Below are 144,179 nucleotides of genomic sequence, written 5' to 3'. Positions count from 1 at the left end.
TAGTTCGAGAAGTTTTGGTAGCTGGGACTACCATGGGATTGCAATGTTTGCTGCTACTGCTGTTGCTGTTGTCACTGCTGTGTCACTGACCGCCTTATTACAACCAAACGAAAATTGGAAACTGAACTAACTACTTATATGCATGTCAACTGCTAGTTACAAGATTCCTATCTATGATTCTTTTACGACTTGATCTTGGGTCTTAGCTGATTCTGCTTGTAGACTTCGATCTGAATCTTGATGCTTGCGAGTTGCGGCGACTCGTTTAACCTCTAGGATACTGAGTGAGACGCGATTGGCAGGGTTCAGGACCTTAACCAAATGTTGGAGTCAATTTGCTTTCCATTTACTCCGATAGCTCGGGACATCTTCTTTCTTTTTCTTCTTTTTCTTCGTTGATTCCGAACTGGGACTCATCTCGTGGGTCATTTCGATCCATGTGGCTCGAGGTTAGACCTGCGGGAGAAAACAAACGAACGAAATTTTCTGCCCCAGTTTCACTAGGAAAATTTCGTTAATTATTCGCCAGGAAGTTCATAAAATTGATGAAAGAGGATATGCATGCTCAGTTCAGGGTTGGAGCCCTAATACCGACTAGCTGGGGAAAGGTTCAGTTTAGGGTTTAAAAACCCCAACGCCGAACAAAGGAAGAATTCAGTTTAGGGTGTAAAACCCTAATGCTGACTAAAGAAAGATTCAGTTTAGGGTTTAAAACCCTAATGCTGATTAAAAGGAAAATTCATTTTAGGGTTTAAAACCCTAATGCTGATCACATGGGAAAGCTCAGTTTAGGGTTTAAAACCCTAATGCTGGCTGAAAGGAAAAAGTTCAGTTTAGGGTTTAAAACCCTAATGCTGACTAAAAGGAAAAAGTTCAGTTTAGGGTTTAAAACCCTAATGTTGACTAAAAGGAAAATTCAGTTTAGGGTTTAAAACCCTATGCTGATTGTATGGAAAAGCTCAGTTTAGGGTTTAAAACCCTAATGTTGGCCTGAAAGGAAAAAGTTCAGTTTAGGGTTTAAAACCCTAATGCTGACTAAAAGGAAAATTCAGTTTAGGGTTTAAAACCCTAATGCTGATTGCATGGAAAAGCTCAGTTTAGGGTTTAAAACCCTAATGCTGGCTGAATGGAAAAAGTTCAGTTTAGGGTTTAAAACCCTAATGCTGACTAAAAGGAAAATTCAGTTTAGGGTTTAAAACCCTAATACTGATTGCATGGAAAAGCTCAGTTTAGGGTTTAAAACCCTAATGCTGGCTGAAAGGAAAAAGTTCAGTTTAGGGTTTAAAACCCTAATGCTGACTAAAAGGAAAATTTAGTTTAGGGTTTAAAACCCTAATGCTGATTGCATGAAAAAGCTCAGTTTAGGGTTTAAAACCCTAATGCTGGCTGAAAGGAAAAAGATCAGTTTAGGGTTTAAAACCCTAATGCTGGCTAAAAGGAAAAAGTTCAGTTTAGGGTTTAAAACCCTAATGCTGACTAAAAGGAAAAAGTTCAGTTTAGGGTTTTAAAACCCTAATGCTGACTAAAAGGAAAAAGTTCAGTTTAGGGTTTAAAACCCTAATGCTGACTAAAAGGAAAAAGTTCAGTTTAGGGTTTAAAACCCTAATGCTGACTAAAAAGGAAAATTCAGTTTAGGATTTAAAACCCTAATGTTGATTGCATGGAAAAGCTCAGTTTAGGGTTTAAAACCCTAATGCTGGCTGAAACGAAAAAGTTCAGTTTAGGGTTTAAAACCCTAATGCTGACTAAAAGGAAAATTCAGTTTAGGGTTTTAAAACCCTAATGCTGATTGCATGGAAAAGCTCAGTTTAGGATTTAAAACCCTAATGCTGGCTGAAAGGAAAAAAGTTCAGTTTAGGGTTTAAAACCCTAATGCTGAGTAAAAGGAAAATTTAGTTTAGGATTTAAAACCCTAATGTTGATTGCATGGAAAAGCTCAGTTTAGGGTTTAAAACCCTAATGCTGGCTGAAAGGAAAAAGTTCAGTTTAGGGTTTAAAACCCTAATGCTGACTAAAAGGAAAATTCAGTTTAGGGTTTAAAACCCTAATGCTGATTGCATGGAAAAGCTCAGTTTAGGGTTTAAAACCCTAATGCTGGCTAAAAGGAAAAAGTTCAGTTTAGGGTTTAAAACCCTAATGCTGACTAAAAGGAAAATTCAGTTTAGGGTTTAAAACCCTAATGCTGATTGCATGGAAAAAAAGCTCGAGAATACTACACGATCTATTTTTGAGTTTTCTTGTTTTAATAGAAGATAAAGGGGAGTTTCGTGGAAGCTTACCTTTCGAGTGAATTCATCATTGCCGAAGTACTTCCTGTACCCGTGTACCTTCTTCTTTGGGCGACACCTTGATCGTTCCCAATTGCTTTCTTGCGTCTTTATTTCCATTGTGAAGTTCTGCCATTGATTTGATTCGAATAGCGAAACCCTTCTAGACTGTTCCGGCTTGTATTTCCAGATTCTGCGATGACTTGCCTCGTAAGGCCTCTTTTTTTCTTTTTGTCCCGTTTTGATTGGAGGTTCTCAACGGGGATTTTATTGGGGGTGATCTGTGGGAATTTGTACAAAAGGAAGCTCTGTGGGGGGAATATTTACAAAGTGGATTCTTTGTGCGGATTCTGTACAATGGGGTATGCTGGGTTTTTTGTTTCAAAACGAGTTTCCCAGGGTTTGTTGGGGTAAGCTTGTTGGGGAATATTTACAAAAGGACTCGCTGGGGATGTGCTGATGAAATTCCAACGGGGATTTTTTTCTTTTTTTTTTCTTTTTTTTTTCTTTTTCTTCTTTTTTTTCATACTGGGGAGACTTTGTGGGAGATTGTACAAAAGGAGAAACTCTGTGGGGATTTGTACAGGGGGAGACTCTGTGGGGATTTGTCCGAAGGCGGACTTGCTGGGGAAGATTTCAAGATTTCTCTCTTTCCTCTTTACTCTAAAACTCCATCAAACGTCATGATTCATCAGGCTTGGGCAATCGTACCAACGAGATGAGGCGCTTTCCTTCATGAGACGGGATTCCGTGCAAACAAAACCTGCCACCTACCCTTTCCGGTGTGTCCTGATTTTGGGGTTAAAACACAAAAGGGATTCGAAAAGAAACAAAGAAAGGGGAAGGCAAATCAGAAAAGGAATACCCTTTTTGGGACGAGAAAGACTTATCTGAGGAAGATAACACTGGCTTTAAATGACATGACATGCTCTTTGGACTGGACGTCTGATCTTCTAAGAACTTGCATTATCCTGAACCAGAACGGATCTATGATTCCAAACTGGTGGCACTCTGCCGAAACTTTCTTGGGGTGGCGTCATTCTTTTTCGGCCAACAGCGCCCTTTGCGGGTTTTGGCTGGCTGACCTCTCTCATTTCTCTTCCTGTCATCGCTTGATAGCACTCTTTGCGAGTTTGTACTAAACAAGCTCTCTCATTTTGGTTTCTCTACTCCCGTCGCCTCGTGGTGCCCGAAGGTTTTCACCGCCGAGACTCTCTCATTTTATCTCTCTCAATTCAGAGTGTGTTGGTCTCCATTTGTGACGCTTATTGGTTCCCCACCATATTTGGTAATTGATTTGAAGGCTTGTGCTTGGTAAGGAGAGGTAGTGATACTAACCTCCCAACTGCTCGACGTGCCCCGGTTTTCAATTTCAGGGTGGATGGGATTTTATTGTTGGTGCGACTGAACCTCAGGGAGAGGCTGCCTACGTATCCTTTCGGAATCAAGTCAAACGTAGTTCAGGCTTCAATCAATTTTTGTTTTGTTTTGTTTTTTTTTTTTTGTTGTTTTTTTTTTGTTTGTTTGTTCTTTTTTTTTGTTTTGTAAGCGGCTCGAAAGTTGGCAGAGAGAATTGGGTAGTGTTTGGGGAGTAGTGGGGAATAAAACCTTCGCCATTTTCAAACGTGTCAGGACCACTGGAGTATGATTTAGACGTAGTACCTCTTGACTGCATCTGCATTTACTGCTGTGTCGGGTCATTTCCTTCGATATCACCTAGATACAATGCTCCTCTTGGCAATATCTTCCTTACGATGTATGGGCCTTTCCAATTCGGAGCAAACTTCCCTTTTGCTTCCTCATGATGCGGCAGAATACGCCTCAGTACCAATTGTCCTACTTCGAAATTCCAGGGTCGGACTTTCTTGTTGTAAGCACGGGCCATCCTTCGTTGGTATAACTGTCCGTGACAAACTGCAGCCATCCGCTTTTCATCAATCAACGTCAATTGCTCTAACCGAGTCTTGACCCACTCGCTGTCCTCGATTTCTGCTTCGACAATGATTCGAAGCGAAGGAATTTCTACCTCTGCCGGTATTACAGCCTCGGTCCCATAAACCAAAAGATAAGGAGTCGCTCCTACTGATGTGCGTACCGTAGTGCGGTACCCCAATAATGCAAAAGGTAACTGCTCATGCCACTGTCGGGAACTTTGGATCATTTTTCTCAGAATCTTCTTGATGTTTTCGTTTGCCGCTTCCATGGCACCATTGGCCTTTGGCCGATAAGGCGTGGAATTCCTATGCGTTATCTTGAATTGCTCGCATACATCTCCCATCAAGTGACTGTTCAAGTTTGCTGCATTATCTGTAATGATAGTCGCAGGAATACCGAAGCGACAGATAAGATTTGAGTGTACAAAATCCACCACAGCTTTCTGAGTGACCGACTTGAGAGTGACAGCTTCTACCCATTTCGTGAAGTAATCGATGGCAACCAGTATAAACCTGTGTCCATTCGAAGCCTTTGGTTCAATTGGTCCAATGACGTCCATGCCCCAAGCGACAAATGGCCAAGGTGCGGACATGGGATGCAATTCCGTGGGAGGTGCATGAATCAAATCACCGTGCACCTGACACTGATGACATTTCCGAACGAAGCTAAAGCAATCCTTTTCCATGGTCATCCAGTAATAACCTGCTCTAAGGATTTTCTTTGCTAAGACGTACCCGTTCATGTGAGGTCCGCACACACCTGCGTGTACTTCGTGCATGATCTTTCTTGCTTCCTCGATATCGACACATCTTAGGAGATTGAGGTCCGGGGTCCTCTTATATAACAATTCACCGCTCAAAAAGAAACCACTTGCATGTCGCCTAATGGTCCTCTTTTGATCTCCAGTAGCGTGCTCGGGGTATTCTTGCGTCTTTAGGAACCTCTTGATGTCGTGGTACCAAGGCTGCGTATTTGATCCCGCCTCGATTACATTGCAGTAACCGTGTCTTTCCTTGATTTGGATTTCCAAAGGATCGACGTGGGCGTTGCCTGGGTAGGGTAGCATTGAAGCCAAAGTAGCAAGTGCATCTGCCAGTTCATTGTGACACCTCGGAATGTACCTGAATTCTATTGATGTAAAGCGCTTGCTGAGGTCCTCCACATGTTGTCGGTATGGGATAAGTTTGACATCCCGAGTTTCCCATTCGCCTTGAGCTTGCCGGATGATCAGGTCAGAATCTCCCATAATCAGTAAGTCTTCGACATCCTGATCGATTGCCATATGCATGCCCATAATGCAGGCTTCATACTCAGCTGTATTATTTGTGCAAAAGAAACGAAGTCTAGCTGTGGCGGGATAATGCTGACTGGAAGGCGAGATCAGTATTGCCCCAATCCCTACACCCTTGGCGTTCACGGCTCCGTCAAAGAACATCTTCCAAACATGAACTTCCTCGGAGATCACTTCTACGGTGTTTACCTCTTCATCTGGAAAGTAGGTATCCAATGGCTGGTATTCCTCATCGACCGGATTTTCGGCCAAATGATCTGCTAACGCCTGGGCTTTCATTGCCGTGCGAGTGACATAAACTATGTCGAATTCCGTAAGCAAGATTTGCCATTTAGCCAGTCTCCCAGTAGGCATTGGTTTCTGAAATATATACTTCAAAGGATCCAACCTGCTTATGAGGAATGTAGTGTGAGCTTGGAGATAATGTCTCAGCTTTTGAGCAACCCATGTGAGAGCGCAGCATGTCCTTTCCAGCAGAGTGTATTTGGCCTCGTAGCCGGTGAATTTCTTGCTCAAGTAGTAGATTGCTTGCTCTTTCTTTCCGGTTACGTCGTGTTGCCCGAGGACGCAACCGAAAGAGTTCTCCAAGACTGTTAGATATAAGAAAAATGGCCTTCCCGGTTCTGGAGGGACCAAGACCGGGGGATTCGAAAGATATTCTTTGACTTTATCAAAGGCTTCTTGACACTCAGTTGTCTATTTGATCGCCGCATCTTTCCTTAACAGCTTGAATATGGGCTCACACGTGCTTGTCAGCTGGGCAATGAACCGACTGATGTAATTCAGCCTGCCCAAAAGACTCATCACGTCTTTCTTTGTTCTTGGGGGAGGCAGATCTCTGATGGATTTTATCTTAGTTGGATCTAGCTCGATACCTCTCCTGCTTACGATGAAGCCCAAAAGTTTTCCCGACGGAACTCCGAAAGCGCATTTGGCTGGGTTTAGCTTCAAGTCATACTTCCTTAATCTCTCGAAGAATTTCCTCAAGTCTTGGATGTGATTATCCTGCGTCCTGGACTTGACTATCACGTCGTCCACGTACACCTCTATTTCCTGGTGCATCATGTCATGGAAAATGGCAGTCATGGCCCTCATGTAAGTAGCCCCAGCATTCTTCAGACCAAATGGCATGACCCGGTAATAGTAGGTGCCCCAAGGCGTGGTGAAAGCAGTTTTCTCGGCGTCCTCTTCATCCATCAGTACCTGATGATACCCAGCATAACAATCTACAAAAGACTGTATCTCGTGCTTGGCACAATTATCAATGAGGATGTGGATGTTGGGCAACGGGAAATTGTCTTTAGGACTTGCTCTGTTCAGATCTCGGTAATCTACACATACCCGAGTTTTCCCGTCCTTTTTTGGTACTGGAACCACATTCGCCAACCATGTTGTATATTGGACTACCCGGATCACTCCTGTTTTCAGCTGCTTGGTGATCTCCTCTTTAATCTTGTCACTTACCTCAGTTTTGAACTTTCGTTGCTTTTGTTGAACTGGAGGACAATCAGGATGAATCGGCAATTTATGAACCACTAGATCAACACCTAGTCCCAGCATGTCATCATATGACCAAGCAAACACGTCTTTGAATTCAAGAAGAAGTTGAATTATCGCCTCTTGCGTTTTCTTGTCCGTGTGAATGCTTATCTTGGTCTCCCGGATTTCTTCCGGGGTTCCTAAATTTACCGGTTCAGTGTCATTCAGATTTGGCTTAGGTTTATTCTCGAAATATTCCAACTCTCGGTTTATCTCCCTAAAAGCCTCTTCCGCATCATATTCTGGTTCTGGGTTCATTAATTCACAGTTAAGTAACTCATTGTGATCTGGGCGTGAAGTCCGCAAGCATGTCATATTTAAAGTCGCGTTATTAGGACTGAAAAGAAAGATAAAAGGAAAACTAATAAAAATCAGAACAAAAGAAAGAATAGGAAAGCAATGATGATTTTTTTATTTTTTTTTTATATATTTTCTTTGGAAAGTTGGAAGACAACAATGTTTACGACTAGGAATTCAAAGCAACAATTGAAAAGAAGAAAACGTTCAAGTTATGTCCTGGGATAACTTGTGACACAGGAAAGGTGGCAGGATATGTCTACCCGAACTTCCGTCTAGTCGGGAATGGCGTGGCCTCCCAGTTTTGGAGTTGGGCGCTTGGCCCCATGTACAACATCTCAGTAGTGCTCGTTCCTTCACCTGGTTGAACCATGTGGATCTCGTAGAGCATTTCCCTCATTGCCCCACATATCTCCTCGATTTCCTCAGCTGTGAATACCTCATCATCTTCTTCAATGTACCTTGGCCTGATGAAAGTTGCATATAAATCCGGCAGTGGTTGAGGTAACTTCCAACCCTCATTTCTCCTTTTCTTTGCCCATTCTTCGTCTGCTGGAGTAGGTTTGAAGCCTAGTCCAAAAGGTTTCTTGATGACTGGCAAAGTAATGGGTTCTGTTATTCCCTGAAGGGTTCGTCCAAGTCCCTTCCCTGGCCTAAATCCGTGCCGGATCATCTCTTTGGCCACCATAACCGAGGCGTTAGACAAGAAAGGCTGGGGGCAGGGTATTCCCTCTTCGTGCTGCTCTGCCAGTACAACCTCGAAAGCTTGATAGACCGTATGTTCGCTTCCTTCTTTCGGTTCAAGATACAGGATGGATGGGTCTCGATAAATGGCATGCTCATCTTCCCCATGGACCACGATCTCTCGGTCTTCGTACTCGAACTTCACCATCTGGTGAAGAGTGGAAGGCACGGCTCCTGCCGCATGGATCCAGGGTCTGCCAAGGAGAAAATTGTAGGATGTGTCCATGTCGATCACCTGGAAGGTTACTCGAAATTCGACTGGTCCTATGACCAACAACAGGTCTATTTCTCCCATGGTGTCTCTCTTGATGCCATCGAAAGCTCTTACGCAGACATTGTTGGGTCGGATTTTTTCGGCCCCAATTTCCATTCTTTGCAGCGTGGAGAGCGGGCAAATGTCAACGCCTGAGCCTCCATCTAACATTACCCTCTTGACATAATAGTCTTCGCATTTAACTGTTAGATGCAAAGCCTTGTTATGTGCCGATCCTTCCGGGGGTAGATCGTTCTTGCTGAAGGAGATTTGGTTGACGGCGAAGAATCTTTCTGTCATCCGCTCTAATTGCTCAACCGAGGTTTCAACTGGTACATATGCTTCATTCAGGGTCTTCAGTAAGATCTTTTGATGCTCGGCCGACCTCATCAATAATGATAGCATGGACACTTGCTCGGGGTACTTGCGCAGTTGATCTATTACTTCGTAATCCGGCATTTTCATTTGTTGGAAGAACACTTCCGCTTCTTCAACACTCACGGGCTTCTTTGGCAGGAAGCGCCTTTGTGTGGCGTTGTTCAGTTCTTGGGTATTTGAATACCTTCTGATGAAAGTATTTTCTGGAAGTTCTCCCATGACCTCTTTACCTTTGTACATTGCCAAAGTCTTTTGATAATTCCACGGCACTGTGGACGGGTTGGTCATTGGCTTTTGTGGCACGCGTCCGATAACCACTGGCTCATTCAGCCGAGGTGGTTGAATCGTCCCCCGGACCACATAGGCCCCTTTCGGTACATACATAGGTTTTGTCTTTTTGATCCCGAAGTTCTGTATCTTCTCAGCTCGACCTCGTGGTATGTAAAGAACTTCATTTTTTTACAGGTACCACTTCCTTCTCTACCTTCTTTTCAGGCTTGTTCTTTAGAGCCTTGGCATCCTCCCCCTTTTCTGGTTTCTGGTCTATTTCAGGACTCTTCCCCGTGTCGACAATGGCAATTATGGCTTTCAAAGCAGGATCGAATTCTTTGTCTTCACAAATCATTCCGATCAGCGGCCCATTATTGTGAGCAAGTAATGGATTGTTAGTTACGTTTGGGATTTCCTCGTCCCTTAGCACTATTTTCCATTGCTCTATCAAATTTTCGACCACTCTTTTCAACGACCAGCAGTCATTTGTATCATGTCCCTCGGCCCCTGAATGATAGGCGCATCTGACTCCGGCTTTGTAAGAAGGTGATGTTGGGTTTTGCCTCGTTTGAGGGATTGGTTGTAAGAAACCCAACTGGACTAGCTTCGGGAACAAAGTAGAGTATTGTTCACCGATGGGCGTGAAAGTTCGCCTTCGAGGTGGCTCCTGAGGGAGAAAGTTATTCTGCGGGGGTTGTGGGTTATAGTGGTTGCGGTAAGGAGGCTGATTTCTGGGAGGTGGAGCTGGGCCTCGGTTGGCTTGTTGTGGTGGGTGGTTATAAGGCTGGGCATTCATGACCATATAAGGTTGATGCGCATATGCCAAATTTGAGTGGGGGTAGTAGTTTTGTGGGGCTCTTTCCGGAAAATGGGGCCTGGGATGACGATACTCTCTTGCTTCAGAGGCTGCCATAGTCGTTTCTTCCTTCTTCTTCCCCCTTGTCGTTCCTCCGGACCCGCTTTGGACGGCCTGGGAGGTCGCCCTTATGGCTGCTTGACTCAGAATCCTACCTGTTTTCAGCCCATTTTCTACCATCTCTCCTATCTTGATCGCTTCCGCGAATGGCTTACCCATGGCCGACATCATGTTTTGGAAATAGTCAGACTCTTGAGCCTGGAGAAAGGTAGTGACCATTTCCACTTCATCCATGGGAGGCTTCACTCTCGACGCCTGTTCACGCCACTTGATAGCATATTCTCTGATGCTTTCCGAAGGTTTCTTCTTCAAATTCGACAGAGAGTTTCGGTCTGGCGCAATGTCGATGTTATACTGGAATTGTTTTATAAAATCTCTGGCGAGATCATCCCATATATGCCATCGGGACATTTCCTGATCCATATACCATTCCGAAGCTATCCCTACTAGACTTTCCCCAAAATACGCCATCAGCAGTTCTTCTTTTCCGCCGGCTCCCCGTAATTGGTTGCAGTATTTCTTAAGATGTGCAATGGGGTCACCGTGCCCATCGTATTTCTCGAACTTTGGGGTCTTGAAACCCGTTGGCAGGTGCACATGAGGGAACATGCACAGGTCGGCGTAAGAGACGCTCTTTTGTCTACTCAATCCTTGCATATTCTTCAAACTTTATTCAAGGCTTCTCATTCTCTTAGCAATCTCATTTTGTTCTGCAATTCTGGGGTTCTGATCCTGCCCGGGTGCAAGTTCGCACTGAGGCGGTAGAGGATTAGTACTGGTGGCGAACCTAGTTGGTTCCATTGAGAATGATGGTGCTTGGAATGTAAAAGAGGATGAGTCAAAGCTTGGTTTGTACGTGGTAGGTTGTGCCGTAATCGGGCAAGGTGATGCAGTAAAGATGTTCATGCTTGCATCAGTGGATGACATTCGGGGATGAGGCTCAGAGGGCGATCCAGCAGAGAAGGCTGAGGTGGTTGGGTACCCGAATGGTGTGGCAGGATAATTTATGGGGACATTAGAAGTCCCACTTGACCTGGAGAATAATTCAGGGAATCCGGGGACGACACTTGGCGGCTCTTTCCCATTATTCCAGTCGTCCAGCATTTCCAACATGCGGAGTCGTAGGATTCTATTTTCCTCCGCAGTTGCGGATTCAGGTGTGAGGACGGCTGAGATTGAGCTCTCCTCAGAAACAGGGATCGTTTGTAACGGAATTTCTGAAGACATTTCCACACTTCCTTTTGACCTGGTGAAGTAAGTGTGAGCACTGCTTCTGGTCCTAACAACAGGTGGCTGAACACTTCTCCTTGACCTCGTGAAGTATGAGTGTGAGGCCAGACTTTCACCAAACCAACTGTCTTCCGAAAAACCCTGGAAGAAATGCTCAACGACAAACGCACGGTTAATTTGTAGCAAATAACAGATAGTTAATCTTACGTTGGGCATGATGCATCTGTACAGTTAAGTGGATTACTATATGTTTGCTACGAGAGCATGCGTCATTCCGACATTTTATTAGTTTTTTTTTCTCTTTTGTTTTTCTTTTATGTTTTTTTTATTTTGCAGTAAAAGAAATGCGACCGGATCCGATGAGGATTGCCTACGTATCACGATGCCTACGTGAATCCGATCATTACGTAGTTCGAAAAAACACAAATGGGCGTAAAAGAAACAACCTTTTTATTGTTGAAGTGGTCCATTACAAACTACATTTTGCAAAAGAAAAAGCAAACTTTGAAAATAAACCTAGACTCAAAAATAGACTAAAAATCACCTTGATGGGAAAAATAGGCAGAAGATGCTAAGATACAGGCTTGACTTATGAGTGCATTATGGTTTTGAAAATTGGTGTCTGCGGGGCATCGTTCGGCCTTGCCGCGGTCCTAGGCGTGAGATCCCTCTCAAGTTGCTCCAGCTCGTGCATAGTTTGCTTGACATAACCCATTACTGCCGAGAGGACGGTAACGCTGGACATGTTCTCACATCGTAGGCATCGCCTGGTGATGGCATGGGCAATGGCCTTGATCCTATCTCTGGTTTGCTTCTTCTCCACGAGTAGGCATTTTATCTGATCGCTGCATATCTTGAAGACTTGAGCGTCTTGTACATGCTGATGCTTTAGTCGCCGTACTTCCAACTTCATCTGGGCTATTGAGTCGTACCAGTATCCGCTCTCTATTTGGAAATCCTTGGCCTAATTAGCTGCTTTGATCTCAAGTGCAGCCATCTCTCTCTTTATTTTAGCAACAGTTTTCTCGTGGTCGCCTTCCAATTGATTCAAGTATCGGCGATGCTTATCTGTTCTTGTATCCCACTGTGCCCTGAGCTCCGCTATGATGTTTTCAGATTTCTCCAAACCATCTTGCCATTCCCTGATTTCACCTTTTAACCTTTTTATCAGCTGCTCGTCTGATTGACGCCTTGGCTGTTTATCCGCATCCACCCTTATTCGTTGGATCTGGGCTCTGAGCATTTCGTTTTCCTGAATTAACCTGTTCCGTTCTCCCAGATTGGTAGCAGCTTGTACGTTGTGCTCATATTTCAAACCTTCTAATTGCTGCTTTAACTTGCTGATTTCGGCGCAATAGCCTCTTTCCTTTGCTAACCAATCCCACTGCTTCTGCGATGATTCGGTGAAATTCCGGATGTGGGGCCTCTTAGCTGGCCTTTCATGCTCAAGTTCTCTTCTATACCATGCAAGGTAACCTGGCGCCGTATCTCCTTTGACTCGATCCCGCACGCAAGTATCTGATTTCAAATATTGACTCTCACTCCAGATTTGGCGAATCTTTGCTTCTGGGAATTGTCCGTTAGGACTTATCTCAACTGCTTGAATGCTAAGATCTTCCTCGTGAGGTATGGTTTGGCATCTTCCGAACTGTCTCAAAACTCGGCAGGGTGCGTAAGGTTGAATGCTCTTAAGCCCCATCAGTAAGAAATGAGTTTTAGCTGCAGACATATATAGGATCTCATCAACAGGCAACCATCCCAACGTCCATTGTATTTGGCTGGCCGTAAGAGCTTGAAAGAATGAAGTCCATGCCAAGACTCCTTTGGGCAAAATGATCTCTTTGGTTCTCGTGTAAGATTCTTCTATGCAGGTCTTTTCCGGGGAACCATGGCTCAAAATCTCGGAATGATGGCAGAGGTGCTCGGTCATCCATATCTGTAGGAGCATGTTACAACCTTCGAAGAAATCTCCCCCAGCTTTACAAGCTGTAAGAGCTCGAAAGATGTCGGACACTACCATAGGCGCGAGAGTACTGTCACTTTGCGTGAGTAAAGTACTGACGACCCCGGATATCTTCAAATCAATGTTTCCGTCTTTCCTTGGAAATACCAAAAGGCCCAGGAACATCATCATGAACGCTACCCGTCTGTGCTTGTCCCACCTCTGACGAACTCCTTTGCTGCACAGTTTGTTGATTGGATTATTGAATCCCCCCTCGTGACCGTACCTATCATATATGAAGCATGGAGTACAAAATCCGGCTGCCAGATCCGGGTTGTGGACTGTTCTAGGTATTTTCAATGAATCTAGGAATCGATGTACCGTGACGACTCTTGGGGCGACCAAGTATTTTTCCCTCAAGGGAAGTTCAGTATTCCCGATGTATCCGGCCATTTCTTCCAAAGTCGGGGTGAGTTCAAAATCAGAGAAATGGAAAACATTGTGCGCCGGGTCCCAATAGGTAACCAAAGCTCTTATGATATCTCCCCGAGGCTGGATTTCCAATAAACCCACAAGACCTTTCAGATATTTTTTAACCTCATTTCGTCCTTCAACACCTAGATCATTCCACCATAGCCGTAACTTGACAGGGATTTTGGTCATTATTGAAAAATGTTCATTTTGCATCGTGCTCGTCCTACACATTTATTAAGGTGATTTTAACAAAACGAACTGACTCAATTTTTTTTTTTTTTTTACAGAGGGGATCGAGTTTTAAACACAGCCTTTAAACATTTCGGGGGCGAAGATTTTTAAGGCTGTGTGGGTCTACTGGATAAAAATGCTAAACAAGACCCAAAGGTGGCTATTTATGCAAAGTCAGCCTTCCGGCGTCCCTTTCGGGAACATTCGGCTATTCATGACAAAACAGCGTCACCCGATTTATTTACGACTCTTTAAAAATTTGACACATTTTTTATTTATTTATTTATTGATTTTTGGCTATTTAGAAAAATGGGGTTGAACCCGACGAGGGTTGCCTACGTATCTCACATCCGGTGAGAATCAAACCGGCGTAGTTCGGGCATATCATGAATAGAGAAAATCAAATAAACCTAGAAATCAAGAATACGTATTTTTTTGTTATTTTTTTGAAAAGAGATAAAGATTAAAGAAAATATTTATCACTAATTTGTTTTGGAAATATTTGGACTATTAGCCTGAATTTATAAAAAGGGTACCACAAAAGAAACAACGTTTTTTTTTTTGAATTATGAATTTCCGTTTTTTTTTACTTTTAAATAAATACCTTCTTTTTTTTTCTTTTTTTTTTGATTTTGGAAATGATGAAAAGAAAATTTTTGTATACATTTTTTTTTAATAATTCAAACTAAAAAAGCGTTGATGCAAATGCAACATGATGCAAATAAGCGTTCCTACTAGGGATCCGGCATGGAGTCAAGTTATTCTAGGTTCGTAACCTGGGTATTTGTTCTAGACTGGGTACCCGAGCGGACAACTCGAGTCGAGGAGGGGGCTACGTACCGGGGACCCGCGAGATCGTCCGGCTTTGTAACTTGTCCGACCTCTTTCTTATTTCAGGTATTGACACTAACAAAATAGGGAGTCTCGACCAGCGAGCTTCTCCCCGGAGGTGAGAAGAGAAGGGTTTCGGCACAGTTTATATACAGTTCAGATAATATCAAAGCGGTAAAAGACAACATTTAGCACGTTATGCAAAAACATGTAATAAAGATCAGATAATAAAGCCAAATATAACAATTATTCTAAGCTCGAATTCTTGAACCCTGATCCAGTGGTTCTGGGTTAAATCCCCAGCAGAGTCACCAGAGCTGTCACACCTCCTTTTTGCGCGCCCGCCCCGAAGGGTTAAATGCGCGAGGGAGTTTTTCCAATTTAAGTGACAATATTCGAAATGGGATTATTTATTTAATTCAGAGTCGCCACTTGGGAAAGGTTTGGCTTTTGGTGTCCCAAGTCACCGGTTTATCTTGAATCCCAAATCGAGGAAATTTTCGACTTTTCCAAATGAAGTTTGCGAACCAGAAATTCTAAGTAAGGAATTCTGTTGACCCGAGGGAAGGTGTTAGGCACCCTCGAATCCCGTGGTTCTAGCACGGTCGCTTAAATTGTTATAATGGCTAAATATCTGATTTAAATACATGTTATGACTTACGTGCTTTTATTAAGTTTAAATCGCTTTATTATTATCATTTATTTTTATAGAATTGCAACGTCGTGAAAATGCATCTCGAACCACGTCACAATCAATGCACCCGTGGCTGTCAACACATTTCGACTCCGTTGAGATTTGGATTCGGGTCACATCAATGCGCACCCGAATTTAAGAATATAATTTACTTAAAGTCGCGCCTAAAGAATCTAACGCGTTATTATCTTTGGGGAAGGCAGTGGAATTCACTAAACAGTCCGTCCCAAATTCTAAGTATTTATCATGATCAATTATTGGGGGGCCCCACAATTTGCATTTTTATTTGGCAAGGCTCGTCTCATTATTTTAGAAGGGTATCCTACAGTGACTACATTTCTACTACGTTTGTCTTTAAAAAGAAAGATGATACCGAACTTTGCTTGTTTGAACAAATACAGACTGAATCTTTATTATGTTTGCCGAACCTAAATTTGTTTGATTACCTGATTGATTGTTTATGAGGTGAGAGTTACCTCATGCTTTGTCTTCATCGAGTGAATACGCTTATTAATTTGCTAAGTGAGATTGCAAGCAAACTAACAAAATATACTGAGTTATATTTAACGACCTCCAAGTTTTATTTTAAACTCTAACCTATTTGAAATTGATAAACGAAATTGGCTGTTTATTAGGAAAATTACTACTAATTGAACTCAAAATGACTATTAGTTTTCCTCAACAATCATCACATTATTTCGAAACAAGGAATCTATACCGAGACCCGATATCGAACCTATATTGGAACAAATAATCTGACAGGAGAGCTGGCATTCATAGCCAGACTCTTAACGTGACTGCATGAGAGTTTGTTTGGGATACATTTATCCCAGACCTAAGTACCACAGATTTGTCAATTCAGTGGTCTAGGCAAAATACATACAAGTGCTTGCCAATGACTCTATGTTATACAGTCATAACTAAGTCAAACAGAGTGTTATACTGAACTGAATGTATACTAAATCAAACATACTGTCTATGTCATACTGTCATTATTATTGAACAATGCTATCTAATAGTTCATCTCAAACAGAATGTATGTTAGTTTATACAGAATGTTTGCAGTTTGCAGTTAAACAAATACAGGCCCAACTAACATTCAACCTATTTTCAACACCAATGTTATAACATAAACAGATGTTCAATTCTTTATTTCTGCTTCAACTTCAAACTTTCAACAATACATGGTTCAGAGGTTGTGTACCTGGAAATATTTGACAATTGAAGAAGAGGGCAATCAGCAGAGTAACAATGACAACAAGTGCAGCAGCAGTAACAGCAGGTAACAAAAATCCCAAAGCAAGATGCAGTTATGGCCAATGGGAAGAGGCAACAAAAATGACAGCAAAAGCAGAGGAGTGGGCTCAGAATTCAAGTGGTCCAATTCCAAAAGAGAGCAAACCAATAAGAACCAAACAACAGAATCCTAACTGATACTTGAGAGAAAATCAGCACTTATTTGAAACAGGGTAAACAGACTGGAAATCGAACAAACAGCAGGAAGAAAAGACAGTTTCTGCTTTCTGTATATCCACCCTCTATCTCCTTTCTTTCCAAAATCTAAAACCAATCTTCAGTTTTGAAATTATATTGAAGTTACTAAAAGAAATCTTTTCCAGTTCCTGTTTTCAGAAATTGAACTCTCAGATGTTCCTTCTCAGTGTGTGTATTTTTATCCTCTCCAATCCTCTGTCCTCTGTCTGTGTATCTCTATCAGCTCTCTCTTTTCTCTTCTATCCTCACAATGTGTGTGTTTCTTTCCTCTATTATGTGTGTGTGTTTTTTCTAATCTTAGGATCCGGGTGTATATATCCGTCTCTATAGATGTCCTCCCTCTATTTATAAGCCTTAATACTACCCCTTTTAACAGCTTGTTTAGAATATCCCCATACCCCTCCCATGTGCCTTCCATTTTCAGTTCCAACTTTAGCTAATTAAGTATTAAACCCCATCAACATTCCCTGGCAGACTTATCCTTCCCATTTTATTAACTAAAAGCAAGCATGGGCAGCAGGATGTAGTCTGACAGCACATTGCTGTCAAACTATTTAATTCAAAAAGGGCCTTTATGCCCATGTTGTGCACATGCCCTCCAGTTCAGATTAACATTACAGCCTAACCTTAGATTTCTGAAATCAACTTAGCAATTATAAGTAACTGAACTTGGTTCTTAGTTGATTCAGGCAATGTTCAACAGAAGCAAATCGGTTTATTTTGTTCAGCCAGTTGAAACTAATTGACGACACATGTCGACTCGACTATATTAGCATTAACATACGCAATCGTAGCCAAAAATCAGACATTTAAACAGTATCGATACATGATTCGAATTATACTGACTAAGCAGAAATATACTCGAGGAGTCAACTAGTCAGTCAAAAATTGAAAATCAGCTACTTGCCCAACACTTACATACACACTATCAGAATAGGAGGGGGATTCAGACAAACACAGAGGTTCAGGTAAAGTGGACAAACAAATGTTGATAAAATTAAAACAAACATGAACCGACTTTTAAAACAAATCACACGGACTACAACAAGTAGAGGAAAGAATGCAAACTCACCTTAAAACTCGAAAAATCAAAAGTTTGAACTCGGATTTGGACAGACTTTTCTTAAAGCTGAACGGACTTTAATCGAAGTGTTTCTCAGATGAGAAACACTTCGATTAAGGTCCATTAGACCTTAATCCTTCGGTTTGAACAAAACAACGGACCAGTGACGAGGAACCCTAAGGTTCGAAAACCAGATCCGGGATTCATGCTTCCCTGGTCAGATTCGGACCAAACCAAGTATGGTTTGGTCACGAGGGGGGTCTGGGGAGTGTCTGGTATGAATTTAAGGCAGATCAGTGTAGATTAGGTTCCGACTCGAATGTTCAAATGAAGATTCGAGAAGGTGGGATAGGATTCGAGGTGTGTGGTTGGTAGATTTGGGTTCAGGATGGCACGGGGGTTCTATGGTGTTAAGGGCGAGGTCACCGGCGTCCGTGCCTCCGGCTTTCATGGTGAAGGGTACAGGGGCGGCTAGGGTTTGAAGGGGACGGGTTTGGTGAAGACGAAGGCAGGGGTGTTGGCTAGGGGGCAGGGTATGGTAAAGGGTTTATATAGTTAGTGGGTGGGCGGATCTCAACTGTTAGATCAATCTAGATCTACGGTCTGGATCTGAGGGCTTAAGTGGAACGGTGTCGTTTTGAGGGTAAAGGGTTTGGGTTGGTCCGGGTGAAAACGGGTCGGGGCCATTAGTGGGTTATGGGGAGGTGATCTTGGCCGTTGATCAATCTGAGATCAACGGCCCAGATCAACCTGTATCAATACGACGTCGTTTGGACTCTCTGGGCATCAGCTGGACTGGACCGGGTAGGCCTGGTTTGGGTATTGTTTGTTTGGGCCAATTTTAATAAATTGGCCCAATCCGGAAGAAGAAGGGACCTTTTCTTATATTTTTTTTTATTTTTTTTTATTTTTATTTCTTTTCCTTATTTATTAAAAACAAAACTAAGCAAAAAAAATCAAATTAAAATTAAATACACACTCAATACAATTATTTACACACACACTAAAAATATTTCAAAACAGGTAAAATCGAACAAAACAAAATCACGGACAAAGATGCCCGTTTTATGCCTTTCTATTTAACAACCACGTTACGGTTCAGATTATGCATGACACACACATTTTGTATTTTGTTTTAAATAAATAAATAAATAAATAAGAAAGAAAAAAAAATGGGCAAAAGTCACAAATAAATCAACAAAGTGCCGCACAGAAATCCGAAAATTGTACAGCAGGGCCAATTATTATTATTTTTTATTTCTTTTGGAGCGATTGTCGTGCGAAACAAAATCACGTGCTCACACCTACAATCCTCGCACTCCTCTGAACCCTAAACTATCATTAATCCCCTTCGAATCAGCCCTAAATTCCTCGAATTTTGAATTATAAACCCTAGGAACCCTGACTTTTTTCCACTTCCAATTTTCGGCAGTTTTTGGTTCCTTTGAACCCAAGATTTCTATGAATCAATTGCTCTTGATAAGAGCAGTTGATTGATGGTCGTCTAAAGTTCATTTTTACCCCTAAAATTTGGGTCAGAATTCGAAGATGGTCCAGTTTTTATTTTTGAAAAACAAATGAGCAATAGGTAATTTCTTTTACCTTTTCTTTAGTTTTCCTTTGTCTTTTTGTTGATTCCTGTTCATGATAATTGTCTCTAATTTAGCCGTTTGATTTAGGTTATCTCTTCTTTTCTTCAAACTGTTTAGCTTCCTTAATTGCATGTTTAGATTTCATCATTAGGAATTTAATTTACCTAGTTTTTTGCATTTTTAGTTTCTGATAATCCGTTTGTTTTGTTACTTTTTCTTTCATGTTTGTTCTTCTTGCAAGATTATTTTCAGTATCAATTAGTTTAATTAGGATAGGGTTAAAGGTTAATTAATTGCCTATTTTAGCTAATTCCGGATTGTTTTAGCTTTAGCCTGATTCAGCCTCGTTTTAGTTAAAATAAGTTAATTTTGATTTCTGATTGTTCTTTGCACAAAGCATGCTGAATTTCAATAGTTGTTTGAATGTGAGTTACATGCATTGCTTGTTTACATGTTTTAATTTCTTAGGATTAATTGATTTCAAACATGACAATTAGGTTTAAACCTCTGAATTGAAACTTAAACCATAGTATTAATTTCAGAAAAATAAAATGCAATACCTATGTCATTGCAGATCCCGAAGAAGGGTACTTGAAGAGATCGGGGCTAGGGGTTTTGTTCTCCCGGAAGAGCTGGCTCAAGTGAGGGCGGACGAGTGTGATGCTTGTCACTTCTGTCCGATGCCACGGAGAGTGAAGATGAAGCTGGTAGGTCGTACCCTTCAGGGGCGGGGTGTAGACTCTGCCATCTTGTTTGTGATATTTCCAGAGCGCGTCTATAGATGGAGAATGTACCTTTTCACATTTTGTAAATAACAAAAACTCGAAGTTTTGTTCCTTGTGTACCCCTTTCTTTTTTCCTCTCGACCAGGCGGAGCGGTTTCAGAGTTGGTGAGAATCCTTAGATTCGTGATATGGCTTCGGGTCTTATCATATATTCTTGGGGCTTACGTGTTCGGTCGATACGACTTTTAGTGTAAGCTGGTATTAGAGCTCTTATGCTTTTGCTCAACTGTTTTGGGTTTAGTCTCCGAATCGAGCTTCGACTCGAGCCCATTCGACCCTCAAGCTTTTGTGTCTACATAGGCGGGCAACAATGGCTCTTTATGACTTGCCCTCGGGCATTTGTATCTTAACTATTTTGGGTTCAGTCTCCGAGTCGGGTTTTGACTTGGGCACAATTGACCCTTAAGTTCTCAGATTTTAAGCTGGCGACAGTGGCTCTTATGCTTTTGGTCGTTGCGATCGTTCAGTGTTTGTGGCCCTGAGGCTCACTAGGCTAGCGACAATGGCTCTTACACTTTTGCCCTTAGGCATGCATTAGTTAACTATTTTGGATCCGGTCTCCGAATCGGGTTACGACTCGAGCTCATTTTGATCCTCAAGCTTTCAAATTTTAAGCTGGCGATGGTAGCTCTTATGCTTTTGCCTTTAGGCATGCATTAGTTAACTATTTTAGATCCGGTCTCTGAATCGAGTTACGACTTGAGCTCATTTTAATCCTCAAGCTTTCAAATTTTAAGCTGGCGACGGTGGCTCTTACGCTTTTGGTCGTTGCGACCTTTTAGTGTGTGTCCCTGAGGCTCATTTGGCTGGCGACAATGGCTCTTACGTTTTTTCCCTTGGCCATGTGTAGGCTTTGTTTTCCTCTCGTTAAGGACTTTTTGAAATGATTTTGCCTGACCCGTCGTCGGTTCGGGGAGAACCTCGATTTCATGTCGTTTGGGCAATATTCGACCACCTCGGAAGGTTTAGCTCATAGACTGAGTAGCTCGAAGCCTTGTGATTTGGAGTTGGCATGGTCGAAGCTCGTTTGCCTATTGAGGGTAGCCTATTTAACCGGTTCTTTTCAAAGTAGATTCGAAGTAATGGCCTGTGATTTTATAGCAACGATAGGGCATCCTCGAGTCGTATTAATTTGGCTGGTGCAGTCGTATTGACCGTAGTCATTTGTGTTTGGCCAGAGCCATTTTTGATCGCGAGTGTGGTAGTTTAGGCATCTATATCGAGGGTATGCCCTTTCGGGAGTCTTACAAATGCGACATATAGCCTAAACTTCGGGATCGATCATTATGCCTGTAGTAAGGTCTTACAAAATTTTCATTCCAGTTGAGGTCTTATAGTTTTTTCATGCCTGTTGAGGTCTTACAGTTTTCATGCCTGTAGAGGTCTTACAGTTTTTTCATGCTTGTTGAGGTCTTACAGCTTTTTCATGCCTGTTGAGGTCTTACAATTTTTTCATGCCTGTTGAAGTCTTACAGTTTTTCATTGCCACATTAAATAGGTCTCGCTAGACCGAGTCAGTCCGCTCGGGGTCTTATGGCCTCGGGTTTTTAAGTGAATGGCGATTGGTGACAGTCTCCGAGTCATCAAGTTTGTTTAGGCTCAGGGGCCATTACTCGTGAGCTCGGAGTTGCCTCATTGAGGGCTTACGTTTTTTAGAGATTCCAACCTTGGGGCCATGCGTTTCCGAGTTTGTGATGTTAGTCTCTGAGTGTTCGGGATAATTTTCCCTTTTGGAGATGTTCCGTAATTTTCGTGCTGCCTCGTTGGGGGCTTACAAGTTTGGAGTCCCGACCTTGAGGCCATGCGGGCACCGAGTTGTTGGCGCTAGTCTCCAAGTGTTTTGGAACATCCTCGGTGGAGGGATCCTCGTAGTGAAAATGCTGAATTTTCTTTGGAGTACGAGATGCTTTGGCAAAAGATGTTCTTTGATTGTTTGGCATAAGTACATGTTGTTTTGTTGCAGCGAGCCTGTCTTATGTGGACACGGTTCATTTGACCGTTTGGCCCAGTACATTGTTCTCTGTTGGAACTTTGTTTGTCGTTTCCTGGCTCTCCCGAGCAGATGACCCCTCAAAGGGGGGTGCCCTCCAATGTTCGGGGTTGATTGCAAAAGAAACCCTGCAAGCTTGTCGGATCCTCCTTAGGTAGCGTGTTGCCCCGTTAAGAACCTTGCCGGCGAAACCCTCTTCGGGATTAAAGCTCGGCCGAAGGGAAAGAGTGCAACGGATGCCATTAAGGCCTTGGGATCTTCAGGTTGAGTTAACACTTTTGACCGCCCTGATTGGGCGCCTGCATATGGGTTAGTGTAAAATAACGAAAGAGGGAGGTGGTTTTACCTTATCGCGGGGTGCGCAGGCATTGTTCTGAGACCTAGCGTGTCCCTGTTGTTTGGAACGAGGACTTTGTACAGCCCTCTGCTGTGTTTAATCGGGCTTAGCCGAAGACAGTTCGATTACCATATGACTCTTTTGAGAGCGGAAATATTGGTGTTGGCGCTACGTTACGTAACACGAACACTTTGCAAAAGATTGACTCTGTTTAACAGTTCGCGAACCAGAAATTCGGGTAAGGAATTCTGTTAACCCGGGAGAAGGTACTAGGCATTCCCGAGTTCCGTGGTTCTAGCACGGTCGCTCAACTATTATAATTGGTCTATTATCTGATTTTAGTACATGTTTTAGCCTATGGTGCAATTTTAACTTTATTAGCCACTTTTAGTTATTTTTAAGAAAAATTGCAATGTCATTTAAAATACACCTCGAACCACGTCACATAAATGCACCCGCAGTCCTCGGCATATTTTATCTAACAATATTGAGATTTAAATTTGGGTCACATAAATGTGCACCCGAGTTTAGGAAGGTAAATTATTAAAATAGCGTGCCTAAAGTAACTACGCATTTACTTAATTCCAAATTTAACTAAGTGATTGGATGGCACACCTCAAATTTATTTAAAAAAAATAACTAGGCAATTGAAAAATTCAAAAGCCCTTTCTTTTACAAGAGTACAAGGGTGTATATCCTATAACCTAAAAACCAAACGATCAAAATATGATAAATATCACATGAAGCTAATTAACAAATGAAACATATCACATTCTGCCAAAAAAAAATCAACGAGACGGTAACTCGACAAGCAGAAATATACGACTACAAAGATCAAACAAATCCATAGAAAGAGGTCTCAAACATATTAGACTTAAACAACAAGAACACCAAGCAATCACACAGCGATAAGCAATATATAAAATTTTAAGCATGATATTAAAAGAAATCACACCGTGAGCCTTCAGGAAGCATTGTATGAACCGAACCTTACAGATTTTCACTATGACAGAAATCTGGATCTGATTTTGCACTACAAACAGAACCTCGCCAAACTACCTCGATCTCGACAGTATCTCGGTCACAATTTCAAAAGATATTGAATGGATGATAACTGAACGGTCAAGCGAAGCTTGAAACCAGATTCAAGTTCCTCTCGTGCTCACAAAACTCCACTGGTTCGCTGCTGTCCTTTTCTTGTTTCTGTGCGTGTTTATGGCTATGTGTGGGTGTTTTCCAGCAAGCTATGGTATGGAGAAGGAGGAGCAATGATGGGTGTTAGAGAATAGTCGAGATCCGGCCGACTGTTCAAGGTCGTTTGCGTTTTTCCAGCGAGCTGGTGAGATCGGGTGAAAGGGAAAGGTTGTTGCTGCTGTTGAGTGCTATCGTGAGGAGGAAGACGGGTGGAGGTTGTTTTTGTTGGTGAAGGTTTAGGGTCTCTGGTTATTGTGTCCTACGTGAGGGGTGGTCGTTTTCCGACGATGGTGAGCTGAAGGGTGGTCGTCGATGGAGCTCGTGGATGTTGGTCCGGCATGCATGGGTCGTGTATGGCTGCTCAGGGTGTAGGCTGGCGTTTGGACAGCACAGCATCGCCGGCAGCGTAGGGTCGTTTGGACAGGAACAACGATGCGTAGGGGGGGTCGAGGGGTCGTGAAGAAAACGACGCAGGGGTGTGGGGGTCGTTTTTGCGCAGCTGCTGCGTATTTTGCTTTCCCAGCCTTCTTCCGTTATTTTTGTTTTTTCTTTTATTTATATAGTCTAGATTTAGGTAGGGTTTTGGGTTAAGGGGTATGGGCCTAGGAATTATGGGCTAGGCAATTATGGGCTAGGTCCAAAATTAGGCCTAAAGATGGGTTGCTCGAGCCCAAGCTCTATTCTTTCGCTGTGAACGAGATTAAAATTACGAGCCCATTTGTTAATTATTCCTACTATTCAAATAATTATTAAAATAAAACTAACCATTAAAACAAATCTATTTTTGGTATTTTCAAATATCATATTAAAATAAAAATACGATACTATTTTTTTTTAAGATTAAAAATGACTACAAAACATTAATGAACCTATTTTTGTAATTTTTGTTTTCTTGTAATAAAATAAAGTAAAAGAATCAAAATTACTTAAAATATCTATATTATGCCTAAATTAAATATTTACGCGCTAAAATATGAAAAATCTTGGGGAGGGTCAAAAATCACATGTCTACACGTACTAAATACAGTCTAATGAAAACAAGAGGGAGAAAAGATGTGATGCGAACGTCGGGCAGCTACCTTTCTAACTCCGATGACTCTGCTTCTGAGCGATCAACACCCGCTACTGGGTTCAGAAATACCTGAATCTGCACACAATATGCAAGGAGTAATGTGAGTACTCCAACTCAGTAAGTAATAAAAGTAAATAAAGTCTGAGTAGTAAGAAATCACGTAAAGCACATCATGGCACCATAGAGGGTACCGCATGTTTCCAAAACAGGATACAAATCAAATCACCTCGTTCAACTCCTATTTTGGGAAAAATCCTTTGAAAGTGCCTTTCTATCAATTTTTAGTAAAGTTCAGTGAAATTTATAGTGAAAATGATGAAAATTATAATCGATCCCTCGACCAAAACATAATTCGTATACAGCCCCTCGGGCAAACAGAAAGTTATAACCATTTCGTAACTTAAAAATCTCAGTGGAAGTAACAAAGCTAAATAAGTGACTAAATTCCGAATACCTTGTAAAAACATCAATTCAAAGGAAAGTTGTTTAAAAATATTTGTTTAACATTTCAATAGAGGCTCGGTCTAAAGATGAGTGAAAGAAGTAATAAATCAACATATGCAATAGAAACTCACTTTAAGGAGTGAAACCAGTAAGTTTATAAACAGGCCCCTTAGGCAAAGCATCACTCGTATACGTGTATATATAGCCCCTGGGCAAGCCTCTCAGTCACACATGACTCAACTCTTATCAATCAACACTCACACTCAGCATTCACGCTCAATAGGTACCATATAATAACCATTGCGGCGTGCAGCCCGATCCATATATCGCTGCGACGTGCAGCCCAATCCATATATATATATATATATCTGGTCCACACTCTATCCATGATGCCTTTGTCTCTCAAATTAGTCTCCAATTTCTCCGAATCTAACCAAAATCAGTTCCACATCATTAATACACGCTAAAGGAACAAAGCTCAAGCGAAAATTATCAAATTAACTCAAAAATCCCGAAATTGACCAAACCCGCCTGGGCCCACGTCTCAGAATCCGATAAAAATCACATCAATAGAATCCTCATCCTCCCACAGGTCTATACATACCAAGAACATCAAAATCGGACCTCAAATGGCTCCTCAAATCCCCACTCAAAGGTCTCTTAATATCAAGCCCTAATTACCCATTTTGCACTGATTTAATTTTCCCAAAATCTCACCACTAATTAGGCCTTTAATCACATATAAACGAGTAATGAAGTCAAGAATCTTACCTCCAAGATATTACCCTTTGGTTTCCTCAAGAATCCCTCTCAAAAGCTTCAATCCCGTTCAAAAATGGTGAAAAATATGAAAAAGGGTCGCAAATTGGCTATTTAATACTGCCCAGGTCATTAATACACTGCGATCGCGAGACCACCCACGCGATCGCGAAGAACAAACTCACAGCCTCCAAATTTTACTCAATGCGATCGCACACTTGCCCACGCAATCGCGAAGCTACAACCCACTAACCTATGTGATCGCGTACTCCCTCACGCGGTCGCGAAGAACAGCTGCTCCACCTCACGCGCCCCTTTTTCTACTATGCGATCGCAAGAAGACCCTCGCGACCGCATTGCACAAGACTGCCCAACCTATGAGATCGCAAACCTTCTTACGCAATCGCATAGAACAAATCTGTCTGCCTAAATCCTTACTCTACGCGATTGCGATTAAGGGAAATCTGCTGCTAAAACACCAGAAATCACAACTCCCCAAAGGCCAAAATTGCCCATTTGAGAATCCGAAATACACCCGAGGCCCCCCGGACCTCAACCATATATACAACACATCCTATAACCTCATTCAAACTTAGTTGATCCTTCGAAACACCAAAACAATGCCAAAAACACCAAATTCACATCAAATTCAAGCCTATGAACTTTGAAATTTCTAAATTCCACCAACGATGCCGAAAGCATCCAAAACACCTATGATTGACCTGAAAATTTGCACACGTATCTAAAATGACATTACAAATCTTCTCCAACTTCCGGAATTCCATTCCGAATCCTATATCAAAATCTCACCTATCAGCCGAAAAACGCCAAAAATCTCAATTTCGCCAATTCAAGCCTAAACCTTCCACGGACCTCCAAAATACATTCCGATCATGCTCCTAAGCCTCAAATAACCTAACGGAGCTAACCAAATCAAAAAAAATTGCAATCTGAGATCATATACTAACAAGTCAAAACTTGGTCAAACCTTTCAAATATTAAGCTTCAAACTGAAAACTATTCTTCCAAATTCATTTCGATTGCCCTAAAAACCAAAATCGACAAATACATAAGTCATAATACATCACACGGGGATAGTCATGCCCGAGGGCGAGTGAAGTGCAAAAGCTCAAAACGATCGGTCGGGTCGTTACAGTTATTAAGTATTATTTATGTTGCACGGGATCATCCTTTAGACTAAAAAACTTAGGACCCCCTCATCTTTGTTTTACTATCAATCATTTTATTTATTTGTCCTTTCTCTTATACTAATTCATATAATTCAAGTTCAGTCGGGACCCACCGTTGTAGACCCCGAGAAGTGTCTAACACCTTCTCCTTAAGGTAATTTCAGCCCTTACCCAACCTTTGGTGACGCAACTAGTTAATCCAGAGTTATCTACAAATAGGTGCCCTAACGCACCTTAAAAATTGTTAGGTGGTGACTCTTCTCTTTTAAAACCCTTCCATAAATGATTTTTCAATGTCAAAACCCGGTTTCGCGAGAAAAGGGGGCGCGACAACTAGTAAGTGCCGAGCCTAACCTCGACAAAGTAGTGACGAGGCTAAGGCGGGTCACCTACGCTAAAACCTGTACCCAGTCTATAATAATGATAGAATAATAATAATACAGTACAGAATTAAACAGCCAACAGGAAATGATAACTGTAGCCTCGAAAATAAACCACTGCCGTCCGGAATTACCAATCTTTACTACTTCAAACAGAATATCGGAAAACATTGCAACTTAAGAATTAGAAACATATAGGTTGTTGCAGCGCGCAACTCGATCCCACCATAAAACACATAATCCTCCCTTATTCCACCATAACAATATCAATAATAGTAAATAATATATATATGTTTGTTGCGACGTGCAACCCGTTCCCCCATATATCAATATCAATATCATAATTCACCCTTATTTCACCATATCAATCCATCCTTATTTCACCTGTGCGGCGTGCAACCTGATCCCATCATATTAGTGCCAAATAGTAAATGTACACAGTCAAATCAACATGCTAAATCACAAGGCCTTTACGATAAATAAATAGTAAACTGAACCAAGAAAAAGAAACTTGTTCAATATAGTATCTACACAAATAATACTACTCAGCAAGACCAAGCCAGCGATTTACAATTAGAAGGTACAAACAAGTCAAATGAAGGAAATAGTAGGGATTAAGGGAACTATGAAAAGAGCTAACATGGTTAACAGAAGAAAATATTGATTAACACGTATCAATTAAGCATGGAAAGCATTTAGAGCATGTAACAATTAAGATAGGAGGGAAAATAATTAAGGAAAAGCGATGAATCAGGGAAAACAGATAATTCGACAGCGTATAAGCACTCGTCACCTTGCATATATGTCGCTCACATGGAATTCACAAAGCACAAAGTCTGAGGGTTCCTAATTCCCTCAAGTCAAGGTTAGACGCAACACTTACTTTGCTCCAAAAGCCACTCAAAGCTCAATCACAGCTTTGCCTTTCAAACACGCCTCCGAACTACCAATATCTAGAAAATTACCAACCAAACGTTTCAAAATAAGCCTTAGGAATCACCCACGATCAATAAGAATTCAATTTAGGCCATTATTGAAAAAGTCAACAAAAGTCAACCCCCAAGCTCGCTTGGTCCAAACCCGAAATTCGGACCAAAACCCGATTATCCATTCACCCCCGAGCTCGGATATGTAATTGATTTTGGAATCTGATCTCAATTTGAGCTCTAAATCATCAATTTATCAAATCCTTAGTTTCTACCCAAAAATCCCCCATTCCACCACGAAAACCTGAGATTCTAGGTTGAAATATTGTAAAATGAAGTGAAAAATTGAAAGAAACGAATTAAGAATCACTTACCTATGATTTGGGAAAGAAGGGATCTTTGGAAAATCGCCTAGAGAGTTTCTTGTTTTGAAAGTTTTGAAAAATAAGCAAAAATCACATTTAAGTCAAGTTTTACCAGCTGCAGATGTCACAAATGCGACCTAGGCATCGCAAATGCGAAGACCACAATTACGAGAAATCCATCACATTTGTGAAGATTCCCACATTTCTGCCATCTTGGCAAATGTGAAGAAAAGTTCACAAATGCGAACTAAGTTGGCCGCAAATGCGATCCAGTGATCGCAAATGCGAAAACTGCCTCCCCATGTCCCAGTTCGCAAATGCGAACGACTGTTCGGAAATGCGAACAACTGTTCGGTAATGCGAATGTTGGCCTTCCCACCCACTTTTCTCAAATGAGAACCCAACAGTGGTTGCAAATGCGATACTTGACCTCGCATTTGCGAGATCTGAGGCCTGTACCAAAAATTTGATGCACAACAATGTTCTAAGTACTTTCACTCCGTAACCTATCCCAAACTCATCCGAGCCCTCGGGGCTCCAAACCAAATATGCACACAAGTCTAAAATATCATATGAGCTTGCTCGTGCGATCAAATTGCCAAAATAACAATTAAACCCACGAATTTAGCACCAAATCAAATGAAATTCTCAAGAATACTTTGAAATTCCTATTTTCACAACCGGACAACCGAATCACGTCAAACCAACTCCATTTCTCACCAAATTTCACAGACAAGTGTTAAATATTAAAATGAACTTGCACAGGGATCCAGAACCAAAATACGGACCCGATACCAACAAGATCAAACATTATTAATTTCTTAAAAACCATCAAATTTTAAGACTTTCAATTTTCATCAAAAATTCATAACTCAAGATAGGGACCTTCGAATCCAATTCCGGGCATACGCCCAAGTCCCATATTTCGATATGGACCCACCAGGACTATCAAAATATGAATCTGGGTCCGTTTACCAAAAATATTGACCGAAGTCAATTCAAATGATATTTTTAATCAAAAATAGTTATTTTTATCAACTTTCAACACAAAAGCTTTTTAGAAACATGCTCGGACTGTGCACGCAAATCAAGGAGGGATAAAATGAGGTTTTAAAGGCCCCAAAACACAAAAATTGGTTTTAAATCATAAGATGACCTATCGGGTCATCACAGTTAGCGAGTACATGAGCTACTAAGTGTCAACATAATCTAAGACTTTACTACAGTTGTCTAAGAAAATAGAACAATAATGAATAAACATGAAAGGAAGGAGAGTCAAGGTCTGGAGGCGTCCTAGCAGCAACCTCAATGTCTCCGAACAGGTACTAGCACCACTTTAGCAATCACCCCATCTAGATGTACCTGGATCTGCACACGAAATGCAGAGGTAGTATGAGTACAACCGACCCAATATACTCAATTAGTAACACGTCTAACCTTTGGCTGAAAGTGGTGACGAGCTCAGAAGGATACAGTCAAAATCAAAATAATGAAAATACAGACATATCAAAGAGAATGACAGTAATAACTTAGAGAAACTTCCATATTCAGCTCGTTCACAGTATAGAAATTTACACACGCTTTTGAAGTTCAACAATATAAGCCCAACACTACTGAAATATGCCAAATAGAGCTAGCATGAGGAATTTTACATCTCTATGCCTACATGTCAAATGTAATATATCACAGTGATATTCTCAGGTACTCACACTCTCAAAATGCTCAATCCGTCTATATCTTATTCTCTCTCAACACTCACAATCACTTAGCACTGTATGGGTGCCTGGCATTAATACCCCTCACCAAAGCACGTGTATATAAATCACTGTGCCTTTGCTCACAACTGGTATGTTAGACTGTGGAGGGGCGGATCCTGCCCAAGCACTAATATAAAGTCAATATGGCCTGCTGCGGCGTGTAGCCTGATCCATAATAACACTCTCAAACCGGCTTTCAGGCCCAATTCAGTCATCAATCTATCCTGTCTCACAGGCTTACAAGTCTCATACTACTCGGCCCAAACAATGATAACATAATATAACAGTAAATGATAACAAAGACTGAGATATGATAAGCGTATGAACAAATATGACTGACTACATAATTACAGTTTACAGAAATAACTCAACATTAGAAATAACCTCAGTGGGTCCCAACAGAATAAGCAAATAGACTAAACATGATTTCTAAAATGAATCACAACTCAATTACTTTAACACGTATGAATTACACGGATAAAAAAGACTAGATAACTACACAATACCACATAATCAACTGAGTCATAATTACCACTATACACACTCACACGCCCATCACTTAGCATGTGTGTCACCCCAATACCAACCATATAACACGTATTCCAGGGATTCATACCCTCGGTACAAAATTTAAAAGTGTTACTTACCTCAAAGTGCAAAACTCAATGCTCCAACAAACCCTTGCCTCACAAATCGGCATCTAAATGACTCGAATCTAGTCACAAATAACTTAATACAATCAATACAAGCTATAGGAATCCATCACATATGATAAAGCTATGTTCTTTAACAAAATTCAAAAAGTCAACCCTGGGCACATGCCTTGCAATACGGCAAAATTTAAAATCCGAACACCCATTCAATAACGAGTCCAATCATACCAAAATTATCCAATTCCAACCAACAATCGACCCACAAATCCACAAATCTTACTCTCCAATACCTAATCCAAAATCACCCAAATTTTACCTCAAAAACACATAATCTATGTGGGAAAATCAATGGGTATTCAATTTTAATGGACAAAAGTGATCCAAAGTTACTTACTCATTTATTTGTAGTAAAATCCCTCACAAAAATTGCGCCTAGCCGAGCTCTACAAGTTAAAATATGAAATAATACACTAACCCACGATTTGGGGGTTTTAAATCTGCTCAGGTGCTGCAATTTCGCGAAAGAAGAAAATGCCTCGCGTTCGTGAAGCATAAAAATTATCAGCTGAAGAAATTCTCTTACACGAATGCGACATCCCAGTCGCAAACGCGATGACCCGAACCACAAAGCTTCGCGATCGCAGTCCTCATCTCGTGATGGCGATGAACAAAAATACCTGCCACCCTGGGTCTTGCCTCCCTTCTACGCGAACACAACCTTCCTCCCGCATTTCCAATGCACACCTACTAGAACCTTTGTGAACGCGACCAACTTCTCGCGAACGCAATGCACAAACTTCACAAGTCACCCAAGGACTCTTCACGATCGTGAGCCATCCCTAGCCAACGTATATAAGGAAAGCAGATACAACAATTTCAGCAGTCCAACAAATCCAAAAATGAGCCGAACATGATCTGAATCACATCCGAGGCCCCCGGGACCCCATCAAAACATTCCAACAGGTTTTAAAACGTGACACAAACTTAGTCGAAGCCTCAAATAACATCAAACAATATCGAAATCATGAATCGCACCCAATTCAAGCCTAATGAACTATTGAACTTCCAACTTCTAAAACCCATGCTGAAACACACCAAACCAAATCCGATTGACTTCAAATTTTGCACACAAGTCATAAATGATACAACAGACTTATTTCAATTCCTGGAACCAAAATTCGAGCCCGGTATCAATAAATTCAACTCTCGATCAAACTTCTCAACTTTCAAAATCTTCAGCTTTCCAACTTTCGCCAATTTAAGCCAAAATAACCTACAAGCCTCCAACTCAATATCCAGACATACTCCTAAGTCCAAAATCACCATACAAAGTTATCGAAATCATCAAAACTTCGTTCTGAAGTCGTTTACTCATAAGTCAATATCCTATCAACTCTTTCAACTTAAGCTTCCAACCTTAGGATACTTCATTCCGAAACATTCCGGAACCAAACCAACCACCCGACAAATCACATAACCACAAATAAATATAGAATAAGCAATAAATGCAGGAACAGGGTGACAATATTCAAAACGACCGGCCGGGTCATTACAGTGTCATGAAGGATTTCGACAATTGGTGAAATCATAACTCTAGGCCTTGTCTCCAACCTTTAGTATCTTTAGTTGTTAATTTACTAAATTAATTTGTTAGTTACTTAGTTAGACATAAGAATCTAACTTAGAAATTGTTCGAGTTTGTCTTCTTTGTGATAGTGAACAAATATAGCTAAACCTTAGTTTCCTATGAGATTCGACTCCGGACTTTTATACCAGATTATATCTGCAATGACCGCTTATTCTTTTTAGGAATAGAGTTGGGCGTGATCATTAGCTAATATTTTAAAAGGTACAATATTGTTGATTAGCTCAGTCTTGACAGTCAGGTGTTCATAAGCACATGACTCAAACAAAAAACCGAGAAGCCGTCCAATTTTGATTTTCTTTTTCTTAATTTCTGTTTTTTTTTTGGTCGTGTTGTAGTCATGTCTAACAGTTTCTTTTGGTTTCCCACCTGGTGTCTGGTACCCACATTGAAGCCCGACTATATTCGAATTCGTGCCGGATAAGGCCCCATTCAGGGGGTAGCGCTTCCTACTAAGGATTTTTCCATATCCAGGGCTCGAACTCGAGACCTTTGGTTAAGGAAGGAGCAGCCTCATCCATTGCACTACGTCGTATGTCTAACAGTTATTTGTGGCCAACTGAAACATTGAATTTTAAATTGGACAGGTGTTGCACATTTAAAAGTGCATATATACGAAACGAAGGGGATCCTCACTGGAGAGGTCTGAATCCTTTCTGGTTCTAGACACGCTTTCATATAAGAAAAACTGTTATTGTTGGCATATTAGGGGCTATTCATATGTATTAACAAAAATCCACGTTAAGTTTATGGGTGACTATTCATATGTTTCTCTGCACAGGTGGAAATGCAAGGTTCTACCCACCCACTCTTAATCGTCCCATCCTTGTTATATTTTAATCCATATTTTTGTCTTCAAAAGTGTAATTGCAAAATTCAACGCTAGCCAGCAGAATAGGCAAGGCTATTTACACGGCACACTCCAGTCCACGGTGGGCTAAGCGTTTGTTCTAGAAATTCAACGCTGCAATTTAATAATAAAACTACTCACAATCATTGCCTTTTTGGTCTTTGCTCTACTACTATTTTTTAAATGTTATATCCTCCCCATGTGAATCATAAGAAAATTACTACTGCAATAATATTAATCATAAGAAAGCCTTCTTAAAGTGGGACCACTCCATGTCGTGAAACAAATAATGGGAATGTACTAAGTTGTTTCTCAATTATAAATACCAGGCTGCAGATCTGATCACTGCAAGAGATCCAAATATCCAAACCTTAGTAGAAGAAGAAGACCATTCAGCCTGAGCAGCAGACTACTCCAACTTAGTATCCAAATCGCTTGAAAATAAGTATGGAACATCAAGGATTAAGCACCACTATGAGGAGAATCCTCCTGCTGATTAATTGTTTAATACTCGCAGTTGATATCTGCGGTGGTCCTCTAATGATGCGTTTATATTATGTTGAGGGAGGTTCAAGAATATGGTTTAGCAGTTGGTTACAAACTGCTGGATGGCCAATCACTCTTATACCTCTTGTCATCCTATACTTCTATCGTCAAAAAACCGAAGGCACTAATGCCAAGTATTACTTGATAACACCCCGAATTTTCATCGCATCTTTCATCATTGGCGTTGTCACTGGTCTTGATGATTTTCTTTATTCGTGGGGCGGGTCAAAACTTCCCGTATCAACCTCTTCACTTCTCCTTGCTGCTCAACTTGCCTTCACGGCAATAGGTGCTTTCTTTATAGTGAAGCTGAAGTTCACACCTTACTCTATCAATGCAGTAGTTCTGTTGACACTTGGTGCTGTTTTATTAGGTGTTCGATCTAATGGTGATCGGCCAGAGGGTGTGACAAGTAAAGCCTATATTATTGGTTTTATGATGACACTTCTGACAGCAGCTTTATATGGAGTCATTTTGCCTTGTATTGAGTTGATTTACTTGAAGGCAAAGCAAGCTATTACTGCTACGTTAGTATTAGAGATTCAAATGGTCATGTATTTTGCTGCTACTGCTTTTTGCACAGTAGGAATGATCGTTAATAACAACTTCAAGGTAATTTCGTTAATAACAACTTCAAGGTAATTTTTTCTTCCCCTGTAGCTCATTTCTGCCCACGCATCTTACTCACTCTGTCACATTTTATGTGATACTATTATTTTGTGGGTTGAAATTCTATGCATTGTCTCAAATTTTTTCTATTTTTATATTTATTGGTAACATGATGAAAGAGCAATTGACATGTTATTACTAGTTAGAAATGCAAAAGAGCTTTACGGTGTAAGGATGAATTATTTAAATCTTTTCTATATTTAATTTGTTTCAAATAAAATGATATATTTTTACAAATGAAAGTATTTATATTTAAATTTCGAAATGCAAGTTTAAAATCACAAGTTTGAAAAGTCTTAAAGACACACAAATATTATAAAATATGCCTAAGACCCAAGTTTTTTATTTATTTTTTCTTAAATTTAGTGTCGAGACGCAGATTAAGTCACATAAATCGCAAAAGAGATCGTAATATATGTTTCTCGTTTGCTGTTAATTACCATTAGATCCCTAAGACCTTTATATTCGTTGGAAACCTTTTTTTCCCCTCTCTTTTCATTTATTTCTCCTTATCTCATTTCCCATAAAGTTTTCTGATCTTAATGATAAGAGAGAACAAAAGCATGTAATGAGTTGTGAGTTTGACTTTAACAGTTGGAAACCTAAATTATTCATATCCTAATTTCTAAACTCTTGACATGGTATACATTTTTTTATCGTGGGTTTAAGTTGACTGAGACATTTTGCGAGCATGAGGTATTATTGTATTAAATTTGGATATATCAAAAGTATATGAAAGCTAGAGTAATATACTGGATTCGAATAGATTTACCTAAAAGTTTTGTATCATAGATACTTCCCAAGGTTTCAATTTTGTCTTAGCTATATATACAATCTTTTTAAAGAGCAACAATTAAGATATTGATTGAAATTTGCAGGCAATATCAAGGGAGGCAAAACAATTTAATCTTGGAGAAGCTAGATATTATACAGTGATAGTATGGACTACCATTGTTTGGCTGTGCTTCTTTGTGGGTGTCATTGGAGTCATTTACTGTTCTTCTTCTTTAATGTCTGGTGTTATGATCGCAGTTTTACTTCCTGTTACTGAGGTATTAGCTGTAGTTTTCTTTAGGGAAAATTTTTTAGTTGAAAAGGGCCTTGCTCTTTTCCTTTCTCTTTGGGGTTTCGTCTCATGCTTTTATGGAGAATTCAGGCAAACAAAGAAGCAAAAGAACAAAAGTCTAAAATCTGAGATGACAACGACGCGTACAGTTTGATTTACTATTCATGGCTATATAGATGAAGAGTTTTTATTTTTGTAGAAAATAATGTATGCTATTTTGTGGAATACGTATCTATTCATTAATGATAAAAGGAGAAATTTATTCAACTGAAGTAAACACTTTTCTTTTATTTTCAATATCTCTTCCATCTTAAAAAGCAAATGTTATCTAAAACCCAATTTGTTTAATTTCACTCCATTTATCTCTTCACAAGTGGAAAATGGTTTCAAGAAAAGTGGAAATGCAAATTTCCCAGCCAACCAGTAGCATGGATATGGCTATTTACATGGCGCAAGTCATGCTTGAGATACTATTCTAGTAAGGAAAATAGTGTATTTGGTCTTTCTATTGTTACCTAATTATGATTTAGTCCACGTATAATTTAACTTAGCAATTTTGACCATCAATTAACATAAATGTGTAACTTTAGTCCCTGCATTGATAGTAGCTTAACGATGTTAGTTTTGGCAAAGAGTAATTTTTGCCTTACACTATATCCTATTATCCCCTCCTCTACAAAGGATATAGTGTTTGGATCAAGTTATTTTGTCGTTTGCCCGAAGCATTATAATTCTCTATAAAAGCATTTCTATCACTGGACAGGAAAACTTGGTTATTATATTAGTAATCCATCTTTTCCTCGAGAAATTTATGGGTCATGTGCCCAAGAATCTGCTGGTGACTCCGACTGGATCCAATGATTGAAACAATGTTCGCTTCATGAAAAAGCGGGCAGATGTATAATCCAGGTGTAATATGTGTATAGTTATATACAATTATTGTACAATCTATAAATAGCTGTTAAAAAATGCAAATTAGCTATTTGTATTAAGATTCTTTAATTAGTGGTATTTAGTCTCTATTGACTTCAATATCTGGATTCGAGTATTATGGTTAAGATTAATACAGACAACCATTATCTTCAAAAGAAAAAGGAAAAGTGGTGCAATCACGAAAAGTGCATATTTGATTAATCTTAAGACTATACGTAGACAATAAATTTGCATCAAGAAAATATAATCGAGACCGAAAAATATTGCAATAACCGTAGTATTTAATTTTAAATAATATGAGTGTACAATCTCTATGAATCCAATCTAATTCTTCTTTCTAATAGTAAATAAATTCAAGGGTCTTTGAGATTGATCTTGAATATATATTTTAATTTGTTGTCACGAACGATGATCTTGAATTCAACTAGCAATTTTAATTTGTTGCCACGAACGATGATCTTGAATCGAATTTTGATTTGAACTCGTACTCCTTGAACCTTGATTTATTCTTCGTTCTTGAGTTTGGACTTGATTTCTTGAACTTGAACTTTTGACTGCTTGAAGCTTGAAACATGTAAAGAAATTTTCGGTCTTTGATCCACCAGCTCTCTCTTGCTTCTTGTTATAGCTTCTCGTGTCTTTTCTAAGTTATGAATATCCTTATTTATAGTTGTGGAAGGGAAGAATTATGATGGGAACAAACTCTTCTCGACCAATCAGTTTGAAGAGTGACAAGCCCGTATTTGGTTGGCCAGAACATGTCACTTGCATATGTGGTACGCTTTTATTGATCTTTTAATTTGACTTGACATGCCTTGTCATTATAACATGTGGCACGATCCTATTGATCTTTCATTTGACTTGACATGTCATGTCATTTGACACGTGACGCCAAGCTGTGCCTCTAGAAAGATGACATATTCGGTCTAATAAAGTGGCTTATTATTTGTAGTCCGACTAAATGGTCAACTAATATTTATTGAACTTAAGTAATTAATCCAATTATATTAACCCATAACATTTATTTATATGAAATTATATTTAATTTAAGATTAAATCGGAATATTTTATGGATTTAAATCTAATAAAATTTTGTAGGTCTAATGCTTCCTACTTCAAGGCATGCCGTACATTATTTGAAGATTATGCTTGAAGTATTACAAAAACATTTACTTTTTCTTTTCCCAACCTTTTGGCTTAGTTTAAGAATAAATAACATATATCTCAAATGACAAGCAATTCTACTTAGTGCAGACTTTGTAAGGCACTTAAAGTTGGACTATTCGTGAGCACATAATTGCTTTCTTTCTCGTGCCAGCACTAAAGCAGTTTTGAATTCATCGAATTGACTATTAATAGTATTGGATGTTGCCCGTGTCCTAATCCAAGTAATAATCTGAAAGGCACACCTATTCAGATTTGAACTCGTTCCTCTTTGTCCTACTCATTCTTCAACCCCTACTATGAAAACACTTTTGAATCCAATTAGGAGTCAAATTATCGAGTACCACATCGAATTCTAAAGGGCCAACCACTACCGTTTGAAATCTATAAATGCTGCATGCTCTCACGTTTGTTGAGAATCCATTTGCCTCGTTCACCAGCAATCCCAAATTTCTCGAGTGCATATTTGGCAGGTAAATTCTTTTCCTCTCTCTTTCAAATTTCGTCACCTTTTCACCTTTTCAAATTTCGTCACCTTTTCACCGCCAGCATACCTGTGGTGTAAAATTAATAACTTGCAGTAGAAAGTTCAAATTATGGTCCGTTTGATTCTACTTAAGCTAGACCTTTAGTTTTAGAACATATCTGAAATTCACAATTAGAATATTCGCGAATTACCCTAGGCAATTTTTCTATCATGCTGATATTTTCAGATTTGTGCGACTTCACCCAAAGTTTTATATCTTGATATAGGAACGTCGGAATCGCAAGCCGTTTGATTTTTCAGAAACTAGAGTTCAAGATATACTGCATGTCTAAAATAAGGGTTTAAACACCTTGTGGATCGTTTCATATATGTTTTTTAAGTCGGTTTTAAATTCTAACGCGTCAACAGTTTCAAATTATCACAGCTTCACCAAAACTTTTATATCTTGATGCTACAATATCGGAATTGAAAACGGTTTTGATTCTAGAAACTAGACTCAGAGAGATTCATTCTCACCAAAAATTCTGGCCCGAATCATGCTGAAGTTTTCTAGGAGTAAGAACTCATTTTTGGAATCTGACACGCCATGGTAGGTAACCATCTTTCTTATACTTGTGTTCTTTTTGCTGTCTTCTTTTTGTAGGAAATGAAGATATCTTTGCCAATAATAGTAGGCACATATAGATGGAAAAATTCGTGGTAACAAATAGAAGGACAAATCTTCAACATTATATGAGAGGACAAATCCGTGACAACATAAAGAAGGATCAAATCCATACAGTGGCCAACCTAAGGTGTAGAGGGATTTAAACGTCCATCTTAAGATTAAAAAATTATAGTTCCTTTAAAGAATAACCCCATGAAGAGGCCAACTTAAGGTCAAAGGGACTTCAACGTCCACCTTAAGATTGGAAAATTATAGTTTTTTTTAGGACAAACCTGCGAAGAGACCAACTTAAGGTGCAAAGGGACTTAAATGTCCACCTCAAGATTGAAAAATTATATTTCCTTTTAAGGAAACCGGCGAAGAGGCCAACTTAAAGTGTAAAGGAACTTAAAAGTCCACTTTAAGATTCAAAAATTATGGAGCCTCATCCTGAAGACTTGGTGGACTTGCAGACTTCAACTTGAAGACCGAAACACTTGAAGATTTGATGAACTTGAAGATTTAGTGGACTTTAACTCTTCAACTTGAAGAGTGTGGATTTTTAAACTTCAACATGAAGAATTAGTAGACTTGAAGACTTAGAGGGCATAAATAATTCAACTTGAAGAACCATGAACTTGAGGACTTCAACTTGAAGACTTGGAGGCCTTGAATACTTTAACTTGAAGATCGGCGAACTTGGAGACTTAGAGGGCTTAAATACTTCAACTTGAAACCGGCAAACATGAAGAACGATGGACTTGAAGACTTAGAGGGTTTAAATACTTCAACATGGAGGCTTGGAATGCTTGAATAATTCAACTTGAAGACTTGGAATGCTTGAATACTTCAACTTGAAAATAGGAGGACTTGAATACTTCAAACTGAAGGCAAAGCAGACAAAACAAATTCAAATTGACATAGCATTAAAGACTTCAACTTGAAGATTTGGCCTTCTACTAAAAGACTACATCCATTCGTCAGAGATGCGAATTTGCTACTGAGGTTTGCCCCCTTTAAATCATATAGGATCCAAAGTTCAACAGAAAAATGGCATTACAGCCATATTTCCAAGTACTGATTGAATGGGTTATATTCCATCATTTTTATTCGAACAACGGTTGGGAAAATATGTATCTTTTGAACTTATCCGACTAAACATAGAATAAAACTATAAGGTGCCTACGTACCTCGGTGAAGAGGATCAAGTCATACCAAAATGGGTGAGCTTTTTTTTCCAGTGTGCTAAATTTTTCCTAGGCCGTCTCTTTCGAGGTTTACAACCTAGCAGACTTTTTTGGGGGGCAAGGGGCGTACACAGTTTATACTCTTGCGGGCCAGGAGTAACATGTAGTTTATACTCTTGCATTAAGAAGCGTTGAATTTTCAAGGATAATAGTTCTTCAAAAACATGTCATTGATAGGGCCGATTCTCATGCCATCTGCATCAACCAGCTTGTAGGCTCCACTTGAATAAATTTCTTGCACGACATATGGCCCATCCTATTTTGAAGTGAACTTCCCTACAGTTTTATGAGAAGTAATAATGGGTCTTCATATGGCAAGTACTTGGTCTCCTACTTGAAAGGATCTTGGGCGAACTATTTTATTGGAGGTGCGAGATTATCGAGCTTGATAACATTAAGGACTCTATTGAGCTTCTAATCTCTTTTCATCAAGGGCCTCCAATTTTGCTAGTCGATGTCGAGCATTTTCTTCATCATTGATCCCTTCTTGAATAGCTAATCGTAATGAAGGTATTTGGAAGTAAAGTGGAAAAACAACTTCGACTCCATAGACAAGTGAATAAGGTGTCGCTTGTGTTGGTGTGCGGTGAGTTGTCCTGTATGCCCACAAATCTTATTCTATATGGGCATGCCAATCTCATTTGGATTTGGAGGCAACATTCTTTAACAAGTTGCATAGAGTCTTGTTAAATGCCTAGGATAGACCATTGATGGGCAACATTGTACATAGAAGAGATACTCAAAGACATAACAAATCTTCTTCATCAACCTATTGTCGAATGGCTTGCCATTATCCGTTATAATGTATCAAGGATGACAAAGGGATAGATGATATTCACTCGGATGAAGTTTGCAACATTCTCCTTATTTACTTCCTCGAGGGCAATGGAGTCTACCCATTTTGATAAGTAATTGGTTGCAACCAAGATATACAAATGTCCACCAGAAAATTTTGGTAGCGGTCCAACAACATCCAATCCCTAAGCATCAAACAGTCATGATACAACAATCAGATATAGCACTTTAGGAGGTTGATGAATAAAATTTACATGGAATTGGCAAGCCTTTTATCTTCGAGCATAGTGCAAGCAATATTTTACCATTGTCGGCCAATAATATCCCATCCTTTTTCTATGGAAGTGGAGCTTTGGTCTAGACTAATGTGATCCAGATACCCCAGAATGTGGTTATTGCAAAGCTTGGAATGTTTCATCTTTCCCTAAGAATCACAAGAGTACACCCTTGAATGATCTTCCGTATAGAGTATTTTTGTAGTAAAAGAATCGAGGTGCACGACGATAGATTTCAGTCCTTCTGCTCGGATTTCTAGAAATATCTCGTAGGTCAAGTAATTAATAATGGGTTGTCTCCATTCTTCCTTCTCGACTTCAGAAACAACGATAAGATGCTCGAGTTCATGTTCTTCAATTTAACTCTTATTTGGTGGTGATACTGCCTCTTTTTGGCAGATAGTGAATTACGCTTGATCAAACAGGGTTAACGATGAAGCTGGGGCAGCTAAAGCATCAGCCTTCTTGTTTTCTTTCCTAGGCACATGTTGAATAGTCACGCCACCAATCTAACCCCCATTAAGTTTTTAGCATAATCACGATATGGGTATAGTTCAGGTTTTTTGACCTTGTAATTACCTAATAGCTGGGTGATCACTAACTGAGTGTCACCAAAGACTTGCAATTACAACTGCTTCATTTTGACAGCCATTTCAAGCCCAAGTATTAATTCTTGATATGCAATAATGTTGTTGGAGCAAATTCGCATCAACGTAAAAGAGTAGGGCAGAATCCCAACTTGAGAAGTGACAAATACTACGCCAGCACCAGCTCCGTGATGTGTAGCACCATCAAATTATATCTTCCATGGAGGTTGAACTTCAATGATCATTGCATCTTCATCAGGTAGTTCGTCAGTTAGCTCCCAATCATCGGGTATAGGGTGAGTTGCCAAGAAGTCCGCTAACACTTGTCCTTTTATAGCCTTTTGAGGGATGTACACAATTTCAAATTGTTGAAACTGGGGGTAACAACCTATTAGTCAATCACTAAGGACAGGTTTTGATATCACAAACTTGATAGGTTTCGCTTTATAAACAAGACGAAGAGCATGAGGTTGAAAGTAGTGCTTCAACTTTTGGATTGAGAAAACTAACACCAAACATAACTTTGCGATTGGCGAATAAAATCTCATTTGGTGTCATCATCTTGCTCAAGTAGCTAGGAAAGGGAGTTTTCTTTCCCCTCACTATTTTCTTGGGCCAATAACACTCCAACATTTATGTGTCGAAATGTATAGTATCAATGGCTTTCCAGGTATAGGGGTTGCCAAAACTGGAGGCTTCATCAAATAAGGTTTAATACTTTCAAAGGCATTGCTACAGGCTTGGTCCCATTTGAAAGGAATGCCTTTCTTCATGAGCCGATTGAATGGTTGGCACCTCCCAGCTAGGTTTGAGATGAATATCCTAAGGTATGCTAGCTTTCCTTGCTTACTTTTCAATTCATTAATATCCCGAGGATCAGGTATTTTCAAAATTACATCTACTTTGGCTTGATCAATTCCAATCCCTCGATGCCGGACAATGAAACCAAGGAACTTTTCGGAAGTAACACCAAAGGCGCATTTCAATGATTCATCCGAAGTTGGTACCTCCGGAGCAACTCAAACTCCATTCTCAAGTCTTTCAAGTTGTCGCCCCTATTTCTTGATTTTAGACCAAAGTCATCCACATAACATTAATTTTTGTGGAGAAGGTCATCAAAAATATTTTGCATAGCCATTTGATAAGTAGAACTAGCGTTCTTCAAGCCAAAAGGTATTACCTTTTAGCAATAAATACCCTTGGGGTGCACAATGCAGTAAGCTCTTTATCTTTTGGTGCCATGTGAATTTGGTTAGCCCGACGAACCATCCATAAATGACATTGCCTTATACCCAGTAGTAGCTTCGATTATCATCTCTAGAATAGGAAGCAGGAATTCATCTTCGGGACACATATTGTTGAGATCCCTGTAGTCAACGCATACCGAATCTGGCCATTCTTCTTCCTTACAGGGACAACACTTGAAATGCATGTTGGGCATTTAACTTCGCGAATAAATCCAGCTTCGATGAGTTTGTTAACTTCAATTTCAATCTAGCCTACTTTGGGATACAAGCCAAGCATCTCCTTATAACTCCAAGCGAAGACATCCCTATACTCCTTGAGAAACTCAATATAAGTGCTTTTTTCATGACTTCTAGTAAAACCCTTAGATAAGTGGGCCTTGGTTCTCCGTTAGTGCCAAGGTTTACTTTTTTGAAAGCGTCAACTGTTGCCTTTACCCTTTCTTCAAGTTAAGGCGGAGCATCCTTACATCTTCATCTTCTTAATGATCCCCATCATTGAAGGATATGTGATAACACGGTGAAACATCCTCCAATTTCTCGTCATCCTCCATTAGAGATGAAACACCATGGTCGCCTTGTGCAGTAACATGATACGAAGAACCCACACTTTCGTCGTCTTCATCACATTTTTTAGTGTAGACCACATTGTATAGATTTACCTTTAGTACCTCATCACACGAAACCATGACTTTGTTTGTTGCCTTATTCTAGAAGGGACCAGACTTTGGAAATCCTTATAGATCTTCTGGATCCTAGGCGAAATGTGTGTTCTTGTATTTCGATGATTTCTCTGGAACAATTTCCCCTTCTTTAATGGACCCAATCTCTCAAATATGGAAGTCCTCACATTTGATTTTCCAAGTCGATCAAAGACAGAAGGCTTGTTAGAAGCGGTAAATTCATATTTTACAGTGATATAATTATTGTTTTCCCTTCTTATGGAGATGCGCACTGGAGACAGTTGCTTGTATCACAAACCTTCACGTGGTTGCCTCGTTGCAGCTTCTGATGGGAGCTTCCCTAACTTTGACGGCTCATTGGGATTGTATCCAACATTTGCAAATAGCCTGTAAGCGTTAGGATCAAAACTTTCATCCGTACACTTCATAGGAAGTGCTATCTCTTGTGGCGAATTCTAAGACACATAATTTTTAACTAGCTTCGAGGACAACTTTATTACCTCAATCCGTTTGATCGGAAGATTTAACCCCTTTAGCATATTTGTTTGAGATTGGATGATTCACATTCATATTTCTTCTTTTAAGGGGCATATTGGAGCGCAGAAGTTACTTTCTTGCCACAGGAAACAATATCCCCTATATATGATTTATTCGAGTTACGGTCCTCAACAACAACTTTGGCTTTACCAATAGTCACCTCAGCTCTTTTAGTCGTAGGCTCGTCATTCTTGCTCTTCATAACATCATCAAATTTCAGCTCCTTCACAATGTGGTTCTTCAAGTAGAACTTCACTCAACCTCAGTGAATGGCTTGTCATCAACAACTATCTTCTTTTTGACTTCACCCTTGTGGTGCTTCAAACATTGATGGTGGGTAGATGGAACCACTTTATACTCTGTATCCAAGGCCTTCCAAGCAAGAAGTTGTACGCAATCTTTGCATCCATCACATGCAGACACACACTTAATTGTATATCTTCAATGGTGATTCCCAACCTGATCGCACCGATGATTCTTTGCCCCATTGGTTGAATCCTTGGATCATCACACGACTTTATAAGAGTTCTTTCATAGTGCGAATTGGTAATATGTTCACCGAAGATCCTTCATCAACCAAAATTCAATTTATCTTACTCGTTCATATAGACAACCAGCTATAACGGGTAATTATAAGGAGTGTCACCTAGTAGAAAATCGTCATTTTTGAACGTAAATGTTTCCTCACAAGTAGTAAATTCTTGATGAATGGACTCAATGAGCTTTTCTGAAGATGGTGCCAATGATAGGTCATCTCTCTTTTCTTCCCGTTTGTCATCATGGTAACAAGAGGCATCAATATCATCATGGGAAATCATCGTGCAGAACCAACTTGGTAAGAACTCCTCCAAGGTCACTAGATGTCGTGGCTTTTGAGGGTGGTGCACCTCTATTTGTGCTTTCTTCAAATGCTTAAATGGATTCCATCTCCTTGGTCTTTCCAGCATCATTTTTCTTGTTGGTTGTTCTACTAATTCTTTTCATGGGCTCCTTTTGTAGCGCATACAATGAGTCACCAATGTTCAACCTTCATCATCATGATGCTGATCTACTTCGATTTTATTATTCTCTAGTAATTCTTCATCTTTGATTTCATTTAAACTGCATAGCTCATCTAGATTGAATGAGCCAAAGGTGATAGAGATTTGGTTTACACTTGCCTTCTCATCTTCAAGCACGATCTTCTTTTCACGGGCCAAGTCCATAACTTTGTCCTTAAAGACAAAGCACATCTCAAGAGGATGACTCACAAGTCGATGATATCTTTAGAAATTTAAGTCATCAATTTTACCAGCTTCATTTGGCTGTTTCTTCTCCGGGAGCTCAATAAGCTTTAACTCGAGAAGCTCTTAAAAAATATCAGGCACATCCGAATCTAGAAATGGATAATCCTTTTCTTGCATTTCTTTTAGAGTCTAGAAATGGATACTTCTTTTCTTGGATTTCTTTTTGATTTCGTACTCTTCTTCTTGCTCACCTTCGTTGTGAACTTCACAAGTGATGTGTTGACATTCGTAGTTTCTTTGCTTTCAGAATAGGGTATGAACTTGTTCCATTTCCTGAGTTATTGCTTATCGTTCCCTTTGCGAGGCTCATAGATGGACGACCTTTCATTTCCAGCAAGGCAATGGTCAATTCCATGTCATGGACACGAGTTGTAAGTTCTTCAAATGTGCTAGGCTTGATACATTGCAAGATGTAGTGCAGTACCCAATGCATGCCTTGGATGTACATCTCTATGCTAGAAGCTTCACTAAGCTTGTATTTGCAGTTGAGACTTGCATTCCTCCAATGATTGATAAAGTCGATAACTAGGTCATCCTTCCGTTAACAAGTATTTTTAAGTTCCACCATGCTCACGATATGCCTTATGCTTTAAAAACGATTGAGGAACTCTTGCTCTAGTTGATCCCCAAATATCAGTAGATCCGTCCTCGAGGTCCGTATACCAATAAAAAGTATTTACTTTTAGCGAGAAGACAAATTGCTTGACGAGGTAATCTCCGTAAGTCTCAACATCGTTGCATGTCTCAACCAAGTACATATTGCTTTGGATTGCCTTTACCATCAAAATGTTGGAGCTTTGGAGGTTGATAGCTAACAGACATCTTCAACATGTCGATCCTTGCAGTGTATGACTTTGTGTATGTAAGGAAGGACTTGAAAGCAACTTCATACTTATTTTTAATAGTCCCTTCAATAAACTCCTTTAGTTAATCGATTGGAATTATCCCTTCAGATAAGACAGGGATAGCCTTGGCGGATGCTACTTGTCCTGGGGGAGAACCACTCTTTGGAACTTCTGGGAGCTTGCCAGGTGCATAGGTGGATTCTTCTTCCATCAAGCTTCTCACCCTATTTGTTAGCTTGTCAATTCTAGCATCTTAATTTTGCATGCACTTGGTCGAGCTAGATATTACTTCTTTTAAGTTTTCTAGTTGATCCTCCACAGATGAAGCGTTAATCACCATTGCTTGCATGAATTTTGTGGATGATGGAGAGTAGCATAGATTGATCCTCGATTGGCTCCCGCTATGCGGTGCAAGTGGGGACGATCCATCACTTGAAGCATCACCATCTTCCTTCACATTAGAGTTCTTGAATTCGGAGAGGTCAAGAAGAGAAAGAGTTTTCTTGATCTTTTCAGCAACATCACTTCCTCCTTGGGGTACGTTTGTAGAAGATCTTGATCCTTTTGAGGAGGAAGATCCAAAAATAGGGGTTGACACATACTTCACTTGGAGTGCTTGTTGTCCTAAGAGCTTGCTTTTCTCCTCATAACTGGTCCAAAGCTTCCACAGGTAATATCGAGGATGCTTTCCACATCAACATAGAACATGGAATTAGTAGCCTTGGTGGAGGTTGATCTAGAGTTTATTTTCTTTGAAGCCATTTCGATGTTCTTGAACATTGGAGATTAAAGAGTTGAGATGAGACGTAGAGATTATCCCACTGGGAATGCTAGAATTTGTACACAATAAATTTGCGTCAAGAAAAAAAACCGAGATCGAAAAATATTGTAACAATTGTAGTATTTGATATCAAATAATATGAATGTACAATCTCTATGAATTCCTCTTATTCTTCTTTCCAATAATAAATAAATTCAAGGGCCTTTGATCTTAATTTTGAATTTATATTTATTGCCACGAATGATGATCTTGAATTCAACTAGCATGAACATTGATTTGAACTCATACTCCTTGAACCTTGATTTGTTCTTTCTTGAGCTTGAACTTCATTTCGTGGGCTTGAACAATTGCTTGAAACTCGAAACTTGTAGAAAAATTTGCGATGTTTGATCCACGATATCTCTCTTGCTTCTAGTTATAATTTCTGAGTTTTCTCTGAGTTATGAACACCCCTATTTATAGTTGTGGAAGAGAAGAGTTGTGATGAGAAAAAACTCTTTTCGACCAAGACAAGACCGTATTTGATTGGCCAGAACATGTCACTTGCATATGTGTATGCTTTTATTGGTCTTTTAATTTGAGTTGGCATGCCTTGTCATTTTAACATATGACACGATCCTATTGCTCTTTCATTTGACTTGGCATCCCACGTCATTTGACACGTGGCATCAAACCGAAATCTAGGAAGATGACATCACTTGTAGCCCGACTAAATGGTCTAGCCCAACTAATATTTCTTGGACTTATATAATTAATTCAATTATATTAGCTCATAACATTTACTTGAACAAAAATATATTTAACTTAAGAATAAATGTGAATATCGTATAGATTTATATGTAATAAAATTTTGTATGTCTATAGTATCAATAGACGAAAGGGTGTTGTGGTACGAGCAGCCACATGACAAAAACTAATCTTTCTTAGTTGAAGGGAATAAGTCCAACCATTATCCTGGGTCCCCATTATTGTCGATTCTAGAAGGAATAAAGGGTCAAATATACCCCTTTACTGTGAGAAAAGTAACAAGTTTGCCTTTCATTATACTTTTTGTCTAAGAATATCCCAGCGGTTATACAATCAGATAATTTTGACCCATATTTTTTACCCAAGAATTTAACTTAATTGTGAATATCTTTCGACGAGATAAAGGGTGTATTTGGTACGAAGGAAAAATGTTTTCCATTGAAATATTTTCCTAGAAAATATTTTCATAAAAAATGAGTGGTTTTATCACTTATTTTTGGAAAATATTTTCTAATGTTTGATTTGAGAGTAGAAAATATAATTTTATGCTAATTCCCCCCCCCCCTCCCCAAGTCTTTAAAAGTTCACACAAAACCAAATGAACTAATGTGCTGCTTTACTTTTTTACGCAAAAATAATGTCGAAATTTGTACTCCATAACTAAAAAGAAATACTCTTTTTTTGGTTGAAAAAGAAAGTTGTCTTTATTCAAAATAAAAATAAAGTACTCATTTTATTGAAATAAAAGAGCTTATTTCTACATCATGAAAAGAAAATACTCATTTTATTAAAATGAAAAATACCTTTTTAAATCATGAAAAGAAATTTTTTTGCTGAAATGAAAAAAATACTACTTTTTTACATGAAAAGAAAGTATTTCTTTTTGTTAAAACGAAAAAAGAAATACTTTTTTATCTCCTGAAAAAAAATACTCATTTGTTGAAATGAAAAGAAAAATCTATCTATAAAATAAAAAGAAAATGCTATTAGTAATATTTTTATTTGGGGTATAGAGGGGTGGAGTGGGTAGGTGGGAGTGGGGTGGGGGTTTGGGTGGGGTGGGTGGGGTGGGGTATAGGGGTGGGTTGGTGTGGATGGTGTCATAACCCAGTTTTCTCCCTCCGAGAACTGTCGTGACGGCACCTAGTCTCTACGACTATGTAAGCCTAATATTGCGGAAATGAAATGAAAACACAAAGATAATAGCTAATAGATCTAGTTAATAAGCAGAAACGGTGCCACTCGGCATAAACAATAATTCTTTCCCAAAACCCGGAATGTCGCAATTGTCACAAGCTTCTAAGATTTTGTAACTGCTCTATACATTTATGTCTGAAGAAAACAAGGGGAAATTAACATAAGGGGATAGAAGGGGATTCTGAGGTCTGTGGACGCGGGCAGATGTACCTTCAAGTCTCCTAAAGCAGCAACCACAGAAATAGACTCGAGGCTGATAGCTAGTACATGGATCTACACACCGCAAACATGTGCAGGAAAGGGCATGAGTACACTATAACGGTACCCACTAAGTGCGAAGCCTAACTTTTGCTGAGTAGTGACGAGATAAGGTCAGGGCCCTCTTAGTATAAATATAATGAAATAAGACAAAAAGAAGTATTACAGTAAAATAAATACAGAAATCTAACAGGAAAAGTATTTAATGGAAGCCAATAGCTCAGAACACAGTAATAGCAACAGGGGATCTTTCGGGATACCGTCCCATAGTCCCAAACGTAAATGTGCAGGGGAATATCCGAAAATATCATTCCATAGTCCCAAAGTAAATATGCAATGCTCAGAGATCTCCCGGAATGCCATTTATTATAGTCCCAAATTAAATATGCAGCATAGGGGGATCTCCCGGAATACCGTTCCGTAGTCTCAAAGTAAATATGCATTTCTGGGGATCTCCCGGAATGTCATTCCATAGTCCCAAAGTAAATATGTAGTACAGGGGGATTTTCCGAAATACCGTTCAGTAGTCCCAATGTAAATATGCAGCTCAACCGATATACACAACAATTACAGTAAGAAAACCTACAACTTAGACTAAGTTCAAATCGAAGAAGCAAGTAATTTCACTAAACATGCTGCACAGAGTACAAATAGACAGTTAAAACACGTAGACATGTTTTTCTAATCTAAACAGGATAGTTACATATGCTAGTGTGGTTCAAACAAGGAAAAACAGGCTATGACTTAGTGAAAAATGGAGTTTTACCACAAATAGCCCGAGTACGTACTCGTCACCTCACGTACACGGCGCTCATATATCAAACAGTACCAAATCCTAAGGGGAGTTCCCCCACACAAGGTTAGGAAAGCCATTTACCTCGAACCAAGCTCAAATCAATCTGAACCAATGCTCTTTCCACGATTATACGACTCCAAATGGCCCAAATCTAGCCAAAACTAATTACATAACATAAATATAACTACAAGAAGCTAATCTAATGAACAGAAACAAAGTCAAAGCAAGAAATTGGAAAAATCACTCAAAAAGCCTCCCCGAGCCCACATCTCGAAATAGGTTAAGTCACCAATACGATTACTTATTCACTCATAAAAAATCATCCAAAACCAACGCCTAAATCCCACTCAAAACTCAGATTCTTGGTTGGGAAACATTTCCCCCATTTTTCTAACTTCCTCACTTAAATCTCCTAATTAGATAAAGAATACAACAATAGATTAATGAAATATAATAAAAATCGAGTTAGGAATAGTTACCCAATAGCTCTCCTTGAAAATCTATTGAAAATTTTCCTTCCACTGAGCTGCAAATTGAATTTTGTGATATGAACTTCAAACCCTCGAAAATCCCCTTTTCTGCCCAGCAATTTCCGCTTCTGCATTCCTAAGATAGCATCTGCGGTCCCGCTTCTGCAACAGAGACTCTACATCTGCGACTTTAACTAAAATCTAGAGTCCGCACCTACGCTCCTTCGTCTACATTGGCGGATGCGCTTTTGCGGCTAATCGTCCACTTCTGCGGAGCCTTGGGTCCTTCACACCTCCGCATCTACGACTACTCTTCCGCATATGCAGCTCTGCTCCTGCGACTCCCTCGTCGCATCTGCGACCACTGGTCTTTACACCCAAACCTGCACCTGCGACACCTTCCTCGCTTCTGCGGGGCCGCACCAACGGGCTTCCCACTATAGGTGCAAAATTACCAGTACCAGTCAACTTTTGGATATGCACAAGTCCAAATTTCAACTCGTTGAGCATCCGAAACACACCCGAGGCCCCCGGGACCTCAACCAAACATACCAACAACTCTTAAAACACCATACGAACTTAGTCGAGCCCTCAAAACACATCAAACAACGCTAAAAACACAAACCACCCTCCAATCCAAACATAATGAACTTGAAACATCCAAATTCGACAACGGATACCGAAACCAGCCAAACCACGCCCGATTGACCTCAAATTTTGCACACAAGTCATAATTCACACTACGTACCTACTTCAACTTCCGAAATCAAATTCCAACCCGGATATCATAATTCCACTACTAGCCCAAAACTCCAAAATTTGACTTTTGCCATTTCAAGCCTAAATGAGCTATGGACCTCCAAAACACAATATGGACACGCCCCTAAGCCCAAAATCACCCAATGGAGCTAACGATATGGTTGGAATTCTAGTCCAGAGTAGTCGTCACACAGTTCCGACTACTGTCCAAATCTTAAAGCTTAAACCTCCCTTTAGGGACTAGTTGTCCCAAAACACTCCGAAACTCAAAATGAATCTTCCCCGCAAGTCACAATAGCAGAAATAGTTACGAGGGAAGCAATTAATGGGGTATAGGGGCCCTAACTCTCAAAAATACCAGTTGGGTCATTACATCCTCCCCCTCTTAAAACAATCGTTCGTCCTCGAACGAATATAGAGACATACCTGAAGTGGTGAAAACATGAGGGTAACGGCTGCGCATATCCTGCTCGGTCTCCCAAGTGGCCTCTTGTTGATACCCAATTTTTCCCTATACATTTTATATATGCAAAATCCTTTCAAAATAGCATATATATGCATATATAAGTATGCCCAAGTGTTTTAGTATTTTTTCTAATTTTTAAAAGATTTTTTAATCAATTTATTGCCCATTTTAGCAGTACAAAAACTAATAATTATTCCCAAAAGCATCATTTTGGTGAATAATTTATTTTATTCTCACATTTATACCAAAACTATAGCTAATATAATTTTTTGCATATTTTTCATAAATTTATTTAGCCTTTTAAAACTAAATTGCATATAATTGCAATTTTAGCCTACTTTAAGCTTTAATTGCGTTTATAATTACAAAAATTGATTCCAATATTTTTAATTTAATATTTATATATTATTAATTAATTTAGTACCTTTAATTTATTTCAAAAATCATTTTACTTATTTTTTTGAAATAAAAAGGGGAAAGCGGCTATTTAAACACTAGCCCTATTTCATTTCAATTATAGCCCAAATCAACCCCCCAATTAACCCAATTTCAAATACCCAATTGACCGGCCCAATTTCAATTTAACTCGCCCCTGACCCAACTAATTTAACCCGCCCGGCTTCCCTTTTGATCCAGGACGTTGATTATTTTGATCAACGACCACGATTTCCCCTTTCCTTTTTAATTCACAAACACCCCACAACCGTACTTCATTTCTCACCAACTGCTGCCTCTGAACTCTCAAACTCTCTCAAACACTCTCAAACCTTCCCTAACCCTAGCCCCCTCTCACCATCTTCCACCTTAAACTCACCGGAATCCATGACTTCTTAGGCCATGGGAGTCTTAAACTCACCTCCCTTTGCTCTTGTACACTTGGTACTTGAAGATTCGGGGTCTGAACTCGAAGTTTCTCACTCAGATCTTTGCTGGCTCGAGGTTTCACGGCCATCTCCGGCGTATCCTGGTCTTCTGAGCCTGTTTCTGACTTCTCCGACTAAGATCGAAGACCTTTTCAAGCCTTTCTCATTCTAGGTTTCTTCTGAAACCCTAACCCTTCGAGGTTTTCTCCGATTTTTCTTAGATCTATTATATATCTATGCTCTACTTGAGTTTTCAAACCATTTCCCAATTTCTTCTTTCAAAAATTATTTTTTTAAGGTCTTTCTTTTCCGATCTAGGATTCTCTAAAATGTTTAAGTGATTTCTGACTTTCCTTTTCCTTTACGTGTACTTGCTCCTACTGTGTTCTTGTATTCTTCCTTTTACCATGCTCTTGTATGACTATCTTACTGTGTTCTTCTATATGTGCTTTTCTGCTATAATTTTCTGATGTTTTTGTGTTCTTCTACTATAATTTTCTACTAAGTTCTTAAAGTTCTTTATTTGCCTTCTACTGAGCCCTGTTTAAGTTCCTTTTAGAAAACTCCTTAAGCATGTTTCTTCTACTATTCCTACTAGTATTTCCATTATGTTCTGTGAATCTCTCTACTGTATTTTTCTACTGCATTCTTAAGTGTGCTTACTACTTTTCTTCTACTGAACTTTGTTTGAGTTCTTCTAAAAGAGCCTCTTAAACATGTTTCCTCTGCTATTCTTATCAGTATTTTCCATTTTATCCTCTGAATCCTGCTACTGTTTGCATGTTAATTTGCTATCATGTTCTCTCACGAGTTCTGAAAAAAGCATATTAGAAGCTTCAATTCTCTTCTGAAACCTCTACACATGTCTCGACTTAACTTGCTTGCCCTCTCCTTTATGTTTTCTGGTTTGTTCGAACTAGGGCTTTATTTCAAAGACCTCTTAGCTCTTTCAAAATAGTTTTAAACCTCTGAATGAGTTTGAATATCTTTGTTTTCATACAATGTTGAACCTTTTCTTTCTACTGATTTTACAAAGGCATGACAAGTTTCTTTCATGTTTAACGTGTCTATATGCTTTTATATATGATGAATCTTTCTTCAAAAAGGTTTTCAAACTTATGATTGATTCAGAATTCCTTTTTAATAGGTCTGATTGATTGTTTGCTGATTTTCCTTAAGTTAAAATTTTTCCCATTCTTCTGACTTGGTTCATTCATACCAAATCTCAGACCTTGTGATTTACTGACTGTTAACTGATTTCCTTTCCTTATTTGCACAAACTGTGTGCTGTCAAGACCCTGTCCTTAAATAGACCTTTATGTATTTACCCCTTTTATGCTGGTTTGAAAAAGATTTGATGAATCCATTTCCTTAATTAGTTTTGCCCGTTTGAAATCAGAATCCCTTAATTAGAGGGAAACCTTGTGTAATTGATTTTCAAACTATTTTCTTACCTATTTTTGCTTGCTTTCTACACTATAAAAAGGGCGCGACCCTTCTGCACTTTAACACACTCTCAATTTAACACTTTTATACTACTCAAGTATCATAGTTCTCTAATCATAGCATTCTGACTATTTGCTTGCACTTTGGCTTCACAAGACTACTGCTTTCTTTTCTTGTTTCCCTGAAACTGGTATGTTCTAGTTTGATTTTCAGCCTCATCCCAATGTGTTTATTTTACAGCTTCTACATCCCTGTGTGCTTTACTGCCTATGTTTAATGTTAATTAGAATATGTTTCTACTGTGAATCCCTGCACCCCTGTCCCTTTCTATGTGTTTGAGTTGAAGTTCAGAATGTGGCAACATCCAAGTTGTTGCTCATGTCTGGACTTGATCCCTTAGGGGATCCTAACTCCCAAACAATGTGGCTAACAGGCTGGTTGGGGTGTGCCGACACTCCAATTGCTAGGTATGACCACTAGCTTGTCTTGGCTTTCCCCAAAATCCCCTCTCTGCACTTACACTCTCTCTTAGATTCTAAGTTCTGCCCCCTCCTATGAGCCTTGCTTTGGGACCTTGAGTTCCGTCTGAACTTAGACATTTGAGGGTTGGCCCTTCCACACTGCACTATGACTCATATTCTACAATATACTTGGGTGTGAGCACTGCCCGGAGTCCATTTGAGACTCTTAGGGAGCTCTGACACATCCCAAGTAAGAGAAAGGCTTTGGATATTTGATCTTTGGAGTTGGTTCATTTCATATTTCAGACCTAGAGTATGAATTAGGCTCCTCTTGGTTGTACTTTAATTTCTGATGTAATTTTGCTTTTCTTATTCATTCTAGGCTGTAATAATTTGCAATAACTTATGGGATTTTAGTGAAAAGGGGAGGGTAAATCATGCATGCAAAAGGGGTAGATATCATGCTCATAGGTATTTATTATACTTCTGCAATCATGTCATGCTTTCAATTCTGCGTTTTCATATAGAAATCCTGTTTATAGCTTCTGTATTTTCGTATAGAAATCTTGTTTATAGGTTCTGGATTTTCATATAGAAATCCTATTTATAGGTTCTACATTTTCATATAGAAATCATATTTACAGGTCCTGCATTTTCATATAGAAATCATGTCTATAAATTTATGCATTTCTGTATTATCTAGAAAACATGTCTATAGGTTCTACATTTCATAACGCTGCATATCATATAGATAACCTGTCTATAGGACTTCTTGAATTCTGCATATGCATTTATCACTAGGCAAACATGTTCACAGGTTTTAATAACAAAGAGCATTTTAGGTACCATGCCTATAGGAGTCCTGCATTTTTATTTCGACTATAAACATTTTTCAAATTAATAACGCTTAGAAAGCATGCCTATAGGAGTAATCAACCGAATCAGAATCATCTATCTCGCTTATAAGTCTAAAAAAACAGTAGTAACGTTGCTTAATATTTGCAGAACTTATGTTCCTGCAATTAATAAGTCCTTTTCTTTAAAATCAGTATATTTCTGTTATGCATAGATATCATGCCTATAGGTTTCACCTAGGCAAGCTTTAGGGTAAAGGTTATAACAACACCAGTCTTTGATAATTACAACTAGCGGGCAGGCCTAATTCGGTCTTCTTATCTGAAAATATGTGATAAATCAGCCTGCTTTAATGTTTTGTTTAAGTTTAATTCAGATCATAACCAGTACATGCAAGACATGATAAACAATCTGTCTTTAATTTGAGCAGGCCTGCTTGAGCCTTTAAATGTTATGTGTTTTCCCATATTTCCTCTATGTGTTTTGTTTGTCACCCTAGATTTTGTCCTTTAAACCATAAAATTCCAATCTCCCTTCCCTTTAGAACTAGTAGTCCTAAATGCCTCCGGGACTAATAGGATTGGGACGGGTAAGAGCATGCAATAAGTTACAAAACTATTCCGCATTTTAATACCTTAATAAGGTGGGAAAGGGTAGATATGGATATGATGACCGGCGCGCTAATACCATGTGTAACCCCTCTTTTGAGGAGTGATTACTAGGTATTGCATTGATGTGATCCATATTATTTTTAAACCTATGACTCACTTCCCTTTACTTGTGTATTTTATTACTTTTTCAGAATTTTCAAACTATTTCCTCAAAATTTTAGCTTTCTTTGTTTCTTCAAACTTTAATTTATTTGTAGCCACAATGTGACAATCCCTCATATTTGAAACCTTTATTTTCTTACTTGTTACTTGTACTTAAAGTCACAATTGTAGCATGGACGGGAACCACACTAGTGGATCCTGAGGGGTGCCTAACACCTTCCCCTCGGGATAATTTCTAGCCCTTACCCAATCTCTAATTTTCTAGATCAATTCCTTCCTAGTGTCCTAATGCACTTTAATCATTAGGTGACGACTCTTCAATTCAAACCCAATTCCCAAAAAGGGAACGAGTTGTCCTCGCAAATGTCATAAACCGAATTTCGCGAGAAAAAGGGGGCGCGACAGCATGGCAACTCTGCTGGGGATATCTTTTAGGCTTCTACCATTTCAAGCTATTACTGTGACTTTACATTTCTTATGTGCCTTATTTGTTTAATACCTTTAAGCATTTAATTCCCTCTTCTACTGCAAAAAACTAACCTGTCTCTTGTTTCTTTCCCTTTTTTCTTTCACTGCTTTCCTTTACTGCACTCCTTTATTACTGTTTTAAATTATTGTAATTATTACTTTATGAACGTGCAAATACGTGACAACTTGTTTTAATTATTGCATAAGCATGTTTTCAACATCATATTCCACTCGTGCCAAACAAATACCATAGCAACGCTTATAATGAGTGGTTGCGCCCTTCCAATATTATCACCCCTAAATCCGGTAAAGGCATATTTGCGGCAAAACCAGTCAATCAGCGGTATAGTCAACGGTTCCGTGCCTTTCCTCTTGAGTTGTCCGCTCAAGTGTACCAGTCTAAAACCCCTATAGAAACCTTACTCTGCTTAATTATGCATGCATCATGGTCAAACCTAGCCGAGTCTGTTATGTTGTCCATATAATGACTCTTTAAGATAGCCTTATCCAAAGTCCATTGGGTTTCCCAAAAACTCAAACGGACACTATCACATTTTGTGCATTTATTCGGAGAACTAAATGCTTTTATGCCAATTATTGGTATTTAATAGTCGAGTCTGGTGGGGGTAAGGGCCTAACCCTTTTTCTTGCAGAAACATGAGGCATGAAGTCCCCAGATTTGGCATGGTCACAAACATCCACCCAAGGTTGCTAAGCTGGTGGGGGATCTTCATTCCAGTGATCAGACCTTGTCCTGAAATACCTAGGAAATCAACCTTCCCTCCTGGAGGTCCAAACCAACAACAAAACTATAGAAGTTGCTACTCTGTTCTGGGATTGTGATAGATCTATGTTTTGCTTCGGAGAGATTGAGATGACACCCATGCTAGAGAAAATAGGAGGAATGACTGGTATATCATGGGAGACCCCAGGATTGTTAATGCCGGAAAATCGCAAGGGTAGAGGTTTTCTCAAAATAATGGGCCTAAAGAAGAATCCAGACTTGACATGTTTGAAGGAGTCCTATATTCCCTTTGATTATTTGTAAGAGAGGTACGATCACAGCAAATCCTACCATACTTACCCGGATGAGTTCGCCCTTACATCGTTGGGGCATATTCACCGAAGGGTCTTTGTCTTCATGTTCTATTTCTTGGGGATAATAGTGTTTCCAATGAAGAAAGCAAGGATCCACACCAGGCTAGCCATGGTCACCAAAACTTTGATGGAGGGAATTGGTGGACAACCATTTAGCATAGTGCCCATGATCATCGCAGAGATATACCGAGCCTTGGAAAGGTGTCAAAAAGGAGCCCCGCACTTCGAGGGCTGCAACTTGCTATTCCAACTATGGATCATGGAGCATCTCCAAAGGGGTGAATATCGGCAAGAGATTCAGCGTAGAGACTGGAACGATCATATAGCTTTCCATCAACCAATGCGAATGAACTACATGCCCAACATGTTTGCTCAGCTAGAAGATGCCAAGGGATGTGTGGAGCTGTTTGAAAATATGACTGGGGATCAAATGCAATGGATGTTCGAGTGGTTCCCTACTGAAGAGTTCATCGCCCGATCCAGGGATGCACCATTTCTGATACTGATCGGTTTGAGAGGAACCTACCCTTATGTCCCTCTTCGAGTTATGAGACAAGCTGGTAGAAAATAGGTTATACCAAGAGTCGACAGGATGAGTCACTTCCGGGCCAACTTCCAAGCTGATGACAGTCCTTATAAGTGTCAGGTTCAGCATATGTGGCATTGCAAGATCATCATGGGGAGAGATACTATCGAGCCAGACAGATACCATGCTGGCTGCACCCCATACTATTCAGGATGGCTGGAGGACAATCACAATGGTCTAGGCCAACCTGGGTTTGCTCGAGGTCACAAAATCATCGATGAAAGGGCTGAAGCACAGGTCAAATACAACCAACTGCGCAAGAGGATTCGGGATTGTGAAAGCGAGCACCGTGGGATTCAAGAAGCCCACCAAAAACTGATTGAAGAGTGGAAAGACATGGCTTTCAGTGCCAACAAGCGATTAGGATACCTGGAACGAGGTTTAGTGGAGCTGGAAAGGAAGTTCCTCAAAAGGATCGAGGACTGCCAGAATGCTGAAGGAAACGAGGGTGGACACCTGGCCAGAGCCTACCTGCTGCTGGGACTTCGCGAGCTGGTGAAGCTGTTCGATGGAGCCAAAGATGCCGAGTTTGGGGAAGGTCTTTCTTGGACCAAATAGATAGGAATTTGCCTTTTCATTTTATGAATGTAATAAGGCCAATAGTCATTACTGACATTTTTATCTTCTGTTATTTAGTGTCGTTTTGGGATTCGTCTTATTTTTATCAATAAACTGAGGCATTTAGCATTATAAGTTTTCCAAATAAACTTGTCGCTAGGCCTACCTCAGGCCCAATGAGGCTCCCAAATTAGGACACGACTTACATTCTTGCACTACGTGTTTAAATATCACAACGTTTCTTTTCATAATCCTCATTGACTTTTTGCCTTTTTGTTTTTATTTTTTATTTATTCCCCTCCCCAAGGTTAGTTCGTGCACTCTGGAATCATCATCATATTCCACAAGATCTAAGGGCCCTCCACCCACTCCTCTTCCTAGCCCCGTCAAAAAGAGGAACAAAGGAAAGATGGAAGATTTGAACAACACCAGAAAGGAAAACTCAACTGAACGGGTAGAGATCACTCATGGTACGCTGGTTCCTAAGGAAAGTGCATCCTAGCTTGAATAAAAGAAGAACTTGATCAGGTCCGGAACATGGCGAGCTTATCATTTTCCCTCACCACCGCATATGTCAATTTTCCTAACGCTCAGAACCCTACACCTCCACAAAACATCCAAAAACCACAAAACCATCCAGCTCCTCACCACCACTGCAACACCTGTCATACTTCCAACAATACTCCACTGCTCATCCCAGAACCGGTGAACTCCACAAATGATCATTTCCACACTCATAACACCCCCATCTATGTTGAAACCATGCCGCACTCTGCCCAACCCATTTTAAGCACACCCGAGTCTGATGATAAAGACTCACTCATTAGGAGTCTGGCTGAAGAGCTTAAGAAGTTGACTAGCTGAATTCAGGGAGTCGAAAGAAGCAAAGGAATTGAGAGGATAAACTATGAAGATCTCTGCATACAACCCGATGTTGAACTACCCGAGGGGTACAAACCTCCGAAGTTCGAGATGTTTGATGGTACAAGAGATTTGAGAGTTCATTTGAGAACATACTGTGACAAGCTGGTCGGAGTAGGAAAGGACGAAAGGATCCTCATGAAACTCTTCATGAGGAGTCTGAAGGGAGATGCTCTGTCTTGGTACATTAGCCAAGATCCGAAGAAGTGGTCAAATTGGGTAAGCATGGCGTCTGATTTCATGGACAGGTTTAGGTTCAACACAGCAAATGCGCTAGATGTGTTCTATATCCAAAACCTAAAGAAGAAACCCACGGAAACATTCCGCGAGTATGCCACTCGCTGTAGGTCAGAAGCTGCCAAAGTTAGGCCTACTTTAGAGGAAGAACAAATGAACAGGATTTTTGTCCGAGCTCAAGACCCCCAGTACTATGAAAGGTTGATGCTGATTGAAAGCCAGAAATTTTCCGACATCATCAAGCTAGGTGAGAGGATCGAGGAAGGCATCAAAAGTGCTATGGTCACAAACTTTGAGGCTTTGCAGGCTACCAACAAGGCTCTGGAGTCTAGCGGCATGACCAAGAAAAGGGACGTGAGAGCCGTGATGGTTGCACAGAGAACCAAGTCCCCTATCAAATACCAAACCTACCCGATGCCTCCACTCCCATATCAACCTACCCCAAATTACCAAGCACCCTCGCTCTCTTACCAAACTCCACCACCTACTTACCAATTACCTCCACCTCCCACATATTAGCCTAATTCACCCAGATATTCCCAACCCACACATGTCTACCAAGCCTACAATACTCAACCCTCTCACTGTTAATCACCTCCCACTCGCCAAAACATTCCTAGACCCCGACCAAATTTCGACCGCGGACCTCCCAAAAAATATACCGCAATTGCCGAACCAATTCACCAGATGTATGAAAGGCTCAAAGTTGTTGGTTATGTCACCCCCATACCCACTATAACTCCTGAAAACCCTTCCTAATCGGTCAATCCTAATAAATCCTGTGCATACCATTTCGGCATGAAAAGGAATACCATTGATGAATGTCGCTTTCTGAAAGATAAAATCCAAGCACTGATTGATAACAAGATTATTGTGGAAAAGGAGCCCGCTCCGAATGTCCTCAATAAACCTCTACTAGACCACACGAGTGGAGGTGTTCATATGATTGAAATAGAAGACGACTAGAACCCCAATGGATCACTAGGTTTGATCATAGAAGGCGACGATCTAATGAAACCAACAGTCACCCTTAATCTGATTGTAGTCCAGATTCAGCCTTCTGGGGATTCTGAGGTGAACATGTCCATACCACTTTAGTTTGAAACACCATCCTCTGCAAAGATGCCAGCACTGATCGAGGTCGAGTTTGGGTCCCCGACAAATGTACCTGAACCATTTGAAGTTGCGGTCTTGCCTTCCAAAGTACAGGCTCCGTTCGGAGTAAAGGTGCCCATTCCAGTAGCAATGTCAGCTATAATGCCATTCCATACAAATGCCATACCTTGGGACTACACAGCCGAGGCAAGAAGGAAAGGGAAAGCAAATCCAGAGAAGCAGTCGCAACATAGGGTAGACAAGAACCGGTAGAGTATACACCCCAGAACATTTGGCTGAATCAAGCAAGAAGGCCTCTGGACGGCCAACCGTCACTGAAGCTGGGCCCGATGATCTCTGGAGAAAAGTACAAGAAAAGGAGTACTCAGTCATCGATCAGTTGAACAAAACACCGACACAGATCTCTATCCTAGCTTTGCTGCAAAGCTCTGATGCACACAGGAACGCCTTGTTGAAGGTACTGAGTGAGGCATATGTACCGAGCAACATCACTGGAGGAGAAATGAAAAACATGGTAGGGCAAGTATTGGAGAGTCACAAGATCACTTTTCATGAAGATGAGGTGCCACCAGAAGGGTTGAGTCACAACAAGGCGCTGCACATCACTATGCAATGCGATGATTATTTCATCACCAGAATCCTGATTGACGGTGGGTCCAGCATCAATATTTGTCCGTTGGTAACACTCAGAACATTGGGAAAGAGTCTGCATGAGATCAAGGATGGGGCAATCAATGTTAAAGCTTTTGACAATTCCCAAAGGTCCACTATTGGGGAAATTAGCTTGTGTTTGCAGATGGGGCCTACTTGGTTTGATGTTGAATTTCAAGTAATAGATGTGTCGACATCTTACAACTTACTGTTAGGATGGCCGTGAATTCATTCCGCTGGTGCCGTAGCATCAACACTGCATCAGGTGGTGAAATTTGAGTGGAACCACCAAGAGATGATCATTCACGGCGACGGTAGCAATCCCATATACAGTCGCCAAACCATCCCAGTAATTGGAGGAAGGAGAAAGATAGCCAGGGAAACCTATCACCACATCGAGCGAGTCAACGCCGTTGACAAAGACAAATGGTGGGACAACAAAATTGAAAGCATATTGAACTGGAGCGGATATGAGCCTGGCAAGAACCTCGAAAGAATCGCCAAGCCGATCAAACTGAAAAAACATGACACCACTTTCGGTCTGGGATACGAGTATACTTGGAAGGAATTCAACAACTGGTCTCCACCATGGCGCAACCCTTACTACCCATCGGACCAGCCGATACCTATTTAGAACAGACTTTTCAGCCAGCCGATGTTATATATGGGTCAGAAGAAGAGGAAGCACTGGCAGCAATGAGGGATTTATTCATGGAAGATGCTGTCATGGATTGCTGTGTCATTTTCAAAGAGGAGGGGGAGGAAGGCCTTTCTATACAAGCCGTAAGCCGAGGAGCATGACTCAACAATTGGACCATCAGAATCACCAGAGCCCGAAAAGCCTCGGGGTAGAAAGGCTGAACAAAGCATCATGCACTATCTTTTATTTTTACTAGTTGATTTTCTTTCGCATTTTTTAATTTTTGCAATAAGATTTTCCAATGTTCAAAAGAGTTATAAAATTTATCAAAGCATTTCGGTTTCCTTACAAATCTTACTCTTATTATTTTCTCTCATTACTTTACTTATACATCATTACCATCACCTATCTTGATGAACCAATGGCTGTGACATGCAATGAGACAACGTAACAAACGGATACAGATTCAGAGGAAGATGACATACCGGAAGAGATTATTAAACCGAGATTGTTAACCTGGGATATACAAGGAACGTCAAAGAAATGAGAATTAGTGTCCACTTATCGCCATCAGAAAAAAAAGAATACACAGAATTTCTAAGGGAATATGAAGACATATTCTTGTGGCTCACAAACTGCCAACTGATCCGACATGTCCACCAGTAAAGCAGGAGCTCAGAAAGTTCAAGCCTGACATGAGTTTGAAAATCAAGGAAGAAGTCACTAAGCAAGTCAAAGCTAAGGTTCTCAAGGTAGTAGAATATCCGACATGGTTATCCAACATCGTTCTAGTGCCGAAGAAGGACGGGAATGTCAGAGTCTTTGTTGACTACCGGGATCTCAACCGGGTCAATCCAAAAGACGACTTCCCCTTGCCAAACATACACATCCTGATTGACAATTGTTGTCAAGCACGAGCTGCAGTCATTTGTGGATTGTTTTGCTGGGTATCATCAGATCTGGATGGATGAAGAAGACGCTGAGAAAATGGCTTTCATTACGCCGTGGGAAATGTACTGTTACAAGATGATGTCGTTCGGGTTAAAGAATGTTGTGGCCACCTACATGAGAGTCATGACTACCATTTTCCATGATATCATACATAAAGAGATCGAAGTGTATGTAGATGATGTCATCATCAAATCCAAGAAAGCCACTGATCACATGGAAGATTTGAGGAGGTTCTTCAATAGACTGAGAAAGTACAACTTGAAGTTGAATCCCGCGAAATGTGCGTTTGGGGTTCCTGCCGGAAAACTATTTGGGTTCATTGTGAGTCGCCGAGGAATAGAACTGGATCCATCAAAGGTCAAAGCTATTCAAGAATTGCCACCGCCAAAGAACAAGAAAGAAGAAATGAGTTTCTTGGGGAGACTCAACTACATCAGCCGGTTCATAGCTCAATCTATTGTCATATGTGAGCCAATATTTACGATGTTGAAGAAGGACACCACTACCAAATGTACTGATGACTGCCAGAGGGCCTTTGACAGAATCAAGGAGTACTTGTCCACACTGCCAGTTTTGGTCCCGCCCGAGCCAGGTAGACCCTTATTACTCTACCTTGCAGTGCTAGATGGAGCGTTCGGTTGTGTTCTTGGGCAACATGATGAAACAGTGAGGAAGAAGCAGGCCATCTACTATCTTAGCAAGAAGTTCACCCCTTACAAGGCCCGGTATTCTCTATTAGAACGCACTTGTTGTGCTCTGACTTGGGTAGCTCAAAAGTTGGGGCACTATTTCTGTGCCTATACCATGTATCTCATATCAAGGATGGATCCGTTGAAGTACATCTTTCAGAAGCCCATGCCCACTGGCATGCTAGCCAAGTGGCAAATCCTGCTAAGTGAATTCAACATTGTCTATATAACTCAGAAAGAAATCAAGGGACAGGCTTTGGCAGATCATCTCGCCGAGAATCCCGTGAGCAGAGAATATGAATCCTAAAAGACGTATTTTCCTGATGAAGAGATATCATTCATAGGAGAAGACATTGCAGAATCCTATGACGGTTGGAGAATGTTTTTCGATGGGGCAACAAATTTTAAAGGAGTTGGCATAGGAGCAGTCCTAGTGTCAGAAACCGGTCAGTATTATCCGGTGTCTTCCAAACTCAGATTCCCTTGCACCAACAACATGGGTGAGTATGAGGCCTGCATCTTGGGATTCAAGATGGCCATTGACATGAACATTCAAGAGTTGCTAGTGATCGGGGATTCAAACTTGCTTATACATCAGGTCCGAGAAGAATGGGCGACCAAGAACTCTGAGATACTCCCTTATCTGCATCACGTACAGAAGTTGAGAAAGAGGTTCACAAAGACAGAGTTCCAGCATGTTCCCAGAGTCCAAAATGAGTTTGCCGATGCATTGGCTACCGTATCATCCATGATTAGCCAGCTTACTGTGCTCACGTCGAAGAAGAACTGGATGGAAAACCATGGTTTCATGATATCAAGGAATACTTGGCGAAAGGAGAATACCCAGACCTCGCAAACGCTATCAGAAGCGCATGCTTCGGAGGTTATCCAATAATTTCTTTCACAACGGTGGAATCCTGTACAGGAGGACTCCTGATTTAGGATTACTAAGGTATGTCGACGCAAAGGAAGCATCTAAATTACTAGAAAAAATCTATGTTGGGACCTGCGGGCCACATATGAATGGCTTTGTCTTAGCCAAGAAGATACTCCGAGCTGGTTATTTTTGGATGACTATGGAAACGGACTGCATCCAGTATGTCCGGAAGTGCCACCGCTGTCAGATAAATGCAAATATGATAAAGGTTCCTCCAAATGAGATTAATACAACAAGCTCACCATGGCCGTTCGCCGCTTGGGGAATGGATGTTATCGGACCAATCGAACCTGCCGCATAAAATGGGCACAGGTTCATCCTAGTGGCAATTGATTATTTCAACAAATGGGTTGAAGCAGCATCATACAAGGCAGTAACTAAGAAAGTCGTAGCAGACTTCGTCCGCGATCATATCATTTGTCGGTTCGGAATTCCAGAATCAGTCAATACTGATAATGGTTCCAATATCAATAGTGACTTGATGAAAGCCATGTGTGAAACCTTCAGGATCAAACACAAGAATTCTACAGCCTACAGACCTCGGATGAACGGAGCCATAGATGCTGCCAATAAGAATATCAACAAGATACTAAGGAAAATGATAGAGAAGCATAAGTAGTGGCACGAGAAGTTATCACTTGCTTTATTGGGGTATCACACCACAGTCCGCACATCAACCGGAGCAACCCTCTATATGCTGGTTTACGGTACAAAGGCTGTTATTCCCGCTGAGGTAGAAATTCCTTCCCTAAGGATCATACAGGAAGTTGAACTCGACAATACATGATAGGTGAAAAGTCGTTACAAATAGCTAGCACTTATAGACGGAAAGAGAATGAATGCAGTTTGCCACATTCAGCTTTATCAAAACAGAATGGCCAGAGCCTTCAACAAAAGAGTCAAGCCAAGACAATTCGTACCGGGGCAGCTGGTGCTAAAGAAGATTTTCCCGCATCAGGACGAGGCTAAAGGGAAGTTCACTCCCAACTGGAAGGTTCCGTACATGGTCCATCGGGTTCTAACAGGAGGAGCCCTCATACTTGCAGAAATGGATGGAGAAGTTTGGCCGAAGCTGATCAATTCAGATGTAGTGAAGCGATACTATATGTAACCTTTATGCTTTCTTTTATGATGTAATTTCAACTACGCCTGACCTGATTACCGTTTAAGAGGGGATACGTAGGCATCCCTATGGTTTCGGTCACAATTCAATAAAATTTTCATTTCCCCCGCAATTGGAAACTGGGGCAGAATTTTGAGGACGACCCTCAAAATTCCGAAGTGATTTCACCCATTCGCCGCAAGCAGCCGTCAGAAGTAGCAGCCCAGTAAACTGGGGCAGAATTTTGAGGACCCTCAAAATTCCGGAGCAAAAGAAGTTGCAATGTCTTGAACCACGTCACAGTCGTAGGTTCATCTAAGGAAAACTATTCTCGATTATGTATTTATGTTATATTTTTACTAAATCATGCATGTCTGTTACCAAAGTTGCTTCGTTTAGCAACGCTACCCCAATGATACATACAGTATCACCAAAACAGAGCTGAGCAGGTCAAGTAGGGCCAGCGGGAATAAGGACTAACCTCCCCCTTTAACAAACTCACGATTTTCATTGGATGCAGGCACTTGAGTTGCAAAATCATCAAATATACTATACACTCACAAGACTCACATTACTCGGAAATACTACTCTCAGAACCGTTTCACTTGCTCATACCTACTATCCGCATGCAGTGTCCCCAACAGACACAGTATCCCCAGCAGTCGCAATATCGCAATCCGCTATCAGCTAAGAAAATTCTATTATTATTTGCCTTTTTACTTTATGCATAAGGCTACCATTCTGCCTTCTGAGACTAAGCTCTATCTCAATCTGCATTCTCTGCATTGCATAAGGCTACCATTCTGGCTTCCGAGGTTAAGCTCTGCCTCCATCTGCATTCTCTACATTGCATAAGGCTACCATTCTGCCTTCTAAGGTTAAGCTCTATCTCCATCTGCATTCTCTGCATTGCATAATGCTACCATTCTGCCTTCCGAGACTAAGCTCTATCTCCATCTGTATTCTCTACATTACATAAGGCTACCATTCTGCCTTCCGAGGTTAAGCTCTACCTCCATATGCATTCTCTACATTGCTTAAGGCTACCATTCTTCCTTCCGAGACTAAGCTCTGTGTCCATCTGCATTTCTTTCATTGCATAAGGCTACCATTCTGCCTCCCAAGGTTAAGCTTTACCTCCATCTCGCATGGCTGAAAGATCGCCGCCTACATTTACTTCTTGCATGGCTGAAAGATCGCCACCTTCATTTACTTCTTGCATGGTTGAAAGATCGCCACCCTCATTTACTTCTTGCATGGATGAAAGATCGCCACCTTCATTTACTTCTTGCATGGCTGAAAGATCGCCACCTCATTTACATTTGCATGGCTGAATGATCGCCACCCTACTGCATCTCATGGGCTGAAAGATTGCCAAATTATCCGAGGGCATCATCGTTCAGAGGCACCATTTGTATAGCCTGAGAACACTATGCCATGGCCCGATGATCCCTTTTAATCTTTTGCATATCATTATTCAAAGGCATCATGGTTCGGAGGCATCATCCTTATAGCCTAAGAGCATCATTTCATAGCCCGCGAATCCTTTATTATACGCTTCATGACCCAGGACATCATAGTCCAAGGACGTCATCCTAACCGTCCAAAGACAGCATTCATGGTCCAGTGGGAACTTGCATCATGTTTAAATTTACGCACAATATACACTTGTATTGCTTATTTGCAGGTAAACCAGCTAGCAATGGTCGTCTCAGCAGGAGCAACCTCGATCCAGTTCCCACAGCTCTACTAGACTTTAACCATTTATCCCAACCTGAACATCTCGTCCGTTCTTGAAAATATCCATTGGCATATTCCGCTGATGAATCCTGAACTACTTATGGCCTGATTCCTGTAAGACCAGGGATATGTGGGCAGCTCAGTAACCAGAGCACAGTCAACCTCTTCAAACCATTTCGTTCGGTCAAATTGGTCATCACATCTTTACCCGACAACTCTTTCATCATTCAAGGGTAAAGAGGGGCAGTTGTTAATACCTAATTTTCCCCTATGCATTTTATATATACAAAATACTTTCAAAATAGCATATATATGCATATATAAGTATGCCCAAGTATTTTAGTATTTTTTCCTAATTTTTAAAAGATTTCTTTTAATCAATTTATTGCCCATTTTAGCAGTACAAAAAATAATAATTATTCCCAAAATCATTATTTTGGTGAATAATTTATTTTATTCTCACACTTATACCAAAATAGAGCTAAGATAATATTTTGCACATTTGTTATAAATTTATTTAGCATTTTAAAACTAAATTGCATATAATTGCAATTTTAGCCTACTTTAAGATTTAATTGCATTTATAATTACAAAAATTGATTCCAATATTTTAATTTAATATTTATATATAATTAATTAATTTAGTACCTTTAATGTGTTTCATAAATTATTTTACTTATTTTTTATAAAATAAAAAGGGGAAAAGCGGCTATATAAATACTAGCCCTATTTCATTTCAATTATAGCCCAAATAAACCCCCAATTAACCCAATTTCAAATCCCCAATTGACCGGCCCAATTTCAATTTAACCCTCCCCTGACCCAACTAATTTAATCCCCCGACCTTCCCTTTTGCTCTAGGTCATTGATAATTTTGATCTACGTCCACGATTTCCCCTTTCCTTTTATTTCACAGACACCCAACCCTACTTCATTTCTCACCAACCGCCACCTCTGAACTCTCAAACTCTCTCAAAAACTCTCGAACCGTCCCTAACCCTATCCCCCTCTCACGATCTTCCACCTTAAACTCACTGGAATCCATGGCTTCTCAGGCCATGAGAGTCTTAAACTCACCTCCCTTTGCTCTTGTACACTTGGTACTTGAAGATTCAGGGTCTGACCTCGAAGGTTCATACTCAGATCTTTGCCGGCTTGAGGTTTCACGGCCATCTCTGGCTTTGCTCTGGCGTATCCTAGTCTTATGAGCCTATTTCTGACTTCTCCGACTCAGATCGGAGACCTTTTCAAAGCCTTTCTCATTCTAGGGTTCTTCTGAAACCCTAACCCTTCGAGGTTTTCTCTGATTTTTCTTAGATCTATTATATATCTATGCTCTTCTTGAGTTTTCAAACCATTTCCCAATTTCTTCTTTCAAAAATTATTTTTTAAGGTCTTTCTTTTCCGATCTAGGGTTTTCTAAAATGTTTAAGTCATTTCTGACTTTCCTTTTCCTTTACGTGTACTTGCTCCTACTGTGTTCTTGTATTCTTCCTTTTACCATGCTCTTGTATGACCATCTTACTGTGTTCTTCTATATGTGCTTTTCTGCTATAAATTTCTGATGTTTTTGTGTTCTTCTACTGTATTTTCTTATTAAGTTCTTAAAGTTCTTTGTTTGCCTTCTACTGATCCCTGTTTAAGTTCCTTTTAGAAAACTCCTTAAGCATGTTTCTTCTACTATTCCTACCAATATTTCCATTATGTTATGTGAATCTCTCTACTGTATTTTTCTATCGCGTTCTTAAGTGTGCTTACTACTTTTCTTGTACTGAACTTTGTTTGAGTTCTTCTAAAAGAGCCTCTTAAGCATGTTTCATTTGCTATTCTTATTAGTATTTTCCATTCTATCCTCTGAATCCTACTACTGTTTGCATGTTACTTTGCTATCATGTTCCCTCATGAGTTCTGAAAGAAGCATGTTAGAAGCTTCGATTCTCTTCTGAAACCTCTACACATGTCTCGACTTAACTTGCATGCCCTCTCCTTTATATTTTCTGGTTTGTTCGAACTGGGGCTTTATTTCAAATACCCCTTGGCTCTTTCAGACTGGTTTTAAACCTCTGAATGAGTTTGGATATCTTTGTTTTCATACAATGTTGAACTTTTTCTTTCTACTGATTTTACAAAGGCATAACAAGTTTCTTTCATGTTTAACGTGTCTGTATGCTTTTATATGTGATGAATCTTTCTTCAAAAAGGTTTTCAAACTTATGATTGATTCAGAATTCATTTTTAATAGGTCTAATTGATTGTATGATGATTTTCCTTAAATTAAAATCTTTCCCATCCTTCTGACTTAGTTCATTTATACCAAATCTCGGACCTTGTGATTTTCTGGTTGTTAACTGATTTCCTTTCCTTATTTGCACAAACCGTGTGCTGTCAAGACCCTGTCCTTAAATAGACCTTTATGTATTTACCCCTTTTATGCTGGTTTGAAAAGGTTTGATGAATCAATTTTCTTAATTAGTTTTGCCCGTTTGAAATCAGAATACCTTAATTAGAGGGAAACCTTGTGTAATTGATGTTCAAACTATTTTCTTACCTATTTCTGCTTGCTTTCTATACTATAAAAAGGGCACGACCCTTCTGCACTTTAACACACTCTCAATTTAACACTTTTATACTACTCAAGTATCATAGTTCTCTAACCATAGCATTTTGACTATTTGCTTGCACTTTGGCTTCACAAGACTATTGCTTTCTTTTCTTGTTTCCTTGAAACTGGTATGTTCTAGTTTGATTTTCAGCCTCATCCCAATGTGTTTATTTTATAGCTTCTACACCCCTGTCTGCTTTACTGCCTATGTTTAATGTTAATCAGCATATGTTTATACTGTGAATCCCTGCACCCCTATCCCCTTCTATGTGTTTGAGTTGAAGTTCAGAATATGGCAACATCCAAGTTGTTGCTCATGTCTGGACTTGATCCCTTAGGGGATCCTAACTCCCAAACAATGTGGCTAACAAGCTGGTTAGGGTGTGACGGCACTCCAATTGCTAGGTATGACCACTAGCTTGTCTTGGCTTTCCCCCAGAATCCCCTCTCTACACTTACACTCTCTCTTAGATTCTAAGTTCTGCCCCCTCCTATGAGCCTTGCTTTGGGACCTTGAGTTCCATCTGAACTTGGACATTTGAGGGTTGGCCCTTCCACACTGCACTATGACTCATATTCTGCAATATACTTAGGTGTGAGCACTGCCCGGAGTCCATTTGAGACTCTTAGGGAGCTCTGACACATTCCAAGTAAGAGAAAGGCTTTGGATATTTGATCTTTGGAGTTGGTTCATTTCATATTTCAGACCTGGAGTCTGAATTAGGCACCCCTTGGTTGTATTTTAATTTTTGATGTAATTTTGCTTTTCTTATTCATTCTGGGCTGTAATAATTTGCAATAACTTATGGGGTTTTAGTGAAAAGGAGAGGGTAAATCATGCATGCAAAAGGGGTAGATATCATGCTCATAGGTATTTATTATACTTCTGCAATCATGTCCTGCTTTCAATTCTGCGTTTTCATATAGAAATCCTGTTTATAGGTTCTGCATTTTCATATAGAAATCCTGTTTATAGGTTGTGCATTTTCATATAGAAATCATGTTTACAGGTCCTGCATTTTCATATAGAAACCATGTCTATAAATTTCTGCATTTCTGTATTATCTAGAAAACATGTCTATAGATTCTACATTTCATAACGCTGTATATCATATAGATAACCTGTCTATAGGACTTCTTGAATTCTTCATATGCATCTATCACTAGGCAAACGTGTTCACAGGTTATAATAACAAAGGGCATTTTAGATACCATGCCTGTAGGACTCCTGCATTTTTATTTCGACTATAAACGTTTTTAAATCAATAACGCTTAGAAAGCATGCATATAGGAGTAATCAACCGAATCTGAATCGTCTATATCGCTTATAAGTCTAAAAAAACAGTAGTAACGTTGCTTAATATTTTCAGAACTTATGTGCCTGCAATTAATAAGTCCTTTTCTTTAAAATCAGTATATTTCTGTAATACATAGATATCATGCCTATAGGTTTCACCTAGGCAAGCTTTAAGGAACAACACTAATCTTTGATAATTTCAACCAGCAGGCAGGCCTAATTCGGACTTCTTATATGAAAATATGTGATAAATCAGCCTGCTTTAATGTTTTTTTTAAGTTTAATTCAGACCATAACCAGTACATGCAAGACATGCTAAACAATCTGTCTTTAAGTTGAGGAGGCCTGTTTGAGCCTTTAAATGTTATGTGTATTCCCATATTTGCTCTATGTGTTTTGTTTGTCGTCCTAGATTGTGTCCTTTAAACCATAAAAGCCCAATCTCCCTTCCCTTTAGGACTAGTAGTCCCAAATTCCCCCGAGACTGATAGGATTGGGACGGGTAAGAGCATGCAATAAAGAACGAAACTATTCCGCGTTTTAATACCTTAACAGGGTGGGAAAGGGTAGATATGGATATGATGACCGGTGCGCTAATACCACGTGTAACCCCTCTTCTGAGGAGTGATTACCGGGTATTGCATTGATGTGATCCATATTATTTGTAAATCTAGGACTCCATTCCCTTTACTTGTGTATTTTATTACTTTTTCAGAATTTTCAAACTATTTCCTCAAAATTTAAACTTTCTTTATTTCTTCAAACTTTAATTTATTTGCAGCCATAATGTGACAATCCCTCATATTTGAAACCTTTATTTACTTACTTGTTACTTGTAATTAAAGTCACAATTGTAGCATGGCCGGGAACCACACTAATGTATCCTGAGGGGAGCCTAACACCTTCCCCTCGAGATAATTTCTAGCCCTTACCCAATCTCTGGTTTTCTAGATCAATTCCTTCCTTGTGTCCTAATAAATTTTAATTATTAGGTGGCAACTCTTCAATTCAAACCCAATTCCCAAAAAAGGAACGAGTTGTCCTCCCAAATGTCATAAACCCGATTTCGCGAGAAAAAGAGGGCACGACAGCTCCTCGACCGGCTGACCCCGCTATGGTAATGTTCTTTGACCTCAACTTTCGAACCTGCCTGTCCACAATAACCACTGGCTCCTCAACATAGGATAGATCCTTGTCCAACTGGACTGAACTGAAATCCAACACGTGAGACGGATCGCCCTGATATCTCCAAAGCATCAAAACATGAAATACCGGGTGAAGTCCTGCTAGGATGGGAGGTAAAGCAAGCTCATAAGCAACCTCCCCAACACGCCACAAAACCTCAAATGGGCAAATAAAACTTGGGCTCAGCTTGCCCTTCTTTCTGAACCTCATATCGCCTTTCATAGGCAAAACCCAGAGAAAGACCCGCTTTCCGACCATGAATGCCACATCACGAACCTTCCGGTCTACATAACACTTTTGTCTGGAATGGGCTATGTGAAGTCTATCTTGAATCACCTTAACCTTCTCTAAGGCATCCTGAACCATGTCCGTACCCAATAATCTGGCCTCGCTCGGGTCGAACCAACCTACTAGGGACCGACACCGCCTACCATACAGAGCCTCTTACGGTGCCATCTGAATGCTCGACTGATAGCTGTTGTTGTAGGCAAACTCCACAAGGGGCAAGAACTGATCGCAAGAACCCCCAAAATCCATCACACATGCACGGAGCATATCCTCAAGAATTTGAATAGTGCGCTCGGACTGGCCGTCCGTCTGAGGGTGAAATGTTGTGCTCAACTTCACCCGAGTACCCAACTCCTGCTCTACGGCTCTCTAGAACCGTGATGTAAACTGCGTACCCCGGTAAGAGATGATAGATACTGGCACACCATGATGTCTGGCAATATCACGGATATAAACTCGAGCCAACTGCTCGGAAGAATAGGTAGTCATCACAAGAAGGAAATGAGCTGACTTGGTCAGTCTATCCACAACCGCCCAAACTGCATCAAACCTCCGCTACATCCGTGGGAGTCAAACAATGAAATTCATAGTGATATACTCCCACCTCCACTCCGGAATCTATATGTTCTGAAGCAACCCACCCGATTACTGATGCTCATACTTCACCTACTGGTAATTTAGACACCGAGCAACATACTCCACTATGTCCTTCTTCATTCTACGCTACCAATAATACTTCCTCAAGTCCTGATACATTTTCATGGCACCCGGATGAATAGAGTACCGCGAGCTGTGAGCCTCCTGGAGAGTCAACTCACACAAGCATCAACATTAGGCACACATAGCCTGCCCTGCATCCTCAATGTACCATCATCCCCAATAGTGACATCCTTAGCATCACTGTGCTTTACCGTGTCCCTAAGGACAAGTAGATGGGGTTCATCATACTGATGCTCCCTAATACGATCATAAAGACAAGACTGAGAGACCACACAAGCCAATACTCGACTAGGCTCAAAAATATCCAATCTCATAAACTGGTTGGCTAAAGCCTGAACATCCAACGCCATGGGCCTCTTTCCTACTAGTAGATAAGCTAAACTCCCCAAACTCTCTTCCCGACGACTCAAAGCATCGGCCACCACATTGGCCTTCCCCGGGTGGCACAAAATGGTGATATCATAATCCTTCAGCAGCTCTAACCACCTCATTTGATGCAAATTAAGATCCTTCTACTTGAACAGATGCTGCAAACTCTAGTGATTAGTGTACATCTCACAAGGAACACCGTACAAATAGTACCTCCAAATCTTCAAGGCATGAACAATAGCAGCTAACTCAAGGTCGTGGACATGATAGTTCTTTTCATGCACCTTCAACTGTTTGGACGCGTAGGCAATCACCCTATAGTCCTGTATCAACACCGCACTGAGGCCAAATCGCGATGCATCACAATAAACTGTATAATACCCCAAACCCGAAGGCAATACCAATACTTCGGCTGTAGACAAAGCTATCTTGATCATCTAAAAGCTCTCCTCACACTCCTTTGTCCATTTGAACGGAGCGCCCTTCTGGGTCAGCCTGGTCATAGGCGCTGCAAAAGATGAGAACCCCTCAAGGAATCGACGGTAATATCTTGCCAAACCTAGGAAGCTTTGGATCTCTATAGCTGAGGATGGTCTGAGCCAACTCTGCACTGCTTCCACTTTCTTTGGATCCACCTTGATCCTTTCACTTGATACCACATGACCCAAGAATGCCACAGAATCTAGCCAGAACTCGCATTTTGAGAACTTTGCATATAATTTCTTCTCTCTCAAAGTCTGAAGCACTATTCTCAAGTGTTGCTCATGATCCTCCCGACTCAGGGAGAATACTAGAATGTCATCAATAAAGACAACGATGAACGAGTCAAGATAAGGCCAAAATACATTATGCATCAAATGCATAAATGTTGTTGGGGTGTTGGTCAGCCCAAATGACATAACAAGGAACTCGTAAAGACCATACCAAGTCCTGAAAGTAGTCTTCAGGATATCTGCCTCCCGAATCTTCAACTGATGATAACTTGAAAGCAAATCAATCTTGGAAAACACTCGGTCACCCTGTAACTAATAAAATTGGTCATCAATACGAGGAAAAGGATACCAATTCTTCACTGTAACTTTGTACAACTAGCGATAATCGATGCACATATGCATAGAACCATCATTTTTCTTTACAAACAAGACAGGAGCATCCCAATATGATACAGTGGGGCGAATGAAGCCCTTATCAAGAAACTCCTGTAATTATTCCTTCAATTCCTTCAACTCAAAAGGGGCCATATGATAAGGAGGAATAGAGATGGGTTGAGTGCCTGGCAACAAATCAGCTGGAAACACATAAGGGAAATCCCTCATTGTTGGGACTAAACCAATTGTAGGGGCATCAATACTGACATATATCACATAGGATAGATACACGTCACACCCCTTCTCAACCATTCGTTGAGCCTTAAGAAATGAGATAACTCTTTTGGGAGTGTAATCTAAGGTACCCCTCCACTCTAATTGCGGTAAACCTGGCATAGCTAGAGTCACGATCTTGGCATGATAATCAAGAATAGCATAATGGGGTGTTAATCAGTTTATGCTTAGGATAACATCAAAATCTACCATGCTGAGCAGTAATAAATTGGCTTTGGTCTCAAAACCACTAAGAGTAATCAAACATGACCGATACACGCGGTCCACAAGAAGAGAATCTCCCACAGGAGTAGACACATAAATAGGGGAACTCAAAGAATCTCGAGATACGCCCAAATGCGAGGCAAAATATGATGGCACATAAGAATAAGTGGAGATTGGATCGAATAAAACCGATGCATCTCTATGATAAACTAGAACAATACCTATAATGATAAAATCTGAAGCATCAGCCTCTGTATGAGTAGGAAGGGCATAGTATCTAGCCTGGCCTCCCCTATAGGGCGACCTCTACCACCCTAACCTCCACCTCTGGCTGGCTTAGCAAGTGGAGTGGCAGCTGGTGCTATAATCATAGCTTGATGACCTGGTGGAGCACATTGTGGCTAAGAAGTGTGCGGGGGTGCACCTCTTCTAAGTCAGGGGCAATCCCTCGCCATATGGAGAGTGTCACCACACTCAAAACAAGCTCAGGGAGGACGTAGCAGCTGTGACTATCTCGGGCCAGGTCTGCTAGACTGACCATTGATAGCACCCCGTTCAAGAGGCACACTAGAAACTGGAGGTGCATAATAAGGCCCCTGAGGTCTAAGAGGAGCTGGAATACCACTGGAGGCTGGAAGAGCTGAATGAATGGGGAGACTCACATAACCCCTACCATGACGAGCTACAGCTGGGGCACAGGCACCAGAATAATGGTCTGACTCTCGAGACCTCTTGGCCTCTCTCGCCTCCCTATCCCGAGCAAGCATGCCCTCTACTCTTCTAGCAATACTCACCACCTGTTGATACGAGATATCCATCTCAAGCTACTGGGCCATGCTAGTCCTGATGCTGGGAATGAGTCCCTCAATAAATCGGTGAACCTCTCTCGAACTGTAGAAACCAAGGCTTGTGCATGTCTAGCCAAGTCACTAAAATGGACTATATACTCTGAAATAGTAATATTACCCTGGCGCAACTGCTCAAACTCTACACGCCTAAGGCTTTGAGGGACATACTCTCTCAAAAACATGTCCGAGAACTGAGACATTGTAAGGGAAGCTGCCTCAGCCGGACTGTCCAACTCAAAAGAACGCTAACATTGATAGACTGCTCCACGAAGTTGAAAGGCAGTGAAAGAAACCCCACTCGGCTCTACTATGACCATAGTATGGAGGATACGGTGGCACTGCTCCAGAAATCCCTGAGCATTCTCTGATGCTAGACCACTTAGGAGGGTCGTACTTCTTATACCTCTCCAGTCTACGCTCCTCCTCCTCCGAAGTTGCAGCCCTACCCTCGGGCAGAACTGTGGCTACAGGTGGTATAGGTATAACCTCTGGAATCTGATCAACCTGAACCCGCTGCTCGGGGTGCAGGTAATGGGAGTCTGTACTCCTCCCCTGACCTTAGAGGTGGCTGCAGCAAGGAGAATCAACCCTGCCTAAGCTAGAGTGTTGTACATGCTCATGAACTATGCAAGGGTCTCCGGGAAAGCTAAAGTAGTAGTAGTAGGCGTATTAGGTGCCTATGCTCCGATTGGAGCTACTGGTGGCTCCTTTACAGCAGCTCGCGCAGGTGCTCTGGTTGGACCATGTGTATGTCCTCGGCCTCTACCCCGGCCTCGGGCGGCTCAAGCAAAGGGCGCGCGTGCCTGGTCATCTCCAGTACCACGTGTCCTCACCATTTGTGAGAGAATAAAAGACAGAAGTTTAGAATTGTGAAGTCAATAATCTCGCATGACAAGGATTCAAATGAAGTGGATTTTTCCTAACAATTCCACAGCCTCCCGAAGATAAGTACATACGTTTTCGTAACGATCCGTGGGAATCTAATAAATCAGCTTGTGAATCACGACTCCTATGAACCTAGAGCTATGATACCAACTTGTCACGGCCCATTTTTCTCCCTCCGAGAATTATCGTGATGACACCTAGTCTGTATGACTAGGTAGGCCTAATATTGCGGAAATGAAATGAAAACACAAAGATAATAGCTAACAGATATAGTTAATAAGCAGAAATGGTGTCACTCGGCATATACAATAATCCTCTTTTAAAAAACCCAGAATGTCGCAATTTTCACAAGCTTCTAAGTGTTTCTAACTGCTCTATACATTTATGTCTGAAGAAAACAAGGGGGAAATCAACATAAGGGGATAGAAAGGGACTCTAAGGTCCGCGGACACGGGCAGATGTACCTTCAAGTCTCCTGAAGCAACAACCATGCAACTAGACTCAAGGCTGATAGCTAGTACCTGGATGTGCACACGGAAAATATGTGCAGGAAAGGGCATGAGTACATTACAACGGTACCCAGTAAGTGCCAAGCTTAACCTCGATCGAGTAGTGATGAGATCAGGTCAGGTCCTTACTGGTATAAATATAATGAAATAAGACAGAAAGAAATATTACAGTAAAATAAATACGAAAATCTAACAGGAATATAATTCAATGAAACCCAACAGCTAGAACATAGTAATAGCAATAGGGGATCTCTCGGGATATCGTCTCGTATTCCCAAATGTAAATGTGCAGGGGGATTTCTCAAAATACCCTTCCGTAGTCGCAAAGTAAATGTGAGCATGTGATCTTTGCCCTACTAAAATATTCCTACAAAGATAAAGAAATAGATTTTTTTCTAAATTATTTTCAATTTTATAGGATTTTTGTAGGATTTTATTAATTGTTTGCATTTTTGTGCACATTTAAATTTGTTAAAATCATGAAAAATGGCCCAAAAATGTCAAAATCATGCATTGTGTCATGATCCCAAATATCCTGTCTTGATGGCGCTATCACATTACTTGGCAAGCCAACCCAAACCATCAATCACATCGAATCTATTTTATAAAGCCATTTTCCAACATAGGATTAAATACCAGTTTTTCATAAGAAGTGTTTAAAACAACTAAAATAATGCGGGATCCAACAAAAAAACATAAGACAACACAACCCAAAATATCTGGTGTCACGAGTCTAGAGCCTCTACTACATAACTAATTGTCTGATACAACAAAAGTCTAGCAAAATGCGGAAAAAGAACAAGATAATAAGGAAATAATAGGGCTGCGGATTCCATGCATCTTCCTTGAAATCTCTGGCAACCTCTGAATCAGCTGAAGACCCTCACTCTGCCACTCGGTCACTTGGATCTGCACACTAGGTGCATGGAGTAACGTGAGTACGCCAACTCAGTAAGTAACTAAAGTAAATAAGGACTGAAAGCAGTGACGAGCAGTTCAAATAAAACATATAACTGAATACTCAACAGAATATCGGATCAATGTTACAGTTTAAAAAACCAATTTTGTCATAAATCAACATTTTCAGTTTAAAACACTTCATATCATATACATAGCAATATTTCCAACAGAGGCTTGTTTAAAAGAAGAGTGAAATTAGTGAAATCATCATAAACGAGCCCCTCGGGCAAGGAATTAGTCAGAATATGGCCCCTCGGGTAGCCTCTCAGTCACTCGTGACTCAACTCTCGTCACTCAGTACTCACTCTCAGCACTCGGCTCATTAGTATCTCATAATAATAGAAATCACAGTAACCGTTGCGGCGTTCAGCCCGATCCATATATTTATAGTTGACTACGCTCACTAGGGGTGTACAGACTCCGGAGGGGCTCCTACAGCCCAAGCGTCATATTGCTACGGCGCGCTACCCAATCTAATATACATATCGCTGCGGCGTGCAGCCCGATCCATATAAGTATCGCTGCGGCGTGCAGCCCAATCCATAATGTATACATATCATATCCTCACTATTAGCTTCTCAACCTCTCTCAGTCATTAACCTCATAGCCTCTCGGGCACAACAATAGAAATTAGGGAACTCAGCCCAAACAGTCCTCACAATTAGAAGTGGAAAGATTAAACCAGTTTTAATCATTTACATATGTAAAACATGACTGAGGATATGTTTTTAGCAAGTAAAGTGAGGAAAAATAGTCAAAATGCCCCTAAGGGTTTCTACAGGTCGGCACAAGGCCCCAAACATGGCATACAACCCATAATATAGTATAAATATCCAAAATATGGAATAATATAATATTTTCAAATCAAATACGTGGCTTAATAGTCGCTACAGGACGGACCAAGGCACAATCCCTACCGGCGCACGCCCACACGCTCGTCACCTAGCATGTGCGTTACCGCATTTATCAAAACAAGTCAAATACCGGGGTTTGTACCCTCAATTATAGATTTTCAATGGTTACTTACCTCAAAACGGTGAAAATACTACTCCGTGATGCCTTTTCCCCTCGAATCGGCCTCCACTCGCGTCAAATCTAACCAAAATTAGAACGAGGACATCAAAATATGCCAAGGGAACAAAGCCCAAGTGAAAACAATCAAATAATACCAAGAATCCCGAAATTACCAAATCCCTACCCCCGGACCCACATCTCAGAACTAGATAATTTTTACATCAACAGAATCCTTATCATCCCACGAGTCTATACATATGAAGAACGCTAAAATCCGAGTCCAAATGACCCCTCAAATCCCCATTTAAAGGTCTCTTAATCTCAAGTCCTAATCCCCAATTTTTCTTCCTTAATCTCCATTAAAACCATGATTAAACAATGGAAAAATGATCTTAAACCCAAGTAATTAATCTTAGGGAACTTACCCAACTGATATCCTTTGATTCCTCTCGAAATCTTATGCCTTAGCCTCTTTCCCATCTTAAAAAATGATGAACTTGGCAAAATTTCGGCAAGAAGACAATATATATCTTCTGGCCAGGGATTTTCACATCTGCGATCCTTTAACCGCCTATGCGGTCCTTCACTTAAAAGCCCACTGCCGCTTCTGCGCTCAGCCTTCCACACCTGCGACTCTGCAGGTGCGGTTCCTGGCAAATCCTCAAAATCCGCTTCTGCAGTTCCTCTCCGGCACGTGCGGCGCCGCACCTGCGGTCCCCAATTCACATGTGCAGAAATATCAGAAGCAGCAAATTCAGTAGTTGCAACAAAAATCCAACTTATCCGTTAACCATCCGAAATCACCTCGAGGCCCCCGGGACCCAAACCAAAAGTACAAACATATCCTAATACCTTATCCAAACTTGTTCTGATCATCAAATCACTTCAAACAACAGCAATTCACCCAAAAGACATCGGATTCAAGCCAAACTTTCTACAATCTTTCAAATTCCACTTTTGATCAAAAATCCAACCAAACCACGTTCTAATGACCTGAAAATTTGCGCACACATTCAGAATGACCCAATGGAAATACTACAACTCTCGAAATTCCATTCCAACCCTTATATCAAAATCTCGCCTACTAACCGAAAATCGCCAAACTCTAAACTTTTCTATTCACAACCTTTGGTATTCGAGTATCTCGTATCTTCTTCTCCTTTACCTTACTTACTTCTCAATCTCGCATTGTATCTTCTGTTTCTTTCATGACCTCCCTTTTAAATTACGCCTTAAAGCTCTTTTGTAATACCTGCGCCTCTAGTGCATATAAAATCTGGCGAAAGCTTCATACTGACTTCTTACGACTTAGTTCTATGGCATGATCTGGAAACAAAAGAAGGGTAACAGTTCCTAAATGCCCTATAGCCTCTAAATATTAAATGTGGAGCGCAACACACCCATAATTGAGACTCTACTAGGCATGGATTTGTAGACTCCCTAGGACACGACCTGCTCTGATACCACTTTGTCACGCCCCAATCTTGGGAGGCGTAGCTAGCACCCGGTGCCGCACTAGCCTGAGCGAACCACTCTGCACCTCATTTATTCCTTTTGTAACTATTATGGGTCAACATGGCCAGAACTCATAATGTACAACTATAAGTGAGAAATACTGTATCATTGAACCATTGTTCTTAAAAGATGAATACATTTGGGCCGTCAAATCCTTTGACATTCTGTACAAAATGAACCTCTGTCTACAAAGCCTCTATAATTATTTGACATCAAATGGGACAGGGTGCCGGCCTACCCATAAGTCTGTATCAAAACTCTAACATGATGACTCATAGACTCGGCTGCACTCCGAATGAGATAGAGCCTTACCGATCCTTCGCTGAATGCCAATCTCGTCTACTATGAGGGCTTGTCAAACTGATTATCTATACCTGCATGCATGAATGCAGCGTCCCCAACAAAAGGACGTCAGTACGAATAATGTACTGAGTATGTAAGGTAGAACTGAAACATCACAGTAAGTTGACATTAATTAAAGACATATACGAATCAACCTGAATCTCTGAAGTGCCATTGTATATTCATACTTATTACACTTACATATATATAATGCTTTTCTTTGAAACTATTATCCATATCGTATGATGCATAACTGCCCAAATGTTCAATGGTAACTGCATGACCGGCCGTAGCGCGGTGGTAAATGCATGACTGCCCGACCGGCCGTAGCTCGGTGGTAAATATATAACTGCCCAGCCGGCCGTAGCTTGGTGGTAAATATGCAACTGTCCAACCGACCGTAGCTCGGTGGTAAATGAATATGCATGACTGCCCAACTGGTGGTAAATAATGATACATAACTGCCCAACCGATAGTAACTGCCCGACCGGCCATAGACCGGTAGTAAATATATGACTACCCGAAGCACGTTTCATTTAGCCATTCACATATGCCATAAGTTAGTAAAATACATGAATTTAATCAATTTGCACAAAAAGGACCTATTTTAAGTATAAACGAACTATACCCCATGACTAAATGAAAATATTACTTTGGTCATAGTCAGAAGAACAAATGAAGGTAGACTACGTGTACAAAATTTAGAGTCATTGTAGAGCTAAAATGAGCTAGTTAGTCATAACCAGAGTAAAGAAAACGAAACTGTCAACTTGCACCAAGGCTGGGACCTATTGCAAAACAAATTTGTGTTAATTCACCAAAGGCTACCATGATAATATCATATCGATTCCCATATTAACCATTACTTTGCACTTAGTGATTAAAAGGCATGAAATAGCCTAATCACTCCAGAATTGATCAATATGACTATACTCGGTCTCAAATTACAGAATCTTTCACATTGATGTAGATGATCTATTCACTCTCATTCTATAGCAATTCTCGCTAAAAGACACTTACGGATTTGCTTATAAAGCCGTTAGTTACATCAACATTAAAATTCCTTCTTTATCATTTTACAGAAATGGATAACGTAGACATCCTTAACTGCTAAGAGTAGAAACACTTATGATATTTCCTTTAACATACATCTTTCTGTAATGGCGAATCGACGTAGAAAAAAATATTCGTATGATATTCTTGAAAAAGATTGCACCATACTCCCTTATCTCTCAATTCTTTTCATTCAAGCTTCAACGCTCATCATGTCCACATCCAGCAAAAGAGTACGACATGTATGTTGTCCCTCAGAGTACGCATAGCAATTTACCACTATTTGAACTTTTGAAATAAAGGAAGGAAGTATGTGGTCAAAGATTCAAGTTATTAATGTTCATGATCTTCTACCTTTCTTAATACTTTGACCAACTAACTAATCTTCTCTCTTTTCTTTCTATGTAAAATCACCTAATGGAAAAAAAAGTAACATGCTGATTTGAACCACGAGTTCTGGTGCTGATGTGAGATAATAAACGAACCTAGAGCTAAGTTATAAGGAAGAAATGTGATGACACTAAAGAAGTAATATGACCAAAATCAGACACGTGACCATGAGTCACATTTTTTGATTGTGGCTAACTGCCATGTTAAGACTATCCAACCTTACCCAATTATATTAATTAATTAATCAGGTAGTATCCCGCTACCCGATAATTAACTAATTACCCGCATAATTAAGAATTGTCTCAAATTATTTAAAATACTACTTACTTTTAATACACTTTATATATCATACTATAATATACTTTACTATCGTGGTCATGTGGTACCATATAAAATTAATACATACATTATTATTTTATTAAAATATCCATGTAAAAAAATGCACATATTTCTCAACTTATAATTTTCCTAATATCATAAAATGAGTACAAATTTTCGTACGCTTAATTCTTAAAATGATAAAAAGGTAACCTTCTTTTCATGTGAGAAAATAATTTCTATCTTTACAATAAAGAAAATCTCGTAAACTTTCTCATATTATGTGTAAAATTGAAAGTAGTAATATTAATAACTATATGAAATCATATTTTTTTCAAACCATTTTTTTTTCTTTACAAAAATGTTCCACTCAAAATACCATATCAAATATATATAACAGTATCAAGGTTGTTCAACCTACGGGGTGTAACAATTTTGATCTAACAGCTCGCAACTAACCTAACACCAGTTATTTAACTGTCTGAACCCACCCCCCAAACCCTGAAACCCCTCTCACTTGTGTCTCTATACCCTCTCACAAAGAAACCCTAGCCGCCCTGTAACCCCTCGCCGGCTCCGCCCTTCCCCATCGCCCGGAAATCGCCTTACGATGGAGGAGTACCTCCAAACCGCCTCAAATTCACACCCTGTAATCCCTCGACCCCCTTCTTCACTAATCCACAAATGTTTTCACCAAATACCCCACCAAATTCCACTAATTTCAAATCTGAAACCTATACCCAAAAAGCCTAAGTCGTCCAAGCAACCCCAAAATCACACCAGATGACCATCAACCTTCTCTCACCACTCTCCTACCCTTGATTTCCCAAAAATACCCGCCGAATTCTTCGAAGCCTAAATTTACGAAGAACCAGATACCCTGGTTCTATTTGTTTCCTTTTTTCGAGTTTCTTCGGATTATTTCCAGACTCGACTTAGTTGAAAAACCATGCTAATCAATCGTTCTCAACAAGAACAGTTGGTTAGCATATTTTTTAGCTATATCAAAAGAGTTCCGACTCGTCAGACCCCTCTTGGTATATTTTTCTAACATTTTCCTTGTTTAGTTATTCTTGTTTCCCTAATTTTTCCATGTGTATAACCATGAGTTAATTTCGTTCGTTTTTGTATAAGTAATTTGGTTTACTGTTAGGCTAGAATTAAAATTGTTCCAAGCATGTTAGTTTTTAGAAAAAAAAAATCAGTTTAGTTGTTTAGTTTATCCGACTTAATCATTCATAGATTAATTAGGTTAATTTTGGGATTTCATTACATCTGCATTTTAGTTCTTCGTTTGGTTTACTGTTTTACTATGTTTGCTTGTTTGAATATAATTTTTTTTAGGGTTTTGATTAGATTAATCCTTTAATTCACTAATAGACTAGGCTATTTGGTTTAAGGTCCAACTAATTTTAAGTTTAATTGATAATCAAAGCTTCTAAGGATATAATTGAAAACAATGTTTGGAAGTTCAATGCTGGAATCTTCTAGATTGTCCTAGGAGGTTCCATAGGGTTTTGAAATTAGAATTTAGGTCAGAATTGGCTAGAATTGAAATAATTAGTACTTGAAAGGATAAAAATTGGATTTTACATTGAGTAAAAATCATAATGTTCTAGCATCGATACAGTTGTCCCCATTTCCAGCATGAAAAATTCTAGAATTAGGCTGGAAAAGGATAGACAGCTGTCCAAATATGCTGGACTATCTGACACTTAGGGAATTAAGGGTAAAATATGCCATTTTGATGCTATTTTGGCATACCCTATTAAAGGAAAGTTATTCCTTCATTCTAGACAGAGATGAATGAGCATATTTTGACCTAAAAGCTTCAGAATACAAAGAAAAATCCTTGAAACTTTTCTGGCCAAAAACTTCAATTTTTCTAGTCAGATTTCTAGGTTAGTTTTTCCGGTACTCTGATTTTTTAGGAAGTTTGAGTGCTGGTTCTTGGTTTTCTGGGTTGTTTTTCTACTCTTGATATTTTTCCTTTGAATGATTATAAGATCAAAAGTTACAAAATTATATGTAATGAATGAATGTTCTTTCATGTAGTTATTGATTACATTGTTATAGATCTAATCAATATGTTGCTATGTGAGTTTAAGGTTTGAAATAAACTAGTATGAGTTACTTGGTTGGTATATTGATACTTGTAGTGTTCTCTTAAAAGTGGCTTTGTTTGAAGTTTCTTTTAGTTAAATTTTCACACTGATTCTGAGCATTGGCTACTAAAGTTTCCTTTCTTCTTCTGCTTATGTGATGAATGACATGGAGTTTATTTGAGGTCATTGGGGGGTTCGTGTTGCTAATTATGGGCTATAACTTGTGGATCTGGCCACTAGTTAGCCAAATCAACAAGTTCTAAAGCCAAGGGCTAGAATTCTGCTATCAATGCCATGTTAAAACTAATGGCTCAATGTGGTGGACTAAGGCTTTGATGGATAGCTCATATCCAAAAAGGGCAAGTGTTCACTAGGCTACCAATTTCATGAAAATTGTAATAGAATTAGTTGATATTTTTTTCTTTAAAGATTAAATTCTTGTGTAATAGATCAGTTGTAATTCTCATATTTTGTTAAGATAATTTGTAATTACTGCCAGTTAGTATCAATACGGTGTAAATAAAGCATGAGGTTTTAATCATACCTGTTATTGATTTTTTCAAAGTTGAAATTGCCTTTCTTAGACATAATGTATTCATTATTCAAGGATGTTTTCATTTAATTAATTTGGAACTAGCCACTGTTGCTAGTGGCGTGTTAATGCAGTAAATTAAAGTCCATAATATGGCTATTCAGCATAATTTAATTTTTGTTTAGAGTTTAATGAATATTCTTCTATTTGTGTACTTAAAGAAAAATGGGAATTTCAATTAAGGCCTTAGTACATTAAGGGCCCTTTCTGCTAAAAATGGTTAGACATTGGTATTAGCCCCATTTGAGACCGCCTGGTCGAAGCCAGTCCTGACATGGTCTTTGGACTCTTTTTCCGCCTAGGTCCAGCTTCAAGCCCAATCCAGTGTAATTACACTCATACCTAGCCTTAATGGAATCTTTAGATAGGTGGATATTACATTTTAAAATCTTAACAATTTGCTGGTTATGTTCAGTGACCTTGGGTCGCTTATGCACTAAACTGCTGCTTTGAAATGTTGCTTAGTATAAATCATCATGGTTTTCTCATCCAAGGTCCCCATCTGGAAAACTTACAAGCCCTAGGTAGCATTCTCATATACACCTTGCTAACAGAATAAATTCCAGAATTCCTAAGTTGCCATTCCATGAATCAAAATCTCAGCATTTGAGCCTCAAATTACTTTAGAAAAAAATAAATAATGGTCAAACGTCGTAGTTTTTCTTTAGGCGCGTAATAAACCATTGTGATTATGGGTACAGTTCCCGTGACATAGTTACGATGCTTAATTTCCCAAATTTGGGTGCGCATTTCATTTGACCCGATCATAAAAACTTCGAATACTAAAAAAATAAACATATCGTAAATCGTGTGTGCATTTCATGTAGCGTGGTTTGCAATGTGTTCCAAAACGGCAAGTGTAGGACAATTGTAACTTGTTCAAAAAATAATTCCATAAATTCTAAAAGCGGTTAAAATAATTAAAAGTGGTTATAAAATTAAAAATGCACAATAGGTTTAAAACATGTGATAAATCAAATAATTAGGCCAAATATTAATAGTTGAGCCACCATGCTAGAACCACGGAACCCGGAAATGCCAAACACCTTCTCCCGAGTTAACAGAATTTCTTACCTAGATTTTCTGGTTTCGCAGACTTTTAAATAAAGTCGATTTTCCTCGATTTGGGATTCCAAATAAATCAGTGACTTGGAACACCTTAAATTATTACAAGTGGTGACTCTGAAATTAAATAAATAATCTCATTTCGAATCATGTCACTTTCATTGGAAAAACTCCTTTATATCTGCCCCTCGGGTGTAAAAAGGAGGTGTGACAACTCTGGCGACTCTGCTGAGGATAAAGAACCCCGAACTTTTGGTTGAGGGTTCAAGAATTTGAGCTTAGAATAACTGTTATACTTGGCTTTATTTATTATCTGATTTTTACATGTTTGAACATAATGTGCTAAATGCCGCTTTTTACCGCTTTGATATTGTTTTGACTGTATATAAATTGTTACGAAACCTTCTTCTCTCTAAGTCTTCTAAATCATCTGGGAAGTGTGCACTTCGGGTGACTTCTTTACTGTTAGAGTCATATCCCAATTTTAGAATGAGGTTCGGATAAGTTGCAAAGCCGGTGAAGCTTCTGTATTCTCGGTGCGCTGCCCCCTTCCCCCCGGCTCGAGCTGTCCGCTCGAGTAAGCTAGGTCTAGAACAATACACCCAGGTTTTTAAACCTAGAATGACATAACCTCATGTCGGACCCCTAGTAGGAATACTTGTTTGCATCCCGTGCATTTGACTTTGAGGACTCAACACAGGGGTTGGTTTCGTCTAGGACAGGTGCACCCGAAATCAAAAGACCATCCTGATGCATTTTACTTGCTACTTGTACACTTATTTGCTTCGGATTGCATGTTGACCGGCTTCTAGAATAGGGAGGAAATTGGAAAAATCAAATTGAGGTATGAGAGAGATAATTACCCGCCTTTGAAAAACCTGGTGTCCAAAATATACTGAAACTCAGCCGAAATTTTGAAAAAAAAATATATATATATATATATATATATATATATATATATATATATATATATATAGAGAGAGAGAGAGAGAGAGAGAGAGAGAGAGAGAGAGAGAGAGAGTCAAAATATTTCATGTTTTTCTGTTGCATCAAAATTCTCAAATTACGCAGGTTTGATTCTCACCGGATGTTGGATACGTAGGCAACCCTCATCGGGTCCAACCCCATTTTTGCAAAAATAACCCAAAAATACGAAATATTGTCATTTTGTCGTAAATAAAGTTAGGTGATGTCGTTTTTGTCTAAATAGCCAGAAATGTTCCGACCAGACGCCGGGAGGCTGTTTTTGCAAGAATGGCCACCTATGATCTTTTTAAAATTTTGGCCAATTAGCAAACACAACCCTAAAATCTTCCTTCCTGAAGTGCTGAAGGGCCGTATTTGCAAAGGTGTTTTTTAGCAAGTTGTTTGAGTTGCAATTTGGCAAAAAAAAATAATCTTGTTTTTGGGTCAAAATAAAACATGGGTTTTTAACCGATCACTTTAAATAAATGTGCAGGATGAACACTATTGAAAATGAACCTTTCAAAGTTGTAGAGGAAATCCCGATGGGACTCAATATGTGGTGGAATGACCTGGGGGAGGTCAGCAGAGGTGTTGCGATAAAAGCTTTAGGCAGGCACACTGGTCTCTTGAAGATTAAACCAACGTTGGACATAATTGAAGCTTTGATACCGTTTTGGGACCCGTCACACAATGTGTTACATTTCTCTGATTTTGAGTTAACCCCTACACTTGAGGAGATGGCAGGCTATGCTGGCTTTAATGGGAATCTCAAGAGCCGATACCCAGTGGCACCAAGAGCTATAACCCCTCACAAGTTTCTGGACCTTTTGAGTATTAGCTGGGAAGTCAAAGATGGCAATTTGGCTGAGGGATTCTGCACATTCTACTTCCTATACCGCCGTTATGGGGACCCCTATGGTTTCGAGGCTCCGGATACCGGTTTAAGTCATCAAGGGAATAAAGACAAATGGGAAGCACGCCGGGGATTAGCCTTCGTAGTGGCATTCTTAGGCACTCTAATTTGCCCCAGGAGTGATGGGCATATAGAGTTGGGGCTTGCAGGAGTGGCTGATTTCATGATCAAAAAGGCTAATGGAACTATTATACCAATGATTCTAGCAGAAATTTACCAAGTTTTAACTGTTTGTCGAGCTGGGGGAAAGGTTTTCGTTGCAACATGTTTTTACAAATGTGGATGGAAGAACATCTTTTCCATCGTCTGGGGTACATGAACTATGGTTTGACTGGTCTCAACTACATTGAGGAAAATGAAAAACGGGTAAATGGTCATGAGTTTCCAGAAGGGACAGAGGAATGGTTTACACATTTGGGTTATTTGATTGCAAGTGAAATTGAGTGAACATTCGGTTGGCTCCCGGTCAACGAAGTTATCTATATGTCGGCCAGAGTGTACTTTCTTTTGTTAATGGTTCTTCGGAGTATTCAGTCATATGCTCCACACAGGGTTCTACACCAGCTTGGCAGGTACCAAACTATCCCTCATGATGAAAATTTGAGTCGACAAGTCATTGAACTAGGTCCAAAAGTTGCATTCCCGGAAGAAAAGGTTCGCCAGATTTGGCATCAATGTAGGTTTCTAGAGCCACAGACTCGAGTAGGGAAGTTGTCCAAGGGAGAGGTAGAGCATAGCTACATTTCCTGGTATGGTAAAAGGGTTTAAGTCCATCAAGAGCCTGAACGGCCCGCCAAAAGGCCCCATGTAAAATAGTTCACTGATGGGGCACAGGAACAATGGAATTGGTTAGCAAAAAAGAAAAGTTACAGGGTTACGATAAGAAAATTAGAAGGGAAAATCAGAGATCTTAAATTTGAAAGTGTACAGGCCGTTGTTGATGAAGGAGAGAAGAAAAAGTTGGCCCGAGAAAACAATGCCCTCCGTGCCCAAATTCAAAGGATGAAGATAGCTTCTGAAAACTCGGGAAGGAGCCAAAGAAATGAAAGACTTATAAACGGTCTTAGACAGAAAGTATGTGAGTATGGGACTGATTTAGAAAAGTTTGAAGGTAGACTGGCAAGAGCCCTAGAAAAGTTGGCGAAGAACGCAGAAGGACAGGCAGTGTTTGTTCAGCAATTAAAAGAAAATATGATAGAAAGGTCAAAAATCTAAAGAAAAAGCTAACTACCCTCGAGAATGAAAGGGCTAAACAGACAAAGAACTTCAAGGCAGAGAGGGAACATTGTTATGCATTAATGTCTCGACTGGAAGAGAACATGCAACAATTGCAGGAGCAACGCCATAATGACACCCAAGTTCTGGAAGCTAGAGCTCAATAAATTGGACGCCTGCTCTAAGAGAAAGGAATCATTAGAGAAAGGATTAGAGGAATTGTTGATTATATTGTCATGAAATGCGATGGGCGTGAGGATATGACTAGATCCACTTTCTTTGCCGCCGTGATGACTTTTGTTCACCAAATAATGGACAACCTGGATCACCTCCAAGAAGATATTGCACGTAGGCCCACATCAAGACCGACTAATGTCCGCGGGCCCCTAGAGTAGTATTGGAGGCACTTATGTACTCCTGATTTTTCTTTTTGAGTATGTATTTCAGCTTTCTTTTAGAGTCTGTTAGTCTACTTTGAGTCTGTTTGTTGTTTTTAGTTCTAAAGTCTGTATGATAGAGTCGTTGTAATAGAGAAAAATTAGAAGTTTTTATTTTAATGAAAATTTGAAAAACCCAAAGAACGTTTCTTTCTGTTATTTCACATTTACCCCCTAAACTACGTAATGATCTGATTCACGCGGTGTCATGATACGTAGGCAATCTCCATCGGATTCGATCATAGCTATAGATAACTCGAATAAGAGAGAAAATAATGAAAAGAGGACACAAGAAAAAGAGAGAAAACAAGAATAAGAGAGAAAACAATGCAAAAGAGATAGCGCAAAGAAAAGAGAAAATAATGAAAAAAACGTAAAGAAAAGAAAAATATTCAAAGATCTAGGAGGCAGCAAGAGCCGGGATAAGACACGCAACCGTTGCAAAACATGTAGAAAAATGTTTAACTGTCTAGGTGCATTACATTCCCCAACGTTTGATTCCCTTTGTGTTAGATGACTCAAACTAACCGGTTTGTTGTGTATGCTGTTTGAGATCAGGTTCTGTTTTTAGGTGGTTAGTTTTGTGGTAACCTGGCTTAGCACCCTTACTTTACAAGATCCAAAGGAAGTGTTGAAATGACGTGAGAGAGTCATCTACCAATAATTACCCCCTCAGAGGATATCCTGATGTCGGTTATCCCGACGTCAGATACAACAATTGCTGAAGAGAACAGGATATTGTGCCTCCACATGTTGGAATGTGGGATGCTTGGTCTAATGGTAGGGAGACGCCCAGCACAATACCTGGTTTTCCCGAGCTGATTCCCAAAACAAGTGGAACCTCCAATGTCCCTATAAACTACCTGGCCACCCCATTCGGATACCCCACTATGCCAACCCATTTCACCGGAATGCCATATGAGGTTTGCCCCCAGGCATTTCTTTCGGGAGTGTCTTCTAACATATTCACCGCACCACCAACCTCTGCTACAGCACAACCAACCATGCCTAAGCCTGGCTTTGAGGCGTCCTCCTTTACTTTCCAAATACAACCATTTCAACTGGACACTGCTCATATCACTCCAAACTCCTACCCTCAACAACCTCAGTATGATTCTACCACGGAATAAGAAGAACTATAAAGAATCCCGAACAGTAAGAGATCACCCAGAAAATGAAAAGCATAGAATAAAGTCTCAAGAACATACAAGGCCTGAGTGGCTAGAAGAGTGTATATTATGCTGACTTATGCATGTTCCCTCATGTTCATATGTCCATCGATTTCAATACTCCAAAATTTTAAAAATATGATGGACATGGGGACCCCATAGCTCACCTGAAAAGGTATTGTAATCAGTTAAGAGGAGCGGGCGAGAAAGAAGAACTCTTGATGGCTTACTTGGGGGAGAGTTTAGCCGGAATTGCATCCGAATGGTATATAGACCAAGACATCTCCCATTAGCACATATAGGATGACTTGGCTGGGGACTTTGTCAGACAGTTCCAGTACAACGTGGACATAGCTCCAGATAGAAACTCTTTGTCCAATTTCAAAAAGAAGACTTCAGAGAGCTTCCGAAAGTACGCTATTAGGTGGCGTGGACAAGCTGCCAGGGTGAAACCCCCAATGGATGAGACCGAGATCGTCAGTGTCTTCTTACAAGCCCAAAAGGCTGATTACTTCAAGAACATGATGTCCCCTATGGGCAAGCCGTTTGCAGAAGCAATAAAAATCGAGGAGATGGTGGAAAGGTGTTTGAAAATAGGTCGCATCCTGAGCCAGTAGGCTATAAGAGCTACATCTTAAGCAATCCAGAGCGGGTCGGGGGGTGTAGCAAATTGAAAAAAGAAAGAAGAAGTGGCAATGATGGCCTAAAGTCTGAGAAACCCCTGTCAACCCCGAGGTTACTTTGGTTCCTCTTCAAGCACCTCGCAACATTACTACCCTCACCAAGATACGGCATATGCCATGACTCCTCAGCCTTATGCAGTGATGAATGCCCGGCCATACGCTCGGCCGCAACTACACTATAACCAGAAACGAGCTCCACCTCCCAAAAATAACCCTCCTCACCAAGCTCCATATAATCCCCGTCCACCACAGAATAATATTCCATATAACGCCTATACCCATGAACCACCCAGAAAAACCAACTCCACACCCATCGGTGAATCATATTCCAGCATCTTCCCGAAATTGGTTCAAATGGGTTTGTTACAACCTGTACCTCCAAACAAGTAAAACCCAAAGTCACCCTCTTATAGACCAGGTAATCGATGCACTTATCATTCAGGGGCAGAAGGTCACGACACTGAATATTGCTGGACCCTTAAGAGAGCGGCCGAGAACCTGATAGAACAAAAGCGGGTAGTGTTGAGGGATGAGGAGGTCCCAAATGTAACCAATAACCCATTGCCAGCTCACAACAACGGTCCAGTTATTGGGATGATTTGTGAGGACAAAGAGTTCGACCTAGCTTTGAAAGCTATCATTGCTATTGTTGACGTAGAAAAGAAACCCAAAGCAAGCTAAGGATGAAAAGAGAAGCAAATCCACTCCTCAAAGCATAGAAAAGGTTGTGGAAACCAAAACATGGGCAGCACCCCCTAAAGATGTCGTTATCTATGTTCCCAGGCCCCCCAAAAAATAACAGTTCGTGTTGAGTCCCCCAAAAAGGTTTGAGCAAAATAAGGTTACACTGAATGTACCAAAGATGTATGTACCAAAGGGGACTTATGTAGCGCGGGGGCCGATAATTTCACCCGTCTGGGAAGTACCTCAACTTGGAAGAATTGAATAAGACCAAACAGAAGCGTTTTCCGCTTAAAAAGCCAGTGAGTGCTGAAGAGGCAGAGGAATTCTTCCGAAAGATGAAAACCCTAGACTACGCTATGATTGATCAACTCAGGAAGTCCCCCTCTTAGGACTCACTTTTGTCCATGTTGATAAGCTCGAATGAGCATCAGAAAGTGTTGTTAAAGACGCTTAATGAGGCTTATGTTCTGGTCGAGACCACGGTTGAACAATTGGAAAGAATGGCGGAACAATTTATTAAAGTTAACCAGATTTCGTTTAGTCGAAATAACTTGCCTCCGGAAGGGGCTGCCCACAACAAAGCTCTTTATTTGACCGTTAAATGTGAAGGATACTACATGAAAAAAGTTATGTTGGATGGCAGATCTGGGGTTGACATCTACCCTCTCTTGACCTTACAGAGAATGGAAATTGGGACTGAAAAGATTAGACTCAACAATGTTTGCATACGTGCTTTTGACGACGTCAAGAAGAATACAATAGGGGAGATTGATTTGGTCCTAACCATTGGCCCTATGGATTTTGAAGTGACATTTCAGGTTTTGGACATGGACACCTCCTACAACTTTCTCTTAGGAAGGCCTTGAATCCATGCTGCAGGAGCCGTACCCTCTACACTCCACCAAATGGTTAAGTTCAAACATGAAAACCAAGAAATAATGGTCCATGGAGAAGATGAGCAGTCAATCTACAGGGACCCATCAGTCCAATGTTTGTAGGCTAGGGAAGGTAGTGAGCACATAGTCTACCAAGCTTTTGAGATCGTGGTTGCGGACCAGTGTGAGGAATGAACCCCATGTCCTCAACCCTTATTGTCAAACGCGTCAATCATGGTCGCCAGTGAAATGATCAAACATGGCTACAAGCTCGGGAAAGGGCTCGGGGTATCTTTGTAAGGCATTACCGAGCCTATCACTTTCTTTAGCGTCAGTTTCCAAGCTATAGAAGCCGACGTAAAATTGGCTAATGAATGCAAGAACAATGGGTGGGTTCTACCTCAGCTGGTCTCGCATCTCGCCGGAATGTTTGTTAAGCCAAGGTACATAGAAAAAGAAGAAGAAGAAGAGGCCTTCACGACCAAAGAAATTGAAGACACTGGTAGGGCAATGATGCAAATGTTATATGAGGCTCACATGATCCAGCCGGGTGAAGGCTCAAGCACCGCTGAGGTGCAATATATGGGGATAAATGCCAAACTTCAAAATTGAAAGGTTACTCCATTACCAGTCAGGCGGGAATCCCAATAGTGCAGTCCTGCCATCTTTTCTGCATTTCGAGTTATTTTAGGGTGTAACTCGAATGCTTTTAGTTTATTGTCTTTTAAATTCTGATGTAAATCCTTATATCTTTAAATTCAATGAAATGAAATCAATATTTCATCATCTATGAATATCTCTCTTTATTCTTTCTGATTTTGTTATTTTTTCTTATCTCTCTTTTTAGTTCTAATAATGCGGACTTAAATAACATGACATGCTTGCAGACTTTATGCCTAGATCCTAACACGCTATCTAACTGTAAAATAATGAATCAAGAACCAGAATATGATGAAGATGAGGCTTTTAGGGAAATAAATCGAGAACTGGAACAATTTGAGAATAAGCCTAAGCCAAACTTAAATGAAACTGAGCCAGTTAATTTGGGTAGTTCGGAAGAGGTCCAGGAAACCATGATAAGTATTCACGCTGATGAAAGAACTAGGGATGCATTGATCCAACTTTTGTTTGAATTCAAAGACGTGTTTACCTGGTCGTATGATGATATGCCAGGACTGAGTATTGATTTAGTGGTGCAAAAATTGCCAACTTACCCCAGTTATCCCCCTGTCCAACAAAAACAGAGAAATTTTAAAACAGATATCAATAACAAGATCAAAAAAGAAGTCGCCAAATAGTTGAAAGTGGGTGTGACCCGAGTGGTCCGATACACCACATGGTTGGCTAATGGGTTCCCAGTGCCAAAAAAAGATGGGAAAACCTGAGTGTGTGTTGATTATAGGGATTTGAACAAAGCAAGCCTCAAGGACAACCTTCCATTGCCAAACATCCACATCCTTGTTGACAACTGTTGCAAACATGAGATACAGTCTATCATAGATTGTTCTACTGGGTGTCATCAGGTTCTGATGGATGAAGAAGATGCAGAAAAGACGGCTTTCACTACACCATGGGGTACTTACTGTTATAGGGTCATGTCATTCGGTTTAAAGAATGTCGGGGCAACTTACATGAGAGCTATGACCGCCATTTTTCATGACATGATGCACCAGGAAATTCAGGGGTATGTGGATGATGTGATAATTTAATCCAGAACGCAGGATGACCATGTGTGAGATTTGAGAAAGTTCTTTGAGCGCCTACGAAGTATGACTTGAAGTTGAATCTAGCTAAATGTGCATTTGGAGTACCATCTGGGAAACTTTTGGGGTTTATAGTCAGTCGGAGGGGCATCGAGCTAGATCCAACAAAGATAAAGTCTATTAGGAACTTGCCCCCTCCGAGAACCAAGAAAGTGGTTATGAGTCTGTTGGAAAGATTGATTTATATCAGCAGGTTCATTGCTCAGCTGACTACCACATGTGAGCCCATATTTAAGATATTGAAGAAAGATGCGGAGATTAGATGGACATATGAATGTCAAGAAGCTTTCGACAAAATCAAAGAATATATGTCAAATCCGCTAGTGTTGGTCCCACCCAAACCTGCAAGACCTTTGTTCTTGTACTTGACAGTGTTGGAGAATTCTTTTGGATGTTTCCTCGGGCAACATGATGTGACCGGGAATAAAGAACAAGCCATATACTATTTGAGCAAGAAGTTCACTAGTTATGAAGCCAAGTGCACTTTGTTGGAAATAACTTGCTGCGCCTTAACTTGGGTCACTCAAAAGCTTAGGCATTACTTGTTGGCTTATACCACCTATTTCATAACCAGACTGGATCCTTTCAAATACATATTCCAAAAGCCGATGCCCACCGGGAGGTTAGCAAAATGGCAAATGTTGCTCACCGAGTTTGACATACTTTATGTTACCCGCATGATAATGAAAGCTCAAGCTTTGGCGGATCACCTAGCTGAGAATCCTATTGATGATGAATATCAGCCTTTGAGTACTTACTTTCCTGACGAGGAAATAAATTTAGTTGAGGTAATTCCAGAAGACACAAATGCTTGGAAAATGTTCTTCGACGAAGCTATGAATGCAAAAGGTGTTGGGATTGGGCCAATTTTGATTTCGCCCACTGGTCAACACAATCCGACCACAGCCCAGCATCGGTTTTTCTGTACGAACAACACTACCCAGTGTGAATCTTGCATTATGGGCATAAACATGGCAGTCGATCAGGATGTGGAATACTTGTTGATCATGAGAGATTCTGACTTGATTATCCGACAAGCTCAAGGTGAATGGGAAACCCGAGATATCAAGCTTATCCCATACAGGAAACATGTGGAAGATCTTAGAAAGTGTTTCAAATCCATCGAATTCAGGGACATTCCACGGTTTCACAATGAGTTAGCTGATGCACTAGCTACTTTGGCCTTGATGCCCCCGTATCCAAGCAATGTCCACATTGACCCACCGGAAATCCAAATTCGAGAAAGACATGGTTATTGCAATACAGTTGAAATGGAACTAGATGTTCATCTATGGTATCATGATATCAAAAGATTCTTGAAAACAAAGGAATATCCTGAACAAGCCAGCGGAGATCAGAAGAGAACCATTAGAAGACTCGCCAGGAGTTTCATCTTAAAAGGGTAGGTTTTGTACAAAAGAACTCCAGACCTGAATCTTCTAAGATGTGTGGATGCACAAGAGGCTGGAAAAATAATGAATGAAGTGCACGGGGGAGTGTGTGGACCCCATATAACGGATACGTCCTTGCAAAGAAAATCCTTCGGCAGGCTATTACTGGATGACGATGGAAAGGGACTGTTTCAGTTTTGTCTGAAAGTGTCATCAGTGTCAGGTACATGGTGACCTGATTCATGCACTGCCATCAGAATTACATCTTATGTCAGCATCGTGGCCATTCGTTGCCTGGGGTATGGATGTCAGGGCCAATTGAGCCAAAAGCTTCAAATGGACACAAATTCATCTTAGTCGCCATTGACTATTTCACAAAGCGGGTGGAAGAAGTCACTCTTAAAGCCATCTGCAAGAAAGCAGTGGTGAACTTCGTGCATTCCAATATTATCTTTCATTTTGGTATTCCTAAGATTATCATTACAGACAATGCTGGAAACTTGAACAATCATTTGATGAGGGAGGTATGCGAACAATTTAAGATCACGCATCAGATTTCTACCCTTTATTGGCCCAAAGCTAATGGTGCTGTTGAAGCAGCGAACAAAAACATCAAGAAGATCCTCAGGAAAATGATTCAAAGTTCTAGACAATGGCATGCAAAGTTGCCTTTTGCATTATTGGGATACCGCACAACTGTGCGCACATCAGTTGGAGCAACACCTTAACTATTGGTTTATGGCACTCAAGCCATAATACCCACAAAAGTTGAAATTCCCTCTCTTCGAATCATCGTTGAAGGTGAGATTAAGGACAATGAATGGGTCAAGACATGTCTAGAACAGTTAATCTTGATTGATGAAAAGCGGATAGTCGCTGTTTGCCACGCGCAAATGTATCAACAAAGAATAGCCCATGCCTACAACAGGAAAGTGCGGCCTAGGATCTTTGAAGTGGGGCAACTCGTCTTGAGACATATTCTCCCGCATCATAAGGAAGCAAAAGGAATATTCAATCCAAATTGGAAGGGTCCGTACATTATATGAAAATTGTTGCCAAAATGGGCATTGTACTTGGGAGACATTGAAGGAAATGACCCCGAAACAGATGTCAATGCGGACGCAGTCAAAAGGAATTACATTTAGCCCTTCTGCGGTACTGATATTCTCCGATTGGGATGACGAAGACTTTCATTCTCGCTACCCAAACAGTGTTAACCCTTTGCAAACCCTTTGAGCCAGTTACCTTTCTTTAATTACCCTTTTTGGAACCCAAAAATATTGTTAAAAATATAACAAAAACAAACAAAAAAAGAAAATCAAAAACAAAGTTCCCTGAACTACATTCGACTTGATTCCGAAAGGATACGTAAGCAGCCTCTCTCTGGGGTTCAGTCATACCAAAACAAAAATCCACATTTCCTCAAAGTTGTAATTCAATCCAAACTCTTTTTACCCCAAATCATGTTCAAGTCCTTTCAATTAATCGGTAAAGATGTTCAAAATTTGAGGATGTGATTACTTGGATCTGATACAATCAAATGAGAGAAATACAACGAGAGAGACTTATTGGTGAAAACCCACACAGGCACCATAGGGCGATGGTAAGTAGAGAAATTGAAAATGAGAGAGTCTTGCTAGTGAAAACTCGCAAAGAGCACTATAAGACAACGGTGAGAAGATAAATGAGAGAGGTCAGTTGGTGAAAACCCACAAAGGGCGCCACTGATAGAAAAGGGATCCCTTATAACCATCGACACTGATAGAGTCCTCGCAAGGTTTCCCGATTTTGAGAGATGGGCTATGATAGGTTTATAAGAGTTGGATGGTTTCCATAGATCGGGTATCCAGTCCAAGAAGCATGTCATATCTATTGAAGTCTGCATGCACTCTAGATAAGTCCTTCTTTCTTTCCCCCGAAAGGGATGATTCTCGTTTAAATTCATTATCCTATCCGTTGTTTACTTTTCTTTGAATCCCTTTTGGTCTAATTCTCATTTGAAACTAATACAAAGAAAAGATGGCAAGATTGGTTTTACAAGGTTTTTGTTTGACAAAAAGCTAATACTCAAGAAAGCACCCAGCCTCAGCAGGTGCATTAAGTCAGCCTCGACTGGCCATAATGGCCGATGCTCCAGAGTCAAAAACTCTTAAAAGAAAGGAAATCAAAGTCAAGTGCTCATAAAAGCAAAATAAGATGGAAAAAGGCCAATCCCCACACGGGTTAGTCATCATTTGGAATTTGGAAAAAGTCAAGATTCCCGGGTGTAGAAATGAAACCAATTTCTAGAAAGCCAGCAAGCAATGGAGCTTTTATTGAAAGAGCTGAGCCAAAATCAAGTGATTGAAACAATCAAGGCACAAAACCAACCACCGTTTCAAACTGACTAATTGTTCTATGATTTGAAAACAGGAAAATAGTGCAATCCAAAACAACCTCGCAAGAAGCAGGCACGATAAAAGCAAAATACGCAGAGACCAAAATGGTTCTGCATCAAAAGTTAACCCAAAAAAGGGAAGTCCCCTTCAAACTCTTTATTCATTCTCCTAAATAAAATGAAAAGTGAAATGAAAATAAAGATGAATAAAAATTCAAAACCATGGTAGTATAGGGACTCTAATCTCTAGCTACGTCTTTTCCAACATAGGGTCTCATTCCCCAATCGATGCCAGCATAACCTGGTAATCTTTCCAACATAGGGTCTCACTCTCTAGTTGATTCCGGCATAACCCGATGACTTTTATGGCATAATCCGATGACTCTTCCGGCATAACTCGATAACTCTTCCGGCATAACCCGATAACCTTTTTGGCATAACTCGATGACTTTTCCGCCATAACTCGATGACTCTTCTGGCATAACCCGATGACTCTTTCGGCATAACCTGATGACTCTTACAGCATAACTCGATGACTCTTCCGGCATAACCCGATGACTTTTCCGGCATAACCCGATGACTTTTCTGGCATAATCCAATGACTTTTCTGGCATAACCCGATGACTTTGCCAGCATAACCTGGTAATCTTTTCTAGCATAGGGTCACACTCACTAGTTAATGCCAGCATAACCTGGTAACTTTTTCCCAACATACGGTCTCACTCCTTAGTTGATGTCAGTATAACCTGGTAATCTTTCCAACTTAGGGTCTCCAATCCCTAGTTGATTTCATTTAAGATATAGGGTTTTCACCCCCTAATCTCTTTTTCCCAAGGATACACAATCCTGATTTTATTGCTTTCAATAAAGTAGTTTAGATTTTTATTACAATAACTCACGAAATTTTCCTAGTGTAACTAGGGTAGAAATATTTCGTTCGTTTATTTGTTTTGGTGCCTGAGCAGGTTTTTGCTTTGAGGCACATGATTTGAGATGACCAGAAGAAGAAGTCTCAATCTAGAATAAAAGAAAAAGAGAAAAAGAAAAAAAGTGAACCAAAGTGCAAAAAATATATGGACTGCTCAAGACATGATTGAAGTCGCAAGTCTTGTATGTCCCTCTTTGATCCAAAAAGCTGAAGAAAAAATGAACCAGCCGTTGCAGCTAACAAGCATCAAGATTCAGTTCAGAGTCTGTAGGAAGAGCCAGCCAAGACTCAAGACCAAGCATTAGAAGGTTTATAAATAAGAATCTTGTAACTCGTAGCTGATAGGCTTAGTTAGTTTAACTTTTCATTTTTCATTTGTTTAATAAGGAGCTCAGCAAGCAGAAACAGTAGCAACAGCAGTGAAATCACAGTTTTTCGGTAGTCCCAACTACCAAAACTTCTAGAACTATACTGACATTATTCCTTTACAGCCTAGGATATGTAGGCAACCTTCGAAGCAAGGTTCGGTCAGACTTTTTTCCAAAAAATGCTTCCCAGAGAGTATGCAGACGGACAAAAATCCCTCATAATTGCTCATTTTATCTTTGCCCAAAAACTCTTCGTGTTTCCGAGCACAGAAGGGCAGCTGTGAGCATGTGATTTTTTCCCTACTAAAATATTCCTACAAAGATAAAGAAATAGATTTTTCTCCAAATTGTTTTCAATTTTATAGGATTTTTGTAGGATTTTATTAATTGTTTGCATTTTAGTGCACGTTTAATTTTGTTAAAATCATGAAAAAATGCCCCAAAAATGTCAAAAATATCATGCATTGCATATTAGATTTTGTGTTCATATTTTAGGATTAATTGGTTAATTAATTGCTTTATTAAAATAACAATCACAAAAACATCATTCATTTTACATTTTTAGATTTTAATGCTAGATTAGTAATTTTCTCTCCATTAATTTAGGTTTAACTAATTTTGTAATTATTACAAATAAATAATTAGCTTGATTTTATAATTTAGGATTTAATTAAATTAGTTAGGATTTTTTTAAAATTAAAGAAAAGAAAGGAAAAATGAAACAAAAAAAAAGAAAAGGCTTGTCTTTGATTTGGGCCACCCAAAGACAAAAATCAATGGCCCAAATCCCGTTTTATCTCCAAATCCGCCCAAGCCCAATACTCCAATACCCGGTCCAATCTCTCTTTTAAACCAAACGACACCGTCCCCCTACCCTTTAATCCCAGCCGTTAGATCATTTTGATCTAACGGCTCGCAACTAACCTAACCACAACTATTTAACTGTCTGAACCCGCCCCCAAACCCCGAAACTCCTCTCACTTCTATCTCTATACCCCCTCACAAAGAAACCCTAGCCGCCCTGTAACCCCTCGCCGGCTTCGCCTTTCCCCACTATCCGAAAATCGCCTTACGGCAGCGGAGTACCTCCAAACTGCCTCAAATTCACACCCTGTAATCCCTAGCACCCCTTCTTCACTAATCCACCAACCTTTTCACAAAAAACCCCACCAAATTTCACAAATTTCAAATCTTAAACCTATACCCAAAAACCCTAAGTCGTCCAAACAATCCCAAAATCACACCAGATGACCCTTAACCTTCCCTCACCACTCTCCTAACCCTAATTTCCCAAAAATCCACATCAAATCCTAAATCTACGAAGAACCAGAAATCCTAGTTCTATTTATTTTTCCTTTTTTCGAGTTTCTTTGGATTGTTTCCAGACTCGACTTAGTTGAAAAACCATGCTAATCAATCGTTCTCAACGAGAACGATTGGTTAGCATATTTTTTAGATATATCGAAGGAGTTCCGACTCGCTAGACCCCTCTTGGTAATTTTTTCTAACCTTTTCCTTGTTTCTTTATTCTTGTTTCCCTAATTTTTGCATGTGTATAACCATGAGTTAATTTCGTTCGTTTACGTATAAGTAATTTAGTTTACTGTTAGGCTAGAATTAAAAATTTTCCAAGCATGTTAACTGTTAGAAAAAAATAAGATTAGTTGTTTATTTTGTTCGACTTAATCATTCATAGATTAATTAGGTTAGTTTTGGGATTTCATTACATCTACATTTAGTTCTTCGTTTGGTTTACTGTTTTGCTATATTTGCTTGTTTGAATATAAATTTTTTTAGGGTTTTGATTAGATTAATCCTTTAATTCACTAATAGACTAGGCTATTTGGTTTAAGGTCCAACTAATTCTAAGTTTAATTGATAATCAAAGCCTCTAAGGATATAATTGAAAACAACGTTAAAAAGTTCAATGCTGGAATCTTCTAGATTGTCCTAGGAGGTTCCACAAGGGTTTTGAAATTAGAATTTAGGTCAGAATTGAAATAATTAGTACTTGAAAGGGCAAAAATTGGATTTTACATTGAGTAAAAATCAGAAGTTCCTAGCATCGGTACAGTTGTCCCCATTTCCAGCATGAAAAATGCTAGAATTGGGCTGAAAAAGGATAGACAGCTGTCCAAATATGTTGTACTATCTGACACTTAAGGAATTTAGGGTAGAATATGACATTTTGATGTTATTTTGGCATACCCTATTAAAGGAAAGTTATTCCTTCATTCTATACAGAGATGAATGAGCATATTTTGACCTAAAAACTTCAGAATACAAAGAAAAATCCCTGAAACTTTTCTGGCCAAAAATTTCAGATTTTCTAGTTAGATTTCTAGGTTAGTTTTTTCTGGTACTCTGATTTTCTAGGAAGTTTGAGTGCTGCTTCTTGGTTTTCTGGGCTGTTTTTCTACTATTGTTGTTTGTTCTTGGTTGATGTTCCATCCCTAAAATTTCAGCTAGCAGTCTCACTTGTTCTTCTGTTGATTTTTACTTGTTAAGGTGCTGATTTCATCTCTCTTTATGTACTGCATTGTTTGAATGATTATAAGATCAAAAGCTGCAAAATTATATGTAATGAATGAATGTTCTTTCATGTAGTTATTGATTACAATGTTATAGATCTAATCAATCTGTTGCAATGTGAGTTTAAGATTTGAAATAAACTAGTACGAGTAATTTGGTTGGTATATTGATACTTGTAGTGTTCTCTTAAAAGTGGCTTTGTTTGAAATTTCCTTTAGTTAAACTTTCACACTGATTCTGAACATTGGCTGCTGAAGTTTCCTTTCTTCTTCTGCTTATGTAATGCATGACAAGGGGTTTATTTGAGGTCATTGGGGGGTTTGTGTTGCTAATCATTGGCTATAACTTTGTGGATCTGGCCACTAGTTAGCCAAATCAACAAGTTCTAAAGCCAAGGGTTGGAATTCTGCTATCAATGCCCTGTTGAAACTAATGGCTCCATGTAATGGACTAAGGCTTTGATGGATTGCTCATATCCAAAAAGGGCAAGTGTTCACTAGACTACCAATTTCATGAAAGTTGTAATAGAATTAGTTGATATTTTTCTCTTTAAAGATTAAATTCTTGTGTAATAGATCAGTTGTAATTCTCATATTTTATTAAGATAATTTGTAATTACTGCCAGTTAGTGTCAATGTGCTGTAAATAAAGCATGAGAATTTAATCATACCTGTTATAAAGTTGAAATTGCCTTTCTTAGACATAATGTATTCAGGATTCAAGGATGTTTTCATTTAATTAATTTGGAACTAGCCACTGTTGCTAGTGGCGTGTTAATGCAGCAAATTAAAGTCCATAATATGGCTATTCAGTATGATTTGATTTTTTTAGAGTTTAATGAATATTTTGCTATTTGTGTACTTAAAGAAAATGGGAATTTCAATTAAGGCCTTTGTACATTAAGGGCCAGAAATGGTTGGGCTTGGGTATAGCCTCTTTTGAGACCGAATGGTCGAAGCCAGACCTGACATGGTCTTTGGACTATTTTTCCGCCTGGGCCCAGCTTCGAGCCCAATCATGTGTAATTACACTCGTACCTAGCCTTAATGGAATCTTTAGATAGATGGATGTTACATTTTAAAATCTTAACAATTTGCTAGTATGTTCAGTGACCTTGGGTCGCTTATGCACTAAAGTGCTGCTTTGAAATGTTGCTTAGTATAAATCATCTCGGTTTTCTCATTCAAGGTCCCCATTTGGGAAACTTACAAGGCCCTAGCTAGCATTCTCATATATACCTCGCTAACAGAATAAATTCCAGAATTCCTAAATTGCCATTCCATGGACCAAAATCACTACATTTGAACCTCAAATTAGTTTAGAAAAAAATAAATAATGGTCAAACGTCGTAGTTTTGCTTTAGGCTCGTAATAAACCATTGTGATTATGAGTACAGTTCCCGTAACATAGTTACGATGCTTAATTTCTCAAATTCGGGTGCACATTTCATGTGACCCGATCATAACAACTTCGAATAATAATAAAATAAACATGTCGCAAAACGCAGGTGCATTTCATGTAGCGTGGTTTGCAATGTATTCCAAAACTGCAAGTGTATGACAATCATAACTTGTTCAAAAAATAATTCCATAAATCCTAAAAGCAGTTAAAATAATTAAAAGCGGTTATAAAATTAAAAATGCACAATAGGTTTAAAACATGTGATAAATCAAATAATTAGGCCAAATATTAATAGTTGAGCGACCGTGCTAGAACCACGGAACCCGGAAATGTCTAACACCTTCTCCCAGGTTAACAGAACTCATTACCTAGATTTTCTGGTTTCGCTGACTTTTAAATAAATTCGTTTTTCCTTGATTTGGGATTCCAAATAAATTGATGACTTGGAACACCTTAAATTATTCCAAGTGGCGACTCTGAAATTAAATCAATAATCCCATTTCGAATAATGTCACTTTAGTTGGAAAAACTCCCTTATATCCTCCCCTCGAGTGTAAAAAGGAGGTGTGACAGTAAATATGCAGTGTTGAGGATCTCCCTGAATGCCGTTTCGTAGTCCCAAAGTAAATATGCATTACATGGGGGTCTCCCAAAATACTATTCTGTACTCCCAAAGTAAATATACAGTGCTGGGGGATCTACCGGAGTGACATCCTGTAGTCTTAAAGTAAATGTGCAGTACAGGAGGATCTCCCAAAATACCGTTCCGTAGTCCCAAAGTAAATATGTAGCTCAACCGATATACACAACAGTTACAACAAGAAAACCTACAGTTTAGACTAAGTTCAAATCGAAGAAGCTGCTAATTTAACTAAACATGATGCACAAAGTTCAAATAAACAATTAAAACACTTAGGCATGCTTTTCTAATCTAAACAGGATAGTTACATATGCTAGTGTGATTCAAACAAGGAAAAACAAGCTATCACTTAGTGAAAAATGGAGTTTTACAATAAATAGCCCGTGTACGTACTCGTCACCTCACATTCACAGTGCTCATATATCAAACAGTACCAAATCCTAAGGGGAGTTCCCACACACAAGGTCAGGCAAGCCGCTTACCACAAACCAAGCTCGAATCAATCAGAAACAATGCTCTTTCCACGAATATCCGGCTCTGAATGGCCCAAATCTAGCCAAAACTAATTACATAACATAAATATAACTACAAGAAGCTAATCTAACGAACGAAAACAAAGTTAAAGCAAGAAATTGGAAAAATCGCTCCAAAAGCCTCCTGGACCCACGTCTCGGAATCGGGTAAAAGTCACCTAATACGAACACCCATTCACTCACGAAAATATCTCGAAAAGTTTCCTTCCACCGAGCTCCACATTGAATTTTGTGATATGAACTTCAAACTCTCGAAAATCCCCTTTTCTACCCAGCGATTTCCGTTTTTGTGTTCCCAGGACCGCATATGCGGTCCCGCTTCTGCGACAGGGACTCTGCATCTACGAGTTTTCATTAAAATCTAGAGTCCGCACCTGCGTTCCTTCGTCTGCATCGGTGGATCCACTTCTGTTGCTAATCGTCCATTTCTACGGAGCCTTGGGTCCTTCACACCTCTGCATCTGCGACTAACCTTCGCAAATGTGGCTCCGCTCCTGCGACTCCCTCGTCGCACCTGCGACCCCTAGTCTTTATACCCAAACCCGCACCTGTGACTCCTTTCTCACTTTTGCGGTGCTGCAACTACGGGCTTCCCACCGCAGATGTGAAAACACCAGAACCAGCCAACTTCTGAATATGCATAAGTCCAAATTTCAACCCGTTGAGCATCCGAAAACACACCCAAGGGCCCCGGTACCTTAACCAAACATACCAACTAATTTTAATACACCATACAAACTTAATCGAGCCCTTAAAACACATAAAACAACACTAAAAATACAAATTGCTCTCCAATCCAAACTTAATGAACTTGAAACTTCCAAATTCGACAACCGATGCCGAAACTAACCAAACCACGTCTGATTGACAACATATATTGCACATAGGTCATAATCCACATTATGGACCTACTCTAAATTCCGAAATTAGATTCTAACCCCGATATCAAAGTTCCACAACCGGCCCAAAACTCCAAAAATTCGACTTTTGCCATTTCAAGCCTAAATGAGCTATGGACCTTCAAAACACAATCCGGACATGCCCCTAAGCCCAAACTCACCCAACGGAGCTAACGGTATCACCGTAATTCCATTTTGGAGTAGTCTTCATACAGTTCCGGCTACGGTCCAAATCATAAAGCTTAAACATCTATTTAGGGACTAGTTGTCCCAAAACACTCTGAAACTCAAAATGAATCTTCCCAGCAAGTCACAATAATAGAAATAGATACGGAGGAAGCAGTTAATGGGCAATCGGGGCTCTAACTCTCAAAATGATTGGCCGGGTCGTTACAGATGGAGAACAATGTGGGAAGGTTGAGAAGGATTTTTGAAAAATATTTTCCCTTTTCTTGATATGGAAAATATTTTCCTTCAATTGGAGAAAAATGAGTTCATGAGGAAAATATTTTCCAAAATATTTAGACCAACCAAACATGAAAAAATTAGAAAATATTTTCAGTAAAACATTTTCCTTCGTACCAAACACACCCATAATCATTGCAAAGGAGTATGCCTCTCAACTTATTTTGCAGGCGTTGACACAGACATAGAAGGCTATCATCTCTAGTTCTTTTTTCTTTTTTAATTTTTTGAATTTAAAAAGTAATAATGTTTTTAAAGATATTAATAGTATAAAATACTGTCAATATTTTAAAAAAGAAGGCTTACTAATTTTGTGTTAGCTATAGAGAATATCTTTAAAGATCAACAATTAAGATATTGGTGGAAATTTTCAAACAATGTGGCAAAATAATTTAACTTCGGAGAAGCTAGCTATAATACAATGGTAATATGGACTGCCATTATTTGACACTGCTTCTTTCTATGTATCTTTGGAGTCATTTATTTGGATTGGAATAACATGGTGTATGCGAAAGCTAATAATATAAGCTTGATGGACGATAAATTAGATGACAAAAGAAGTATACTAAAATAGGATACTATAATGAGGTTTGGTCATTGACCTACATATAAAAATTAGCATAAAATAAAAAATTAATGAGAGAAAAATCTCCCCATAAATAAGACTCCTTAAGAATTACATTGTAGATGCTATTATTTTGTTGTATGAAGGAAGAATTCTCAATATATAGAGACCACAACATTTTTCTCAAAGAAAGGAATTTGTCAAATATAGAAGAGATCTATATTTTCCTTTAAGGAAAAGTAAATAAATGATGGTTAAAATTATACATTTCCTTCAAGTAAAAGAATAAATCCAAATATGACAAGAAAATCAAGACAAATTCCCAATAATTCTACCAATTGACCTGACTTTTCTTGACAATACTTGATCCGCCTTTTTCATATACTCTTCATCACTGCTACTTGACATAGTTGAAAATAGGCATTAGTTAAAAATTGGAGCATCGTGCATTCAAGGCGAACACAGGTTAAAAATATTGGAGTCATGCGTTGAAAATAAGTAAAGTTAAAAGTAGAGTTCATGCATTACAAGTACGCTTGAGTTAAAAATTAGAGCTCATGCATTAAAAAATAAGGGTTGAAAGTGGAGCCCATGCATTAAATGTAAGAATGAGTTAAACGTTGGAGCTGATGTGTAGATTAAAAATAGTTTTGGCTTTTATATATGCAACAGCAAGAGTTTTGAAAGTATGATTGAAAATTTTCACCATATACAATACTCATGGCCTTTTTTTATTTATAAAAATCTTAATTATCATTAAATTAGCTATACGTTGAACTCGCTTTGAATCTGTCTTCGACCTCGCTCAAAATCATTGGCTCTGATACCACTTTTGTAGGGATCGAAACAATATTGTTACACCCCGCAATATTATGTCAATATTACGTTTCACAATATTATATTACGACGATGTTATGCTCTGCAGTAATATGTTACGATGGTGTTACTCTCTGCAGTAATATATTACGATTGATGTTACGTCATGTAGTAATAAGTTACGACAGTGTTGTACCCGACAGTATTACATTACGGTGATGTTACACTTCGCAGTAATAAGTTACGACGATGTTGCACCCTGCAGTATTTTACGTTGAATTTGTCGTAAGGTAATTGACATCAGTCCAAGGAAAAGATTATTTGGAGATTATAAGGATTATGCTATTTCACAAGTTATTAGTAAATTCATGAAAGTGAAAGGGGGAGCAAGTCTAAGAAAACGAATTTTGTCAAAGTTTGGCATTTTGGCATAAAATACGGTCCGAGCTAAAATACCCGATATTTATGGACTAGTGCCATACAAGGTACTACATAGCCATGATAGTAAGGTATACATGGTATGTTGAAAGAGAGTAGTGTTTAATTAAGTTGAGATAATTTTTAAATTATACGGGTAATTAATTAATTACTAAGTAACAGGACATTATCCAGTTAGCTAATAAGTGGATAAAAAAATTATTAATATCCCACCCCTACCCCACGTGGCAAGAAGCCACAAGATTGGAAGTGACTATGTAGTCACTTTGCGAGATGGCTAATATGTGATAACCAAGACATGATTTAAAGTCTTAGCAAATAAGACTTAACATTATCTAGAAAACTAAGTAAGAAACTCAAAATGAAAGCATTCTGTTTTGGTTTCAAACAAATGATGTGAGAAGCAGAATATGAATAAGTTCGTCCAAATTTCAATCTAATCCAAGATTCGTTCCAATATCAAGTAAATCCAAGCCAATCTCATTCCTCAAGTTCAAAAGCGCAGAAGCTTAAATACGATTTTTGGGTTTTAAATTTAATCAACGAAAGTTTCCAACGGGATAATTATACGGAGTTGTTCCTACTCTAGGTATGATAAGGCTATCCCTTCTTTCTATTTAGCATGATCTAAATTATACAGAAGAAAAGAGCAAACACACAGTTTCCATAAATTACTCTATTCATAGAAATAGTAGGGGTGTCTATATTCTTGATTCCCCATGAAAAATATTATTATCTTGTGCTCGTGGGTCTCAGAATAATACGCAGTTGGAAAAATTTACACGAAAGAAATATTGAGACTATTACGTAATTTTCGTGCATTTCATACATGTGCATTTCATTATATACGCGTATATATGTAAATATATGTATATAGGATATGGGAAAAGGTTACGACATTGTATACGCACCACCACCTGGTCATCTTGTATACGATGATGATTTTGCCCATAGTTGCCGATATGATATGATGGAATGCCCTTAGAGGTTGATGATGTTATGAAAGATGTACCTATGCACAACATGACATTCATATGCATATGCATGACGTTAAAAGTAATTTATGATTTACAAAGTTATTCAGACTTACAGGTTGAGTCATGTACTCTATATGTCTTCTATGTCTCTTATGTATTTATTTAAGTGCCTTGCATACTCAATACATTATTCGTACTGACGTCCTTTTTGCCTGGGGACGCTGCGTTTCATGCCTGCAGGTCCAGATAGACAGGTTGAGAGCCCTCCAAGTAGGCTATCAGCTCAGTGGAAGATGTTGGTGTGCTCCATTTGCTTCGGAGTTGCTTGTTTGGTTAGTATGATTTAGACATGTATTGTTTGGTATGGCGGGACTCTGTCCCAACCTTAATGATATTTATATACTTTTAGAGGCTTGTAGACATATGTCGTGTACATGAAAGATTGTACGGCCTTGTCGGCCTATGTTTGCATTTATAAATGACTATGTTGTCTTATTAGTCTCGTATGTCACGTGCATATGATGATGTAATAAGAAAGATACATTACGTTGGTACTCGGTTGAGTAAGGTACCGGGTGCCCATCGCGGCCCATCGGTTTGGGTCGTGACAAAAGTGGTATCAGAGCAGTTCTGTCCTAGGGAGTCTACAAGCTGTGTCTAGTAGAGTCTTGTTTATGGGTGTGTCATGCACTACACTTATAAGCAGGAGGCTACAGGGAATTTAAGACTGTCACTCTTTCTTCTTGCTCTAGATCGTGTGGTAGATCTCTCTTATAAGAATTCAAATTCCAAATTTTTTTATTCGTAATAAGACGATACCTATATCCGGAAAGAAGGATTGGAAAGGGAGATAGTTGTGGAAGAGCTGAGTCAGAGGAATTGGATTTTTGTAAGTTGCCTACGACAAGTAAATGTGAGTTCTTTAACAGATCATGGGTGTACTAAAAGGTGTAAGCTTCCTGATAAGAAGCCTTAAGGCAAGAATGTCTATCTATCTTTATGGTAAAAGACAATAACAGATTAAGAAGGTAAATACAAGTTTCAACAAACAAAAGAAGCAAGATGAAGAAGGGTACGAGGCACCCAATTAATGAAGGTTAACGACATTTATAATTGAGGCAGAGGAACATAAGTTTTTGAGTTATATTCAATAGTAACAGAGGTATATACAATTGGTCGCACCTATTCCAGATATGTCCTATGAGGGTTAACAGAAGTAGAAGATATGATGGATTAATTGTTTGCGTCAGTTGACATTTCCGAAAGATATTGCAAATCTGCTAATAGATCTTTTTATGAGACACCCAGATGGTGCACTCTAAAATAGTACAACTAGATATGAGTACTACAAAGATAGGTACTGAAAGCCTGGAAGGAATAAATATTACCTTAGTATGGCACCCATCCCTAGTAGAACGAGAATGCTTGGCAACCCGAAGAGCCAATGGATGGGCAAAGGAGAGCTAAAATCAAAAGGATGTCTTGTTCGGGTTTTCAAAATAAAGTAATAGGCATAAATGTTAGCGAGAAATAAGAAAAGAGTTAATGAAGCATTATGAGTAAGATATGATACAAAGATGACAATGGTAGATCAAAAGATGACAATATTACAGAATCTATAGTCAAGTGAAGGAAGAGACGAAAGGTGATGGGCCTTAAGACAACAAAAGAGTATAGACCATAAGGTTATATCCTCATTTCGAGAAATAAGTTCGTGAATCCAACGCGACTACCAGAAGGGAAAGTTAATCCCCAGAGTAACAGAAATCAGTATGGATTGGTAAACAAGATAAACTAAATATGAATTAGGGACTGAATGATTGGAAAATACTTGACATCATGGGAATTTAAGATTTCGTTCCGGTGGTAATAGAATGGACCACAGAAGAAGATTCACAATGAATTCAGAGAATAGTCATCCAGGGAGACGTTTCCCTAGAGCAAGCAATGTGAGCAAAGTTAAGCTTAATAGACTGTATGTGCCAGTTACGCTAAGTGTCACCCTCGCAAGTAAGGTAATTTGTCATCCTTGGTATAGAAGAATTGCCGCAAGGCGAGTAAGGATCATTGATGTTAAGAAACGATGCCAAAGATGAAGAGGTAAAACATCTATAGGTAGATCCTTGTGGCTTCAACTTTTAGTACACCCCTAAAGGTGGGAATATGGAGTAATATGGCATTAAGCCAAAATTAAGTGGTTCTAGTGACTATGGAATGGTAAAGGAAGAATGCGATAAATGAAAGAGGAATGAGATGGCACTTATCCAAATCTTACAGATATGCTACGATTCAAGAATATTGTGCAAGCACGATGTCAAGGAGAGGAAGTAAGGGTTCCTGCTCGAGTTGTTATTAATAAATAAGGAGCTAGTGCGAGATGTAAGTTAAGACAAAGGAAATAACCCAAGAAAGATTACGAGGAATATTGATATGAGGATGAGCCAACAAGTAGTTAGTAATTGGTCAGGAAGATCCTAGTTATGGCTAAACTGGAGGTTACATACGAGTCATCAGATCATGTAAGGTAAACATAGTTGAACCCAACATGGAGAATTCAGCCTCGAATAATATCATTATAATACTTGGGATATATTCAAACAAGAGTGGGGAAGTTAAAAAGGTACCGCACAAGTGCTGCAGAAATAAAAGAGAGTGCCACTGGGACGACAGTCAAAATATCAGTTCAGAAGCAACCCACAAGCTTCAGGGCATGGAGGTAAGTAACTACGGATAAGCATAGGCCAGAAAGGACATCAGGAGGTCTGTCGAGTATACAATGTAATAAGCCCACAACTTTACAAGAGTCAGAGAGTCCTCCCTAAGTACTATAATGGAAGACAAGCTGTGAAAATAAGGAAGAAGGCTTAAACCTAAACATAGTAACTCAGAGGAGAAATGTTTATGTAAAAGCAGTCTCACAACAAAAAAATTGTATGCACTCTAAAAGAAAGTGGCACCTACCGTGGATAATGAACGGGAAGTAAGAATTAAAAGTAATATTCGAGATCATATGAGTTGTATGAAAACTCTGGCAAGTATGGGCGCTAAGATAAGCTAAGTATAGACGCAACAAGGGGTAGAAAGACCAGGAAAAGTAATAGCTTAGGTTGAAAGAAAGCTAAGATGGAATGAAAGAATTATTCGATCAATGATCCAGAGTTACTACGTTATGGATACACTCAAGATTTCGGAGCATTATCCAGGCAGCATATTTGTTGACAATCATACAGTCATAGAAGACTCTGGCATAAGTTAAAAGAAAGAATTGAGCCCAGGGCATAGACAAAGGATTTAATTGTTAGAAGATTGTGTCAGGGATATTCCATAATGCCCACGAAAGGCTAAGGTAATAACGGATACCATGAGCCACAAATAGGAAGATAGCTTTAGCCTACGTATAGGCTGATCAAAAGGAAGATGAAACTAAAGAATTACATCACCAAAGTAAATCAGGAGTCTGATTATTGGATCTAGAAAAATTATAGAAGTTGTGCTTGAGAACATGACAGAATCACTCTTAATATGAGATGTTCAAGAGAAATAACACAACAACCATAATCTATAATGGCTCTACAAGGAAGTCAGATAGAAGAAGTACCAGCCTCATAAGAAGTTAGTACGAAGCTCCCACCGAATTGTGTATGTACCAGAGGTGCGAGTATTATAATAGATCTTCACGTTATGGACATTAATTACACCTAGGTGGAAGGGAGGTCAGGAAAGAGATAGAAGATATGATGCGAGATTTTAAGGTAAGTAAGGTAAAGGTGAACAACGTACGAGATACCCAAAGACAAAAAATCGTGAATAGTCCATACTTCGAATAAAACGATATAAGTACGGGGCTCCAATAACCGGGAATGATAACGACATCGTCGACGACATGTCTTCCAGCTTATGGTTTCTAAGTACTGAGAGACCTAGTTAAGAGAGTAGAGAAAAGTTGGGGACAATGTGATGTCTCGCTTGACGTTCCAGAATAATATAAGAAAATCTATGGTGCAAGCAAGTTGAAGGAAAGTTGTGAGTATTATAAATGGATATTTATATGTCGAAAGCTTAGTATGGTAGAGAGACAAAGTTTTAAGAAAACATGAGTAAAAGTGAGGAAAGACAAGTAAAAAGGTGACGAGAATGGATAAGTCCTCAGGAGTAAGTCCATGAAAACAAGAGAGATAATGATTTCTCTAAGTTATTGAAAGTTCAGTATAGCCTGAATGAACTCAAAAGAATCTAAGATTAATAGTATTTAGAAAGAATGAAATGCAGACCTGAGGATAATTGTGACAAATAAAGGATGACGTTTGGGCCTTCGTTTGAATAATGAGTTAAGGAAAAAAAGAGAAAATAGAAGAAGAGAAGGAGAAAAAAAAATTCGCTGGCGGCACAAAATCAAGATACCCCATAAGGTGAATCACATTGAGACACTATGAAATACGATTATGGGAATCACTTCGAATATTCATTGATATAACGTAAGCCCTAGGGGCAAAGTATTACGTAAGAAGTTTCAAGTATTCAAGTAAAGGATTATAGATCAACATTGAGGCGAATCAACAATGGTCAGATATAAGTTACAAAGTATGACATGATATTAGGCCATGATTCTTAACACGAATGGTAATGAAAGGGGCATTAAAGGACTGAGATTTATACCTAAAGGGTAGGAAACAAAAGTAACTGAAAACTTGGTAAGCATACCTCAGCAAAGGTAGATTGAAGAAAAAATTATGGTATAGTATAACCCATGTAAATGCAGTAAAGTCATGTGGATGGGTAACTAGATCTATGAAATAAAGTATGGCCATATTTTAAAGTTCTGCAAAGTATCGAGCAAAGGACTTCGGTATACCTATAGAGGCCTAAAGAGGCATCCTATTAAGCCTTGTATATATAAATTAGGCTTATAGATTGACTAAAAGATAAAAGGAAAAAGGAAAGATGAATCGCATAAGTGCACTTACAAAGCCAGGGTCATACATGCTGCATGACAAGAGGTAACAGAAGTTGCAAGATTAGGAAGATTTCGACCACAAATCATGATATGAGCAAAAAGACAAAAGGGGGGAATACCCTGGACTTTGGATTTATTCATAGAGCAACTACTTAAATCGGCAAGAAGAGTATTACGGTATTCACAAGAGCTATAAGTTACGAAAATGATAAGAGCATCAGTCAACATTCGAGGACGAATGTTCCAAAGGGGAGAATGATGTTACGTCTTGCAATATTACGTCAATATTATGTTCCGCAATATTATATTACGACGATGTTATGCTCTGCAGTAATATGTTACGATTGTGTTACCCTCTGCAATAATATATTATGATTGATGTTACGTCCTGCAGTAATAAGTTATGACAGTATTGTACCCGATAATATTACATTACGGTGATGTTACGCTTCATAGTAATAAGTTACGACGATGTTGTACCCTGCAGTATTTTACGTTGAATTTGTCATAAGGTAATTGACATCAGTCCAAGGAAAAGATTATTTGGAAATTATAAGGATTATGCTATTTCACAAGTGATTAGTAAATTCATGAAAGTGAAAGGGGGAGCAAGTCTAAGAAAACGAATTTTGTCAAAGTTTGGCATCTTGGCATAAAATACGATCCGAGCTAAAATACCCGATATTTATGGACTAGTGCCATACAAGGTACTACATAGCCATGATAGTAAGGTATACATGGTATGTTGAAAGAGAGTAGTGTTTAATTAAGTTGAGATAATTTTTAAATTATACGGGTAATTAATTAATTACTGAGTAACAGGACATTACCCAGTTAGCTAATAAGTGGATAAAAAAAAAAATTAATATTCCACCTCCTACCCCACGTGGCAAGAAGCCACAAGGTTGGAAGTAACTATGTAGTCACTTTGCCAGATGGCTAATATGTGATAACCAAGACATGATTAAAAATCTTAGCAAATAAGACTTAACATTATCTAGAAAACTAAGTAAGCATCTCAAAATGAAAGAATTCTATTTTGGTTTCAAACAAATGACGTGAGAAGCAGAATATGAATAAGTTCGTCCAAATTTCAATCTAATCCAAGATTCGTTCCAATTTCAAGTAAATCCAAGCCAATTTTGCTCCTCAAGTTCAAAAGGGCAGAATCTTAAATCCTATTTTTGGGTTTTAAGTTCAATCAACGAAAGTTTCCAACGGGATAATTATACGGAGTTGTTCCTACTCCATGTATGTTAAGGCTATCCCTTCTTTCTTTTTAGCATGATCCAAATTATATAGAAGAAACGAGCAAACACACAGTTTTCATAAATTACTCTATTTATAGAAATAGTAGGGGTGTCTATATTCTTGATTCCCCATAACAAATATTATTATCTTGTGCTCGTGGGTCTCAGAATAATACGCAGTTGGAAAAATTTACCCGGAAGAAATATTGAGACTATTACGTAATTTTCATGCATTTCATATATGTGCATTGACCTATGACCAGATGGCGTTATACGCATATACATGTAAATATATGTATATGGGATATGGGAAAAGGTTACATCGTTATATACGCACCACCACCTGATCAACTGGTATACGATGATGATCTTACCCACAATGGCCGATATGATATGATGGAATACCCTCAGAGGCTGATGATGTTATGAAACATGTACCTATGCACGACATGACATTCATACACATATGCATGACGCTAAAAGTAATTTATGATTTATAAAGTTATTCAAACTTACAGGTTGAGTTAAGTACTCTATATGTCTTCCATGTCTTTTATATATTTATTTATGTGCCTTACATACTCAGTACATTATTCATATTGACGTCCCTTTTGCTTGGGGAAGCTACATTTCATGCCCGCAGGTCCAGATAGACAGGTTGAGAGCCCTCCAAGTAGGCTATCAGCTTAGTGGAAGATGTTGGTGCGCTCCATTTGCTTCGGAGTTGCTTGTTTGGTTAGTATGATTTAGACGTGTATTGTTTGGTATGGCGGACTCTGTCCCAACCGTAATGACATTTATGTACTCTTAGAGGCTTGTCAACATATGTCGTGTATGTGAAAGATTGTACGGCCTTGTCGGCTTATGTTTGAGTTTATAAATGATTATGTTGGCCTATTAGGCCCGTATGTCACATGCATATGATGATGTATTAAGAAAGTTATGTTACGTTGGTACTCGGTTGAGTAAGGTACCAGGTTCCTGTCGCGACCCATCGGTATGGGTCGTGACAAATATGGTGCATGCAGAAGCTAACAATATAAAGCTTGGTGGATGATAAATCAAACGATAATAAAATTATACTAAAATATGATACGGGGTTTGGCCAATTGACCCACATATAAAAATTAGTGTAAAATAAAAAAAAATTATTGAGAGAAAAATCTCCCCTAAGCAAGACTCTTTAAGGACTACTTTGTGGATGCTATTACGTTGTTGCGTGAAGAAAAGATTCTCAATATATAGAAGCCACAACATTTTACTCCAAGAAAGGAATTTGTCAAATATAATATAGATCTATATTTTCCTATAAGAAAAAGTAAAACAATTATAGTTAATATTCTACGTTTCCTTAAAGTAAAAGAATAAATTCAAATAAAGTAAGAAAATTAGGACAAATTTCTAAAAATCTTTTGCTCTTCTTTTTTGAGGTCTTGAGTTATGACTGTAGTTTTACTTCTTGCTACTAGGTGTTAGTTGTACTTCTCTTTAGAAAAAAATTTAAGGTGAAAAGGGTCTTCTTCTTTCCTTTCTCTTTAGGATTTCGTCTCATACTTCTATAAAGAGTTCAAGCAAACAAAAAAGCAGAAACACAAAAGTCCAAAAATTAAGATGACAACGATGTACACTGAGCATGTTTAATTTACCATTCATGGTTATAAGGATAAATAATTTTACCTTTTTTGTACAAATTAATGTACGTATTTTGTTTATTGGTATTTCCATTATGTTTGTGAAAGGGTCTCTTTCTTTGAAATTTCTGATGTTGCTCTTTAACCCGAGACCTCTGGGAAAGAGGATCTCGATTATATCCGGATTCGCACCATGTATGGTCTCATTCGGGGGAGGGGGGCACTCCCCACCAATAATTTTTTCATACTCAAGGCTCGAACCTGATACCTCTAGGGAAGAGCAGCCCCATCCACTGCACCACATCCTTTGGTGGTACACTAAAAATATTTATAGTTGCAAGAAAGCTAATGTTACGATCGGGCCAGCCGTTTTGAGTATTATATATCCGTTCCCATATTTTTTGCTTATTTTGTGTTCATTTGTTGTTATGTGACTTGCGGGGGTGATTGGTTTGGTTCCGGAGATGTTTCGGAATAAATTGGGACACTTAGTCCCAAAGTTGGAAGCATAAGTTGAAAGAGTTGATTGGATGTACTTATGTGTAAATGACTGCGTAATAGAGTTTTGATGGTTCTGAAAGCTCTGTATGGTGATTTTGTACTTAGGATTATGTCCAAATTTTGATTTAGAAGTCCATAGGTCATTTTGTCTTGAATTGCGAAAGTTGGAAAGTTGAATGTTTGAAAAGTTGAGAAATTTGACCGAGAGTAGACTTTGTTGTTACCGGGCTCGGATTTTAGTTTCGAAAATAATTAGAATAGGTATGTTGTTTCATTTATGACTTGTGTTCAAATTTGAGGTTAATTGGAGTTGGTTTGGAATGTTTCGGCATTAGTTTTGTTAGAAGTTCATAAGTTCATTAGACTTGAATCGATGTGTGATTCATGTTAATGTGATATGAGGCTTCGAGAGAGCTCATATCATGTTATAGGACTTGTGGTATATTCTGATGGGGTCCCGGGTCCCGCGCTTGTAACAGAGTGAGTTCAAACCAATTGTTCTTGAAATGGGATTGTTGGTTTCAGTGTTCTAGTTTCTTTCATCGCAATCGCGAGGTTAGCAATCGCAAAGAGTCTTTGAGGACTGTTGGGATTTCACTCATCGCATTAGCGAATAGAGGGGTGCGATCATGAAGGTTAAGGGGCTTGTGCATCGTGAATGCATTGATAAAACCGTGTTCGCGTATAAAAAAGGAGGGTTAGTTCTGAGGCTCGCTTTGTTATTCGCGTTCACATGGTGTTGTCCGCGATTGGGTAGCTTTGGGAGCCGCTGCCATCTCATTTGCGATTGCAGTCGCGAGATCGCGTAGTGTTATTGTTGAGTTGATGAGTTTTGTTTTCCACGATCGCGAGGGTTTGTCTGCGATCGCGAAAGAGGATAACTGGGAAGCAGATTTAAATTTAAAAAATGATGGTTTTATTTCGTTCTTCATCTTTTGGAGTTAGAAAGCTCGGTTTGTGGCAATTTTAAGAGGGATTTTCAAGAAATCGATTAGGTAAGTGATTCTAATTCGGATTTTAATTTTTTTTACATGAACCCATCATTATTTTTACCATTTAATTGGTGTTTCGGGTAAAACAAAGTTGTGAGAATTTGTGAAAACTTCATAGATCATATTTTATGGATTTGAAAGGTGATTTGAGGTCGAATTGAATAATTTTGGTATGGATGGACTCATTATAGAATGGGTGTTCGGATTTTTATATATTTTATCGAATTTCGAGATCTGGGCCCGGGGTTTACTTTTTGGATTAACTTTTTGACTTTGGTTAAAGATCTTAGCTTTATCAATTCGAATCAACTTCTATAGCTTTTATAGTATTACATTATTTTTGGCTAGATTCAAGTCTTCCAGAGATCAATATGCATGGGAAGGGCTTGCTAGCTGAGTGATTTTATTTATTTGAGGTAAGTATCTTATCTAAACTCGGTTGATGCATTAGTTGCCTGAATTATTATGATAGCTACGTGATATTGGGTGCGCACATGTGTGAGAATGAACCCATTTGCGGGCAACAAGGTTATTTATTCATGTTCGAGTTGTGCTCGAGTTCTTATAAGCGTAAAATTTGACTGTTAAACCATAAGCTATGATGCTTAACACACTTGTGACATTGTTATGAACTATTTGAGCCATGTTTGAGGCTACATAGGGGCTTAATCCCCGAATAAAATAATAAATGTTATTCTTTGATGAAATTGTCGGTTTGGGTTATGACAGTACACTTGAACAAGGCTACACTTTAGCATATCATTTATACCAGTCCTGGAGCATGAGATTTGTTGTTTACTTGTTTCATGAATGCATACTTATTTAATTGCCCCTGTATGATATGATTGGACTGGGTGCCTGTGACCACACATAAGGTCACCCTCTCATGTTTCTCTTTTGATGGTGTACACACGGTTATTGAGAATACCGATCAGTGGTTTGAAATGGATATGGAAAAGTTGAGGGAATATGACTAGTGTTTTGTTGGATTTTGCATTTCATCTTTACTTGCAAGTTTATTGTTTATCTAATTTGACCGCATATCACCTCTAAATACCATGATATTTTCTGAGCAGAGTACTTAAGAAATTGTACACATGCACACACAGATATTTTCTTATGGACCTTTATGATTTTATTCCAATATTGTTCTGTACCAATTTAAAGGATGAAACTACATAGGTAATAGCTAGTATCAGTAATAAATTTGTGTTTCTCTTACCTTGTCGTGTTTATTTACGATACTTATTAAGTATTAAAGCCTCAGATTTATGTTATTTCTATGAATTTTGTTATTCTGCTTGCTTCGTTATTGTGTTTCCGCTTTCTTAGCTGGTGTGTTAGGTGCCATCACAATGGGTTAGGATTTTGAGTCATGACAAGCTGGTATTAGAGCCCTAGGTTCATAGTTGTTATGAGTCATGAGTAGGTTTAGTAGAGTTTTGCGGATCGGTACGGAGACGTATGTACTTATCTTCGAGAGGCTACCGAACTGTTAGGAAAGCTTAACTTTCTTGTATTCTTGTCGTGCGGATTTGTTGATTATGAAAACTAACTTTTTATTATTTTATTATCTCACTAATGGTGGGGACACGTGATACCGGATCGTACGGACGACCACTAGTCTACCAGTAAGGGCCATGAGAGGTCGTGGCCGTGGTAGAGGCCCAGGTACAACTCCTATAGCAGCTAGAGCAGCACTTCTGAAGCCACCAGTTACTCCAACTCAGGAGCATATAAGAGATGCAGTTGAGCCGGTGGAACCAACTCAGACACCAGTCCTGTCGATTGTGATTCCAGGCCTTCAGTAGGCTTTGGCCCAGATATTGACTGTATGCGCTAGCCTTTCCCCGATAGTTTCAGTTCAGGCCGCACTAACAACTTCTCAAGTGGGGGGAGGTGGTCAAACTCCCCTCGCCCGTACTCTAGAGCAGGTGGTGCAGGGACTTCAGACACCAAGGGTACTATTGACCCAGCCAATTACAACTGCTTAGGCCAGGAGGGTCCACCTATGAGTGACGAGGAGCAGAAGAGGCTAGAGCGGTTTGGGAGGCTCAGGTCTCTAGCTTTAAGTGGGGCTGACTTAGAGGATGACCAGGATTTCTTAGACAGATGACAACGGATCCATTGCACGGTGGGTATTCTAGAGACTAATGGAATCTTATTTACTACTTTTCAACCGTCGTTTAAGATAGTGAGAGGCCTATGATTTGAGCAGGCCAGTCAGTGTTGCACCACTTATGTGGCATGATTTCTCAATTATCTTCTTATAGTAGCTTGTTCCACAGACCCGTAGGGTCAAGTTGTGTAGGCATATTGAGCAGCTACACCAGGAGGGTATGTCTTGACCCAGTAAGAGATGAGATTTTAAGTTGGCTTGTCATGTGATATGGTTGGTTCCCACAGATAGGGAGAATATTAAGAGGTTCATTGATGGCCTTATCAATGTACTGTGCTTCGTCATGACTTAAGAGATTGCATCAGGTGCTAGGTTCGACGAGGTGGTTGATGTTGCTAGGCATGTAGAGCAGGTTTGTAGCCAGGACCACGAGGAGAGGGAGGCTAAGAGTCCTCATGGTTCGGGTGGTTTCAGCAGTATTTCTTCTAGAGGACAATCCTATCACAACAGGGGTCGTCCATATAAGCCTGCTCAGATGGCTCATCCGATTCATCGTGGGGTATCAGTTGTCCATGGTTCCTACGGTACTCATTTGGTTCAGTCATCCTTTTGTTCATTACCAGCACATAGTTTTTATGCCTCGCCTTCCCAAGTTTCTATCGGTAGTTCCTCGACTTATTAGGGTCAACAACCCGTTAGGAGGGGTTGCTACGAGTGCAAGGATTTAAGTCATCCGAAGAGAGATTGCCCTAGGTTATTGATCAAGGCTCCACAACAAAGGTCCCACGTTATGACTTCCACACCAGTGACTTCACCACCTGCTCAGCTAGCTCGGGGTGGGGCTCAGTCAGCTAGAGGTCTCCCAAGAGAGGGATGCGGATCATATAGAAGTCAGGCTCGATGATATGTTTTCCATGTAAGTCCAGAGGCTGTTACTTCATATCTAGTGATCATAGGTATTGTCTCAATATGCCACATGTATGCTACCATATTATTTTACACTGGTTCCACTTATTCATATGTGTCGCCATATTTTGCTCGTTATTTGGATATGCCATGTGAGTCCTTAGTTTCATATGTTCATGTATCTACGCTGGTGAGCGATTCTATTATTGTGGATCGTCTGTATCAGTCGTGTGTGGTGACTATAGGTGATTAGAGATGAGAGTTGATCTCTTGTTTCTAAGTATGGTTGATGGTTGATTTTGACGTGATTCTGGGCATGAATTGCTTGTCTCCATGTCATGCTATTCTAGATTGTCATGCTAAGACCCTGATGTTGCCTATGCCAGAGTTACCAAGGATCGAGTGGAGAGGTTCTCTGGACTATATTTCTAGTAGGGTAATTTTATATCTGAAAGCCCAACGGATAGTTAGGAAGGGGTGTTTGGCATATTTGGCTTTTGTGAGGGATGTTGGTGTTGGTACATCTACCATTGATTCTATTTTGGTAGTGCGAGTATTTCCGAATATGTTTCTTGTTGACCTACCGGTCATGCCTCCAGAGAAGAACATTGATTTTGATATTGACTTGGTACCGGGGACATCCTATTTCTATTCCTCTATATCGTATGTCACCAACAAAAAGGAAGGAATTGAAAGAGCAGCTTCGGGAGCTTCTTGATAAGGTGTTCATTAGGCCTAGAGTGTCTTGGGGTGCACTGATTTTGTTTGTGAAGAAGAAGGATGGTACTATGTACATATGCATTGACTATGGATAGTTGAATAAAGTTACAATTAAGAACATGTATCATTTGTCGCGCATTGATAATTTTTTTGACCAACTTCAGGGAGCTAAGGTATTCTTTAAGATTTATTTGATGTCTAGGTATGACCAGTTGAAGATTCAGGACTTGAATATTCTGAAGACGGCATCCAGGGCCCGCTATGGTCACTATGAGTTCTTTGTGATGTCTTTTGGGCTGATCAATGCCACGGTAGCATTCATGCATCTGATGAACAATGCATTTCAGCCATATCTTGATTCATTTGTCATAGTATTTATTGATGATATCCTATTGTACTTACTTATCCAGGAGGATCATGCTCAGCATCTGAGGATTGTACTACAAACATTGAGAGAGGAGAAGCTTTATGCTAAGTTCTCCAAGTGTGAGTTTTGGCTCAATTCAGTGGTGTTTTTTGGGCACGTGGTGTCCCGTGTGGGGATCAAGATAGATGTGAATTAGATTGAGGCAATTCAGAGTGGGACCATACTGTCTTTAACTATTGAGATTTGGAGTTTTCTCAACATGGCCAGATATTAGCATCGCTTCGTGGAAGTTTTCCCATCCATTGCAGTGCCTTTGACCAGGTTACCCAGAAGGGTGCTCAATTTAGGTGGTCGGATGAGTGTAAGAGAGCTTTCAGAAGCTCAAGATTGCCTTGACCACATCTAGTTCTAGTTTTGCATTCAGTATCGGGTTCTTATAAAATGTATTGTGATGCTTCTCAGATTGGTATTGGGTGTCTTTGATGCATGAGGGTAGAGTGATTACTTATGCTTCACTCAAGTTGAAGTCTCATGAGAAGAACTACCTCGTTCATGATTTGGAGTTGGCAACCATCACTCATGCATTAAAGATTTGGAGGCATTATCTATATGGCATGTCTTGTGAAGTATTTATAGATCATCGGAATATTCAACACTTGTTCAAGTAAAATGATCTAATTTTGAGGTAGCGGATATGGTTGGTGTTGTTAAAAGACTATGATATTACCATTTTGTATCATCCCGGATAGGCCAATGTAGTGACCGATGCCTTAAGTACAAAGGAGGTGAGTATGGGTAGTCTTGCATATATTTCTGTTGGTGAGAGACCACTTGTAGTAGATGTTCAGGCCTTGGCCAATTAGTTTATGAGGTTAGCTGATTCAAAACCTAGTCGGATTCTAGCTTGTGTGGTTTCTCGGTCTTCCTTATATGATCAAGTCAGAGAGCATCAATATGATGACTCCTATTTGCTTATCCTTAAGGACACGGTTCAGCACGGTGATGCAAAGGAGGTTTCTATTAACGATGATGGGGTGTTCCAGATGTAGGGTTGGATTTGTGTGCCCAATATAGATGTGTTACATAAGTTGATTTTTGAGGAGGCCTATAGCTCATAGTATTCTATTCGTTCGGGTGCCGAGAAGATGTATCAGGACTTGAGGCAGCACTACTGGTGGAGGAGAATGAAGAATCATATAGTGGAGTTTGTAGCTCGGTTCTTGAACTATCAGCAGGTGAAGTACGAGCATCAGAGGTTGGGCGGTTTACTCTAGAGGCTTGAGATTCCTGAGTGGAAATGGGAGCGTATCACCATGGATTTCGTAGTTGGGCTTCAATGGACTTTGAGGAAGTTTGATGCTATTTGGGCCATTGTGGACCGGTTGACTAAGTCCGCACATTTCATTCCAGTTGGGACTATAAATTCTTTGGAGCGGTTGGCTGCGATTTATATTCGTCAGATTTTTTGCCTCGATGGTGTGCCAGTGTCCATTATTTCAGATCGAGGTACGCACATCACATCTAAGTTATGGAGAGCAGTGCAACGAGAGTTAGGCACGCGAGTTGAGTTGAGTACACCATTCCACCCTCAGACGGATGAACAGTTCGAGTGCATCATTCAGATATTGGATGATATGTTACGCGATTGCATCATGGATTTTGGGGGTTCTATCGCTTGCGGAGTTTTTCTACAACAATAGCTACCAATAGAGTATTCATATGGTTCTGTATGAGGCCTTATATGGGAGGCAATGTCGGTCACTAGTTGGTTGGTTCGAGCCAAGTGAGGCTAAGCTATTGGGTACAGACTTGGTTTAGGATGATTTGGACAAGATTAAGTTGTTTGGGGAAGAAGGGAAAGCTGAGCCCTCGGTATATTTGCCCTTTTGAGGTACTTGGGAAGACTGGAGAGGTGCCTTACAAGCTTGCGTTTCCACCTAGTCTATCGGGTGTTCACACAATGTTTCATGTTTCCATGCTCGAAAAGTATTTTGGCAATCCGTCCCATGTATTGGACTTCAGCATAGTTCATTTAGATGAAGATTTGACTTATGATGTCGAGCCGGTGGCCATTTTGGATTGGCAGGTTCGAAAGTTAAGGTCAAAGAATATAGCTTCAGCAAAGGTTTAGTGGAGAGGTCAGCAAGTCAAGGAGGCTACTTGGGGGACTGATCAAGAGATGCGGAGAAACTACCCATACCTATTTGAGACTCCAGGTATGACTCTAGACCCGTTCAAGGACGAACATCTGTTTAAGACAAGGAGAATGTAATAACCCGCCTTGTAATTTTGAGTATTGTAGCCCCGTTCCCCCATTTATTGCTTATTCCGTGTTCATTTGTTGTTATGTGACTTATAGGGTGGTTATTTTGGTTCTGGGGATGTTTCAAAATAAATTGGAGTACTTAGTCCCAAGGTTAGAAGCGTAAGTTGAAAGGTTAAAAACGACTCTGGAATGCAGTTTCGATCGTTGTAATAACTCTGTATGGTATTTTGAACTTAGGAGTATATCCAGATTTTTATTTGGAGGTCCGTAAGTCGTTTTGACTTGAATTGGTGAAAGTTGGAAAGTTGACAAGTTTGACCGAGAGTTGATTTTGTTATTACCGAGCTCAAATTTTGGTTTCAGAAATTTGAATAGGTCAGTTGTTTCATTTATGACATGTGTGTAAAATTTGTGGTCAATTGGAGTTGGTTTGGTATGTTTCGGCATTAGTTTTAGAAGTTAGATGTTCATAAGTTCATTAGGCTTGAATCAATGTGCGATTCATGATTTTTGCGTTATTTGATGTGATTTGAGTCTTCAAGCGAGTTTGTATCCTATTTTAGGACTTGTTGGTATGTTCGTACAAGGTCTCGGGGATGCTGGGTGTGTTTCGGACTGAGTTTGGACCAATTGTTCTTGAAATGGGATTGCTAGTTTCTGTGTTCTGATTTCCTTCATCGCAATCGCGAGGGAAGGTTTGCTATCGCAAAGGGTCTTTGAGGACTGCTCGGATTTTATTCATCGCGTTTGCAAAGAGAGGGGTGCGATCCCGAAGGTTGAGGGGCTTGTACATCGCGAACGCTTGGATGAGACCGCGTTCGCGTATAAGGAAGGAGGGTCGTTTTTTAGGCTCGCTTTGTTCTTCACATTCGCATGGTGTTGTCCGCGATCGCGTAGCTTTGGGAGGTCCTGCGATCGAATTTGTGACTGTAGTAACACGATCGTGAAGTGTTATTTTTGAATTGAGGAGATTTGTTCTCCGCGATCGCGAGGGTTTGTCCGTAATCACGGAAGAGGATAACTGGACAGCAAAGTTAAAATTTCAAAAATGAGAGTTTAATTTCATTCCTCATCTATTTATTAACTTAGAGAGCTTGGTTTGGGACCATTTTAAGAGGGATTTTCAAGGAATCGATTGGGGTAAGTGATTCTAACTTGAATTTAACTATTTTTTACATGAATCCATCACTATTTTTAACATTTAATTGGTATTTTGCATTAGAAAAGTTGGGAAACTTTTGAAAACTTCGTAGACTGTATTTTGAAGATTTAAAAGGCGATTTGAGGTTAGTTTTGAATAAGTTTTGTATGTTTGGACTCGTTATCATATGGGTATTTGGATTTTTACAAATTTTACTGAATTCCAATACGTGAGCCCGGGGTTGACCTTTTGGATTGACTTTTTGACTTTTGTTAAAGATCTTAGCATTATCATTTGGAATCAATTCCTCTAGCTGTTATTGATAGTGTTACGTTATTTGTTACTTTATTCCAGCTTTCTAGAGATTGATACGCATGGGAAGGGTTTGCTATCAGAGTGATTTGATTTGTTTGAGGTATGTATCTTATCTAAACTTAGTTGATGCATTAGTTGCCTAAATTGTTGTGATAGCTACATGCTATTGGGTGCACATGTGTGGGAATGAACCTATGTGTGGGCACCAGGGTTATTTATTCATGTTCGGGTTGTGCTCAGGCTCTTATAAGCCTAGAATTTGAATGTTAAATCTTAAGCTATGATGCTTCTCACATTTGTAATATTGTTGTGAACTTTTTGAGCCATGTTCGAGGCTACAAAGGGGCTTAATCCCTGGATGAACTAATAAATATTATTCTTTGATGGTATTGTCGGTTTAAGTTATGGTATTAAACTTGCACATGCTTACACTTTAGTATGCCATTTATACCAATCTCGGAGTATGAGATTTGTTATTCACTTGTTTCATAAATGCATACTTATTTAATTGCACCTGTATAATATGATTGGACTGGGTGTGTGTGATCACACTGCGCGGATTATGTTGTTATGCCTGTGACCATGCTGGAAAGATTGTGATATTAATCTTGTGACCCCGTCAGGGTAGTTGCATGTTGAATTGGTCGTGCTTGCATGAGATCGGGGTCCATCCCCCTAGGGTCACCATCTCATATTTCTCTATTGATGATGTACACGCGGTTATTGAGAATACCGATTAGTGGTTTGGGCAGATATGGAAAAGTTGAGGGAATCTAGGCAGCGTGTTTTGTTGGATTTTGCATTTCATCTTTACTTGCAATTTCCTTGATCATTTATCGAATTTGACTGCATATCACCTCTAAATGCCAAGATATTGTCCGAGTAGAGGACTTGAGAAATTGTACACATGCACACATGGATATTTCTTATGGACATTTATGATTTGATTCCAATAATGTTTTGTACCGATTTAAAGGATGAAACTACACAGGTGATAGCTAGTATCATTAATAATTTGTGCTTTTCTTACCTTGCCGAGTTTATTTATGATACTTATTCAGTACATTGGGTCATTTGTACTCATACTACACTCTGCACTTAATTGTAAAGATCCAGGTGTGGGGACTAGTTATCAGCAATAGGCTTGCTCGTTGGACTATCTGCTAGAGGCGAGGTAGAGCTGCATCCTTGGTCGCAGTTGACTTGTCTTTTCGTTTTATACTATTTTTAGTATTCAAACAATGTATTTATTGTTCAGTTTCAGATTTTTATTCTGCTGTAGAACCTCATGAATCCGTACTTACCAGTTTCTGGGGGGATTTACTTAGTATTAGCAGTTTTATTGTATTGAGACCTTAGATTTATGCTATTTTTATAAATTTTGTTATTCTATTTCCTTCGTTATCATGTGTCGGCTTGCCTAGCTGGTGTGTTAGACGTCATCACGATGGATTGAAATTTTTGATCTTGACAACTAACAATATACTTAGAGTGATAGGAATTTAACAAATATAAAGATTTTTTAATATGGAACCAACTACTTATACTAAGTTGTTCTAATTTGATTAATGCATTTCTCTGTAATGTTATATTTCCACTATTAGGATCTTCTCCTGTAATTAAACTATAATTTTTATTTGTAAAATTATAAGGATTTTCTCCCATTAACAATAAATTCTGAAATTCTTTAGGGAATTTTGTTTTAAATTACTCCCACAATCCTTTTGTTGACTCTCCGAAAAATATTTCCATATATTTATACTTGATTTCTGCATCATGTTCTTGACGATGATGATTCTTTATATAGTCTGCTATAATTCTTCTTTGTCAAATATTTATTACTGAATTCCACATTTGTGGATCATGTGTTGCATTATTTAATATTTTTCATTTATTACCCCCTTCTTGCAACTTAATTCCAGGAGTCAAAAACGAGTGGTTCATATTTAGCAAATTTAAACTATATCTTGTTCTATGATTCAAGATTTCTCCCTTTTTTTTCTTCTTAATAAATTTAATCACTCATTTCACTTCTTCCTTTCAATCTAACTCTTAGTACTTGCTTCTTTAACCCCACCCTGCAAGTCACAGTCGAATGTTTTCCAATTAAATTAATGGGTTTAAGTTACAACTGAATTTTTTTTTAGGAATTTACAGGTTAATCCATCGTAATTACTAAAAATTTGAAAAGCTAACCATATACTTAGAGTGATAGGAATTTGACAAATATACAGATACATAAACAGAGATTAACATGATAACATGAATAGGGAAATTCTGAACAAAAACAAAACATTTTATCCGATGTAACTAGCTCTATTCCCTGATCTGAGGGTGGGAACCGTCTTATCTTAGGGTAGGGATAGCCTCACTTACTTTTGAGTCTATCAGCTGCAACAAGAGCTCATAAACTTACATAGTTAATAACGTAGAGAGGCTTCCCTTTCGGGAAACCATACTCCCACATGTAAAATACTCTAGTTTATTCCTATAATTTCTATCTGTCATATATTTTCTTACATGTCTATCTCTATCTAAATATTGATTTTTGGCCACTGATCTTCTTAAGTAATATTTTTTAATTTTTCTTTTTAGATGATTGTCTTGTCTTTCTTTCTTTTCTATTCTTTTTTATCATAACTTTGAGTCGTATTGATCATGCCTTTGCAGAAGCTCATTTCATTCTGCTTTAATTGTTTTTGTATATGTAGATTGGTATATTTTTCTGGTAATATGTCCATTATATATTGAATACTATGTCATATTGGCCATTTTTCTGGATATTGTAACACTCTTTCTCTCGTGTTCCATCTTTCTGCTATCTCTCGTCCTAAAGCTCCCAGTAATTTATAAATAACTTCTTTCCTAGTTCCTGATTAAATGTATTATTACTAATTCTAGTGTAGTAAAAGTAATCATTTAGAAACTTTTTAATATGGAACCAACTATTTATACTAAGTTGTTCTAATTTGACTAATGCATTTTTCTGAAGTGTTACATTTCTACTATTAGGATCTTCTTCTGTAATTAAACTATGAATTTTATTTGTAAAATTATAAGAATTTTCACCCATTAACAATAAATTCTGAAATTCTTATGGGAGTTCTGTTTTAAATTGTTCCCAAAATCCTTTTGTTGACTCTCCTAAAAATATTTCCATGTATTTATACTGGTGTCTGCATCATGTTCTTGACGATAATGATTCTTTATATAGTCTGCTATAACTATTTCTTTCCATATATTTATTACTGAATTCCACATTGTGGATCTTGTGCTGCAATATTTCATATTGTCCTTCTCTTTTTCTAATTAAACTTTTATATATATCAGGGAAAATATTTATAATCAAGACAGAACCCTTACAAAGTTTCCTATACTTCCCTCCCTCCCCTATACACTCTTTTTACTATCCTTCTACTATTCTAACTATTACTTTGGATAGTAGTTCAATCTACTAAGAATTTTCTCTATTTCCCTGTTACTTCGACAATGCACTTCTTGTACAGTTAGTTTGCTATGTATCTCACAGTTCCTTGATTTTGCTTGAAATAGTCTTGCATTCATTTCATGCCACACAAAATAAACACAGTCTGCTAGCACAATTTTGAACAGCTCTACTTTTGCACTTTTGTTTCTCGCCCAGTTTTCTGCCCAAGGTAGTTGCTCAGACCAGCCATAAATGTTTCTGTTGATACCTTGCTTGAGCATCCTTTTTCATAGCTCAACAGCATATTGACATTCAAAGAATAGATATTGTATTGATTTATTTGCATGTGAACATAAAGAACATATTTGATCATTATGAATACCCCATTTTAGCAATCTATCATTTGTGTATAACCTACCATTAGCCACCAATATTTTTCCTTTATTACCTCCTTGCAACTTAATTGGCATTTTCTATGCTAATTTCGTTATTAGTTATTTCTGCTACTGTCGTCTAGGTAGGTAAATTTCCTGAAATAAATTGAACTCTACCTATCGGATATGCGCGTTGAAATGGAGTTGCTGACGAAGTCAAACTTTCCATAAATTCTTTTTGACTAATTAATGAGTCTTCTATACTTATTTTGTTCCTCTATTGTCATTGTATTCATGAAATTATGTACAACGATTTTAAAAAATTATGGGCTACCATCCTGAATATTAGCGACTTTAAATTCTTTTGGGAGATTCTTTATTACGAAGCATGCATTGTTTAAGTCTAAGGATAAAAAAAATGTTGGTTCACGCGGGCGCAAGCTTAAGGCATCAAGTGTCGTATCCCGTTTTCCAAGTTTGGGGCGTAACATGAACTATCTCTCTCTCTCTTTTCTTTTTTAAATTTTGAAAATATTATGTAACCATGATATGATATTATTGTTCTAAATGTTCAATCTATTTTTCCCTTTTTAGTTTAGACCTTTACTATTTTTTTTCCTTCAAATTATTTTCCTTTGTAGATGTGGCTATCTTAGATTAATAAAGCTAAGGAGGGAGGTCTTAAACAATTGCAACCTATATTTGTTTATAATACCCACGAACCAGTAAATTAATCAACAGGTTTTTTATCACGATCCAAAATTCATTAAAGGTTGTGATGGCGCCGGACATCATTGTCAGGCAAGCCAACACTAAATAGTTAATTAAATTTTCATTTTAATATTTTTGAAATCATAAATTTTCTTCAATTTAACTAGTAAAAAGATGAACTTTACAGAATAATTAATAATATTTTCAAATTTTAAATATTGAGTATCTCATAATCATCCCAAAACCCGGTGTCACAAGTGCATGAGCATTTACTACGAAATAAAATAAAATATAATAACTGTTGGGAATACAATTTGGATAGAAAAGAAAATACAAGTGCTCTGAAGGAGACTCTGCTGGATGCGGATCGTCTCATAAGATGCAGCTCACCTAAGTCCCTGTATCAACCACGCCGCAGCGCCCACAAGGCCGCTAGACGTATATGTGCCTGTACAATAAAATGTATTGCAAGTGCAGTATGAGTACGAAAATAATGCATACCCAGTAAGAATCTAGTCTAATCTTGAGAAAGTAGAGACGAGAGGTCAACTCCGACACTTACTATGGGCAAGAATAACATACCGATAATATGATTAATAATTGATTTTATATGACTGTAAACTTAATAACATGAAGCAGGTAAACAATTCTATTGTTAATAGGAGATTTTCAAATTTATTTTCATCTTTTAACAATTTATATCTCCGACCTAGGAAGCCACATTAATTATCAATAATTCCAAAACAATCAATTAAGTCATGCGCAAATCATGTCAAGGTCGTACGATCCGATCCACCATAATATTTAAATTGTGCACTGTCAGAGGGTCGAACGACGCGAACCATAACACCTATTTAATCTATCGGGGCGTTCGGCCCGTTCAAAAAAAAAAGGGAATACACAATCAAACAATCAATCAATAATTCATCAAGGAGCAATTATCCAAGAAAAGGTCAATTCTCTTTTTAACGGTCACGAAAACGAAGTTCAATCTCTTTAAAAAAATTCAGTTACCACGTTCAATATGATTTAAGCAATTTAGATTGACAACAAGGTCGCAAATATCGCAAGTATAGCATATTTTTAGGTCCTAGACTACCCGGACTTAAGCATAATAGTAGCTACGCACGGACACTTGTCACCTCGTACGTACGTAGCCCCTACAAATAGAAGCACATATTAATTTAGTTCACTTGTTGGGATAATTTCTACTTACAAGAATTGAAAGGAGACTTACCTCATTCTATAGCTCCATAACCGACTCCCAAGTCATTCAAGCAACTCAAATCGATGCCTAACACTCCAAAACTATCCAATAAATGAGCAAATCCATAAATATATACTGACATACTAATTATAACCTTATTTACAACAATATCCAACTCCGTTTGGAAAGTCGATAGAAATCACCCTCGGGTACATGTGCCCGGATTTCGAAAATTTTCGAAGATAAACTTTACCCATAACCCCACGAACTCAAATATATGATTTATTCTCAATTCCATGATAAAATTTGTGGTCAAATTCCAAAAATACCGAATTCTAGGTTTTATACCCAAAACCCCACATTTTCTACAAATTTCCATGTTTAAATCTTTATACGAACCATGTATTCAACAAGTAATAAGGTGGGAACCACTTACCTTGATGTTTGAAGAAAATCTCCCCTTGAAGCTTTCCAAAATCGCCCAAACCAAATGAAAAATGGGAGAAAAATGGGCCAAGTCCCGTTTATAAAATCCTCCTCTACCCAGCGATCCTCGCACATGCGATCACTTGACCGCTTCTGCGGTTCAGCAAGTGCAGCAGGTGATCCGCTTCTGCGGAGATGCCCCCAGCTGCCTGTTTCGCTTCTGCACTTTCTCTTTTGCAGGTGCGGTCTCGCTTCTGCGGCAAGATGACCGCATCTGCGGTTACAGCACTCCCCACCCAAAGCCGCTTCTGCGGCCCTTATGGCCGCTTCTGTAGCCCCGCACCTGCGGCCCAAGCCTCGCATGTGCAGTTACACCAGAAGGCAGCTTCTCTAACCTTTCTTCCATGTCCGAACTCCATCCCTTCACTATCCAAATTCCACCTGAGATCCTCGGAACCTCAATCATTTATACCAACACATCCCAAAACACATTATGAACTTAGTCGAGCCTTCAAATCAAATCAAATAACACCGAAATAACGAATTGCAACTCAATTCAAGCTTTATGAACTTCAGAACTTTAAACTTCTATATTCGATGCCGAAACCTATCCAATCATGTCTGTTTGACCTCAATATTGCACACAAGTCACATTTGACATTACAGACCTACTCCAACTTCCGAAATCAGAATTTGACCCCGATATCAAAAAGTCCACTTCCGGTCCAACTTCTCAAAAACCTTCAAATTTCTAACTTTCGCCAAATAATGACCTTCGGACCTCCGAGTCCTCTTCCGGATGCACTCCCAATACAGGAATCACCATACAGAGCTATTCCCAAACCCAGGATCCCAAACAGATATTGATTACTTTGAAATGCACTTCAACCCAAACTTGTGAAATTCTTCCAAAATGTTAACTTTCACAATAGGCATCGAAATGCTCCCCGGTCAACTAAAACCCAATCCGAACATACGCCCAAGTCCAAAATTATCATACGAACCTATTGGAACCTTCAAATCCCGATTCCGAGGTCGTTTACTCAAAAATCACAACTTAACCAATTCTTCCAACTTAAAGCTTCCGAAATGAGAATTCTTTTTCCAAATCGACTTCGAACTTCCTGAATTTCAATTCCAACCACGCGTATGAGTAATTATACCTGAAGTGAAGCTGCTCATAGACTCAAACCGTTGAATGATGCACTAGAGCTCAAAACGACCGATCGGGTCGTTACATTCTCTCCCACTTAAACATACGTTCATCCTCGAACGTGCTAAGAACTGCCCTAGAGTTGTCTGAAATAATTGTTTAACACCTCGTGCACCTACCCGTGCTACCACAACTCAGCTGAGCACATTTGCTCAAGAAAATCTGAATATTCCTGTTTTGTTTAGTCAAATTAGCCTTAGAGCTAAATTTCAACATCCGGAATTCTTTACCAGGCCCGTTTCCAACATGCGAACACCGTATCAATCACTACACGATGCACTAGTACATGTTTACATACCTTTGCTGAGTCCACACCATGCACCGCATAATCCACATGACCATAAGGATATCCTCTGATAATGATAGCCGAAATTTCAAGAATCTGATGCTCACAACACACCTCAAGACTCATATAAGTCCTGCTCCAACTCTTGCAATACCGCCACGACGGAAGAGATGTGTAGAAATTCATAACCAACTACCGAGTTAACAAATCATTGAATCTCTCCTCTTGACTAAAATCATCACCTCATTATGAACCAAGTAATGGTATTTGCTTTTGAATATACTGCATATAATCCGATCGCACCGATCCCAGATCCAAAAATCTCATCTCACCCGGTATAAGTCGTTTAGGCAATAAGCCACCCTAAACACGACCATGAGTCTCATATGATGCTAGCATGTGCAAACAAGCTACCAACTCGAATGTGATACATAAGAAAAACAAACTCTGGAAAGGACTACTCAATCCATGCAACTAATTAGACAACCGAAAAGGTGTTATGAACCGTCCTCAGAAAATGGAAAACAAAAAACACGAAAGTAAATATAGGGGACTATACTCAACATCACATTTTTGCAGCGTGCAACCCGATCCAACCATGATACCGTGACAACGCGCCACCCGATCCATACATAACAATCTATAAAGGAAATACGTATCGAGCTTACATGCTCATATCTATGAAATACCGAATATCAACACTAGCACACGAAGTGCATAATGCAATTCCTAGAGAGACTGATAACACCATACACTACAAAACTCAAGCACGACTAAGGTGCAATATATGATCTGCATCTCGAGAGACATCCTGCTCATGTAACACCATTGCTACGCAAAACCTCAAAACTTATGCAATTAATCAAGCTGTTTCACAACCAAAATGGCATAATATAGTTTTACATGAAATAGCTGATGACGAAATAACATCCAATGCCCAAATAATCCTCTAAAAGGGAAGATATGTTGAAATAAACACACCCCGCTTGATATAGAGCCCACATTCACATTTCGATCCATCTAAGGACCTCCAGCTGATTCTGATCTTACCGCACTAGGCTAACAACCTTTGAAGGATTCACAATAACCCCTTTTCCCATAACACACAAAAACAACCATCATATCTGGAACAAACATCCATAGTCCAAAACCAAATGAACCGAGCGCCCTCCAGGTATAAATTCTCACATCAACGATAGTACCAAAATCTCCATACTTGGTTCCAATCTTCGATCAATCAAGTGACTACATGTCACACTTATACAATCTTCTTGTGGGACATGCTCCCACGACCTTCCGTACCAGATAACAAGTTTGCACATCCATACCACCAGCAACACAAATGCTGTAAAGCATATCAAAAATCTGAAATCAGTACTCAAAGCCTCTCACATAAGACACCGATCTCATGTGATGCTAAAGACAATACCATCTTACTCTAACCATATAAATCCTTTCTCCCTCATCGAGCTCCTAACATTCTTTTCGACATCAAAATGCAACCTTGATACTCAACTTCCAAATCCCATGATGTTCACTGCACTTAATTATGCCAATGCGCAAGAGTACAAGAATTTCATCTTAAATTCTGAACTACTAATAGGGTAAACTCTTCATTATATAGAAACCTTTTACTTAAATTATTTCCAGAGAACCATTGCAACACGTGACCGGATTCCCATAACCGCAAATAATAAAATGCTCAGGCAGTGATTTAAATCACCATGATCCTTCTGGGATCCATCTATACATAATAGACCATAATACTCGAATGCCTCCAAACAAAAATCAATTTCCACGGCTGTCAAGCCTCGCACGTACCACCACAAATCAAATGCATAACTCAATGCACTAAAGGAGCTGATCATTGCCACCATCATGCCTATTCAACCATTTCTAGACGATTCAACTTCTTCTAATTTAATCTGGACTTGCCTCAGAAATAATAATAGCTCCATTCAAAACATAACAAACCCAAATCTACACTCATCCTGAGTGACCTTATTTCACGAAACCACGTTGCCTTAAACCGCAAGAACCATCTCATACCCTCCTTGTGCGTAAATTCACTTCTTCAATTGGTACACCCATTCTGATAATTCTTCTATAAATCCAAAATTATTTCCTCCTATTCTTCTTATACTACACCACGGACCGGAGATAACGCAGAACACCCCAAGCTCTTTTATCATAATCCACTTCAAAAACTCAATACTCAACCATACTATGGACTCGAAATCTTTAGGCACCATACTTTAACTTTTGCATCCACTAGGACCGTTGTTGAGAGTCACCCACTCTAACTTGGTCCCGACTATAATCAACTACAAGGCTCAGCTAGCACATGACCACCCTCTCAAAGAAGCACCCAGCCGAATTATCATCCTTGTAACTCACTTCTACACGAAGCATAATTCCCGAGTCTTCCCAAAGCCTGAACATGAATCGATAATACCAATTATAGAACATATTCCTCAAATCCTTTGCTCAAATTACCATTGATGCTCTCTTTCCTTAGTCGCAATAACTCATCAATATGCCGATAACCAGAAATATTATAAGTAGATAACCATATAATCCAATCATAGGCTGTGGGACTCTGCCACTTAGCTTGAGGATACCCTTGTATAACCTGGAACCCACCAAGAATCTTCCTCGGTCATTGACATGATCTTGCACAATCAACCCGCCAAACTCCTAGAAATCATCCTATTAACCATTTCATGAATATCTGAATCACTAGCTACGTTTACATATTCAACCTCTCACCAGATAGCCAGTAGAATCTTTTGTAGAACTTTCATCAACACCACATGATGGCTAACCTATTCACAGGAGATAACCCACCTGTGGAAATTACATGCTGATATCTTCCAACGTCGTTGTTCTTGGTACAATTACTACAAAATCAGTAACCCATCCTGACCCCGTGCTCATTCACGACCTATACAAGTCCATTCACTTCTCATGGACATCGACTAAAGGTGTGACAACCTCTTCCAATCAAAAGTTATGTTGTATCCTTGTTCATATCAAGCAACTCCTTTCTGTCACATCCAAATCTCCTACCGTATAATAGCCAATTTTTCAATTTAAGTCCATATATCTAGTAACTGTCCACCATAAATCCTAAATCACTCTAAACTTTTCTCAAGGTGTGTAGTCAACCAACCACAAAACCCACTCCGCCACTCCCACTATGGTCAAACTCACTCCTTTAGGCAACTACTCGACTCCTGTTTCCTCACACTTGGCCTCCTAGAATTTTAACCACAACAAGGCACCTCCCACATGTCCTTCCTCCTACTTCGCTGCCAGTTGTTGCCTTAAAGCAATATCTATCTCTATAGCATTTGAACCATTAGATCGCTAAGAACTTTAAACCCTTTCAAAGATCATCTTCCTCGAGCCATCAACACCAGGAACACCTATTCAAATCCTGAACCGGACCTCCAAATCTAAATTCGGGCATACTCCTAAGTCCAAAAAAATCATCTAGACCTAATGGAACTGTCAAAACTTTGACCTAGGGTAGTTTGCTCAAAAGTCAAACCTTGGTCAACTCTTCCAACTTAAAGCTTCCGAATTTAGAATTATTCTTCCAAACCAACTTTGATCTTCCCGAAAATCTAATCCGACTACACCTGCAAGTCATAATGCATGAAATAAAGCTACTCAAGGTCTCAACCCGCCGAACAACATTCTAGAGCTCAAAACGATAGGTCGGATCGTTACACTCAACAAATGAACTTTCCTCCTACATTAAATGTATATTCGTATATCTATAAATAAAAAAATTTCCTTTAAATTTCTTTTCATATTCATCATTTTAAACGAAAATCTTCTAATTCATCTAAGCTCTAATACAATTGAAACTATTTTTATTTTTATTGTTTTTACTGGTTAAGGTGAATATAATATCCTACAATATGTGCTTGAAGTTGTTCGTGTATTGGTAAATATATCTCTCTCCCAAATAGATTCCCAGCCTTATGCATCTCAAAACACAATACCACCCAAATCCCCAGACATTGATCTAGATATTCCCAAACATAACAACCCTATGATCAAACCAACCTTCAAAGATATGTTAATCATCTCTAATCCAATGCTCTTCACACCTTGTGACAACCAATCCGACAAGGAATTCCCAAAGTTTGGCTCAGAAGAACATATGGTTGATCACTCAATATTAGCACACACACGAGGAATTAAATTCATCTCACTCACAGAAGAAGAGAAGCAACGAATTTATAAGCCATGGAAAAATTCTATCATTGTGAAACTAGTGGGGAAACGCATGTTACACCACTACTTAAAGAAAAAATTTAAGAAATATGGAGGCCAACGGAAGATTTCCAATTGATTGATCTCGGAGAAGACTACTACATAATTAAATTCAAAAGAAAGGAGAACATGGATAAAGTTATACAACAGGGGCATTGGCTCATCAATGGGCACTTTCTCTCCATTATAAGATGGAAACCAAATTTTGTAGCTACAAAAGAGAAAGTGACTAATTTGGCAGTATGGGTTAGACTTCCTAAATTGCCTACATAATTTTACGATGGGAAAATTCTGAAAAAATTGGAAATGTAATTGGCCATCTACTGAAAATAGGCATTTGTATATCAACCACCTTGAGGGGCCTCTATGCAAGACTGTATATGGAGCTTCCATTGGAAATCCCAGTACAACCCTTTCTATATATTGGCCACCACAAACAAGTAATCCATTATGAAGGAAAAAAGTTTCTTTGTAAAAGTTGTGGTCGACTGGGACACATAGAAAAACAATGTTCTTATATTTCACATAATACCAAGGACAATGTGGAACCAAACACTGAGCAATCAACAACAACAAAGGCAGAGGAAAATCAAGAGGAATGCAAAGCAATGTCTTTTGCTAAAGGAAGACAACAAGGTGCAAGAGGTAATAAAAAACACAACAATACAAATCCGATCAAAACCTCCAGTATTCTTATATCTCAGTCAAATTGTTCAGTGCCAACACTGGTAAGTACTTAGATACAGAAATATTACAATATAAATCCAAAGATCATAATAATGATACTTCTTCGTTAGATAAGAATAATTCAAAACTACAGCCACCATGGTTGAAGAACAAACCACTTTTCCAACAAAAAACAACTTTTCCCTTCTGAGTGAAGAGCCAATGGTTTTGGAAGAAACCACTAAGGGAGAAATTTTTTTAAATGAAAATGCCAATAATTGCCATGCAATTGAACAAATGTCCTCTTATAACGAAGACATTGACATGTTGTAAATAAACGTGTCTTCCCCTAATAATACCACTTATCAAATTAAAAATTTTGCCATGCAAAATAATCATCTAACTGATAAATCTACCCCCTCCCCAATAAACGTAATGAAAAGGACAAAAATATTACTAACCGGCAAAATGGTAATAAACCTTCGATAACCAAAAACCTCAATCAAAATCTTTCTTTAAGATTTGGTAATCTCTCCACCCCAAAACATGCCATCCAAATGGCAAATGAAAAAGATAATAATTGACAAATGTCCTCCAACCTTGAGGACGCAATGGATACTACATCCATGGAGAATCAACCTATAAAACATAACATTGAGGACTCAAATATCATGCAAAAGACAGCCCCAATCATTACTCTATCAACTAATTCCTCCCATACCTCCAATAGCCCCTCCCCCACGCCTAACTTAAACTGTTTAAGTACCCAAACCCCTATCTATTATGCCCAGAATACCATCATCTTTAAGTAGGAGACACAGACTCTTTCAAATTGTACACTAACACAGAATCCATTCCATGGAAAACCTTCCACCTCTATCCCCTCAACCAGAGAACCCACAAATAATTTACGTTCAACCACCACAAGCACAGGACTACCAACCTATGTCGTGGATGGAGATGGGCCTGATGGATCATGCATGCTTGTTCAATGTCCAAATAAATGGTCATGACTCGATCATCATTCTTCACGACACTCAGTACCTAGTCCAACTGGTAACAGAAGGCATGAGGTTGTCCATGAACAACTACCTCAACCAGGTTTGACTCAACAATATCCTTCAACCCCTAGCACCTTCAGTGAACTCCCAGCTAGTGCATGCAATGAGAAACTAATGGAACGTAACACCACACTTCAACCCAATCTACTCACAAAATGCTCTCCTGGACATGCCTTTCTTCATGTCAGAGACATTAACCCAACTCAATCCCATATTCCTGCCATGGGAACAACCTCAGCCACCCTAGGAGCCACCAGTTCCACCACCTCACCAGCAACCTCCTTCTCCACCCCACTACCAAGTCCAGGAACCAGAACCAGTAGAAGCATAAATGGATGAGGAGGAGGAACCCCTCAATCTACTCTTAGAAAGAGTCCAAGAAATCTCAAGTCTCGACGGAGTAAAAATGTTTCTCTTCACGGAGAGGCAAGAGAAGAGGCATGTGTTGATACCCAATTTTTTTCCCTATATATTTTTAATACGTATATATACTTTCAAAAATAGCATATATACATATATAAGCAGGCATAAACATTTTTTATAATTTTTTACAATTTTAAAGGTTTCAAATTGATTTATTTCTTCCCTTTTTACTCATAAAATTTCCAATAATTATCCTTCAAATTATTTTATTTGTGGTGATTTAGTCATCTAAATTCTATATTTATGCTAAAATATTTATAGTGCATTTTTTATATTTCATTGTCACACCTCCTTTTTCCGCACCCGCGAGGGCGCAAGGCAGTTTTTTCCAATTAAAGGACAATCGGAACGGGATTTGTTTATTTATTTCAGAGTCGCCACTTGGGAGATTTAGGGTGTCCCAAGTCACCAATTTTAATCCCGAATCGAGGAAAAGAATGACTCCATATTACAGTCTGCGCACCTGAAATCCGGATAAGGAATTCTGTTAACCCGGGAGAAGGTGTTAGGCATTCCCGAGTTCCGTGGTTCTAGCACGGTCGCTCAACTGTTATATTCGGCTTGATTATCTGATTTTATACAAGTGTAAACTTATGTGCAAAATTTAACTTTTAACCGCTTTTATCATTATTATTATCATTTTTACAAGGAATTGCAACGTTGTGAAAATGTATCTCGAACCGAGTTATAATCAATGTACCCGTGGTCGTCGACACACTTTGACTCCGTTGAGATTTGGATTTGGGTCACATCAATGTGCACCCGAGTTTAAGGAAACTAAATTATTAAAGGCGCGCCTAAAGCGACTAGCGTATCATTTACTTTGGGTAAGGCCGTGGAATTTTACTAAACGGTCCATCCCGAAATCTAAGCAATTTTTAAGGAAAATATTTATTGAGGGCCCCGCAATTTTGTATTTTTATTTGGCGAGGCTCATCTCATTCTATTTTAAAAGGAATTTGCGACGTCATGGACATGCATCTCGAACCACGTCACAATCAATGTACCCGTGATTAGAAACACATTTCGTATCCGTCGAGATTTGGATTTGGGTCACATAAATGCACACCCGAATTTAAGAAGGTAAAATTATTAAGTACGCGCTTAAAGAGGCTATCGCGTTATTATTCTGGGAAGGTCGTGAGATTTTCTAAACGACCCACCTTAGGGACTGAATGCTTCAACATATATATATTTAACAAGGGCCCCGCAATTTGTGCGTTTTTTTTATTTTTGTCGAGGCTCATCTCGTCCTTATTTTAAAAGGATATCCTATAGCAACTACGTTTCTTGTTGCGTTTGTCTCTACTAATTGAAAACAGTAGATAGCCCAAATCCAGCCCATGCGTGATGGACCAGACCTGGGCCATTATTCGTTCGATGTAGGCCTACTTGGTCTGTTTCGACCCGGGCTCGACCTTCGTGAGGTTGAGATTACAGTCTCCGCGTTCTTTGTCTTAAAACATGATTTACCAGTTATATGAAGCGGTTTATCAGAAAGGAAAGAACTTAATTAATAGAGTACGATTTTCATACTTGGCCTACATTAAAGGACATATTACAAAGTAAAACTAAGTCTGAGATACAACCTATTTCATTGGGAATATTTTCACCTATCAGCATACATATGTAAACTATCATTCAGCTAATCTATATTGATATACACTGGGCATACAGGCTACTTCTATTGTCAACACAGGAATGAAAATTATTATACAGTACATGATATCTAATGTAATAATCTATGTATGAAAGTCAACTTCAGGTCTTTTCTTTTTGTATTCATGCTCAATGTTCCAATTACATTTGACAGTGCATTGGTTGTGTACCTGGTATAGAGGACAAAGAAGAAAGGAATGATCAGCTGGGCAGTATGCAATAAATACAGCAACAG

At 39.3% G+C, this 144,179-nt stretch overlaps 1 protein-coding gene across 1 annotated transcript; it reads left to right on the top strand.

Annotated features, from left to right (window-relative positions):
• Positions 1–34,116: 34,116 nt before the first annotated feature.
• On the top strand, positions 34,117–36,366 carry LOC107831605 (purine permease 1-like). Its single transcript, XM_016659388.2, has 2 exons — positions 34,117–34,946; positions 35,882–36,366. The coding sequence occupies exons 1-2, from the start codon at positions 34,236–34,238 to the stop codon at positions 36,221–36,223; spliced, it is 1,053 nt and encodes a 350-aa protein (XP_016514874.1). The 5' UTR covers positions 34,117–34,235; the 3' UTR covers positions 36,224–36,366.
• The last annotated feature ends 107,813 nt before the right edge of the window (positions 36,367–144,179 follow it).

This window comes from Nicotiana tabacum, chromosome 20, assembly GCF_000715075.1.
Source record: "Nicotiana tabacum cultivar K326 chromosome 20, ASM71507v2, whole genome shotgun sequence".
NCBI classification, from domain to species: domain Eukaryota; kingdom Viridiplantae; phylum Streptophyta; class Magnoliopsida; order Solanales; family Solanaceae; genus Nicotiana; species Nicotiana tabacum.
This window is presented reverse-complemented; position numbering and strand designations above follow the sequence as displayed.

What these genes read in the sequence shown, in the direction of transcription:
- LOC107831605 (XM_016659388.2), top strand. Translation starts at nt 34,236, where the DNA reads ATGGAACATCAAGGATTAAGCACCACTATGAGGAGAATCCTCCTGCTG. An exon ending in TCGTTAATAACAACTTCAAG is followed by an intron (nt 34,947 to 35,881) that starts GTAATTTCGTTA and finishes TGAAATTTGCAG; the next exon opens with GCAATATCAAGGGAGGCAAA.